Below are 144,179 nucleotides of genomic sequence, written 5' to 3'. Positions count from 1 at the left end.
ATTTTGACCATTCGGAATAGGGCTCACTCGAACCCAATTTTTGGCCTTTTCCTCGAGCAGACTTCCTCCTCGGCTTTTCATCCCTCGGATTACTGTGCGCATCATTCTCATCCGTCAGTGTACTCTTCCGCAGCACCTCGTCCCTCGGATGCACCGAGCTCGTCGACTCCCTTCTTGTGTCATCTTTCTCTCTAGCTGCGTCTTCTGCTCGAATTCTTGTGATCCTAAGTTCCTGTACACTTAGACACAAGGCATCAAACCACAATAGGATCTAACTTAACTTAGTTGATCATATCAAAACCATCACGGGGTACTTACATAAAGCACAATTGTATCAATCGAAACCAATTCTCTACCTATTCATCGGTAGAAGAAGAGATAATTATCTATATGGGAAACCACTCTAGAACAACCGTCAAAGGAATTGGCACTGCTAAATTGGAGTTCATTTCAAGGAAGACACTTACATTGACTATTGTGTATCACATTCCTAAAGTTAGGAGAAACCTTGTTTCTAAAGCATACTTAGTAAGTGTGGCTTTAAAATTGTCATTAACTATGATTTTGTAACCATCCTTAAAGGAGGTGTATTTGTTGGCAAAAGATTTGTGTATGATGGAATATTCAAAATTGATATAAATAAAATCGATGTTTTCGCTTATATGGTTGACTGATTTAATTTATGGCATTTTTGTTTAGGATATGTTAATTCTAGAAAAATAAATGATATAAGTAATTTGGGTTTAATACCAAAATGTAAGGATAATATGCTAAAAAAATACAAGGTACACATGCAAAACAAAATAACTAAAACTCCATTTTCTAATATAAAAAGAACTAGTTCTATATTGGAATTAATACATTGTGATATATATGATTTACATGCTACGTCCACTAGGGGAGAAAAATGTTATTTTGTTACCTTTATAGATGATTTTTTTAGATATTTTTATGTTTATTTAATGAGGACTAAGGATGAAGTATTTGATAAACATGTAATTTATAAGGTCGAAGTAAAAAATCTATGTAATTCTAAGATTAGATGTCTTAAAAGTGATAGAGGAGGTGAGTATCACTTTTCTAAATATTGTAAAGATATGAACATTGTGCATGAAACATTTTCTGCATATACTCTTCAACAAAATGGAATGACATAAAGGAAAAATATAACTCTTATTTAAATGGTGATTACTATATTGAGTAATTCACAACTAAGTAAGGATTATAGGGGTAAAGCGATAATGACTGCATGTCATATTCTGAATTATGTTTCTTCTAAAGGAAATAAAGCATCACATATGAATTATGGAAGAAATGCAAGCATAATCTATCTTACTTACGAGTTTGGGGATGTCGAGTTATTGTTAGACTTCTTGAACCAAAAGTGAGAAAGCTATGAGAGAAGGGCATTGAGTGCATTTTCTTGGGTTATGCTAAGCATAGAAAGGCGTATAGGTTCCTTGTTATTGAATTCAATAATTCTATTTCTGTCAATGTCATATTTGAATCACGTGATGCTATATTTTATGAGAACATATTTTCTATTCTACCTAAAGTCTTAGATTCTGATATTCCTCATAGGAAATAGGTAAATGCATATAAGAGGTTATACCTTAAAAGACACCCAACATCATACAAATCAAGAGCTAGTAATAGCAAGTAAACTCTAACATGAGGTATTCGCTACCATCAACCCACATTCTCAACCACCCAATCCACTCAAATAAGCATTACAATCACTGAACACATAACATACTCATTGCAAGTCCACAAAGCGATACACATATATCTGGATCTTGTGAAACATCCTATCAACATCTAGAGCAACTCCATCAAACTAGCACCGATTGCAAGCTTCCCACAAGACATATATTATACTCAAAACCCCAAGTGCCTTACCTTCATTTTCCTTTTGCCTCCGTTGTAATGCTGCCATAATAACTGAAAAAGCCCATTTGCTGTCTGAACATCATGTGTAATATCTAACTAATGCTTCGCCTTAGCCCATAGTGCACGAGTGATATAACACACAAAGAATAGATGCCCGTTAGACTCATCTTGCCGTCGACAGAGCACACACTCTTTGTTCAGATCATATGACATCTTGTTCGTTGTTTGTAACTTCCCATGTGCAAGTAACCATGCAATGAATTGATGCTTTGGCATGATTTCACACCTCCACCCCATCGAAACCCAAGCTACTATTGGTCCTCTTGGTCTGAAAAAAATCATACGCAAGTGCAATCCCTTTCTTCTCCGTCATAAACCACCCAATCATCTTCATGTTGGTTTCTTTTTGTCCATTAGATTTCTATAGGATTTTGTTGCGTATATCCACCAATCTCTTTATAAAAGGAGAGTCCGAAGCTTTGACCTACCATTACCAAAAATCAACCCCCTTGATGTAGTGATGATGCACCCAACTCATCCAAAGAGAGTTCATTTTGGATTTAATGTCCCATAACGTTTTACTTAGTAGAGCATCATTCTAAGCATGTAGATCATGAATTCCATATCCACCATCTTGCTTAGAAAGATATAGCTCATGATTTTAGGGGATGTTTGGAGGACCACACAAACATCTGACATATAGCTTTAATCTTCTCAATCACACCACTAGGGATGGGAAGCATGGAGAGCCAAAAATATTCCACCCCTTGAATAATTGATATAATCAATTCCAATCGACCTGTATATAATAGGGTATGTTTCGACCAAACATTTATCTTTATTTTGATAGCATTAAGTAAGGGTCAATAATTTGCAATCCTCAACTTCTTCACTACAAGTGGAATCCCCAAGTACCGAAAGAGGAAAGTGCCTTCTTGAAACCCAATGATTTTTAACCGACCCTTCATTGTGGTGTCAATTCCTACCATATACACATGAGACTTCAAAGGATTGGCCTTTATCCCCAACTTGTTACCAAAGTCCTCTAAATAGCCCACCAACACCCTTGTGGAGGTTTCATTCGTCCAAGCAAATAACATCAAACCATTAGCATTGGCTAAGTGAGTGATCCCAATCTACTTGTACATAGGGTAGAAGTGAAAAGATGACAGTAAAGAAGCGTCATGAATTCTTCTTGACAATACCTCAATGCACAAACCAAAAGCATGGGCGAAAGGGGTCACCTTGCTGTATTCCACACCATCTACTAAAAAATCCATAAAGGCTACCATTTAATGATATAGAATAGGAGATTGTGGTGACACATTCTTTCATCCAATTTTGTTATTGTTGGGGAAAATCAAAATCAACAAGTATCGACATAAGGAAGTCCCAATCCACCATATCAAAAGCTTTTTTCAAATCCACTTTAACCATACACCCTGGCAATATTCTTTTGAGTGCATATTTTCGAAGGAGCTCTTGTGTTAAATTGATGTTATCGCCTATAGACCGCCTTTGCACAAAAGTCACTTGGGTCGGATTGAAAAGATACCCCAAAACCATAACAAGTTGGTTGGCCAATATCTTATCTATTACGTTGTAGAAGATATTGCAACAAGAGATCAACCGATAATATGCAACTCTCGATGTGTGACCGACCCCCTTTGGTATTAAAGATATCATGGAGTGGTTCCATTGTTTTAGCAACTCTCTGGATTGAAAGAACTCTTGTACCGCTACTAAGAAATCTGATCCAATAATATCCCAAGAGGATGTAAAGAACTTCGTTCCATAGTCATCCGGTCCTAGCACCTTATTGTTGGATCGTAAAGAATGCTAGAAGGAGGGGGGGGGGGGTGAATAACGTTCTTTGAAAATTCGTTATCGAATCAAATTTCACTGTGGAAAGTAAAAACAAACAACACTAACAAACAAATTTTACTTGGTTCGGAGCCTTCGTCGACTCCTATTCCAAGGCTTGCATGTGAGAGTACTTTCGTTGGGCAATCACTAATAATTCACAAAAAGTATTACACAATTTAGTACAAGAACTATATAAAAAATACCGACAACAAGAAAAATGAAACCGAGTCACAGGTTGTGGGAGGAGTTTCGCAGCGTTGCAGGAGCATCTTTGGAGTAGCGCGCAAAAGAGCAATCGTTGAAGAAGTTCTATCCGGCTCTTGGTAGAAGACTGCTTATATAAGCAGATCTGGGCGCCCCGATCCCTTCCGGGCGCTTGAACCGTGACGTCGACCAACCAATTAGCGCACTCCACGCTAGCGACGAGATAAGCTTCGGGCATTCCGGGTGCCCGGACCCCCTTTTCCAGCAACTCTTTTTCCTGCAAGAAAAGGTTAGTCCGAGGCAATAATAATTATACTACCTTACAAAATAAAGTTAGCAGAGTATAACAAATAGACTAGTAATTAGATTTTGTCTCCTCGAGATCAGAATCTAGTCAAGATCTCAACTTAGGTTTCCAAAATGGATCTAAATTGGATCGACACCTACTGTTCCTTTAAATGGGGAGCGCGCCCTCACCAAGTCATTCCTTCCAGTGACTTACCTTAACTTACTACTTTTCCAGACATTCGGTCAACCCATCGACCTATTTGTACTTCGTGCCAACTATTCGGTCGGCCTGTTGACCTAGCTGGACTTCATGCCAGATATATGGTCATCTCGTTGTCCAATCAACCCATCGACCTAACTAGATTTCGTACTAGCTATTCGGTCAGCCTGTCGACTTAGCTAGATTTCTTACCAGATATCTGATCAACCCGTCGATCTATCTGGACTTCTCATGCACACTTAGTTAATCTTGTTAGATCATAATAAACCTAACTTAACTTACTTTATCATTCATCTAAACCTGAGTTAGACCGTTAGTGCAACCTGCATCAACAATCTTCCCTTTTTGATGCAATGACAACCTGGGTTAAATTAGGAAAAAACATGCAAAAAGTGATATGATTTTTAAGTTAGTCTTGTTTTAATGTTATACTTTGGTATTTGCTAACTTAATCCACCTAACCCTCCCCCTTTGTCATTCATCAAAAATAGAAATAGATAATTCATTGAAGAATTTTCTAAGTAACTTAAAAAAATCTTTAAATGTTCAGGATTATTTGGGGAGTTAACTTATAAAATAAGTTAATTAACTTAAAATAAATTTTTAAAGATATCTTATAAAGTGATAATAGCAAAAACTTTAAATATAAGTTTTGAAATTGGTTTAAAGATATCTTATATTTTTAAAGAAATTTTGAAATTATTTTCAAATTCTACTAAGTTTTCAAAATATTTTTTTTTCAAAAGATATAAAAATTTGATAACTTTAAATATTAGAAAAGTTGAAATTGTTTTTAGAATTTACTAATTTTTCATAAGGTTTTCAAAAGAAAAGATTCTGCAGAAATAATTTTAAGGTTAGAAAAAAAGTTTTCAAAATAAAAATAAGAAATATTTTGAAAATAATTTGATAAACTTTTTCAAAATTGAAACTTTAAAAAAGATATAAGGAATGTTTTCAAAAATGAATGAAATGGTAAAACTGAAGTTTTCAAAACTGACTTTTAAAGCAATATTCCAAAAAAAACTTAAACAGTTGTCAAACTAATTTTTAAAAATCATCTTTTAAAACACTTTAAAACTTTACAACTTTGAAAATGGTAATAAAAAAATGAAGCAGTTTTCAAAATCTTTTAAATATTTAAGGTGCGTTTGGTTCAAGTTATCATATATAACCTTGGTTATGTGATTATCAGGTAATCACATAACCATGGTTATAGGAAATAAAACATAACCAAATGTTGTTTGGTTCAACCTAGGTAATACAACAAAAATTTATTTGTTTGAAAGTTTTAATGAATAACCTAATTTAATATTTTACTATATTACCCTCAGTTACAAAACCCACCATACATAATATTTATTATTATTTCAACTATATGTTTTTTACTTTTTCTTTTTTCATGTTTTTTTTATTTTTATATGCTTTTTAATTATTTTTAATTATTTTTATTTTTTTCTTCTTTTTTTTACATTTTTTTTATTTTTTTATGTTTTTTTAATTTTTTTACATTTTTTTTAAATTTTTTTATTTTTAATTTTTGATATTTATTATTATTATTATTATTATTTTTTTACATTTTTCTATTTTTATTTTATTTTTACGTTTTTATGTTTTTAATGTTTTTTATGTCTTTTTATTTTTTATGGGGTTTTTTAATTTTTTAACATTTTTATTATTTTTATGTTTTTTTTTAATTTTTGACCTTTTTATAATTTTTTTTAAATTTTTAACTTTTTTATTATTATTTTTTTAGGTTTTTTATTTTTTATGTATTTTACTTTTTTTTATTTATTATTTTTACATTTTTTTTCTTTTTTTAAAGTTTTTTTAAATTTTTTTATTATATTTTTCATATTTTTCTTTATGTTTTTCTTTTTTGTCACATTTTTCTCTTATCCAAGGATATTTTGGGTAAAAAAATCGTTAACCCCGGAATCAAGAAAAACCTCAATTTTTCGATTCCAAGTTGCATACCCATTTTGTTGACGTGTCAGGCATGGAATATTACTCGGGAATCATCGATTACCTAAACCAAATAAGGTTTTCGTTGATAATCTTAGATGGATAACCAAGGTTATCAAGGATAACCCCCAACCAAACACACCTTTAAAGTTATTAATCCTCTCCCTGAACTTGACATTAATTAAAAAATAAACAACTAAAAAGTGTCCTTAACTGTCTAACCATTTGTTACTTACTAACTGTCAAAAGATGACAGTTTTCACTTGGTTAGTCAAGTTAAGTTAATTTATCCAGTTAGTGTTTGACTAAGCTGAAAAACTTAACCTGTTAGTTTGGTCTTTTAACACTTAGACTTGTATTGATGCACTGATATAAGCATCTTAAGTCCAAGCAATCTGCCTATGCATCTCACCCTTTTCTAAATTTAGCAATACACAAACAAGGTAGTCCTAGTATGTTGGTGAGATACTCAAATTCTAGACCTATAGGAGCATGCTTTCTAAGGGTTTGATTTAGACTAAGGCTAAAAGTAATTTTGAAAATTCTAAAAATAAGGGAACTTTTTGAGAAAAATAAATAAAGAAGTTTACCCTAGAATTTTTAGAAATTTTTTGAAATCAATTTTGAAATTAGAGTCCTAGTCTATTAAGTACATTCCTAATTGTCGATGCAAGTTACTAAATTCACTTTTAGGGAGGGGTTTAGTGAATATGTCAGCTAGGTTTGACTTGGACTCAATGTATTTGAGTTCAATATCGCCATTGGTGACCTTATCCCTGATAAAGTGATGTCTAATTTCGATATATTTAGTTCTTGAATGATGCACAGGACTCTTGGTTAAATTAATTAAACTGACATTATCAATTAGTACTTTTGTATTTGTAAAGTTTAAATTGAAGTCTTTTAAGGTGTGCATCATCCATAATAATTGGGCAACACATTGTCCTATGGTTATATATTCTATCTCAGTAGTGGATAAGACAACACAGTATTGCTTCCTACTAAACCAGCTGACAAGTGATGGACCAAGTAGATGACACCCACCACTTATACTTTTACGATCCAGTTTACAGCCAGTATAGTCTGAGTCAGAGTAGCCTATGAGTTCAAAATTGGGTGTTCTAGGATACCATATTCCTACATTTGATGTGCCTTTGAGATATCTAAAAATTCTTTTGACGTTAGTCAAATGTGACTTTTTAACACAGGTTTGGTATCTAGCACACATACTAACTGCAAATAAAATATCGGGTCGACTTGTAGTTAAGTATAGAAGGCTACCTATGACACTCCTATAGTATTTTAGGTCAACTGGTTTTCCATTTGGGTCATCATCTAAGGTTGTGTTAGTTGCCATAGGTGTCTTTATTTCTTTAGTGTTTTCCATTCCAAATTTTTTAAGTAATTCCTTAATATATTTTTGTTGATAAATGTAATTGCCTTTATTTATTTATTTAATTTGTAACCCTAAAAAGTAAGTTAATTTATCTACTAGGCTCATTTCAAATTCTTGTTCCATTAGTGTTATAAATTCTTGTAAAAATTATGAATTGGTTGACCCAAAGATTATATTATCTACATATATTTGAACTATAAAAATATCTTGGTTGATTGATTTGATAAATAAAGTTGAGTCAATTTATCCTTGGTTAAACCCTTTGGAAATTAGGTAAGAGGTTAGCCTTTCATACCATGCTCTAGGTGCTTGTTTAAGACCATATAAGATCTTCTTAAGTTTAAATACATGGTCAGGATGATTTAAACTCTCAAACCCAGGTGGCTGACCTACATAAACTTCTTCTTTTATTAGCCCATTTAAAAAGGTAGATTTTACATCTATTTGATAAAGTTTAAATCCTTTATGGGTTGCATAGCTAAGTAGCATTCTAATGAACTCTAGTCTAGCTACTGGAGCATATGTTTTATCATAGTCAAGTCCCTCTACTTGACTAAACCCTTTAGCAACTAGTCTAGCCTTGTTTCTAATAATCTCTCCATTTTCACTTAATTTATTTCTAAATACCCATTTTGTTTTTAGGTGGTGGTACTAAGTCCCAGACTTTATTTCTCTCAAGTTGGGCTAACTCTTCTTGTATAGCTATGATCCAATCTGGGTCAAGTAAAGATTCAACTATTATTTTGGGTTCAATTTTTGAGATTAGGGATATCTGACTTAAGTTTCTGAAGGATGACCTAGTCTGAACTCTTAGGTCAGGATCACTAATAATTTGGTCAATTGGGTGATTTGAGTTGACTCTTATGGTTCTAGTAGGTTCAATTCATTTGAGGTTGATCTTCTTCTTCTTGACTTAGATTTTCACTGGCTTCCCCTTGACTAGTGTTACTTTGAACAAAATCAATTGGTTGTATCTGAGTTTGTTCTAAGTTTTGCTTGGGCTCTTCAAATTTTACGTTTGAGGTTTCTTCAATTCTTAGTGTAACTCTATTATATATTCTATAAGCTCTATTGTTTAATGAGTATCCTACAAAGATCCCATTTTCTATTTTTGATGCAAATTTCATGATGATAACCGTTTTCAAGGTAAAATTGGTTAGAGTTATGGTTATTAAATTCTTCTCCGTTGTCACTTCTAATTCTTTTAATTTTTAGGTCTTTTTTATTTTCAACTTGTTTGCACAAATTTGTAAAGATTTCAAATATTTCATCTTTATTTTTTAAGAATTTTACCCAAGTGAATCTAGAGTAGTCATCTATTATTACTAGGCAATATAGATTTTCATTTATTAATTTGACCCCATGAGAATCAAATAGGTCCAAGTGCAATAATTCTAGCATTGAATTTGTTTGAAGTTGATTAATTGATTTGTGAGTAGATTTTGTTTGCTTTTTTTGTTGATTAGCATTACAGATTATTGAGTCTAAGTTAGGTAATTTTGGTAGGCCTCTAACTGATCTATTTAATTTACTTAGATTTTTAAAGTTTGTGTGTAACATTCTATGCCATAACTAGGTTTCTTTTTTTTTTTGTGTCAAGTAACACTCAAGTGAAGAAGAGATTAGGTTAATTGCATAGATATTGTCCTTTCTAAACTCTTTTAGGCTTATAGTAGGGTTATCTAAGTGCTTAATTAAATATTCAGAGGAAAGAAATCTAACCTTACATTCAGAATCACATAATTGACTTATATTAAGAAGGTTGTATTTACATTTTTCAACAAGTAATACTTTCTTAATAACGAAATCGGTTTTGAGTTCAATATTAACTAACCCAATTACCTTGAGTTTGCCGTTGTTTCCAAAGGCAACTGTTCCTAAGCTTTTGTAGGTTAATTGAGTGAATTTGGTATGATCCCCAATCATGTGTTTGGAGCAACCACTGTCCAATATCCACTTAATTTAAATAAGTGAATTTGGTATGATCCCCAGTCATGTGTTTGGAGCAACCATTATCCAATATCCACTTAATTTTCTACAATAAGTAGGAGTTAAGATTAGTTTTATTTTAAGTTAATTTGAATTTTGAATTAATTTAATTTGATTTGAATGTTAAGTTAATTTTAGGTTAATTTAATTTTTTTATGTTGAAGTTAAATTTAATTTTTAAGTTTAATTTAATTTAATTTTTAAGTTTAATTTAATTTAATTTCTTTTTTTTTTAAGTTTAAGTTTAATTAATTTTTTAAGCTTAAGTTTAAGTTTAATTTAATTTTAATATTAAGTTGAATTTATTATTTTTAATTTTAATTTTAATTTTAAGTTTAATTTATTAATTTTAATTTTAATTAATTTTAAGTTTTAATTTAATTTTTTAAATTTAATTTAATTTGATTTAATTTAATTTAATATAAATTTTAATTTAATTTAAATTTTAATTGAATATAAATTTTAATTGAATTTAAATTTTAATTGAATTTTAATTTTAATTTTAATTTAATTTAAAGTTTAATTTAGTTTTACTTTATTTTAAATTTAGTTTTAATTTAATTTAGTTTAATTTTAATTTAATTTAATTTAATTTAATTTAAATTAGTTTAATTTTAATTTAAATTTAATTTTAAATTCCTTAGTTATCTCACCCGATCTATGTTTTTCAATCAGGGAATCCTATAATTTTTGTTGGATGAGTTAAATTCAATTTCAGGGTTTGGTTTAACTTTATGTTAGATTCAGGTTTAGCTTGAGCTCAATAAACAGACATTCTTTGGATAAATTTTTGGGCTATGGTGAGTCACTTGGACATCATTAGAGTAACCATGCTTCGAGGTTTTCCAAATAGTATAAAACCTTGGTCTAACTGATTAGGATTCGTAAGGGGTAGCTTCAGTTAGTTCCACTAAGCCAAATGCACCAGGTCGAAGTTATATCTTCCTAGACATGCATAGACAGAGTTTCCTTAACCTATTATTATCCAAAACTTCACCAGTACCGTAGGTCAAGTTAAACTTTTGTCCCTTTTTAAACTAATCCTAATTACTTTACCGGGCAGGTTATTTTTAGAGGTGCCAACTAGTTTAGAGCCTCCCCCTGAATTATTGATCTAAATTTTTAAGTTTTAATTTTGGATTTATGTCGATTAATTTTGTAATTATAATAGACTTGATGATAGTTTGGGTTTGAGTTTGTTCTATATTTATTTTTATGATTTAATTTTGGTTTAGTTGATTTAGTTTTATAATTAGGATTTTGAATTAGGTTATTTGCTTTTATATAATATATTTTATTTTTAGGTATATAGTATTGGTTAATTCCTACTTGCGTGGTTAGACACGTTTTGGAACCCAACCTTTAGTTTATGTTTTGTTTCGAGTTACAAGTAACATAAATGATTTATTTATTGAACAGGACTTGTATCCAAGCCTAGATTTGTTGCATACACTTTTTTGATTTTTTAGAATTTAATCTAAGTTTTTAGATCTAGTTATAAAGTTTTCTAACATCCCTTTAAGTTTATTAATTTCAATTTTTAATATTGAGTTTTCCTCCTTAAGCTTTACAACTTGATTTGGATTTTTAATCTGTTCTTTGAGTTGTTGGTTTTCCTCAAGGAGTATTTTATTTTGATTTTCATTTTCAGTTAATTTTCTATTTAAGCATGCGATGACTTTAGAAAACATTTTGCTTAAATTAAAGTATACCTCATTGAAACCTTCGGAAACGAGTACGTACTCATGGCTTGATTCGGGTTCGGACCAGTCTTTCGATTCATCCTATGATTCTGATTCACGGGCCATCGGCGTGAGGTAGCTTCGGTGCTTTTACTCTTCGGCATCTGATTCATCTGATGATTCATCCCACGTCACCTTGAGTGCTTTCTTCTTAGTTGTTTTGTTTTTGTCATTCTTCAGCTTTGGGCACTTGTTCTTATAGTGACCCTTCTTGTTACATCCGAAGCAGGTCACATTTTTTGGGTCGTTAGTGGAGTTAACCTTCTACAAGTCTTTTCTGCTGAAGTTCTTCTTTCTCCTGGTGAACATTTTCCTTACCAAGTCCACCAAGTATTCTTCATCTTCTGAGTCTTGGTCAGACTCACCTTCAGATTCAGGCTTGGTTCTTGACTTTTCCTTGGAGGAACCTGCAAAAAGAGCAATTCCTTTCTCAGCCTATTTTGAGTTAGTCTGCTCATGAAGTTCGAGTTCACAAAATAATTTGTCAAGTTTTAATTTAGAAATATTTTTCGAAATCTTGGAGGCATCCACGATGGATACGATAGTGCATTTCGAGAAAATACGTTTAGGGAGTACCTTATCTAGTCATGGTTCTTCATTTGGTGGTCGATGGTGTGAAGCCCGTTGAGGATGTCATTTATTCTCGCGTGGAGTTGACTCGCAGATTCTCCTTCCTAGATTTTAATATTAAATAACTTATTCAAGTAGAGGTCTCGTTTGGTTACTTTTGTGTCGCTGGTTCCCTCATGCAATTCGATGAGCTTGTCCCACAGTTCCTTTGCATTTTCATATGGGCTGACACGATTCAGTTCCTCCTTCGTTAGCCCGCAATGGAGGGTGTTGAGAGCTTTGAAGTCTATTTGAGCTTTCTTCTTCATTTCTGGATTCCATTATTCCGGGTCCATCAGAATTCCGACGTTATCGACTGGAGCCTTGTAGCCTCTGGTGATGCTGAACCATTGGTCGAAGTTGGTCTTCAGATAGACCTCCATTCGCTTCTTCCTATTAGTATTAGCCCTAGTACCAATTGTGAGATGATTGTAAAGGGCTTATTTTGTATCATATATCATTATTAATAAAAGGTAAAGTTGGTTATTATATTTATTTCAGTTCAGTGCCGATTGAATAATTATAATAATGTCCTTGGATAGTAGGTTCTTATCTACAACATATCAATTGATTGAATTGATAGTGAGATATTGTAGATATACATAGAACATTACTCTTAACTATTCCTAGTCGAGAATTAATATACAAGGACAATATTAATGCGTTGAGACTAGCATGTAGGTCAACGGATGACTTAATCTCACAAGTCATGGATATGAGATATTAGGTTGACACATGAGTATATATTAGAGAATATATACTGAATGAACCGCCATGAGAATGTTTCATGGATCATTATATGAGTGTCATAAACATTCTCATGTGACTATTGGTATGAATAGTCCTTAGACCTGAAGTCGTTACGGTTCCCAACATAAGGAGTTGTGTACTTTGGTATCGGCAAACGTCACCTGTAACAAGGTGGACAATAAAGTTGATCACTGGGTATGAAATGAATTATGCGAAGGGATGTGAGTGATGTAGATGAGATCTATCCCTTCCATATGCCGGAAGCGATATCTATGGGCCCCTTGATTAGTAGGACACAAGAAAACATGACCATGCACAAATGAGTTAATATGAGATATTGAGCTTATTTGATTGAGTGTGTATACTTAGAGATCAAGAAACACAAAGATTGATAAGAGGATGACACAGTCTATGCCTCATTGATCAATCTAGATATCAAGGATAGAGGGACCAAGTCATACAAGATAATAGCCACGGAATGGTTAGGTCGGATCTCGACTTTCTTGTCACTTGGGTAGCAATGATGCCTTGCTAGATGCCACTCATTGCTTATGTATCTAAATGTTGATTTAGATACATTGCCAACGTTACGAGAACCTATTAGGTCACACACAAAGAATAAGTAGATTTGGAGATGAGTTCATATGATGAATCATTGGATTAAGTCTTATCCGAATTGGACTTATTGAGTTAGACTCAATTGGATCTAATTGTTGGATTAAGTCCAATTCAAACTAGACTCAAGGAGTTAATTTAAATTAATGAAATGTGATTCATTGAGTTTAAATTGTATGAGATTAATTGAGTAAGACTCGATTGAATTAGACTTGAGTTAGACTCAAGTGAGGAGACTTGAGTTAGACTTAAGTGAGGCTTAATGAAGAAATTCATTGAATTTCGAATTCAATGAATCATGTCATTTAATTTTTCAAAATTTAAATTTAAAATGAGAGGTTTTCAAATGTGTCCTTAATAGAGAGTGAATGATCATTAAGGCTCATTAATGGAATTAATGCACATTAAGTGTTTTCATTGGATGAAAATACTTAAGTCATTTTTCCTCTCATTTTTTGTAACTTCTTCATTGTCTTCTTCCTCTCCTCTCCTCTTGGCCGAAACCTTCTCTAGGTTGCTAGCACAACCTTAGGTGGTTTTATCTCCATCTTGTGAGTTTGTGAGACAAACGAACACTTGTTCGTGTGGATACCGTAGAGGCGTGAATGTGAGATCATGCTATGATCCGAGCTATCGGGAGTCCGTGAGCACGCTACAAAGGTATAATACTAGCATGTTAGAAAACTTAGTATATGTAGTAATTTCTCTTTCCCTTCGCATGGATCTTCTGGAGGAACTAGTGTTTTCCGCTGTTTGTTTGCGTGTTTAGCGCATCTAGTTCCTTACACTTCCAGTACGGGAAGTCATCACCGTTGAACAGGGTGTTAGAGTGTATACTAAAAGCCTAGCTTTTGTATAAACATTTATTTAGAAATAAGAATCACATTGGTCAAATGTCTACATTTATAAGTTAAGTGTAGTTGTTCAATTAATTTATATTGTAGATAACATGGTGTGTGGTGTCACACACAGAAGATCATGTTATCAATTCCTTGTAAATTATAATGACAATTTACCAAAGGGCGCACGTAGAGATTTAAATTTACCAAAAGACGTACATTACTTTGGTATTTACCAAAGAACGCACTTTTTTAAATGCATTTCCTATTTTACCCTTCTGACAATTTGACCTTTTCTACCGTTTTCTTTTCTTCACTATATTTCTCTCTCTTTTTTTTTTATGGGCAGAACGTATAAATAACATCAGTCAATTTTTTAGCAACATTTTAATGCATTTGAAGAAGTAAAAATAAATAATGAATAGCATATTTGAACTTCTTGCAATTTTAGAAATCTACTGGAACTAAAATGAGTGTAATCGGAGCTCGTGTAATCGGAGCTCTCTAGGTCGATCAGTGAGTTTCGGTCAAAACCCACTGATGGACCTAGAGAGCTCCGATTGAACCCATTTCAGTTTCTATGAATTTATGATGTTGCAAGGAGTTCAAATTTGATGTTCATTATTTATTTTGGTTTTTCATAGATGTTAACATGCAAAATCAAAGAATCGGCAAAAACACCACGTTGGGCCTGATATGGAATGATATTAGGCCCAACGTGGGCCTAATATCATTTAATATCAGGCCCACGTTGGGCCTGATATGAGTCTATATCAGGCCCAATGTGAGATTTTTTTGTTGATTCTTTGATTTCACATGTTAACATATTTGAAAGGCCGAAATAAATAATGGACACAATATTTGAACTCCTTGCAACATCAGAAATCTATAGGAACTGAAATGGGTTCAATCGGAGCTCTCTAGGTCCATGAGTGGGTTTTGACCGAAACCCACTAATGGACCTAGGGAGCTCCGATTGCATCCATTTCAGTTCCTATGGATTTCTGATGTTGCAAGGAGTTCAAATATGATGTTCATTATTTATTTCAACTTTCTATAGATGTTAACATGCAACAATAAAAAATCAGCAAAAAACTCCACGTTGGGCCTGATATGAACTCATATCAGGCCCAACGTGGGCCTGATATGGAATCATATCAGGTCCAACGTGGACCTGATATGATTCCATATCAGGCCCAATTGTTTGAGATCTGGGAGAAAAAGTACTTGCTTGCTACGCATAATGCATCATCATGTGCTAGGAATTGTTTGATTCAAATACAGATAGTAGTGAAATGCAGCAGAGGTTGAAGGAAAAACGATATTGTGCCTCTGTTCGCAACTACACATTTAAATCTTTAGCTAATGCTTTATCCTTCTGCATTCAGAGTACAAAAATTTAGCCCGGCCTTTTTGACAAATAAGACTTGAGAAAAATTATGCTCTTATTTACAGAGGAAGCAACACAAAGATGAAATTACTGTCTAGAACTGTAGTGATCCATTTCCGGTGGTCAATTACTTAGCCAGCAATATTAACAAAATGATTAGATCCTTGTTTAAGGGCATGACGCTGCGGCACTTCAATTCTCTAAACGATTTTGGAATCATATCATTTTGGAAGCAATATTAACTAAATTATCGTGGTGTTGATGAAAATTGGGCCTGATATGGAATCATATCAGGTCCACGTTGGGCCTGATATGAGTTCATATCAGGCCCAACGTGGAGTTTTTTACTGATTTTTTATTTTTGCATGTTAACATCTATAAAAAGTCGAAATAAATAATGAACACCATATTTGAACTCCTTGCAACATCAAAAATCCATAGGAACTGAAATGGATGCAATCGGAGCTCCCTAGGTCCATCAGTGGGTTTCGGTCAAAACCCACTTATGGACCTAGAGAGCTCCGATTGAACCCATTTCAGTTCCTATAGATTTCTGATGTTGCAAGGAGTTCAAATATGGTGTCCATTATTTATTTCAGCTTTTCAAAGATGTTAACATACAAAATCAAAGAATCGACAAAAAAACCTCACGTTGGGCATGATATGGAATGATATCAGGCCTGTTGGTTAGTCCTAAGAAAATCGTACCGGTTCCACTGTACAAAATTTTTTTGTACAAGTGTCGAACCTTTCCTTAAATAACCTATTGTGTTCTTTAGAAGTTAAATTAGGAATCGCAGACGGAACTTAACATCATTGATTCTAAATTTAACTTATCTGTTCTTAATGGTTTAGATTTAAATCGCAAGCAGAACTTAACACTATTGATTCAAATCTACCTAAGTTATTAATTCCACAAATATTAATTTCTAAAATTGGCTTCCAGGACTGCGTGATGAGGTACATGGCCTTCTTGGATATGAGAGCAACCACCACCGCCTAGGCAAAGCCTTTTAAGGAAAGCTAATATTTATTTCCTTAAATAACTCTAGGTTAGCCAAAAAGAACAATCAAATCACAAATCGAAAAAGAAGAAAACACAAACTCGAAAAACTATTTCAAAAACCCTAGAATCATATGCCTCTTGTGTTTGGTATTTCCAAAAATAACAATACAAAGAAAACTAGTATGATGCTGAAAACAATTATTAGTTATACCTTTCTTTGTAAGCAAAAATAACCTCTTGATCTTCTACCGTATTCCTCTTCTAACCTCGGACGTTGTGTGGGCAATGATCTTCCGAGACAAGAACCACCAAGCACCTTCTTCTTCCTTCTAGGTTTCGGCCACCACAATTCTCCAAGAGAAGTAGAGGTTCGGCCACCACCACCAAGCTCCAAGGGATGCAAGAAACAAAACCTCCTTTCTCTCCTTCTTCTCCTAACTAGAACCGGCCACCATCAAGAGCTCCAAGAGGGGTTACTGCCGGCCACAAGAAGAAGAGAAGAGGGAGAAGCTAGAGCCGACCACCAAGGAGGAAAAGAGAGGAAGAATAATAGAGTCGTCTTCAATGAAGACACCTCTACCCCTTCTTTTATAATCCTTGGTCTTGGCAAATAAGAAAATTTTAATAAAAACTTTCTTAATTCTTTTGCCATGAAAAGGAAAATTTAATTAATTTAAAATCAATTTTCTTTTCTCAATTCATATGGCCGGCCACTTTCTCCCCAAAACAAGGAAAATTTTAATTAAAACAAAAATTAAAACTTCCTAATTTGTTTCCAGAAATTTATAAAAAATTTCTCCAATAATTTTTCCCTTCATGGTGGATTATAAAAAGGAAATTTTATAAATTAAAATCTTTCTTTTAAACATGTGGATAAAAAGAAAGTTATCTCTAAAAATTAAAATATCTTTTAATCTACAAATAAGGAAAGATATCAAATCTTTTCTTAATCTTTTGTAGAAACTTATAAAAGAGAATATTTAATTTTTAAACTCTCTTTTAAATTATGAACATGGTTAAAAAGGAAAGTTTTCTCAAAATTAAAATCTACCTTTCAATATACAAATAAGGAAAGATTTCAAATCTTTTCTTAATCTTTTGTAGAAAGCTATAAAAGGAAAGATTTAAATTTTAAACTCTCTTTTAAGACCATGATATCCACATAAGAAATAATTTTAACAAAAATCTCTTTTTAATATGATGTGGCCGACCACCTAAGCTTGGGCTCTAAGCTATTGGCCGACCACCTTAAGGCTCAACCTTTAGGTTTGGCCGACCCTAAGCTTGAGCTTCAAGCTTGGCTTGGCCGACCCCTATTGGTTGAGTAAGAAGGTGGGTATGTGGTGGGTATAAATCTCTATATACAAGAGGCTACGATAGAGACCGAGAGGAGGAATTGGTTTTGGTCTCCTGATGAAATTAAGCATCCCGTGTTCGCCCCGAACACATAACTTAATTTCATCAATAATAATTAATTCCACTAAAGAACTATTATTGAACTACCGCACCAATCCCAAATTACATTTTTGGGCTCCTTCTTATTATGAGTGTGTTAGTCTCCCTGTGTTTAAGATGTCGAATGTTCACTAATTAAGTGAGTTACTGACAACTCATTTAATTAATATCTTAGTCCAAGAGTAGTACCACTCAACCTTATCGTCATGTCGGACTAAGTCCACCTGCAGGGTTTAACATGACAATCTTTATGAGCTCCTCTTGGGGACATTTGTTGGTTGCTACTCGAAAAACCTAATGGTTCCACTGTACAAAAATTTTGTACAAAGGTCTGAACCTTTTCCTAGCTACCATGTGTTCTTTTAAATTAAACTTGGATCGCCTGCGGAACTTAACACGTTTGATCCAAAATTTAATCTATTTGTTCTTTTAGGTTTAGACTTGGATCTCCTGCGGAACTTAACACTTTTGATCCAAATCACTTAGGTTATTAATTCTATTAAATATTAATTTCCAAAATTGGCTTCCAATACTGACGTGGCGAGACACATGGCCTTCTTGGATATGGGAACAACCACCACCGACTAGACAAAGCCTTTTAAGGAAAGTTAATATTTAATTTCCTTAAATAACTTTAGGTCAACCGAAAAGAATAATCAAATCACAAGGAAAAGAAAAACAAAAAAACACAAATTCGAAAACTATTTCGAAATACTAGAATCAGAAGCCTCTTGTATTTGGTATTATTTCCAAAAATAACTAGTATGATGCGGAAAGGAAAAATACTAGTTATACCTTTTAGAAAGACCTCTTGATCTTCTACCGTATTCCTCTTCTAACCTCAGACGTTGTGTGGGCAACGATCTTCCAAGATGAGGACCACCTAGCACCTTCTTCTTCTTCCTTCAAGTTTCGGCCAAGCACCAAAATCCAAGGATGAAGAACTTTTTCCACCAACTTAGCTCCAAGGGATGCAAGCTTTCTCTCCTCCTTCTTCTTCTCCAAGTAGTATTCGGCCACCACAAAAGCTCCAAGCAATGGAAGAGTTTCGGCCACCACAAAGAGGAAGAGAGGGAGAGAAGATGGCCGGCCATAACACCAAGGAAAAGAGGGAGAGAATAATAGAGGTTGTGTCTCATGAAGGCACCCCAACCCCCTCTTTTATATTCCTTAGCTTTGGTAAATAAGGAAATTTAATTACAATAAAATTTCCTTAATTTTCCTTGACATCAATTAATTAAGAAAAATTAAATAAAATTTCCTAATCAATTATGTAATGGTCGACCACCTCATGGAGAGCAAACAAGACAATTTTTAATCAACAATTAAAAATTCCTTATTTGTCTTCGGAAATTTTAAAAAATAAAATTTCTCTTTAAAATCCCTTCATGGTTGATAAAAAGAAATTTCTATAATTTTAATTTTTCAACATGTGAATAATTTACAAAGAGAAAAAATAAAATATCTTTCCTATCTACAAATAAGGAAAGAGATCTAATCTCTTTTCTTAATCTTTTGTAGAAGAGATATTTTAATTTTAATTCTCTCCAATAAATTATATCTTCCACATAAGAAAAATTTAAAATTAAAATTCTTTTAAATTTAATGGGGGTCGGCCACCTAAGCTTGGGTTCAAGCTAGGGTCGGCCACCCATGAATCAAGGCTTGGCCGACCCTAGCTTGATCTACAAGCTAGCTTGGTCGACCCCTATATCATGGGTATGAAGGTGGGTATAGTACTCTATAAATAAGAGGCTGCGATAGGGACCGAGAGGAGGAATTGGTTTTGGTCTCCCGATAAAATTAAGCATCCCATGGTAGAACACACTTAATTTATCAATAATTCATTCCACTAGAGAACTATCCGCACAATCCCAAATTACATTTTGGGCCCTTCTTATTGTGTTCAAGATTATGAATGTCCACTAATTAAGAGTTATCGACAACTCATTTAATTAATATCTTAATCCAAGAATAGTACCACTCAACCTTATCTTCACGTCGGATTAAGTCCACTGCAGGTTTAACATGACCTTTACGAGCTCATCTGGGAACATTATCAACCCAGACAGACAGCCTTCTATAATCAACACACACATAAGTGATATCATTTCCCAACTTATCGATTTATCGAACTAAATCTCACCCATTGATAAATTAAAGAAATAAATATCAACATGCTTGTTATTATACACACACTTCCATAATCGAGGTCTTGTTCCTTTATAAAGTCCAAGATAAAAGAAAACCACCTCATCGGTCCCATCAACACTCTAGTGTAATTATATAGTTAAAATAAACTAATTCCTAATTACACTACGACCTTCCAATGGTTTGTTCCTTTCCATTTTAGTCGTAAGCTGCTGTTTATAATTTATAAGGTACTGATAACATCATCTTCTGTATATGACACCACATACTATGTTATCTACAATATAAATTAATTGAACAACTACAAACGAATGTAGGTAATTTGACCAAATGTGATTCTTTATTCAAAATAAATGTTTACTAAAGCTTAGGCTTTCAGTATACACTCTAACAATCTTCCACTTATACTAATGACTAAGCTGCCATATCTTCTGCCATACATCTGATTCCCATTCCGTTTGTTAGGATGTATACTAAAAGCCTAGCTTTTGGTATAAATATTTATCTAGAAATAAGAATCACATTGGTCAAATGTCTATATTTATGATAAATGTAGTTGTTCAATTAATTTATATTGTAGATAACATGGTGTGTGGTGTCACACACAGAGGATCATGTTATCAGTACCTTATAAATTATAAAAAGTAGCTCACGACCAAGATGGAAAGGAACAAACCATTGGAAGGTCGTAGTGTAATTAGGTATTAGTTTATCTTAACTATATAATTACACTAGTACACTTAGAGTGTATTGAGTAGGACCATTAGGGTCGTTTCTTTTATACTGACTTTATAAAGGAACAAAGACCTCAGTTATTATGGAAGTGTGTGCTCTTAATCCTAATATAATAACAAGTACATATATTTGATATTTATTTCTTTAATTTATCAATGGGTGAGATTTAGTTCGATAAATCAATAAGCCCGATAAGTTGGGAAATGATATCACTTATAGTGTGTGTTGTTGATTATAGAAGGAAACTGTGTCATAGTAATCTAGGTTGAGAATGTCCCCAAGAGGAGCTCATAAGGATTGTCATGTTAAACCCTACAGGTGGACTTAGTCCGACATGACGATGAGGTTGAGTGGTACTATTCTTGGACTAAGATATTAATTAAATGAGTTGTCAGTAACTCACTTAATTAGTGGACATTCGACATCTTAAACACAGGGAGACTAACACACTAATAATAAGAAGGAGTCCAAAATGTAATTTGGGATTGGTGCGGTAGTTCAATAATAGTTCTCTAGTGGAATGAATTATTATTGATAAAATTAAGTTGTGTGTTCGGGGCGAACACGGGATGCTTAATTTTATCGGGAGATCAAAACCAATTCCTCCTCTCGGTCCCTATCGTAGCTTCTTAATTATAGAGTATTATACCCACCTATACCCACCTTCTTACCCATCCCATAGGGGCCGGCCAAGCTAGCTTGGAGACCAAGCTAGGGCCGACCAAAGTTTGGTTCATGGGTGCTTCAAGGTGGCGGGCCCTAGCTTGGGTTCAAGCTTGGTGTGGCCGGCCCAAATTAAAATAAAAGGATTTTTATTTTTTAAAATTTTTTTCTTATGTGGATAACATGATTTAAAAGAGAGTTTAAAAATTTAAATCTTTCCTTTTATAAGATTCTACAAAAGATTAAGAGAAGAGCTAAATCTCTTTCCTTATTTGTAGATTAAAAGGTTGATTTTAATTTTGGTAAAAACTTTCCTTTTTAATCATGTTCATGATTTAAAAGAAAGTTTAAAAATTAAAAATTCTCTTTTATTAGTTTCTACAAAAGATTAAGAAAAGATTTGATATCCTTCCTTATTTGTAGATTGAAAAGAGATTTTAATTTTTAGAGATAACTTTCCTTTTTGAAAAATTATCCACATGTTTAAAAGAAAGATTTTAATTTATAAAATTTCCTTTTTATTAACCAATCATGAAGAGATTAAAATTATTGGAGAAATTTTTATAAATTTCTAGAAACAAATTAGGAAGTTTTAATTTTTATTTTAATTAAAACTCTCCTTGTTTTGGGGAAAAAGGTAGCCGGCCAAATAAATTGGAAAAGAGAAAATTATTTTTAATTAAATAAATTTTCCTTATCATGGAAAAAGAATTAAGGAAGTTTTTATTTAAATTTCCTTATTTTCCAAGACCAAGGATTATAAAAGAGGGGGTAGAGGAGGCTTCATTGTGAACGACTCTATTCTTTTTCTTCTTCTCTTTTCTTCCTTGGTGTGGCCGACCCCTAGAGGTTCCCCTTCTCTTTCTCTCTTCTCCTTCTTGTGGCCGAGACTTCATCATCTCTTGGAGGCATAGAAGTGGCCGGATCTAGCTTGGAGAAAAGGAGAGAAAGGAGTCTTGTTTCATGCATCCCTTGGAGCTTGGTTGGTGGAAAAAGATCTTCATCTTTTGGAAGCATTGTGCTTGGCCGAAACTTGAAGAAAGGAGAAGAAGGTGCTTTGGTGGTTTCTCATCTCGGAAGATCGTTGCCTACACAACGTCCGAGGTTAGAAGAGGAATACGGTAGAAGATCAAGAGGTTTTTCTAAAAGGTATAACTAGTATTTTTCCTTTCTGCATCATACTAGTTATTTTTGGAAATAATACCAAATACAAGAGGCATGCGATTCTAGTATTTCGAATTTGTTTTCGATGTTGTGTTCTTTTGTTTTTTACTTTTCCTTGTGATTTGATTGTTCTTTTCGGTTGACCTAAAGTTATTTAAGGAAATTAAATATTAACTTTCCTTAAAAGGCTTTGTCTAGTCGGTGGTGGTTGTTCCCATATCCAAGAAGGCCATGTGCCTCGCCACGTCAGTACTGGAAGCCAATTTTGGAAATTAATATTTAATGAAATTAATAACCTAGGTGATTTGGATCGAACGTGTTAAGTTCTGCAGGAGATCCGAGTCTAAACCTAAAAGAACAAATAGATTAAACATTGAATCAAACGTGTTAAGTTCCGCAGGCGATCCAAGTTTAATTTAAAAGAACACATGGTAGCTAGGAAAATGTTCAAACCTTTGTACAAAATTTTTGTACAGTGGAACCATTAGGTTTTCCGAGTAGCAACCAACACCCTCCACATGCCGATCGAAAGCTTTTGCCGGAAGGGCCTTAGTGAAAGGATATGCCAGGTTATCTGTTGATGCAATCTTGGCGATGACAACTTCTCATCGCTTCACGATATCTCGTATCAGGTGGTACTTGCGCTCTATATGTTTACTTGCCTTATATACTCGTGGTTCCTTTGAGTTTGCAACTGCACCGCTATTATCACAATAAATTGTGATGATTTTGGGCAAACCAGGAATCACATCTAAGTCCATTAGAAAGTTCCTAAGCCATACTGCTTCTTTAGCCACCTCAGAGGCTGCTACATACTCAGCTTCCATGGTTGAGTCCGAAACGCATTTCTGCTTAACACTCCTCCATGAAATGGCTCCTCCTCCTAAAGTAAACACATAGCTTGATGTAGACTTACTGTTGTCCCTATCTGATTGGAAATCTGAATCCGTGTAACCCACAGGGAGCAAATCGTCTGCTTGGTATACTAGCATATAATATCTAGTCCTTCTCAGATACTTTAATATATGCTTTACCGCAGTCCAATGTCCTTGTCTAGGGTTACTCTGATATCTGCTAACCATGCCCACAGCAAAACAGATATCAGGTCTCGTACATAGCATTGCATACATTAGGCTTCCTACAGCCGAAGCATAAGGAACTGCTTTCATGTCCTCTATCTCTTTTGATGTCTTCGGAGATATCTCTTTAGATAGAGCTACTCCATGCATAAAAGGTAAGAAACCTTTCTTGGAATCCTGCATGCTAATTGCATCTATATATGAAGCTTGGGACAGACACAACATTCTTTTCTTGCGATCCCTTATAACTTTGATCCCAAGAATGTGTGCACAATTTCCTAAGTCCTTCATATCAAATTGTTTGGACAACCATACCCTTACGTCCTATAATACCTTGACATTGTTGCCAATTAACAAAATATCATCTACGTCTAGTACAAGAAATACCACCACGTTTCCGTTACACTTCTTGTATACACAAGACTCATCCGGACACTGAATAAATCCATATGACTGGATTACTTCATTAAACCGGATGTTCCAAGACCTTGAAGCTTGCTTCAGTCCATAAATGGACCGATTGAGCTTGCACACTAGATGCTCTTTGCCTTTTTCAATAAACCCTTCTGGTTGCTTCATATGGTTGTTCTCTTCAAGACTTCCATTAAGGAAAGCTGTCTTGACATCCATTTGTCAAATCTCATAATCCATATGAGCGGCAATGGATAAGAGTATCCGGATAGACTTAAGCATGACTACCGGTGAAAAGGTCTCCTCATAATCGATTCCCTCTTTCTGAGTGTACCCTTTCGCAACAAACCTAGCTTTGAAGGTTTCTACCTTCCCGTCTGTCCCTCTTTTCCTTTTGTAGATCCACTTGCATCCAATGGTTTTTACACCATCAGGTGGTTCCACGAGCTCTCAGACCTTATTAGAGTACATAGACTCTATTTCAGAATTCATTGTCTTTTGCCAAGATGCTGCATCTATATCTTGGAGTGCTTCATCATATGTTCGGGGATCAGGTTCATGTTTACCCGGGATCAAGTCCGAAGACTCTCCCAAAAACATGAATCTATCAGGCTGCCTAACAACCCTCTCACTACGACGAGGCACAGTCTGTGGTTGTGTGACACGTGTTGCAGTCTCTTGTGGTACTTCATCTTGTACTGTTGGTACTAAGGTAGACGTGTCCTCTCTAAGTTCTTCTAAAACAACTTTGCTACTGGGCTTGTGATCCATTATATAGTCTTCTTCTAAAAACTGGGTATTGGTGCTAACAATGACCTTCTGGTCTTTAGGACTATAAAATAAACCACCTTTCGTTCCTCTGGGATACCCCATAAACACTAGAACTTCTGTACGAGATTCTAACTTATCAGCATCTGGTTTCAGCACATGTGCTGGACTACCCCAAATCCGAATATGTCTTAGACTGAGCTTTCGCCCATTCCACAATTCTGTGAGAGTAGAAGAAACTGATCTAGAAGGTACTAAGTTCAGAATGTACACTGTTGTTTCTAGAGCATATCCCCAAAACAAATTTGGTAATTCTGAATAACTCATCATCGATCTAACCATCTCCATAAGAGTACTATTCCTTCGTTCTGCCACACCATTCTGTTGGGGTGTACCAGGTGTAGATAGTTGGGATTGAATCCCGGCCTCTGATAAGTAATTCCTAAACTCTCCTAAGAGGTATTCGCCACCACGATCAGACCGTAGTGTCTTGATACTTTTACCTAGTCGTTTCTCCACATCAGCCTTGTATTCTTTGAACTTATCAAAGCACTCGGACTTGCGGCGCATTAGGTAAATGTATCCATATCTTGAATAATCGTCTATAAAAGAGACAAAATATTCAAAACCACCTCTTGCCTGGACAGACATAGGACCACACAAAGCAAAATGAACCAATTCTAACACTTCTTTGGCTCTATACCCCTTGGCCTTGAAAGGCCTTTTGGTCATTTTACCTTCCAAGCAAGATTCACAAGTTGGAAAATTTTCCAACTCTAATGAACCCAAGAGTCCATCAGCTATAAGCCTCTAAATCCTACTTAAGTTAATATGACCAAGCCTTAGATGCCAAAGATATGCTTGGTTCATTTCCGAAGGTTCTTTTCTCTTATTAGAGTTAGAAGATGAGTTATAAATTTCCATGTTTTGCTTTGTGGGAGAAATTGGATTTAAAGTATACAAATTGCCAACTAATGCGCCAGAACAGATAATCACTTTATTTCTCTTAATAACTACATCGTTACTAAAGGAAACTGAATATCCATCCAAAAACAGTTTAGAAATTGAAATTAAATTCTTTCTAAAACTGGATATATAAAGACAATTTCTTAAAACCAAATTTCTATTTCTATTAAAAGATAAGTAGACGTCTCCCACTGCAACAGCCGCCACCTTAGTAGCATTGCCCATGTAGACGGTAATCTCTCCTTCAGTTAGTCGTCGGGTTTCCTGGAATCCCTGCAAGGAATTGCAGACATGATCAGTGGCTCCCGTATCTACACACCAGGTGCTGGTAGATAACACTGCTAAACATGTTTCAACAACTAGAGCTTGAGATATACCTTTGTTGTTTTGATGCCTATGAGGATAGTCTGCCTTCCAATGCCCTGACTGCTTGCAGATAAAGCACTTGCCCTTTGGCTTCTTCACTCCAGCTTTAGGTCCTGTACTCTGAGATTTATTCACTTTCTTTGCTGGACCAACTTGTTTCTTCTTCTTCTTTCCTTTCGGTTTAGAAGTAGAACCATTTTCAGCATAGTGAATATGAGAATTGTGACGAAACAAACCTTCTGTTGCCTGAAGTTTTGTCAGTAGTTCCGCTAATGAATATACCCTTTTGTTTATATTGTAATTCAGGCGGAATTGCTCAAAACTTCTAGGTAGTGTTTGGAGGATTATATCGATCTGGGTTTCCCCATCATTTCTCCTCCAAGGATCTGTATTTTGTTCAGATAAGCCATCATCTTTAGGATATGATCTCTCACAGGAGTACCCTCTTGCATGGTGACTGTCATTATCTTTCTCATGGCTTCTTGTCTAGAAGTCCGATCCTGATGACCAAAGAGTTCCTTGAGATTGTTCATAATATCATAAGCTGTTGGTAAATCTTGATGCTGATGTTGCAATACATTTGACATTGAAGCCAAAATGTAACATCGCGCTATCTCATCTGCCTTTACCCATTTCTTATGATATTTAATCTCTTCTTGGGTAGATTCACCAGTGGGTGCATCAGGGCAAGGATCAATCAGTACAAACTTATAGCTTTCAGCAGTAAGAACAATGCCCAGGTTCCTTTTCCAATCTATGTAGTTAGGACCAGTAAGTCTATTCTGTTGTAGTATGATGGACAATGGGTTGAAAGTCATCCTAAGAATCACAAATAACTTTTGTTCAGAACTCTAAATTTAGAATAATATTGATTCCTCAAACAATACTATTTTAAATTAACCAACACCTCAAAACACCGTGAATTTTGTATGCCACGATAGTGTGGACGTATACAAATTCAACATTTGTAAAAGGAGGGTTTAACCCATTATTTTATTATCTTGTCAACCTAACTTTTTGACAAATAAAATTAATAGTTGGTATCCTTTAGTCACACGAATAATAGCAGTGACTCCGATGGGGAGGATACTATTAAACGTGCCTAAGTGTATACCATTACTTGACACTAAGTCCATTAATAAGATTGTGCCCCTTCCGATGGGGAAGATCACACGCTCTTAATTAACTTCCTATAGTCATCCAAAATGGAAGTTTGTTTTAGTGATCCACAAACAAGCTCATCCGATATGGAGGAAGGCACTCAGAGCCAACGCGCAAACTTGTTTGCATCACTTATAAACCAGTAATGGAGACCGTGAAATTTATTTAAAATCCCTCTCCCACTTAGTTATTTATAAATGAGGAATTTTAACTATGCTAGCCTACTAAACATGTATACTAACATGCACACACAACACAATATAAAAGCAATAAATAGAAAAAATCTAATTTTCAACTATTATGGCTTTTATCTATGGTTGTCCTCCGTGTGTTGTCATCCCAAGCTGCTGCCATATTTGGCCACTGCCACCGGGTCTAGCTGTCGCATCCATCTTGCACCTTGTTCCGCTGCGCATCTGGTCCTCATTAAGGTTCCACGCCTTGCAAGATTCGATCCGCGACATAAATAGAATTTTACATTTTTCGATCCTATATTCCTCGAAGGAATGTACATGTAAACTAGATCCAACATAAAATAAAAATTTACATCCATCGATCCTATATTCCATAAAAGGAATGTACATGTAACTAGATCAAAAATAAAATCCTAATAAAAACTAAATACAGCTCCTGCTGTATTTTATAATACAATCATCCACACACATATAAATGCCCTTGACATGTCCAAGGGTCCAATCACACACATAAAAAACTATAAGCCATAATAGTTGGATCCTGCATCCACAAAGTTAGCACATCCTACTATTAACCTGCCTAAATTATGTATGACATGTGCATAATTAAACTAATACCAAATACACAGATGCAAAACCCTAGCTCTGATACCAATTGTTGGTTGCTACTCGGAAAACCTAATGGTTCCACTGTACAAAAATTTTGTACAAAGGTCTGAACCTTTTCCTAGCTACCATATGTTCTTTTAAATTAAACTTGGATCGCTTGCGGAACTTAACACGTTTGATCCAAAATTTAATTTATTTGTTCTTTTAGGTTTAGACTTGGATCTCCTGCGGAACTTAACACTTTTGATCCAAATCACCTAGGTTATTAATTCTATTAAATATTAATTTCTAAAATTGACTTCCAGTACTGACGTGGCGAGGCACATGGCCTTCTTGGATATGGGAACAACCACCACCGACTAGACAAAACCTTTTAAGGAAAACTAATATTTAATTTCCTTAAATAACTTTAGGTCAACCGAAAAGAACAATCAAATCACAAGGAAAAGAAAAACAAAAAAATATAAATTCGAAAACTATTTCGAAATACTAGAATCAGAAGCCTCTTGTATTTGATATTATTTTCAAAAATAACTAGTATGATGCGGAAAGGAAAAATACTAGTTATACCTTTTAGAAAGACCTCTTGATCTTCTACCGTATTCCTCTTCTAACCTCAGACGTTGTGTGGGCAACGATCTTCCAAGATGAGGACCACCTAGCACCTTCTTCTTCTTCCTTCAAGTTTCGGCCAAGCACCAAAATCCAAGGATGAAGAACTTTTTCCACCAACTTAGCTCCAAGGGATGCAAGCTTTCTCTCCTTCTCCTTCTTCTTCTCCAAGTAGTATCCGGCAACCACAAAAGCTCCAAGCAATGGAAGAGTTTCGGCCACCACAAAGAGGAAGAGAGGGAGAGAAGATGGCCGGCCACAACACCAAGGAAAAGAGGGAGAGAATAATAGAGGTTGTGTCTCATGAAGGCACCCCAACCCCCTCTTTTATATTCCTTAGCTTTGGTAAATAAGGAAATTTAATTACAATAAAATTTCCTTAATTTTCCTTGACATCAATTAATTAAGAAAAATTAAATAAAATTTCCTAATCAATTATGTAATGGTCGGCCACCTCATGGAGAAGAAACAAGACAATTTTTAATCAACAATTAAAAATTCCTTATTTGTCTTCGGAAATTTTAAAAAATAAAATTTCCCTTTAAAATCCCCTCATGGTTGATAAAAAGAAATTTCTATAATTTTAATTTTTCAACATGTGAATAATTTACAAAGAGAAAAAATAAAATATCTTTCCTATCTACAAATAAGGAAAGAGATCTAATATCTTTTCTTAATCTTTTGTAGAAGAGATATTTTAATTTTAATTCTCTCCAATAAATTATATCTTCCACATAAGAAAAATTTAAAATTAAAATTCTTTTAAATTTAATGGGGGCCGGCCACCTAAGCTTGGGTTCAAGCTAGGGCCGGCCACCCATGAATCAAGGCTTGGCCGGCCCTAGCTTGATCCACAAGCTAGCTTGGCCGGCCCCTATATCATGGGTATGAAGGTGGGTATAGTACTCTATAAATAAGAGGCTATGATAGGGACCGAGAGGAGGAATTGATTTTGGTCTCCCGATAAAATTAAGCATCTCGTGTTTGACCCGAACACACAACTAAATTTTATCAATAATAATTCATTCCACTAGAGAACTATTATTGAACTACCGCACCAATCCCAAATTACATTTTTGGGCTCCTTATTATGAGTGTGTTAGTCTCCCTGTGTTTAAGATGTCGAATGCCCACTAATTAAGTGAGTTACTGACAACTCATTTAATTAATATCTTAATCCAAGAATAGTACCACTCAACCTTATCGTCATGTCGGTGTAACGACCCGCCTCCTACTGACTAGGCTGTGAGGCCGATCGCTACATTATGCTGTGCTAAATTACTATTGCGGAAATCTGTATTGATTAAAATTTTACTAAACTGATTACTGTAAAATCTGAACTTAACATTCTAGGTGTACCTAGGAGTTGTACACATGCTAGGGAAGATAATCTATGCCTCTCGGATGTCCTGCTAGCTATAATCAGGCATTTCAATCGATCCATGAATCGATTGGGCTGTCGGATCGATCCAGCTTGATACCGGCACGGAAAAAAACGATCGGTCGGCTGACCGATCCATAAGCTACACCGCTTCTGGCCGGATCGGTCCACCGACCGATCCAGAGTACATCGATCGGCTGATCGATTCAGGCTCACCGATCGGTCCAGTGATCGATCAAGCTTGAATCCCTCGGATCGGTCGACCGATCCATAACATACGCTAACTCTCTGTTCGTGGATTGGATCGGTCACCGACCGATCCAATGCCTCCCCAGCTTTGATCGATCCGTAGATCGATCCGGGTTTCGATTTCGCATCAAAACCGATTTCAGCACTAGTTCGTGCCAAAACCTCACACAACAATTATACAATGCATGGAAAACATTCTAATATCCACTAACTAGCATTCTAACATGACATAGTGCAAGATTTATTAATTCGTAGCATTTAAACCACTAGAAATGCATAAAAGTGTCTTAAGAAAGAAACTAAGTTCTTAATTTGCTAAACTTCCTAAGGATCTTCATTCCAGGTTCCTGCCACACACACCATCTCTGCATTGACCTCCAGCTTCCTCTGCTAGTCCATTTTCCCTTTACCTTTATCTGCAGTATAAGGGAAAATAGTATCTGTAAGCTTTAAGCTTAGTAAGAAACCAACTACCTCACTAAAACATGCAACGATGCAAACATGTTTTTAAAGAATGCTATTTAAAAACATGCACTGAATTTGTTAAAACATGGCATACTGAAGTTACATGACATAAATACTGAAACATGACATGCATAATAAAATCTAAGCATGGAGCTATCTCATGGTATCAACTAGGAGAACTAAACTGAAACTGAAACTAAAACTTAGCTAAAACTATATTCACATAACTAGATTACAAGTTTGAAAGCTATTATCATAATAAGTGAAAATAGTAATCATGCTGCTGTTTGGGTCCAACAACTGTACTTGCTGTGCACACATCCCTAGCTAGACTCGGGTTTGCAAGTCCCGCATTTAGTAGGGTTTACTAGGTTATCTAAACCTAGGGACCGACTATGGGAGCCCAGCCCAATGGATATCTAATCCTATACAGTGCCACTAAAAATAAAATATTGAATATAGCTACTAATTGTTTATTTTGCTGTTTCTAGGTTATCTGAACCTAGAGCTAGGTTATCTAAACCTAGAGGTGACTGTGGGAGCCCACCCATTGGACCGTAGTCCCATGTTAGCTGAAACTAGACTGATATACTGATTTAAATGCTACTAATGCATTTAACTGAGCTGTTAAGAATATCTGAGGTAGTATTTAGCTACACTAATCATTTTGTCGAACACTTGGTGTGCTCCAACTCTCCCCTCTAATAGGGAGACCACCTCTAGGCACCCGACAACGTCTAGAGCCTCCAACTGAAGGAGAACAACATGTCTGGCCCATCTAGAGGTGCTCAACTAGATCCCTAATCTGCGAGGAGGGTTTAAACACACCCTGAGTGCCGAAAAATCTGCATATAGCTAAACTAAAGGCATGCAATCAAACGAAAGCTACTTATACTGCAGGTGAGGGGTTTCTTGCCTCGTGCACTAGTTTTCTTACGAATCTAGTCGCTAGTTTTCCGGTGGGGACGATCTTCTCGACGATCCTCTCGCGTCTACGTGTTCTTCTCGCAGAGGGGAACGTCCTCATGTCGGAGTCGTCGCCGGAAGGTGCTCCTAGAGCCCTTAGGGAAGGAACCCTAGGTTGTTCTTGTGGTTGGCGCCGAGAGAAGGAGAGGAGAAGGGGAGTCGGCGGTGAGGGTTGGAGAGGAGGAGAAGTTGCCGAACCAAACAAAAATAAACCAAACCCCACTTAAATTTCCTATTTATATTAAGTGGGTACTTTGGCCCAACTCTAATATAAATTAAATCGTTTCCCTTTCCTTTCAGCACGGCCCTGCTGGGTTCATCTGGTTACTAAGGCTAACTAAAAGTTATCGGATCCGAGAGGTCCCGGGTTCGATTCCCGCCTAAGCTATTTTGTGGTTCTAATTATTTTTGCTACTTCCGCTATTCTAAAAATTCCGGAAAAATATCTGCTGACTTCTATCTCCCAAGTTGTCTCTTCTGCTGTGTGACTGTGTCAAATAACCTTGACTAATGGTACTTCCTTGTTCCGTAATTTCTTAACTGCTCGATCTATTATCTGAATAGGCCGACTGTCATAGCTGAGGTCTTCGCGGATCTGTACCAACTGAGGCTCAATCACCTGGGTGACATCTGAGATATACTTCTTCAGCATAGAGACATGAAATACATTGTGGACAGCTGACATTTCCTGGGGTAGCTCTAGCTTATATGCTACCTTGCCCACTCTTCTGCTGATAAGGTATAGTCCCACATATCTGGGACTTAGCTTGCCCTTCTTTCCAAAACGCATTACTCCCTTCATGGGAGCTACTCTGAGGAACACTGAATCCCCAACTGAAAACTCTAAGGGTCTGCGCCGTGTATCAGCATAGCTTTTCTGGCGGCTCTGAGCTGTCTCTATCCTCTGGCAGATCTGCTGTATAGCTGCGGTGGTATCTGCCACTAGATCTGTCTGAAGTTCTAGTTCTTTCTGCTCACCACTCTCATACCAGCAGATTGGAGATCTACACCTCCGCCCATAGAGAGCCTCGTAAGGTGCCATACCGATAGTGGCCTGATAGTTGTTGTTGTATGCAAATTCTTCTAGACTCAGATATTTGCACCAACTTCCTTTGAAATCTAGGGCACATGCTCGGAGCATATCTTCGAGTACCTGATTTACTCGCTCCGTCTGTCCATCTGTCTGAGGATGGAAGGCTGTGCTAAACTTTAACTTCGTGCCCAAAGCTGACTGTACACACTCCCAGAAGTGTGATGTGAATCTACTATCCCTGTCTGAAATAATGGTTCGTGGGACTCCATGCAATCTAACGATCTCCTTGAGATACAACTGAGCTAGCTGTTCCATGGAGTATGATATCCTGATAGCTAAGAAGTGGGCTGATTTAGTCAATCTGTCGACTATTACCCAGATGGTATCAAAACCATGTGTGGTTCTAGGTAATCCCACTATAAAATCCATAGAAATGTCTTCCCACTTCCATTCTGGTATCTGTATGGGCTGCAAAACTCCCCCTGGTCTCTGATGTTCTGCCTTAACCCTCTGACAGGTTAGGCAGGTGCTGACATATCGAGCGATGTCTCTCTTCATCCCAGGCCACCAAAAACGTTTCTTCATGTCCTGGTACATTTTGGTGGAGCCAGGATGCATCGCATAGGGAGTCTTGTGAGCCTCGTCTAGGATTTTCCTCTGTAGTTCCTCCTGATTCGGAACACATAGCCTGTCACCAAAATACAACACCCCGCTATATGATATTCTGAACTCTCCACCTTCTGATTCTGCTAAACCTTGCTTGATTCTCTGAATTTCAGGATCCTGCTCCTGAGCTGTCTGGATGTCACCGAGCAAGGTAGACTCTAATGTCATAGTAGAGAGCTGTCCGACTATGAGCTCGAGACCGAAATCTGAGATCTCTTTCTGTAGGGGTGGTGACATGGCTGCTAGAGATAATAGGGTCGCGCTGGACTTCCTGCTGAGGGCGTCTGCTACCCTATTCGCTTTTCCTGGGTGGTAGAGGATATCTATGTCGTAGTCTTTGACCAGTTCTAGCCATTTGCACTGTCGCATATTCAGATCCTTCTGAGTGAAGAAGTACTTCAGACTGTGATGATCTGTATACACTCTGCACCGAGCTCCATACAAGTAATGTCTCCAAATCTTGAGAGCGAACACCACTGCTGCAAGCTCAAGGTCATGAGTAGGATAGTTCTTCTCATAATCCTTAAGTTGTCTGGAGGCATAGGCGATCACCTTGCCATCTTGCATCAGCACTGCTCCTAGTCCCAACTTCGAGGCATCACTATATATGTCAAAGCTATCTGCGTTCTCTGGTAAAGTCAGAATAGGTGCACTGGTCAATCTCCTTTTCAGCTCGCTGAAACTGTTCTCACAGTCCTCTGTCCACTGAAATTTTCTGTTCTTTCTGGTAAGAGCTATCAGTGGGGAGGCTATCCTGGAGAAGTCCTCTACGAATTTTCTGTAATAGCTTGCTAATCCCAGAAAGATTCTGATCTCTCTGGCATTCTTGGGTCTCTTCCAGTTACTCACAGCTTCTATTTTACTGGGGTCTACCATGATACCATCCTTTGAGATGATGTGACCCAGGAAGGACACCTGATCTAGCCAAAATTCACATTTGGTGAACTTGGCGTACAGCTGATTCTGCTGAAGGGTCTGCAATACTGTTTTCAGGTGCTCTACGTGTTCTTCCTGAGTTCTGGAATAGATAAGGATGTCATCGATGAACACGATAACGAACCTATCTAAATATTCTCTGAATACCCTGTTCATAAGGTCCATGAAAGTAGCTGGAGCATTTGTCACGCCAAAGGGCATGACTACGAACTCGTAATGTCCGTATCTGGTTCTGAATGCTGTCTTGGGTATGTCACCTTCTTTAACCTTCACCTGATGATAACTTGATCTGAGGTCTATTTTAGAGAACACTGCTGCTCCCTTTAGCTGATCGAACAGGTCATCTATTCTGGGAAGAGGATACCTGTTCTTAATGGTGACTTGGTTCAGTGCTCTGTAATCTATGCATAGGCGCATGCTTCCGTCCTTCTTCTTCACGAACAATACAGGCGCTCCCCATGGTGAGTGACTAGGACGTATGAAGCCTTTGTCAAGCAGCTCCTGTAGTTGTTCATGAAGTTTCCTTCAGTTCTGCTGGAGCCATGCGGTAAGGCGCTTTGGAGATAGGATTTGTACCGGGAATGAGCTCTATCTCAAATTCGATCTCCCTGTCTGGTGCTAGGCCTGGTAACTCTTCAGGGAAGACTGCTGGGTAGTCACATACGACTCGGACCTCTGCTAGCTGTTGGTCCTTGTCCTGATTGGTGCTGACTACGTGTGCTAAGAATCCCGTACATCCTGAATCCATTAACCTCTGTGCCTTCATAGCTGAGAGAAATTTCTTGGGCTTTCTCTTTGGTTCTCCGACGAACTCAAACTGTGCTTCTGCTTCAGGTTGGAACATAACTTTCTGCTTACGGCACTCGATGGAGGCACCGTATTTGATCAAGAAATCCATCCCGAAGATGACATCGTAGTTAGTCATATTTAGCACTATCAGATCACAAAAGAGTTCTCTATCTGCTATAATGACTGGCACTGCTCTGAGCCAGTGCGTGGATGCCATAATTTCTCCTGAGGGTAACGTCGTAAGGAACTGGCTACTGAGTACCTCTGGAGGTACTGCTAACTTCTCAGCAAATGCCCTGGATATGTATGAATGGATTGCCCCAGTATCGAATAAGACAGTTGTACTTTGCTGTAAAATACTAATCTGACCTGTAACAACCGTTGAGGCATTTGCTACGTCCTCTCTGGTGAGTGAGTAGATCCTCGCATTGGTCGTAGCTGGAGGGGCTTCTAATCTGCCCTGGCTGATATGTGGACCATTTAAAACGGCCTGCATCTGATGTAACTGAGCTGGCTGGCCTCCATACTGAATCGGCTGTGGCTGAGGAAGACTAGTCTTGTTCGGACACTGCTTGGCCATATGACCTTCCTGTCCGCATTCAAAGCATCCTCGTGTGCCCTTACGACAAACTCCAGGATGGAATTTCCCACAAGTAGCACACTTTGGATAACTGGGCTGCTTGCTGGCTGGTCCTCCTTTTGGGTAACTCCCTGGTTTGCGCTTGTTGCTGGAGTTCCCTTTCCAGTTAGAGCCATGGGAGCTATGGCCCTGCTGTTTCTGAGTGCCTGAGCCTCCTTGACCTTTAGCTTCTGAGAGGACTTGCTTCTGCTGCTTGATGCTATTCTGGTAATGCTCAGTAATTAGAGCACTGCTCACTAATTCTTCTGTGGTTTGTGGCCTATGAACGCCACCAGCCACGTTCATTGCTATGGCCTCAAGATCTTGAGCATCAACCGGATTCGCTCCTTCTCTGTGCTGACTAATTCAGGCATACAGAGCCAACCTGTTGAATTTCTTCACGCTTCCTCAACCGATAGGTTGCCCTGACGAAACTCTGAACTCGTCGTAGTCGGTTGGTGACTCGCACGTGAAAGAACTCCTCAAAGAATTCCTTCTCAAGTCGCCCATGTCATCCGGTTCACCGGGCGCTCGCTCGATTCTCTCCCACCACATACGGCGCCTTCCCATCTCGAGACGACATCACCGCATGTGCGCAAGCTCCATCGTACTTTCCATTGTTTTGAACCATGCCCGAGCATCCCATGGTTCATTGCTTGAGAAATTCTCTCGCTTGACTCTCCGCCACCGGATCGATAGGCTTCTCTCTCGCTGGGCTACCGTGCCATAAGTCGGATCTGTGGAACCTCTAAGACCACCGGTGTCGCAGGTTAGGCTCCGGGTGACAGTGTGAGTGTTCTGCGACTAGCCTTTAAGGTGGCTATTTCTGTTGTTGTTCAGCTGTAACTGAGCCACTAGTGCCGTAAGGTCCGGGAGGCACCGAACCGCCTGCCTCATGCTGGGGCTCAGTACTGGTGCCGCTGGGCGTCCTCGTGCCATTTCTAAAGACATGCAGGGCATACATGACTAACACAAGCATAAAAGAGAAACTATTGTTATCATGTTAACTACTATCATAAACAAGCATGCTTTAGTTATCTATAACAGAAAAGCAATAAACATATAAAGTGAGAGGTATTCTTAATTGCAAGCTGCAGGTACAATACTGATGTGTGTGTAGGAAGTATGGAAACTGCTCTGATACCACTCTGTAACGACCCGCCTCCTACTGACTAGGCTGTGAGGCCGATCGCTATATTATGCTGTGCTAAATTACTATTGTGGAAATCTGGATTGATTAAAATTTTACTAAACTGATTACTGTAAAATCTGAACTTAACATTCTAGGTGTACCTAGGAGTTGTACACATGCTAGGGAAGATAATCTATGCCTCTCGGATGTCCTGCTAGCTGTAATCAGACATTTCAATCGATCCATGAATCGATTAAACACTGTGATCGATCCCGAATCGATCCAATTGATGAATACTGCGAATCGATCAACCGACCGATCCATAAGCTACACCGCTTCACTGGATCGGTCACCGACCGATCCAAAGTACACCGATCGGTCGGTAGATCGATCTGGCTCACCGATCGGCCGGCCGACCGATCGCTGAGCTTATCGCTCGACGATCGATCGGACCGATCCATAATGGCTAACTCTCTGTTGCGGATCGGATCGGTCACCGACCGATCCAATGCCTTCCAGCTCTCGATCGATCCGTAGATCGATCCGGGTTTCGATTTCGAATCAAAACTCGATTTCAGCACTAGTTCGTCCAAAACCTCACACAACAATTATACAATGCATGGAAAACATTCTAATATCCACTAACTAGCATTCTAACATGACATAGTGCAAGATTTATTAATTCGTAGCATTTAAACCACTAGAAATGCATAAAAGTGTCTTAAGAAAGAAACTAAGTTCTTAATTTGCTAAACTTCCTAAGGATCTTCATTCCAGGTTCCTGCCACACACACCATCTCTGCATTGACCTCCAGCTTCCTCTGCTAGTCCATCTTCCCTTTACCTTTATCTGCAGTATAAGGGAAAATAGTATCTGTAAGCTTTAAGCTTAGTAAGAAACCAACTACCTCACTAAAACATGCAACGATGCAAACATGTTTTTAAAGAATGCTATTTAAAAACATGCACTGAATTTGTTAAAACATGGCATACTGAAGTTACATGGCATAAATACTGAAACATGGCATGCATAATAAAATCTAAGCATGGAGCTATCTCATGGTATCAACTAGGAGAACTAAACAGAAACTGAAACTAAAACTGAGCTAAAACTATATTCACATAACTAGATTACAAGTTTGAAAGCTATTATCATAATAAGTGAAAATAGTAATCATGCTGCTGTTTGGGCCCGACAACTGTACTTGCTGTGCACACATCCCTAGCTAGACCCGGGTTTGCAAGTCCCGCATTTAGTAGGGTTTACTAGGTTATCTAAACCTAGGGACCGACTATGGGAGCCCAGCCCAATGGATATCTAATCCTGTACAGTGCCACTAAAAATAAAATACTGAATATAGCTACTAATTATTTATTTTGCTATTTCTAGGTTATCTAAACCTAGAGCTAGGTTATCTAAACCTAGAGGTGACTGTGGGAGCCCACCCATTGGACCGTAGTCCCATGTTAGCTGAAACTAAACTGATATACTGATTTAAATGCTACTAATGCATTTAACTGAGCTGTTAAGAATATTTGAGGTAGTATTTAGCTACACTAATCATTTTGTCGAACACTTGGTGTGCTCCAACTCTCCCCTCTAATAGAGAGACCACCTCTAGGCACCCGACAACGTCTAGAGCCTCCAACTGAAGGAGAACAACGTGTCTGGCCCATCTAGAGGTGCTCAACTAGATCCCTAATCTGCGAGGAGGGTTTAAACACACCCTGAGTGCCGAAAAATCTGCATATAGCTAAACTAAAGGCATGCAATCAAACGAAAGCTACTTATACTGCAGGTGAGGGGTTTCTTACCTCGTGCACTAGTTTTCTTACGAATCTAGTCGCTAGTTTTCCGGTGGGGACGATCTTCTCGACGATCCTCTCGCGTCTACGTGTTCTTCTCGCAGAGGGGAACGTCCTCGTGTCGGAGTCGTCGCCGGAAGGTGCTCCTAGAGCCCTTAGGGAAGGAACCCTAGGTTGTTCTTGTGGTTGGCGCCGAGAGAAGGAGAGGAGAAGGGGAGTCGGCGGTGAGGGTTGGAGAGGAGGAGAAGTTGCCGAACCAAACAAAAATAAACCAAACCCCACTTAAACTTCCTATTTATATTAAGTGGGTACTTTGGCCCAACTCTAATATAAATTAAATCGTTTCCCTTTCCTTTCAGCACAGCCCTGCTGGGTTTATCTGGTTACTAAGGCTAACTAAAAGTTATCGGATCCGAGAGGTCCCGGGTTTGATTCCCGCCTAAGCTATTTTGCGGTTCTAATTATTTTTGCTACTTCCGCTATTCTAAAAATTCCGGAAAAATATCTAAAAATTCCAGAAAAATCATAGAATATTTCTAATGCAGTTTTGAGAATTTTCGGGCGTTACAGTCGGACTAAGTCCACCTGCAGGGTTTAACATGACAATGTTTATGAGCTCATCTTGGGAACATTATCAACTTAGATTACTAGGACACAGTTTCCTTCTATAATCAACAACACACACTATAAGTGATATCATTTCCCAACTTATCAGGCTTATTGATTTATCAAACTAAATCTCACCCATTGATAAATTAAAGAAATAAATATCAAATATATGTGCTTGTTATTATATTAGGATTAAGAGTACACACTTCCATAATAACTGAGGTCTTTGTTCCTTTATAAAGTCAGTATAAAAGAAAACGACCTCTAATGGTCCTATTCAATACACTCTAAGTGTACTAGTGTAATTATATAGTTAAGATAAACTAATTCCTAATTACACTACGACCTTCCAATGGTTTGTTCCTTTTCATTTTGGTCGTGAGCTACTGTTTATAATTTATAAGGTACTGATAACATCATCTTCTATATGTGACACCACATACTATGTTGTCTACAATATAAATTAATTGAACAACTACAAACGAATGTAGGTAATTTGACCAAATGTGATTCTTTTTTCAAAATAAATGTTTACAAAAACTTAGGCTTTCAGTATACACTCTAACAACATTATCAACCTAGATTACTAGGACACAGTTTTCTTCTATAATCAACAACACACACTATAAGTAATATCATTTCCCAACTTATCGGACTTATTGATTTATCGAACTAAATCTCACCCATTGATAAATTAAAGAAATAAATATCAAATATATGTGCTTGCTATTATATTAGGATTAAGAGCACGTATTTCCATAATAACTAAGGTCTTTGTTCCTTTATAAAGTCAGTATAAAAGAAACCACCTCTAATGGTCCTACTCAATACACTCTAAGTGTACTAGTGTAATTATATAGTAAAGATAAACTAATACCTAATTACACTACGATCTTCTAATGGTTTGTTCCTTTCCATCTTGGTCGTGAGCTACTGTTTATAATTTATAAGGTGCTGATAACATGATCCTCTGTGTGTGATACCACACACCATGTTATCTACAATATAAATTAATTGAACAACTACATTTATCATAAATGTAGATATTTGACCAATGTGATTCTTTTATTTCTAGATAAATGTTTATACCAAAAGCTAGGCTTTTAGTATACATCCTAACAAAGCCCACGTTGGGCCTGATATCATTCCATATCAAGCCCAACGTGGTGTTTTTGCCGATTCTTTGATTTTTCATGTTAACATCTATGAAAAGCCAAAATAAATAATGAACACCAAATTTGAACTCCTTGCAACATCAGAAATTCATAGGAACTAAAATGGGTTCAATCGAAGCTCTCTAGGTCCATCAGTGAGTTTTGACTGAAACCCACTGATCGACATAGAGAGTTCCGATTACACTCATTTTAGTTCCAGTGGATTTCTAAAATTGCAAGGATTTCAAATATGCTATATTCATTATTTATTTTTGCTTCTTCAAATGCATTAAAATGTTGCTAAAAAATTAACTAATGTTATTTATATGTTCTGCCCATAAAAAAAAGAGAAGAGAGAGAGAAATATAGTGAAGAAAAGAAAACGGTAGAAAAATTCAAATTGTCAGAAGGGTAAAATAGGAAATGCATTTAAAAAAGTGCGTTCTTTGGTAAATACCAAAGTAACGTACGTCTTTTGGTAAATTTAAATCTTTACGTGCGCCATTTGGTAAATTGTCGAAATTATAAACAGTAGCTTACGACTAATATGGAAAGTAACAAACCATTGGAATAGTCGTAGTGTAATTTGGTATTGGTTTATCTTAACTATAAAATTACACTAGTATACACTATGAGTATATTGAGCAAGACTATTTAAGGTAAGTTCTTTTTGTACTGACTACATAAAAGAACAAGACCTTTGTTATTATGGAAGTGTGTGCTCTTAATTCTGATATAATAGCAAGCACATATATCTAGTATTTATTTCTTTGACTTATCAAAGGGTGTGATTTAGTTCGATAAATCAATAGGCTCGATAAGTTGGGAAATGATATTATTTATAGTGTGTGTTGTTGATTATAGAAGAAAACTATGCCCTAGTAATCTAGATTGATGATGTTCCCAAGAGGAGCTCATAAGGATTGTTATATAAACCCTGCAGGTGGATTTAGTCCGACATGACGATAAGGTTGAGTGGTACTACTCTTGGAGCTAGATATTAATTAAATGAGTTGTCAGTAACTCATTTAATTAGTGGACATTCTATATCTTAAACACAGGGAGACTAACACACTCATGATAAGAAGGAGCCCAAAATGTAATTTGGGATTGGTGCGGTACTTCGATAATAATTCTTTAGTGATATGAATTATTATTGATGAAATTAAGTTGGGTGTTCGGGGCGAACACGGGAAGCTTAATTTCATCGGGAGACCAAAACCAATTCCTCCTCTCGGTCCCTATCATAGCCTCTTATTTATAAAGTATTATACTCACTCATATCCACCTTCTTACCCATCCTTATGTGGCCGGCCAAGCCAAGCTTGGAGCCCAAGCAAGGGCCGGCCAAGACATGGCTTGGATGGGATGAAGTGTGGCCGACCCTAGCTTGAGTCCAAGCTTAGGTGGTCAACCACAATAAAATTAAAGGATTTTATTTTTAAAATTTTTTTCTTATGTGGAAGCCATGATTTTAAAAGAGAGTTTAAAATTTAAATCTTTCCTTTTATAGCATTCTACAAAAGATTAAGTGAAAGGTTTGATATCTTTCCTTATTTGTAGTTAAAAGGAATATTTTAATTTTTGATAAAACTTTCCTTTTTTATAACCATTCTCATGATTTAAAAGAGAGTTTTAAAATTAAATCTTTCCTTTTATAGTCTCTACAAAAGATTAAGAAAAGATTTGATATCTTTCCTTATTAGTAGATTGAAAAGAAGATTTTAATTTTAGAGAAAACTTTCCTTTTTGTAAATCATCCACATGTTTAATAGAGAGATTTTAATTTATAAAAGTTTCCTTTTATAACCAACCATGAAGGAAATTTTTAAAGAGAAATTTTTATTTCTGGAAATAAATTAGGAAGTTTTAATTTTGTGTTTAAAACTTTCCTTGCTTGGATGATTAAGAGGTGGCCGACCACATTGAGTTTGAAAGGGAAATTTTTTATTAAACTTTCCTTTCATTGGTAAAGAGAATAAGGAAGTTTTTATAAAACTTTCCTTATTTTCCAAGACCAAAGAATATAAAAGAGAGGGTAGAGGTGCCTCACCTCACAATTTATGTTCTAGTTTTCCTCTCTTCTATTTCCTTGGTTGGTGGCCGACCCTTCACATCCTCTCCCTCTCCTATTCTTCTTCCATGGTCGGCGACATCTTCATCTCAAGGAGCTTGGTTGGTGACCGGATCTTGCTTAAGGAAGAAGGAGAGATAGGAGGTTTTGTTTTTTAGCATCCCTTGGAGCTTGGTGGTGGCCAAACCTCATCTTCTCTTGGAGTTCTTGTGGTGGCCGAAACTTGCTTGGAGAAGAAGGTAGCTTGGGTGGTTCTCATCTCGGTAGATCGTCGCCCATACGACATCCGAGATAAGAAGAGGAATACGGTAGAAGATCAAGAGGTTGTTGCTTACAAAGAAAGGTATAACTAGTAATTCTATTCCGCATCATACTAGTTTTCTTTGTATAGATTTTGAAATACCAAACACAAGAGGCATATGATTCTAGGTTTCGGATTTGTTTCGAATTTGTGTTTTATTTATTTTTCGATCTTGTGATTCGATTATTTTTTTGGGTTAAACCTAGAGTTACTAAAAGGAAATTAAATATTAAATTTTGTTGAAAGGCTTTGTCTAGGAAGTGGTGGTTGCTCCCATATCCAAGAAGGCCTAGTGCCTCACCATGTTTAACCTGGAAGCCAATCTCTGAAATTAATATTTAATTAAATTTGTAACATGGGTGGATTTGGATCAATAATGTTAAGTTCCGTTTGCGATCCAAGTCTAAACCTAAAAGAACAGATAAGTTAAATTTGAAATCAATAATGTTAAGTTCCACTTGCAATTCCTAATTTAATTTCTAAAGAACACAATAGGTTGTTAGGAATGGTTCAAGACTTGTACAAAATTTTTGTACAGGGGAACCGGTACAATATTCCGAGTATCAACCAACACAGGGGAGGACGGACGGTGCTGAATCTCTCGATTTGGGCAATAACTCTTGCACACAAAGAAACAAGGAAGAGGATCCCAAGACTTGGTCTTGGATTTAGCAGTGTGGGATAAAAAGTAAAAAATTTAAAACTGAATTGGTGTTGCACCAGTTCAGTTTAATTTGCTACAAATTTTTTTTCTAAAGAGGTAATTATACCAATTTGGATTATGTTGAAAAACTCGAAATCGAAAAGAAAAAAAATCACCCCCTTTGCCTGATTGGTGGTTGCATCAAATCAGAGCGGTACTCGTTCTGATACTGTTGGGATCCTTAGTACGGAGGCTAGAGAGGGGGGTGTGAATAGCCGACCCCAAATCGTCGTTTCTTTCTACAAAACGTGTTAGCGCAGCGGAAAATACAAGGAAACGAAAGAGAAGAAAACCAAACCTTAACACAAGGATGTAACGAGGTTCGGAGATTAGGGCTCCTACTCTTCGGCGTGTCCGTAAGGTGGACGAGTCCAGTCAATCCGTCGGTGGATGAGTCCCCGGAGAACCGGCTAATACAATATACTCCTTGTGGGTGGAGAAACCTCGCCACAAACGTTTGCAACAGCAAACAAAGAGTACAAGAACAGTAAGAAAAGCAATACAATATGAATACAATAGCACTCTACCAATTGCTTGCTTTCTTGTCGATTGGAGGTGAAGCAGCAACTTCACAACCCAAACGCAGCAAGTCGACGACTGATCACGCGAAGCTTCGGAGGCGAGCTCAATCAAAGCTCGAAGCGTTGCAGAAGAATGAGTTCTAGAAAGAAGAAGAAGTAAGTGCGCAGCCGACCCCTTTATACCGCAAGAAGACGAAGAAACTAGCCGCGCGCAACGGCAGTGCCCGATCGGTCCACGCATCGATCAGAGTGTGCTGATCGGTCCACGCATCGATCAGAGTGTGCCCGATCGGTCCACGATCGATCCGCTTTCTCCGAACTCCGCTAGCTACGATCATGCTCGATCGGTCGTGGGACCGATCAGGTACGATCTCATCGATCTGCTGACCGATCAGGGCTTATTGAGTGCGGTTCCTCGCACTCCTCAAGATCGTCACCTGATCGGTCGGCAGACCGATCAGGATATCGCCTGATCGGTCTTGCAGACCGATCAGGCTCCATGCTGATCGGTCCCCAGACCGATCAGTAAGCTTACAGAATCGATGTCTGCCTTCTGTTTGTTATCTGATCGGTCACCAGATCGATCAGATACACAAACGTATCACTGGATCGGTCTGCAGACCGATCCAGAGCTTGGTTTTTGCCCAAACCAAGTCGCAACCCTTCCAAACCAATATCCGGTCAACCTTGACCTATTGGTACATCATGCTTAGCATCCGGTCACTCCCTTGACCTGCTAAGACTCCCCACCAAGTGTCCGGTCAATCCCTTTGACCCACTTGGACTTTCCTCTTCGTGCCAAGTATCCGATCACTCCCTTGATCTACTTGGACTTCCCAACACCAGACGTCCGATCACCCTTGATCCATCTGGATTTTCCCTTGCCCGGCTTAACTCACCAGGACTTTCAAACTGCCTAACATCCCAGTTAGGACTTTCCCACTGCCTGGCTTCACTCACCAGGACTTTCCACACTGCCTAACATCCCAGTTAGGACTTTCCCACTGCCTGGTTTCACTCACCAGGACTTTCCACCTGCCTAACATCCCAGTTAGGACTTTCCCTCGTGCCAAGCTCCCTGCTTGGACTTCTCCGTGCCAAGTCTCCATACTCGGACTTTTCGCGTGCCAAGCTACCTGCTTGGACTTTTCCCCGTGCCAAGTCTCCGTACTTGGACTTTCCCCGTGCCAAGTCTCCATACTTGGACTTTTCGCGTGCCAAGCTCCCTGCTTGGACTTTTCCCGAATCAGGTCAACCAGGTCAACCTTGACCTAAGGTTGCACCTACAATCTCCTAAACACCTATTCTCGTCAAACATCAAGAATACAACTCTCTTCTCGTCAAACATCGTCAAACATCAAAACACAACTCGAGTCAGGTCAACCAGGTCAACCTTGACCTAAGATTGCACCAACAGATACCACTTATTGGATTGTAAAGAATGCTAGGGGGGGTGAATAGCGTTCTTTGAAAATTTGTTATCGAATCAAAGTTCGTAGCAAAAAGCAAAAACAAACAATGCTAACAAACCAATTTTACTTGGTTCTGAGCCTTCGTCAACTCCTACTCCAAGGCCCACACATGAGAGTGCTTTCGTTGGACAATCACTAATAATTCAAAAAAAGTATTACACAATTTAGTACAAGAACTATATAAAAAATATCGACAACAAGGAAAATGAAACTGAGTCACAGGTTGTCAGAGGAGGTTCGCAGCATTGCAGGAGCGTCTTTGGAGCAGCGCGTAATAGAGCAATCGTTGAAGAAGTTCTATCTAGCTCTTGGTGGAAGATTGCTTATATAAGCAGTTCCGAGCACTCGGATCCCTTTTGGGCGCTCGGACCCCCTTTTCTAGCAACTATTTTTCCTGTAAAAAAAGGTTAGTTCGAGGCAATAACAATTATACTACTCTGCAAAACAAAGTTAGCAAAGTATAACAAATAGAGTAGTAATTAGATTCTGTCTCCTTGAGATCAGAATCTAGTCAAGATCTCAACTTAGGTTTCCAAAATGTATCTAAGTTGGATCAACGCCTACTGTTCCTTCAAACGGGGAACACGTCCTCACCAAGTCACTCCCCTCCAGTGACTTACCTTAACTTACCGCTTTGCTAGACATCCGGTAAGCCCATCGACTTGTCTGGAGTTCATGCCAACTATCCAGTCAGCCTGTTGACCTAGCTAGACTTCATGCCAGATATCCAGTCTACCCGTCGACCTATGTAAACTTCGTACCATCTATCCGGTCAACCCATCGACCTAACTGAATTTTAATTTGTACCAGTTATCCAATCAGCCCGTCGATCTAGCTGGATTTCTTGCCAGATATCTGGTCAGCCCATCGACCTATCTGGACTTCTCCTACACACTTAGTTAATCTTGTTAGATCACAATAAATCTAACTTAATTTACTTTATCATTCATCAAATCCTGAGTTAGACCGTTAGTGCAACCTGCACCAACACTTATCACTTCCAATGTCAAAGAGGGTCGCCTAAATTTCTTTTGCCTCCATCGACCTACATAACTCCAATGCTTGGCCATTAGTTAGCCACCTCCATGGGATTGCATCACTATCACATAGGCTACATTGCGATGTTTGTCCGAGAAAGGAGTGAAAGTAATCCATAAATTTTCTGCCATCTTTGCTAAACTATTTGTTTGATCCCCATTCCAATTGGTAATCTGGATGATAGCATTCCTTTTGTTGTTTCATTTCATCACATCATGAAAGAATTTTGTGCATTTATCTGAGCTCCTTAGGTACACATGTTTGGCCCTTTATTGAAAGAATTACTTCTCGGCTTCTGCAAGAAGAGTGACTTGCTTCCTCATGTGCCCGTACTCCATAGGAATCACCTCTCCTTCAAGAATTCCCTTTTGCATTTCCACCAAGTATGCATTTGCCTTCTTTGCCCTTTATGAGATATGCCCGAAATGTAGCTTGTTAAGTTCTCTCAACCTGCCTTTCAATCGACCCATCTGTTGGTCCCAGTGTGACCGACAAGAGGGGGTGAATTTCTTGAAATGATAAAATACCCTTTTTGAAACTTTCAACTTTAATTAAGACAAATACTTTAATAAACAAAACTAAATTGCATAAAATAAGTACGAGACAAAAAAAGATGTACTTGGTTTACAACTAGGGAGATTGCGAATCCAAGGCAAATGAAGCTCAATTAATTGACTCCTTCAACATAAGTCAGAGATAGAGAAGCCTCATACAAAATGCTGAACACACAGAACTTTGAAGACTAGAATGGAAAACTCGAATACAGAAAGTGTTGTACTGAATGAAAAAGACCAGAGCTCTATTTATAGTCCACTGGTCGAAACTAGCCATTTGCTAATGTGACATCTCCGGGCACCCTCTCCGGGCGCCCCCAGCTATGCAAACTTTATCTCCACGTAAGGGCTTCACATAGCGTGTAGATTGAATTTTTTCATGTTCAGGTACCTGGACCATGTTTAGGTGCCCGGACTGTTACTGATGTGGATCCGAAAGTGATCCACAGTAACGACTCTACGACGAGGCACCCGTTTAACGCCTTAGTGGTCTAAGCGCCCTGATGGTTCGGGCGCCCGGACTAGTCAACCCTTTGCTGACTTGTCTGACGCCTTCTCTGGTTCTGACTTCATCTCCGGTCACTTGGGTGATCCTCATGTCTTCCAGAGTTGAGCTCACCTGAACCCAACTCTGACCTTCTCCTCGAGCAGTCTTTCGCTCCAGCTTCTCATCTTTCGAAAACACCGCGCGCTTCCTTCTCGTCTGCCAACGTACTCTTCCGCAGCACCTCATCCTTCGGACGTACTGAGCCCGTCGACTCCCTTCTCGTGCCATCCTTCTCGCTAATTGGGTCTTCTGCTAGACTTCTTGTGTTCCTAAGCTCCTACACTTAGACATAAAGATTAAACACAGCAGGACATAACTTAACCTGGTTGACCATATCAAAACTAACCCGGGGTACTTAAATCTCCCCCTTTTTGATGTGTATCAAACCAAGTTAAGTTAGGGTTAAACCAAAATAGTAAAGTAAATAAATATGCAATTTAAAGTATTTAATATGCAAATTGAAACAGTTAATACAAAGAACAAAAAAAAATGTACGTCTTCCTAGACTTAATCTTTTTTCTCCTCCTTTGATCACATTAAAATAGGGGTGAACATCAAAAAAAAATTCTAAGAGTTATCTAAATAGTGACTAAGACTTAAAAAAAATTATGGAAATTATTTTTTGAAAATATGAATTTTTATGATTTAAAAACTAGTTTTTAGAAAAATAATTTTTAAAATAATTTTTAATTTTTCAAAAATTTTGAAATTTTTTGTTACTATTAAACGCAATAATCCAAAATTGTGATAAAATTTCTAGGAATAAAAAAAATTAATATAAGTAGTAATTAATTATTTTAATAGAGAGATATATTTTTTTAAAAAATGTTTAATAATAGATTTTTAGCTCAAAAAATTTTGTAAGATTTTCTGAGTATGTAAAATAAAAAATATATATGTAGAAAAAATAAATTTATAGAGATTGACTTTTTGAGAATTTTGAATATTAAAAATTGATATTTGGGTAAAAATTCATTAACGGTTAAAAAATTTCAAAATATTTTCTACTGATAAGTAATAAAATCTTTTTTCACGGAAAAATTAAGATCTAATTAATTTCAATCAGAAAGGATGCGAAACAATTTATTTGAAAAAGTTACACAATTTTAAGCATGCAACGAAAATATTAAAGCAAATTAAAATTAAAATATGAATAAAGATTTAACCTAAATATGTTTTGAACCCAATATAGGTTCCTAAATACTGAATTAATGAGAAATTTTCTTGGAATGTACTTTCTTGTCACTTTTCTGATTTGACCTTTATGAAATCTATAATACCGATTTAGCCCTTGACAATTTCTTAAATTTGAAGTAGCAAAATTTGAACATGCAGAATTTTTAAATTTTTCTATTTATTCTTTTCATTTTGCATTTTTAGTTTTAACTTTATCAAATTCTTTTAGTGGGCATGCTTTAGCTAAAATTGTTTTCAAATTCATATTTTCCTTTTTAAATTTATATTCTTACTTTTAAGATTACATAAAGATTTGGACATAAACTTTATTCCTAAATATAGTTGATCAGGAGGTAAGAGACATACCTCACTTACCATGTCAGATCTGAAAGTGGATTCTCCCTTTGCATCATTGCATTCATCTGATGTGGCTCCCCCTTCATCAATGCTAGCTTCTGAGTTGCTTGGTTCTTAATGACTAGCTATCAGTGCTAGTCCAACATAGACTTCTATCTCAGATTCGAATGAAGAACTTTCATCCCAAGTGGCCTTGAGATCCTTGTGCTTGGTTCACCTTGGCCCTTTGTCTTTCTCCTTCTTGAGCTCTGGGTGGTCATCTTTTATATGCCCTTTTTGATAATTGTAGCATCGAACCTTTCTTTTGCTTCTTGGATTTTCCCGGTTGGCATCTCTTTAAATTTGTTAGTTTTAAAAAACTTTTTAAACTTCCTTACCATATAAGCTGTTGGTGCAATATCCCTTAGGTCAAGGTTGACCTGGTTGACCAAGCTTGAGTTTTGGTTTGGATTTCGATGTTTGACAATGAAAGGTTGATTGCAGAAGAGTCAAGTAGGTCAAGGTTGACCGGATACTTGATTGTGGAAGTCCTAGTGAGTGAAGCTAGGCAGTATGAAAGTCCTGGTGAGTGAAGCCAGGTGAAAGTCCTAGTGAGTGAAGCTAGGCAGTATGAAAGTCCTGGTGAGTGAAGCCAGGTGAAAGACCTAGTAAGTGAAGCTAGGCAGATTGAAAGTTCTGGTGAGTGAAGCCAGGTGAAAGACCTAGTAAGTGAAGCTAGGCAGATTGAAAACCCTAGTGAGTGAAGCTAGGTGAAAGTCCAAGTAGGTCAAGAGAGTGACCGGATACTTGGCATGAAAGAAAAGTCCAAGTGGGTCAAAGGGATTGACCGGACACTTGGTGAGGGAGTCCTAGCAGGTCAAGGGAGTGACTAGATGCTAGGCATGACGTACCAACAGGTTAAAGTTGACCGGATGTTGGTTTGGGAGGTTTGGGACTTGGTTTTGGGCAAAAACCAAGTGTTGGATCGATCAGTGGATCGATCCAGACCTTTCCCAATGAACAGAAAGCCTCTGGATCGATCAGTGGATCGATCCATAGGTCCCAATCGATCAGTGGATCGATTGGGACGCTGCTGCTTTGCGCGATAAGCGCTGGATCGATCCAGGCATTTTTCCAGAGCACAGAGGCGCTCTGGATCGATCCGTGGATCGATCCAAAGCCTCCCCGATCGATTGGGAATAATCGAATCGATTGGGATCCGACCGTTGCGTCGTATTTGAGCCGCAGGCGAGCGTTGTCTTCGGCATCTCTTCACAAATTCATTTCAGATCTTCACCAGCTCCTCCACAGCTCTTCTCAAGCTCGAGATCGCCAGTTCTTGAAGGTTCTTGGAGGCTCTTCCAAGTCAAGAGGCGGATCAAAGCAAGAAGAAGAAACTATGGTTAGGGTTTGTGCACTCATTGTAAGCTTGTAAGCTTGTATTTCTTTACTTCCCTTTCTTCTTCTTGTATTGAGTCTTGTAGGGCTTCTCCGCCCTTGGTAGTTACCATAAAGGAGAGTTTCATTAGTGGAGGGTGCGTGCGTTGTGTGGATCCTTGGATTAGTCACCTCCCTTGGAGGTGGATACCAAGTAAAATCCAAGTGTTAGCGTGTTTGTATTTGTTTCTTTGTATTTCCGCTGCGTATCCTTGAAGAAACGAGCAATGCCAAGCACCGGGCATGCGACGAGCTATTCACCCCCCCCCCTCTAGCTCACTTTTGGTCCTAACAAGTGGTATCAGAGCAAGGTTGCTCTTCACCGGAATCATCGCCGGAAGGGTCAAGTATAACAAGAAGAGCTAGAGGGTGAAGAAGTTGAAGCAAAATTGTCAATGTCAAAGAAATTCAAAAGCTCAACTTCTACAATGGAATTCCGAGATGGGCTCGGATTCGACACAAGGGTGGCTCCACCATACACTTCCACGAGCTTCGATTCTTGGAAATCAAGAATCGAAAATTTTCTTATGATGGAGATAGAGCAATGGTTTGCTCTTATGGAAGGCTTCAAGGCTCCAACAAACTCCAAGGGCAAGCTTCTCAAGAAAAGCAAATGGAGCTCGGAGCAAGTCCAAAGGTGCGAGGTCAATGACAAAGTGACCAAGCTTTTGGTAAATTTATTGCCAAGCACCATCCTTTGCAAAATTGAAGAATTTGAAGATGCAAAGGATTTATGGAGCAAATTGGCCAAGCTTCATGAAGAGATCCCCTCCGCTGTACAAGAGCAAGAAGTATCCAGAGAGGGTGACTCTTTGGAGCAAGACCAAGAGGAGGACTCCAAGGTTGAGAGATGCTCAACCTCCGAAGAAGAAGTCCAAGAAGAAGCTTCATCCTCAAGGGAATGCATCGAAGGGAACAAGGAGGGAGCATACTCCTTGTTTCATATTCAAGATGATGAAGCCTCCACCTTTAGGATTGAGGGGGAGCGATCCTTGGTGATGCCGGATCAAGAAGAAGGAGAAGCCTCTACATCCGGGTCAAGAGACGAAGAGGAGGAAGAAGATTCTACCTCCACAAGTCAAGAAAAATCAAATGGAGGGGAATCAAGGTCCGATCAAGAGGAAGCTTCCACCTCCGGATCCAAAGGAAAAGATGCCACCCCTACAAGCAAAGGTATAAATATTTCAATTAATAATAAAAATCATATTATATGCTTTGAATATAGGAAACATGGGCACTACAAAAGCAAGTGCCCTAAATTGGCCAAGAATAAGGGCCAAGTGGCACCTAAGGGCAAGGAGAAGCCAAAGGAGACCATCCCCGGAACAAAGAAGAGCAAGGAGCACATTGTGTGTTTCTCTTGCAATCAAAAGGGGCATTACCGGAGTCAATGCCCTAAGGGGAAGAAGATGGTCAAGGCTCAAGGAGGAAGCTCAAGTCAAGGGGGAGCCTCTAAGGTAAAAAGGAAGGTAACTTTTATTGAGCCTACCCCTTTACATTATGGTAAAAAGCATGATAGTTCTAATTTTTATCATTTTAATGCAATTTACCATAAGAATAGAAAGCATGAGGGCTTTAAGGAAAAGCATGTGGCCCTACATGCCAAAACTACCCAACCTAAGGTTAGGAAGGTAGATAGACACTTGGGCGGGAACACTAAGGATAATAGATACATGCCCAAGAACAAAAATGCTCATGGACCAAAACCTAAGGATTTAATGATAGAAAATCAAGTCTTGAGGTCAAGACTTGATAAAATGGAAAAGACCCTAAAAAGGATGGAAAATATCCTACAAGGGCAAAATGAGCAATACCTAGGGCTAGGAAAATCAAAGCCATCCAATGGCCATAGAGGGTTGGGATACAAACCAAAAGCTAAGAAGGATGTGCCCTCGTACCATAGAGTTCCATATAGTTATGGAACAAACCCTAGGTCCAGTGGTCAAGCCAAGAATACTAGGGAAGTCATCCCTAAGAGTATTTTTGCGATAAATGTGACTAAGACTTCTAAGAAGTCTAAGAAAGTCACTAACAAGGTCACAAGGGAGGCTATCCCTAGAGTTGACCTAGAAAATGTGACCAAGACTTCTAAGAAGCCCAACAAGGTCACTAGGAAGGTATCTAGGGAAGTAATCCCTAGTGAGTACCTAGAGCATCCAAGGAGCACCAATAGGTGTTGGGTTCCTAGGAGCATCTTCTCTACCCCATAGATGGGTTAGAGAGTGTCAACTCCGATTAGAAGGGTAGTTAACCCAACTTTGAGGAAATTGACACTCAAGGAGCATTTTCAAGGTTTTTGCTAACCTTTGAAAATGAAATGAAATGATTATTTACTCTTGGAAAGAGTAAAATGTGTTATAAAGGAAGAAATTTGAGATGACTTTAAATGGCACAAGAAATCAAGTGTTAAGAAATACCAAATTGGGACTTTGGTATTGTCTTAGGAATTTAAGGCAAATCTAAGCCTTAATTTAAAGTGATTACTCTTATGGGAAAATGAAATATGCCAACATTTGAGGAATGTTTTAAATTTTTAATTGGCATAATTAATTCAAGAGATTAAAGAAATGTCAAGTTGGGTTTTGACATTTTCTTAAGGAAATTGGGCAATCTAGGGTTTATTCTTAAGGATTAGCTAAGGGTTAAGGATACTTAGATAGATAATCTAGGTATATTTTAATTATGCTAAATCTTGCCACGTTTGGTTGCCCATTATATGCCATGACATCATGTTTTATTTGTGCATTCATGACTTATTATGAAAAATTTAAAAATACCATGTCATGACATACATACATCATGTAGTTATAGGAAATTTTCTTCTGAAAATTATTTCTTTTTGATGTATGCCATAACATTATCATGCATTATGTTATTTCCTTAAAATTAAGGACAAATGGCAGTTATCATCAAGTGGTATACCAAATGACATCCTAGGTGGATGGTCAATATCCACAAGATGCCTAGATAAATATGCATGATCCCTAGAATAGGGCAAAACCAAAATCTCACATCTCACAAGGACTATAAGGTGACTTGTATGTGTTTTAGTGCACATTAGATACAAGTGAGATGTTAGGAAGATGAATAAAACTCAAGATGTTGATTTAGTGCATTCTTTTGAGTTTTAGAGTCATCAAAACACATAGTTATGTGTTTTCCCATCATTGGGAAAGTTAATGTACAAGTCATGTGCATTAAGCCCAAGGAATGTGATGGGAAATTGGTTTTGAAAATGTTTTCAAAATGATTTTGGAAAACCTTGGTGAAGGCTATCTTTTGATAGTATTCACCATTGAATAGTTAGACATAAACTTGAAGAACACGCTAAAGTTTTAGCAAGTTTTCAAGCTTGTGTCAATTTTTGAAAATATGATATATTTTCATAGAAAACTATTTTTCCATGATAAAGTATACCCTAAACAATGTCTATACGAAATTTCATGATTTTTGAATTTTTGTAGAATTTTCTAGGGGCCTCTGAAGGTGACTAAAATCATTTTTCAGCAACTATCAGACCTCAATCGATTCACCGATCGATTGAGGGTCTCAATCGATTAGTGGATCGATTGGGAGCAAGCTTCTTGCGAACAGAAGCTTGCTGGATCGATCAGCCGATAGATCCACAAGGCCTGAATCGATCAGTGGATCGATTCAGAAAGGTTCAATCGATTGGAACCCAACTCCAATCGATCCAAGTTGCTGATTTTGTCTGGGAAGGCCTGATTTCAGCATTTTGAACCTATGTTAGTCTAGGTAACCATTCCAAACCCCTCAAAATACATTTGTATACCTAAAAAGGGTGTTTTCGTGTTGAAAACAAGGATGGATTGGTTAAGGAAGACTATATTGAAGTCTAGGGTGAGGTTTGTTTCAAATTTTGAATATTTGAACCTCAAAGCTTCTAAATTTGGGTTTCCTAAAGGATTAGGGATTCCAAGTAATTGTTGGTGCAATGACAGAAGTTACCACCATATCTTTAGGGGGAGGGACTCTTTAAAGGCATGAAAATTATTTTTCATGAACCTTGGAAGGTGGTTAACCTTCCGTTAAGTGGATAATGCTCAAGGATGGACATTTGCCTACATTAAGGAAGAATGTAGGGTTAAGGATAAATGAAGGGTATGAAACCTTCATTTGGGTCATTAGACCATGTTAATGCTCCAGAGCGAGCATTATTTGAAAATGAAGGGAATGGGTCCTTCATTATCGTGTTGGTCACAACGAGTGAAGTTGTGAACAACGATGAGCAACTCTTCAGGGGGAGAGTTTTCAACAATGGGGCATTTGTTGAAGTGTGCCCAAAATTGAGGCACGGGTTGATGTCTGCTCAAAGATGGGTTGATGTTGTTGGTTGCTACTCGGAAAACCTAGAGGTTCCACTGTACAAAAATTTTGTACAAAGGTCTGAACCTTTTCCTAGCTACCATGTGTTCTTTTAAATTAAATTTTGGATCGCCTGCGGAACTTAACACATTTGATCCAAAACTTAATCTATTCGTTCTTTTAGGTTTTGACTTGGGTCTCCTGCGGAACTTAACACGTTCGACCCAAATCACCTTAAGTTATTAATTCCATTAAATATTAATTTCCATAATTGGTTCCCAGTACTGACGTGGCGAGGCACATGACCTTCTTGGATATGGGAGCAACCACCACCGACTAGACAAAACCTTTTATAGAAAGCTAATATTTAATTTCCTAAAATAACTTTAGGTTAATCGAAAAGAACAATCAAATCACAAGGAAAAGAAAAAATAAAAGAACACAACATCGAAAAACATATTCGAAATTCTAGAATCGTAAGCCTATTGTATTTGGTATTATTTCCATAAATAACTAGTATGATGCGGAAAGAAAAATTACTAGTTATACCTTGTAGAAAAAACCTCTTGATCTTCTACCGTATTCCTCTTCTAACCTCGGACGTTGTGTGGGCAACGATCTTCCAAGATGAGAACCACCAAGCACCTTCTTCTTCCTTACAAGTTTCGGCCATCAAAACTTCTCCTAGGATGAAGAGGTTCGGCCACCACCACCATGCTCCAAGGGATGCTAGAAAAGAGGCTTCTTTTCTCTCATTCTTCTCCTTCTTAGATCCGGCCACCAAAGCTATCTCCACCATGAGAAGGTTTCGGCCACACAAAGGAGAGGAGAGGAAAGAAAGGGCCGGCCACACCCAAGGAGAAAAGAGAGGAAAAATAGAATAGAGTCGTTAGCATTGAAGCCTCCTCTACCCCCTCTTTTATAATCCTTGGTCTTGGCAAATAAGGAAAATTTAATAAAAACTTCCTTAATTCTTTTGCCATTGAAAATGAAAATTTATTTAATTAAAATAATTTTCTCTTTTCAAATTATAATGGCCGGCCACTCTTCTCCCCAAAACAAGGAGAGTTTTAATTAAAACAAAAATTAAAACTTCCTAATTTGTTTCTAGAAATTTATAAAATTTCTCCAATAATTTTAATCCCTTCATGATTGGTTAATAAAAGAAATTTTATAAATTAAAATCTTTCTTTTAAACATGTGGATAATTTCAAAAGGAAAGTTATCTCTAAAATTAAAATCTCCTTTCAATCTACAAATAAGGAAAGATATTAAATCTTTTCTTAATCTTTTATAGAAACTAATAAAAGAGAATTTTTAATTTTTAAACTTTCTTTTAAATCATAAATATAATTAAAAGGAAAGTTTTTACCAAAATTAAAATCAACCTTTTAATCTACAAATAAGGAAAGAGATTTTAACTCTTCTCTTAATCTTTTGTAGAATCTTATAAAAGGAAGGATTTAAAATTTTAAACTCTCTTTTAAATTATATTATCCACATAAGAAAAATTTTAAAATTAAAATTCCTTTTTATTTTAATAGGGCCGGCCACATGAATTCACCCATGAACATACCCATGGCCGGCCCTAGCTTGGTCTCCAAGCTAGCTTGGCCGGCCCCTATAGGATGGGTAAGAAGGTGGGTATAGGTGGGTATAGTACTCTATAATTAAGAGGCTACGAAAGGGACCGAGAGGAGGAATTGGTTTTGGTCTCCCGATAAAATTAAGCATCCCGTGCTCGCCCCGAACACACAACTTAATTTTATCAATAATAATTCATTCCACTAGAGAACTATTATTGAACTACCGCACCAATCCCAAATTACATTTTGGGCTCCTTCTTATCATGAGTATGTTAGTCTCCCTGTGTTTAAGATATCGAATGTCCACTAATTAAGTGAGTTACTGACAACTCATTTAATTAATATCTTAGTCCAAGAGTAGTACCACTCAACCTTATCATCATGTCGGACTAGGTCCACCTGCAGGATTTAACATGACAATCCTTATGAGCTCCTCTTGAGGACATTATCAACCTAGTATCTCTAGGACACAGTTTCCTTCTATAATCAACAACACACACTATAAGTGATATCATTTCCCAACTTATCGGGCTTATTGATTCATCGAACTAAGTCTCACCCATTGATAAATTAAAGAAATAAATATCAAATATATGTGCTTGTTATTATATTAGGATTAAGAGCACACACTTCCATAATAACCGAGGTCTTTGTTTCTTTATAAAATCAGTATAAAAGAAACGACCTCAAATGGTCCTACTCAATACACTCTAAGTGTACTAGTGTAATTATACAGTCAAGATAAACTGATACCTAATTACACTACGACCTTCTAATGGTTTGTTCCTTTCCATTTTGGTCGTGAGCTACTGTTTATAATTTATAAGGTATTGATAACATGATCTTCTGTGTGTGACACCACACACCATGTTATCTACAATATAAATTAATTGAACAACTACATTTATCACAAATGTAGACATTTGACCAATGTGATTCTTATTTCTAGATAAATGTTTTATACCAAAAGCTAGGCTTTTAGTATACATTCTAACAGATGTGTGCCAATAGGGGGAGAATGAAAAGACTTATGAAAGGGGGTAAGTTAGGCTTTCATTACCTAGAGGGAGTTTGCCCTCTTAGGGGGAGAATGAAGAGCTTAACTTATGTGTTCATTACCTAGTGGCATGAAGAAGGAGGCTATGAGATTAGCCTAACTTACATGTGGTATTGTAAGTGTTATTGTTGTATTGTCAAACATCAAAAAGGGGGAGATTGTTGGTGCAATATCCCTTAGGTCAAGGTTGACCTGGTTGACCAAGCTTGAGTCTTGGTTTGGATTTCGATGTTTGACAATGAAAGGTTGATTGCAGAAGAGTCAAGTAGGTCAAGGTTGACCGGATACTTGATTGTGGAAGTCCTAGTGAGTGAAGCTAGGCAGTATGAAAGTCCTGGTGAGTGAAGCCAGGTGAAAGTCCTAGTGAGTGAAGCTAGGCAGTATGAAAGTCCTGGTGAGTGAAGCCAGGTGAAAGACCTAGTGAGTGAAGCTAGGCAGATTGAAAGTCTTGGTGAGTGAAGCCAGGTGAAAGACCTAGTGAGTGAAACTAGGCAGATTGAAAACCCTAGTGAATGAAGCTAGGTGAAAGTCCAAGTAGGTCAAGAGAGTGACCGGATACTTGACATGAAAGAAAAGTCCAAGTGGGTCAAAGGGATTGACCGGACACTTGGTGAGGGAGTCCTAGCAGGTCAAGGGAGTGACTAGATGCTAGGTATGACGTACCAACAGGTTAAGGTTGACCGAATGTTGGTATGGGAGGTTTGGGACTTGGTTTTGGGCAAAAACCAAGTGCTGGATCGATCCAGACCTTTCCCAGCGAACAGAAAGCCTCTGGATCGATCAGTGGATCGATCCAGAGGTCCCAATCGATCAGTGGATCGATTGGGACGCTGCTGCTTCGCGCGATAAGCGCTGGATCGATTCGTGGATCGATCCAGGAATTTTTCCAGAGCACAGAGGCGCTCTGGATCGATCCGTGGATCGATCCAAAGCCTCCCCGATCGATTGGGAATAATCGAATCGATTAGGATCCGACCGTTGCGTCGTATTTGAGCCGCAGGCGAGCGTTGTCTTCGGTATCTCTTCACAGATTCATTTCAGATCTTCACCAGCTCCTCCACAACTCTTCTCAAGCTCGAGATCGCCAGTTCTTGAAGGTTCTTGGAGGCTCTTCCAAGTCAAGAGGCGGATCAAAGCAAGAAGAAGAAACTAGGGTTAGGGTTTGTGCACTCATTGTAAGCTTGTATTTTTTTACTACCCTTTCTTCTTCTTGTATTGAGTCTTGTAGGGCTTCTCCGCCCTTGGTAGTTACCATAAAGGAGAGTTTCATTAGTGGAGGGTGCGTGCGTTGTGTGGATCCTTGGATTAGTCACCTCCCTTGGAGGTGGATACCAAGTAAAATTCAAGTGTTAGTGTGTTTGTATTTGTTTCTTTGTATTTCCGCTGCGCATCCTTGAAGAAACAAGCAACGCCAAGCACCGGGCACGCGACGAGCTATTCACCCCCCCCCCCCCTTCTAGCTCACTTTTGGTCCTAACATAAGCTTCTTAGTCTATATCAAGATCCAAGTCCGACTCATATTTGTCCTTCTTATTGCTATCAGTGCTAGGTTCAGGCTTGATTCTTTTCTTGCACCTGCATATTTAGATTCATATAATTCTTATAGGATCGAAAAGAATTTAGATATCTCCATAATGGTATGATATTGTCCACTTTGGGCCTAAACCCTCATGGTTTTGCTCTTGAGCTCTCCCTAAAAGGCCTCATGCCAATGAAGATATCTTTTTTCTTATAAACCCATGATCTTTCCCATGTGTTTTCAATATGGGACTATGTTTGCAACCTTGCAACCTCAACAATCCTCCCTCAAACAAAGGACCACAGGGTCCCCCTCAAGCATCGGGTCACTTTTGACCTGTTTAGGGCCTCCCCTCAAGCATCAAGTCACTCCTGATCTGCTCAGGACTTCCCTTACTTTGTTCAAGGTTTCACCCACATGGTTTAATCTTGGATCATGACTCTAGCTCGTGCTTCTTCTGGCGATTAGTCCAGTGAAGAGCGACCTCGCTCTGATACTAATTGTAGGATCAAAAAGAATTTACATATTTCCACAATGGTATGATATTATCCACTTTGGGCCTAAGCCCTCATGATTTTGCTCTTAAGCTCTCTCCAAAAGGCCTCATGCCAATGGAGATATCTTTTTTCTTATAAACTCATGATCATTTCCATGTATTTTCAATGTGGGACTATATTTACAATCTTGCAACCCCAACAATTCTAATGTCGAAAAAAGACCTTCTAGCATGCTTACCTCTAGGTCCTTTGATATATAGTAGGCATCTATAGTCGATGACCACTCTAGAGTTATGGGAAAGGTGTTGAGCGTGTAGCGGGCTGAGTCCCGGTTGGTCATTGTTTCGTCGAGATTGATCAATCCGGTGATCAGTTCCTTAATCTTCGCGTGTAGTTGAGCTACCGCCTCACTTTTTTCCAGACGGAGGTTTGTCAGTTGGTTTCGAAGAATGTCCCGTCATGCAATCTTCACTTTGGATGTGCCTTCATGGAGCTCTAGGAATTTTTCCTAGAGTTCTTTGGCTGAGGAGTAGCTTCCGATGCAGTTGACTTCTTGAGACAGTAATACGCTTAGCAAGTGGTATTCTGCTCGACTGTTGGCTACTGTAACACCCGTGAATTTCCTTTATTTTTACAAAGCGTAAAAAGAAATAGAAGAAGAGAAAAGAAGTAAAAATATATGCATAAATGACCCGGGCTAGGATTTGAACCCGAGACCTCTTGTTTGAGATTTGTTTAAGTAGCCATTAGGTGGTGGTAAAGCATCACATGAGCAATATGAAACAATTACTTATATGTGGACTATGTGCGAAGAGATGCTCCAACTTTCACTTAGTATAAAAGGGGATGGATGAGATTAAAAACCTAATTTTCATCTCCTCTCCTCCTCTCCTCCTCTAGCCGAAACTTCTCCTTCCTCCCTTCAAGTTTCGGCCAAGATCAAGAGATCTAGGTCCAAGTTTCTAAGTTCTTTAAGTGGAGGATCTAAGAGGAGAGTTTTTGCAAGGATTGGTACGCGGATGAAGGGTGGTTTGGAGATTAAGGCGTTCAAGAGAGAGGATTGTCTTCCCTACACCTTATAGTAGTAAGATCTAGCGAAAGGATGTAAGTACCTCTCACCTGCAGTATGAGTAGCTTCGTTAATACATGAATGATATATTTTAAACGTGTTACATGTTAAAGGAGATAGATGCTATGATATGTAGGATGCCCTATAAAGTTTTGGGGATTAAGAGCATGCTTAGATCATCTTGGTTTGCTTCCCATTAAGTTTTGGGACTAAGAAGTATAACCAAGTGCCTAAAGTGCTTCCCTATGAGTATGGGGCAATTAAGTGCACATAAGGTGTTTGGTTAAATGCCAAGCAAGTGAAAGTACAAGAAAGTAATAGTTAAAAAGAAGTATTTTACTTTAGAAAGGCATGTACTGGACACAAGGTCCTTGGGTGGGCTCCTAGATCGCCCCTAGGCTCCTAGACCTCCTAGTAGTGCCTTAATGGGTTCGGGATTAGCTATCTCGGATCTTATTAAGGATGTGTGTAAAATGGTACAATGTCGAGCCCAAGCAAGTGATTATTATTTTCACTAATATGTACTATAAAGTTTTTAAACTTCATGGTTTATCTAGTGGAAGTTTCCTAAGTTGAGAATTGAGTTATGTAGTGCAACAATGATAAACTCAATAGTATGCCAAGATGCCTGTTTTTATTTCGTTACTAGCATGGTTTTCAGTTATCGGTTTGCATGATAAACTGGTTTGAAAATACATGACATATACATATTTCCGAAGTACGATTTTAGTATGAACTACGGGCAAAAGCATGTTTACAATGTTGCATTTTCTTCTAGCAGTTTTAAAAGCATGTCTTCTATTAATGCATCATTTTGTGAGTAGATGTTACTTACTAAGCATCCGCTTATAGATTTGCATTTCCTTATACTACAGATAAAGGTAAAGGAAAGCTCGAGTAGGAGGAGGCAGCGGGAGTAGTGCTTGGGGGTGTGTGCGTGGCGGAACAATGGAAAGAGATCAGAGAACTTGTTATTATAGGGAACGTGTAGAACTTTAGTTTGTTTTCTTCTCTCCGTTTTATATAAGATACTGGCACTAATTGGTTTAGAATAAATTTGACGGCTTGTCAGAATTTGAATGGGAAGGGAAAGTGAAAATAGAGGGAAACAAGCTTTTTCGGAAGCAAAGGGGGATCCTTCGCACGGCCCGTGGCACAGCCATGCGAGCTCGCACGACCGTGCGTTGTCTCCTCTCGGCCAAGGCAACATGGCCGTGTGGAAGCACACGACCATGCCCTTCCTCTTCTCGGCCAAAGGTGACATGGCCGTGTGATTCCACATGACCATGCCCTTCTTCCTCTCGGCCGAGGTGACACGGCCGTGTGGGATCACACGGCCGGGCACCTCCTCCTCTCAGCCAATGTTACATGGTTGTGTGATTCCACACGACCGTGCCTCTTCTTCTCTCGGCCGAAGTGACACGGTCGTGTGGGTTCACACGGTCGTGCCCCTTCCACCCTCTCCCAGGGGTTACGGCCATGTGACCCTCACACGACCGTGCCTTGTGTCAGTTAAGAGTACAACATCTGTCAGGGCCACACGACCCAGACTCACTAAAAGCTTCCGACTCCCTTCGGCCTTACGTGGTTGCAAGTCGTGTCCTACCAGTAGTAACAGTGTAGAATAGATCTATGGACCAAGCAGCATATAACAGGTAAGAATGCCGAAAATTTAGTTGAATGAGGAAAGAGTAACGTTTGTCCTATAGCTTAAGGGTATGAGTAAGGGCGGACGTTACAGCTATGAAGTCATTTTGCTCCTTCGTCCACAGGTATTCTTCTTTCTCCTCTCCTTATTGATCCTTGGGAACTACAAAATCATACTTGATTATTAAAAGCATTTCAAAATCAGTTTTTAGGAATACCTCCATTCGGCGTTTTCAGTGTGTGAACTCCTCCTTAAACTTTGGCGGATTAATGTTTGGTCCGACCATCGATTTCTTTGCTTTGGTTGATGGTTAGTCCTTCTGAAGTATCCTCACTCTGATACCACTTGTTGGTCCTAGTATGACCGGCAAGAGGGGGTGAATTGCCTAAAATGACAAAAATACCCTTTCTAAAACTTTCGATTTTGATTAAGACAAACACTTTAATAAACAAAACTAAATTACATAAAATAAGTACAACAAAAAAAAGGATTTATTTGGTTTACAACCAAGGAGGTTGCTAATCCAAGGTAAATGAAGCTCAACTAGTCGACTCATTCTTCGACACAAGTCGGAGGTGGAGAAGCCTCGTACATAACGCTGAACGCATAAAACTTTGAAGAACAAAATGGAAAACTTGAATACATAAAGTGTTGTACTGAATGAAGAAGATCATGACTCTATTTATAACCCACTGATCGAAACTAGCCATTTGCTGACGTGATATCTCCGGGCGCCTGGACCCTCTCCGGGTGCCTAGACCCTCTCCGGGCACCCCTAACTGTGCAAACTTTATCTCCACGCAAGGGCTTTGCAACGACATGTAAATTGATTTTTTTTTCATGTTCGGGTGCTCAAACCGTTGCTGACGTGTGTTAGAGTGTATACTAAAAGCCTAGCTTTTGGTATAAATATTTATCTAGAAATAAGAATCACATTGGTCAAATGTTTACATTTATGATAAATGTAGTTGCTCAATTAATTTATATTGTAGATAACATGGTGTGTGGTGTCACACACAGAAGATCATGTTATTGGTTCCTTATAAATTATAAACAGTAGCTCACGACCAAGATGGAAAGGAACAAACCATTGGAAGGTCGTAGTGTAATTAGGTATTAGTTTATCTTAACTATATAATTACACTAGTACACTTAGAGTGTATTGAGTAGGACCATTTGAGGTCGTTCCTTTTATACTGACTTTATGAAGGAACAAAGACCTCAGTTATTATGGAAGTGTGTGCTCTTAATCCTAATATAATAACAAGCACATATATTTGATATTTATTTCTTTAATTTATCAATGGATGAGATTTAGTTCGATGAATCAATAAGCCCGATAAGTTGGGAAATGATATCACTTATAGTGTGTGTTGTTGATTATAGAAGGAAACTGTGTCCTAGTAATCTAGGTTGAGAATGTCCCCAAGAGGAGCTCATAAGGATTGTCATGTTAAATCCTGCAGGTGGACTTAGTCTGACATGATGATGAAGTTGAGTGGTACTACTCTTGGAGCTAGATATTAATTAAGTGAATTGTCAGTAACTTACTTAATTAGTGGACATTTGTTATCTTAAACACAGGGAGACTAACACACTCATAATAAGAAGGAGCCCAAAATGTAATTTGGGATTGGTGCGGTAGTTCAATAATAGTTCTTTAGTGGAATGAATTATTATTGATGAAATTAAGTTGTGTGTTCGGGGCTAACACGGGATGCTTAATTTCATCGGGAGACCAAAACCAATTCCTCCTCTCGGTCCCTATCGTAGCCTCTAGTATATAGAGATTTATATCCACCGCATACCCACTTTTTACCCATCCAATGGGGCCGGCCAAGCTAGCTTGGAACCCAAGCTAGGGCCGGCCAAGATCAAGTGGATGAGTCATGTAGATGGCCGGCCAAAGTTTGGGTCCCAAGCTTAGGTGACCGGCCACTAGAATATTAAAAAGGATTTTTATTAAAATTATTTCTTATGTGGATATCATGATTTTAAAAGAGAGTTTAAAAATTAAAAATTTCCTTTTATAGCTTTCTACAAAAGATTAAGAGAAGAGATTAATCTCTTTCCTTATTTGTAGTTTAAAAGGATGGTTTTAATTTTTGGTAAAAACTTTTCTTATTTGTAAATCATCTACAAGAGAGTTTAAAATTTGAAATCTTTCCTTATTTGTTGATTAAAGGAGGATTTTAAATTTTAAGAAAACTTTCCTTTTTAACCATGTTTATGATTTAAAAGAAAGTTTAAAAATTAATAATTCTCTTTTATTAGTTTCTACAAAAGATTAAGAAAAGACTTGATATCTTTCCTTATTTGTAGATTAAAAGAAATTTTAATTTTTAGAGATAACTTTCTTTTTATCCACATGTTTAAAAAAAATATTTTAATTTATTAAATTTCCTTTTTATAAACCAATCATGAAGGGATTAAATTATTGGAGAAATTTTTATAAATTTCCGGAAACAAATTAGGAAGTTTTAATTCTTGTTTTAATTAAAACTTTCCTTGATTTGGGGCTTGAGGTGGCCGACCATTGTATTTGAAAAAGAAAATTATTTTTAATTAAATAATTTTTCTTTTCAATGGAAAAATAATTAAGGAAATTTTTATTAAATTTTCCTTATTTGCCAAGACCAAGGATTATAAAAGAGGGGGTAGAGGAGGCTTCAAAGTTAACGACTCTATTCTATTTTTCTTCCTCTTTTCCTTAGTGGTGTGGCCGACCCTTCCTTCTTCTCTTCTTCTTCTCTTTGTGGCCGAACCTCTTCATGCTTATGGAGTTTTAATTGGTGGCCGGATCTAGCTTGAGGAAGAAGGAGAGAAAGCCTACATCCCTTGGAGCTTGGTTGGTGGAAAAGATCTTCATCTTTTGGAAGCTTTGTGCTTGGCCGAAATTTGAAGAAAGGAGAAGGTGCTTTGGTGGTTTCTCATCTCGGAAGATCGTTGCCCACACAACGTCTGAGGTTAGAAGAGGAATACGGTAGAAGATCAAGAGGTTTTTCTAAAAGGTATAACTAGTATTTTTTCTTTCCGCATCATACTAGTTATTTTTGAAAATAATACTAAATACAAGAGGCATACGATTCTAGAGTTTCGAATTTGTTTTCGATATAGTGTTCTTTTGTTTTTCTTTTCCTTGTGATTTGATTGTTCTTTTCGGTTAACCTAAAGTTATTTTAGAAAATTAAATATTAGCTTTCCATAAAATGTTTTGTCTAGTCGGTGGTGGTTGCTCCCATATCCAAGAAGGTCATGTGCCTCGCCACGTCAGTACTGTGAACCAATTATGGAAATTAATATTTAATGGAATTAATAACTTAAGGTGACTTGGGTCGAACGTGTTAAGTTCCGCAGGAGATCCAAGTCAAAACCTATAAGAACAAATAGATTAAGTTTTGGATCAAACGTGTTAAGTTCCGCAGGCGATCCAAAATTTAATTTAAAAGAACACATGGTAGCTAGGAAAAGGTTCAGACCTTTGTACAAATTTTGTACAGTGGAACCTCTAGGTTTTCCGAGTAGCAACCAACAACGTGGACCCGAAAGTGATCAACAACAATGACTCTGAGACGAAGCGACTGTTCGGCGCCCTGGTGGTCTGGGCACCCTGACGGTCCGAGTGCTCAGACCAGTTATCCCTTTGCTGACTTGTCCAATGCCTTCTCCGATCTTGGCTTCATCTCTGGTCGCTTGGGTGATCCTGCGGCCTTCTAGAGTTGAGCTCACTCGAACCCAACTCTGGCCTTTTCCTTGAGCAGTTTTCCGTTCCGACTTCTCATCCCTCAGAAACACTACACGCTTCCTTCTCGTTTACCAGCGTACTTTTCCGCAGCACCTCGTCCCTCGGACGCACCAAGCCTGTCGACTCCTTTCCTGTGCCATCCTTCTCGCTTGCTACATTTTTCGCTCGACTTCTTATGTTCCTAAGCTCCTGCATACTTAGACACAATGATTAAACACAGCAGGACTTAACTTAATATGGTTGACCACATCAACACTAACTCGGGGTACTTAGACCATCTTCACCTTAAGCACAAATTAAGCAGTCCTTAAGACCGGTGTCGCCTAAGATTCCGACACCGCCTTATTGAAATCCCCGTGCAACATCCACATGTTAAGGAACTTAAAAGTCTTGCTCATAGCTCGATCCTTCGGAAAGGTGTGTACAATACCACAAGAGTGGTCTACGAGGCATCCAGGAGGAATGAACTCTGCATAAGGATCATAATCTACCATCAATCAGTGTGAATTTATTATCTATCCAATTTACAAGAAATCATACCATTGGTCCATGTGAGCCGACATCCAATGGAGTGAAGGTTTATACTTGGGCAAAAATTTGAAGATTTCTCATTTCATAATTGGTAACCGGACAACCCCCTTTCTTGTCTTCAGTCGATAATATCAAGTTGAAATCCCTCATGATCATCCATGACTCTGAGATAGTCCCACCAAGCTCTATAAGGGCTTTCCATAATGGTCTCTGAGAGACAATATAATGCAGTTTGTAAACAAAGGAAATCAAGAAAGCTCTCCTGGACACAAGACATCACACATGATAATGAATTTATTGATTAGTCATCATGATAATGTCCATATCAACTTTTTATAAATCCCAAAAGAGCAACACACATCTATGATTAGATATACCAAAATTATGAGTATGTCCCATACATGAGAAACACCTTTGCATAATAGATTAAAGAGAATCCTCTGTGAGTGTTTCGTTTCGAATAATGCCATGTTTAAAAGCCCCTCATGTTTCAAGTGACAACCTTCATTTAACACCTCCCGTGTGGGTTGCTTGGACTCGGTAATTGTCTACTGCTTTGCACATGCGCTGAAGCTCCAGGCATGACCATGCCTACTATCCCATTACTGGCTGATTTGGATGAGGAGGAGGACGTTGCAGCCAAATTCACCGATGCATCTAATCCGATGATGAAGAAGTCAGTGTTGTAGTTCGAGATGCCCCATTGCTTGATTCTTGTGTCTCTTTGGCCACTGATGTGGAAGAGTCTCCCAAGCTATTCAAGTCCTTCGATTTGCTAGCCATACTTTATCATTATGTGATTGCTGGGAAATCACAGCTTGTGCCCTTTGAAGAGTATCATTAGGAGCCAGGGGAGTGACAACCTTAACTGGGACTGAATGGGCACCAATTGCCAAGTGATTTGTATCTACAACCTCCTGTTCTCCTTCATTCCGCACACCACCAATGTTGCCTCCATGCCTGCCTTGTACTTTGCTTGTACCTTGAATGTCTACAAATCCTCGCAGATTGAGACCGGTTATGATTCAGATCCATAGATGTACCCCCTTGGGTTCGGTTAGCACTTTGATTGGTTGGAACATCTCCTTTGTAGTAGGCATCTTTTTGGTGTTCAATCCTACGACATTCTTCATAGAAGTCTGGCATAGTCTCATACATAATTTCTAAGTCAATCTGAACTCCCGTAAATAGAGTGATAGGAATAGTTGTGACCCACTCACCGATTATCGAGACTTCCACCAAAAGTCATGCAAAGGTCGATCTTCCACATGTCCTTGTTAATTTGTTGATGTAAAATGGTCTATCAATCTTTGAACCTATCAAACTCAATACTTTCAGAGACCAACAATTTGGGAAAGGCCATAAATCTATACCTATGTTGGAATGAACCTCCTGTCTTCGTTGTACAGAAAACAACTTGCATGTGCTTTTAAAACCAATAGGATTCCCAAAGAAAAATAAAGCCCTCTGAGTAAACCTTTCTCCCTATCTTGCAGAGTCTCAAGTCTATAAATTATCCAACCACTTTTGTGCATAAATAATTTGTATGGAACCCTCCATCTGCGAGCCATTTCCTCTACTCCATCTTGTCTTGGGTGTCTTCCCATAAAATAGCCCACGAGGTAGTATCCAATCTAGTTCTCCACTGTTTCAATGTCTTTATATTTGAACTGTAACCTCTTCCTTGTGGCCGTATGTTGTTGCAAATGTGTAGCCATTGTTGTGGGTGGACATATGGTATTCGAAGCTGCCATTGGAGGGGCCACACCCAGGGGCGGGAGGCCATATATCAAGTGACGAAATTAAAATAATTATTAAATATATTATATAATAATAATCCTTCCTAACTTTCATGAATAATATATATTTAATTGAAATATGAAAAAAATAGTCCTCTAAGGATTCGAACTTGAGAGGTGGGTTTGAAAAGAAATTATACATACCATTAGACCAATAATACATATTACTTTTTAAAGGGGCCAAATAATATATATACTAAATTATTTTTAAAAAATTAATATAAAATTAATATTATTTAAAAATTTTGGAGGGGCCGTGGCCCCCCGAGCCATTAGATAAATCCGCCCCTAGCCACACCTATTAACACTTCCATATCATTGACTCTATTAATTCCATTATCTGCCATATTTGGGTCCTTAGTATCATTGACTCCATTAATTTCATTGGCTGCCATATTTGGGTCCTCCATATTTGCATCCATTTTCCTTGTTTGACTCATAGTAGATTGACCGAGTCCCTTTTTTTCCTCTTCCATTGGTAAGAAAACATAATTGATGACCACCCAAACTAGGAAAGTGATCCTAGCCGAGCCTCAAAGGTAAATTGCCACCCAAAACAACCCAATTAGTATCTATACAATTAATGCAGGCAATTAATGTTAATAATTTCCACCAAATTACTTCCTTTTGAGCACTTTGGTCAGTTATTTTGAGAGATGTTTATTTGATAAATATAGATTCATAAATTGAGTATATATTATATGTTTGAATAGTCTTAAACTTATTTATTATATATCCATAATATAATTAATAACATGAGAGAATTTATGATTGAATCATAACTTGTGATTATCTCTATATGTGCAATTATGAACATATTAGAATTTCCCTAGTCGTTGAATTGGTGCATTCACCCATCATTAATTCTATAAGACTAGCACGAATTATATTCCTTGGTTCGAACAAGCAGTTGTTTCTAACTAGCTGGAGATATTACGATGCCGAGAGTTAAACATAGATGCTAGTTATGATAACTAGTTCATTGGAATGACTTACTGTAAGACTTCATATAGTTCTCTAAATATATGAATATGTCTGTGAAGTTCTTATTGTAACTCGAGTACAAGTTTCGTTCAACTTGAGGTATATAAGTCATCTTGGTCATGGAGACTTATACTTTGACATATTAAGCAAATATCTCTTGGAGGTGTGGACCCGAGATGATTGGGTATAAGTCGAAGTGTCCAAAGGTGTTTGGATAGCCCATAGAAGATTTATCGCTTTTTGCGAGGAGATGTATACCCTATGACCACTCGTTAGGATTATTACTTAAAGTCTTTAGCCAAAGCATCACATGTTAAGAGTATGAGACTCTTGTACACATGTACAAATAATTTGAATCTGCAGAACGAGGAAGTATTACTTGGGCTAAGTGTGACATAATCAACCTAGTGAGGGCAGACACATAGACCATGTCCTGAACCAAGTGGATATAAGACGTGTGAAAGGAACGAGACACAACTCACTGTACCTGCTGAAGGGTTTAGAATTAGTTCTGAGATCAACTATGATTTTTTGGTTAATTGGGGATTATGATGTACTACTAGGTGTCACTCATGATCATTCCATAATTAAGTAGTTATTTATGGATGACCAAGATAAACCAGGAATTTATTGGGTCACATGCACTACGAGTCTCTAAAGGACGTAAAACAAGTTAAGAGAATATTATTCTCAAATAAAGAGATAAATGTATGGTTAGACCATACATAAGACAAATATGAAAATATTTGTTAGAAAGAAAGCCCTGATGAGTCAAATCTCTTATGAAAGAGTTGGACACTATTTAATTTAGTCATGAACCAATTTAGTTTAGTCATAAACCAACTCAATTTAGTTGTGAACCAAACCAAGGGGTTAATGAGCTAATTTTTGGTTAAGGCATAATGAGTGAGACTTGGGCTTTCTAATCTAACTCATTAAAGAGGACTATATATTGATATGGTTAAGAGATAATTAATATATAATTCATTATTGGCTTGATTAGGTTTTGAAAACCTAAACCTAATATCTCTCCCTCTCTCTTGTTGTTGACCACAATAAGAGGTTCTTCTCTTGTTGTCGTGAGCCACCCAAAGGAAGAAGATATTCCTTTTGCTTCTTCTTTCTCTTCTTGATCCTTCTTCTTTGCTCGTGGCTAATACCTTCTGAAGATGAAGCTTGTTCTCTTGGAGTTGTATTGAGTTTAAATTGCATTTGAGTTTTAAGTTTTGAGTTAATTTTTAATTTGTAAGTTAAGTTTAAATTTGATTTAAGTTTTGAGTTAATTTTTAATTTTTAAGTTAAGTTTAAATTTGATTTAGGTTTTAAGTTACTTTTTTTTTTTTTTTAAGTTTTAATTTAATTTAATTTATTTTATTTATTTTTCATCACACCCTATCTATATTTTCAATCAGGGAATTCTATAATTTTTTGAGATGAGTTAAGTTAAATTTCAGGCTTTGGTTTAACTTGTGTTAGATTCAAATTTAGCTTTGGGTTCAACAAGTAGGCATTTTTTTTTGGATAAATGTCTAAGTTATGATGAGTCACCTATACATCATTAGAGTAATCACGCCTTCAAAATTTTCCAAATGCTTCTACCCACTAAACACAGTACAAAACTTTGGTCTAACCAGTTAGGATTAGTAAGAGGTAGCTTTAGTTAGTTCCACTAAGTCAAATGCACTAAGTCGAATCCATATCTTCCTAGACATGCATAGACACAGCTTCCCTAACCTACTATTATCCAAAACTTCTCTAGTACTATTTGTCAAGTTAAACTTTTGTCCCTAATTAAACTAGTCATAATTACCCAGCTGGGTAAATTATTATTTTGGAGGTGCCAACTAATTTGAAATCTCCTCCTAAATTATATAACTTTGGGCTTATGTTTTAGGTTTATGTCGATTTACTTTATAGTTATAATAAATTTAGTTATAGTTTGAGTTTAGATTGATTTTGTATTTATTTAATTTAGGCTTAGCTTTTGATTTATTTGATTTCATTTTATTCTTTAGGTTAGAATTTAGCTTAGAAGGTCTAATTTTTTAGATTAAGGTTGAGTTACTTGGTTTATTTTGATTTAGTTTTAAGTAGTGTATTTTATTTTTAGGTACATTGCCATGTCCCAGAGGAGTCTCTACCTGATAAACGGACAACATCTCTCCTGTAACTATGACAAATGAAATATATATATAATGCCACAAGACTACTCACAAGCTATCAACAACAGCTCACACAATTGGAACATACACAACCACACAGTTATATACACAGCTCAAACGACTGGAATAAAAAGAACATAATCACGCAGTTGTATAATAAGCAACTCACACGGTTGTAATAAAATATAGAGGAAGTCACAAAATAACGAACGCAAAATTATAAAACAACTAACTGTGAGCTAGCTCGGCTTGACACAACAACATTAAACCAAATATAAGAAACCACAAAGCTAAATTCCAAGCCCACATCAAATTATTACAATACCAAGTTCACGAATTCAAAACACAAATAAAGAAGGAAATAAAACTAGAAAACCGTCCTCGGATGTTATGTGGAACCGACAGTCAGGATCCTCCAAGTGTCCTTGTATCATCTACCTATTCCCTGGTGAAAGAAAACCATATCAAGGGGTCGTGAGTGATGGGACTCAACGAGTAATAGACAGATAGTGCATGAGCATAATATATATCTAGAGAGCTGTTACGATTCCGCAAGTGCACGAATTCGTCGTCAGTAATAAAGATTATCGATCTCACGAGGACTGGTTATAAGCACTAGCAATGGTTCACTTAGGATTAGCTAAACTACCGATGGTTGTAAGTTATCTAAAGAAAAGAGATTGGGAAATGAAAATGAGAACTAGTGAAGGGAGAGTAATTAACTTAGTTTATGAAGAGTTCTAGAAGTTCAGTTTCATTGTGGTGGTATTAATGTATCACATTCTACCCTTTGATCATTGTCCGTCAACATGCATTCGCTGGAATCTAAAGCAACCATTCTTAAGCACTAAATAGAGAAGATCCCTGTAAAATCCTGTTACGATTAACCCCTGTCACTAGAGCGCCTTGGTAGATCACAAGAACGCAACTCTAATTGGTGTCATTAAGGATAAAAATAAGGGCTTGGTTTGGTCTCTTACTTCCTTGTGGAGAAGTTGTCTCTCCTTTTAAGGAAATACCCTAAATGTCCGTGAACAAGTTACCCCTATCACTAGGGTCCCTCGGGTATACGATCAAGGATACTCTCTCTATGAGGTTAACAATTCCTACACAATTAACTAATACGATATGAAAATCTAGCAACAAGTCTCATACATAGTAGTTGAAACAAAGCAAGCAAAATCATCCAATAAATAAAGGCATAAATATGAGTCTTACATCAAAACCAATCCACAACTACTCCCTAATCCTAGAACAAGAAATCTACTCCATAGACGCCGGAGAAAAACCCGAAAACATAATGTAATCAAGCATACAATCCTCAAACAAGAAGAGAGAAAGAGAAAGGATGCTTATCCAACGACGACGAGTGATCTTCGGATCCAATCCTTTGCTTCTGGAGTTGAGGTGATGATGAAGGATCGCTGGACGGAGATCCTGGACGGCGTGGAATGACACCAAGGCAATTCTCCCTTTGACGGCTCGCTTCCCCCCCCTAGGAGAAGGGTTAGAACCCTTTTTATAGGCTAGGGTACGACGCCGCGGCACGACAGTGCCTTCTTTTGCTTCTGGCCGCGCTACACGGCCATGCCAATTGGCATGACCGTGTGGATATGGGGCTCGGCTCTTGGGACACGGCCGTGCAGGATCGCACGCCCGTGTATGGCTTGGTTGCTGGTCGTGGGGGGCACAACCGTGCAGGTTTACACGGCCATGCAAGGATCCACCTCTGTTTGGCCGCACGACCGTGCACTGTTCTTCCTCTGTTTGGCCACACGACCGTGTGAGGTTGCATGGTTATGTTCTCTGCCTCATTCCAGTGCATCGACAATCGCTATTTTTGCTCCAAAAGTTGTCCCTGTCAACACAAAACCTAACAAAGAGCAGATCTCCGAACAAAAGAGTATTTATGATGAGTATATGATAAAAGAGACGATCATGCAAAGAATATATATGCATAAAGCAAGTGAATGTGCGTTAAAATATGCATAAATGATCATAATATTTACGCACATCAAGAGCCAAAGGTATACAGTCTCATAAGGAAAAGTATCATGAACTACAGAGATATCATAATAAATATTCATACCTGAATCCATATACTAAGCTAGTAATAGAAGGTCAAGGGTAGTGAGGATCTGCAATAGTATTGCTCATAACTACAAGAGTATCATGTAAGGTATATACATACTACCAATAAGTAAGCTAGTGTATAACACATGCAACAGGTATATAACTCAACATATGTAAGCATATCACATGGATACAATAACTCAACAACATAAGTAAGCAAACAATATCATAAGCAAATCTAATAACAAAAATGTATGCACGGATGGCCACTCCCACCCACCCCTCTGCACCAACCCCTATATGGTAGATAGGCCAGGACAATGACAAACTGTACAACACTCCAGCTATCACTACTCTCGAGTGGCCGAGTGGACAGTTGCATAGTAACTAACTAGCTACGTAGCAATGGGGTCCCTGCTGCTCGCAACTCCAGCTACGACTACCCATGAGTGGCCGAGTGGGGTATGACAGGACAAGCGACACGTACTCCAGCTACCACTACCCATGAGTGGACGAGTGTGCGACTCTGGCCAACGCCTCTCTCAACCACAAGGGATACATGATCGTCGACATGCATACAATGACATGATAAATAGGATGCAATAGTCATCACATATTTAAATAGAAATCAGGTATATGCTACAGTAAGCCAACATACTCAATAAGGTACATGAATAGACAACAATAAAAACAAGTAAACATGATATCTAGTATCTACTAAATATCATGGATAGCAATAGGAGACTGTATAGATATCAAAATAATTATCTCAAAGATCAAGTGGATAAGTATCAAGCTCAGGAAAAATACGAGTGGAGTCAAGGTAAATACAGCAACTATCCGAATATCTAGCTCATGTGCAAAGGTCAAAGTACTAAAGAATCAAAGTAAGAAGTACTCACCTTTATCTGTCGATTATGCTAAACAATCCCACATTAAGACGCTCGTCCGAATATCAGAGTCCTGCAAATTACATAACGTATAATTTAGCTAATCATGTATGCAACAACTAGCTAAATCCTAAATCCAAAATCAGTTAGGAAACTCTAATCGTAACGATCATTGGTTAACCGTCGATTCATCTATCACACGAATTAGGTTTAACCCAACATCATCCTCTTAATTGAACACAACCAAATTAAATCACAATCCCCTTCATCAACACTTTCCCTTCCATATTTTAGATTTTTATATGAATTAGAACCCTAAACAGGAATCTAGCATTCAAAATTCATAACCTATAGATTTCGTTACCTCTACGACACATAGCTTGGCTCCTTCTCTGGTAATGGTGAATTTGTCCAACAGACCTCACCACCTTAGGGATCACCGGCCTACTGTGGTCATCGGGATTCAGATGGCATCACAGTAATTATGGATATGCAATCCAGATCATGCCGAACCGGTGACAAACTATGGCAGTGGTCGGACAGGAAGGATAACAGGGATAAATGACACATCATACCTTCTTGTGGCCAAAAGAGTGATGACTATCGGCTACGCCTTAGCTGGTGCCGACAATTAATGGCGTTATGATGTCTCGTGACAGAGAGGAGGAAGGAGACATTGCTCTATGATGGAATGGGTGTCGCTCAGGTCCACGCGTGAGAGGAAAAGCTATCCCTAGCCCCCTTGTGCCGATCCTTTTCTCAAGCGGCAACAACACCCGATCGCAGATGCTTCCACGACAATCGATCGGAAGGAGCAGTGACAAGGCATGGCAAAGAATCAAGATTTGGGGGAAGGAGCAAAGAAACTCTGTCGATGGTGACTCACAGAGCACTGACACGATCTACTTGTGGCGTCGGGAGGTGGATCGAAGATAGGGTACGATCGAACAGAGGACTCAGATGCTCGATTTTTGGCAAGCCCCTAGTGTCTGCGATCAGGAGAGGGGAGATCTGACGAAGCTCAGGTGACTGGCAGTCGGCGTCGGGGCATGGCGGTCAACGACGACACAAAGTGGAGAAGGGAGAGAAGGGGATCAGGCGGGCATGAGAAACAAAGAAAATAAACCTAGGTTATCATTTATATATCGTAAGTTAAATGATTTTAATTTCCTCAATCAACTTCCATTTAAATGGATAATCCAAACAAGCTTCGCCTAACCGTAGTTGATTCATCCCCTTAAATCTATCATACGGATTCCGTTTAAATTTTAAAAAAAAATTCTAAAACTTCCTAGAAATTTCAATAAGATTATTTATCTGATAACACTTATTATTTAATTGTCAGATCTTACATATATAGTATTGATTGAGTCTTATTTACGTGGTTAGACATGCTTTCGGAACCCCGACTTTGGTTTGATTTTTATTTTGTGTGACTAGAGATATAAATATTTTGTTAGTCGAGCTAGACTTGTATCCGAGTCCAGACTTATTGTATATAGCTCTTTATGATCCAAGTATCATATCAAGGTACTTGAATCTAGTTGTAAATTTTTCAAGAAGTTGTTTTAGTTCAATTACTTCACCTTTTAATCTGGAATTGTCCTCCTCGAGTTTTGCAACTTGAGTTGGGATTCTAGCTTGAATTAGCTCAATCGTTGAGGTTAATTTTAGTTGTTCGTTGAGAGTTTTATTTTCTATACTTAGTTCATTTATTTGATTTTTAGAAATAGTCAATTTCCTATATAAACATGTAATTATTTTAATTTTTTTTGGCTTAAAATAGATTGTACCTCATCGGAATCTTCAGAAATAAGTATGGACTCATGGTTTGATTCAGATTTGGACCTGTTTTCTGATTCACTTTCCGATTCTGATTCGTATGCCATCAGCGCGAGTTAGTTGATGTGCTTTGGTTTGTCGTTGTCCGATTCTTCCATGGACGATTCATCCCAGGTTGCCTTGAGGACTTTCTTATTTTTGAGATTTGGGCAATCGTGATTGTAGTGTACTTTCTTGTTGCATCCAAAGCACGTGACATTTACCTTGTTGTTGTGAGTGGACTTGATCTTCTGCAGATCCTTCTTGGTGAAGTCTTTCTTTCTCCTAGTGAACATTTTTCTTATCAGGGTGACTAGGTGTTCTTCATCGTCTGAGTCTAGGTCAAACACATCTTCTAGTTCTGGTTTAGTTCTAGATTTTTCTTTAGACGATCCTATAATAAGAGTAATACCTTTCTCGATGGGTTTGGCGTTAGTCTGTTCATGCAGCTCTAATTCATAGAATAATTTGTCTAATTTTAATTTAGATAAATTCCTCAAAATTTTGTAGGCATCTATGATGGATGCCCATAGTGTATTTCGAGGAAATACATTTAGAGTACCTTATTAGATCTCGGTTCTCCATTTAGTGGCCGATTGTGTGGAGCCCGTTGAGGATGTCCTTGATCCTCGTGTGTAGCTGACTTGCAGTCTCTCCTTCCTGCATTTTGATGTTAAATAACCTATTTAAATACAAATATCTTTTAGTTACCTTTGAGTTACTGGTCCCTTCATGTATTTTTATGAGCTTGTCCCACAGCTCCTTTGTGTTCTCGTGTGGTCCTACGCAGTTCAGCTCCTCCTTTGTTAGACCACATTGAATTGTGTTGAGAGCCTTGAAGTCGATTTGGGCCTTCTACTTCATTTCCTCATTCCAATTTTTTCGATTCATTGGAATTCTAGTGTTGTGGTCAACTGACACCTTGTATCCTTTATTGACGTTGAACCACTGGTCGAAGTCGGTCTTCAGGTATACTTCCATTTGCCTCTTCTAGTAGGGAAAGTCATCTCCTTTGAATAGCGAGGGATGAACAGTGCTAGATCCCTCAGTTTGAGCCATTAATTTTATGAAAGGATAATTTAAGACAGATACCAAGACTTGGTCTTGGGATAAGTAGTATGGGAAAAAGACAGAAATTGCAGTTATAATTAAGCGATAGAAATCAAAAAATTGAAAAAGCAATGATCCCCCTGCTCGATCGGTGGTTGCACCAATTCAGAGCTAACTTAGCTCTGATACCACTTGTTGGATCGTCAGTACGTGGGAGGAGGGGGGGGGTGAATCATGTATTTTTGAAAATAAAGTTATTTTACAAATTTAAAGTAAAATCGTAGCAGAAAGTTTAAATTGAAAAGAACACAAGAAAAAACTCGGTCGACTTTACTTGATTTGGAGCCTTCGATGACTCCTACTCCAAGACCTAGGTCTCGCGGACCTATCAATGGGTAATCCACTAAACACCTCTTCTAGAACCGCTGGAAGAAGTAATCGAATACAAAGATAGGGACAGTGTAACATCCTACACTTCCCTTTTAAAGCAGTAATATAAAATTTGCAACACTATTTAAAGTTAGCAACAATTTAGGGTGTGTTTGTGTGTTGCTGTCAGTCTGTCGAAGATGATAGGATGACTCAAAAAAACATCCTAATGGAAGAAAGACTTCTTTGAAGCAGCAGTAGAAAGTCGGAGCAATCAAAACGACAAACGGATACACAGAAGCTTGTTAAATGAGGTGTATTGAATGGTTGGTCAAGATGCTCTTTTATGGAGTGTGAAAGGCGCCTTCCATAGAATTGAAGGCGTCTTCCATAGGTAAAATTTTATCCAGACAAACACTGCTACTTATCATCGATGAATCCTGATTTTATCCATGGAAGGCGCCTTCCATGAACAGTACTCAAGGTGCCTTCAAAGCTCCCGAAGGTGCCTCGGGTATTGTTCACCCAAAGAACTTTGTGCTTCTTTTATCCTGTAAAATGTGTTAGTCCAATACTAAAACATCTTGTCATGCCCTAGAGGAGTCCCTACCTGGCAAACGGATAACATCTCCTCTATAACGCTGACAATATAAACATGTATACAATGCCCAAAGGCTACTCACAAGCTATCAACAACTCATATGGTTGGAATATACACAACCACACAGTTATATACACAACCCACACAGTTGAAACAAAAACAACATAACCACACAGTTGTATAATAAGCAGCACACACGACTGTATAAAAAACACAGCGAAAAATGAAAGGAAAACCCATAAACCAAAAACAAAAGACTACTAGCCAGCTAGGCTTTACACAATCACAACAAAACAAATACAAGACATATAGTAAAACTCAAACAAATTCGAGTTATATAATACCAAGTCCATAAATCGTAATGTAAGAAAAATAGGAAGCAAAAATAGAAATCATCCTCGGATGTGACGCGGGACCAGTAGACAGAATACTCCAAGCGACTCCACATCATCTACCTGCTACCTGAGAAAAAGATAATACACAAATGTGGTGATGAGTGCCGGTCATTCAGCGGGTAATAGATAAGATAGTGCATAATCTATATAAAATATGGAGATCAAAGTATATAGTCTTAGTAGGGAAATAAGAACATGATCATACAGACATAATCAATGCATCTAAACATAACAAACATGATGACTACACATACCTAATCTAGATCTAACGCATAAGATCATGATCACACATGACATAATAAACATACATACCCAATCTAGATCTAACACATAAGGTCAAGATTAAAAAAAAACATAATAAATGCACATACCCAATCTGGAATCGACACATACGGTATAATGATCAATAAACTCATCGAGGATCAGCAACAGATCTGCTCATAACACTTGAGCAATATAACCGACAACATATACATGTATAATAAATGACATGTATGAAGCATGACAACCATATGCATCAATCATAACTCAAACAAGTGCAACATATCACAATCACATGTAGCTAGTAACTATAAGATATGTATGCAGATATATATCTACAGATGCACTGCTCATCATATGCAAATGCTCATGCATGCCACATGGTCACTCTCGCCACCCCTCAAGACACCACAACCCCTGTATGGCCCAGAGACTTGGGTTCATGATAATTGTATTACCCTCTAGATACCACTATATGTAAGACCCTTGGCGGTCGACTAGAGGGGAGGGGGGGGGATAGCCTTGTAAATAAAAATGAACATTCCTCGATCTTTATAACTTTATCAAAATTAACACTTACATAAAAATAATTAAAAGATATAAATTAAAAAGAAAATGCACATAGAAATTACTTGGTTACAACTAGGGAGGTTGTTAATCCAAGGAAGTTAAAAGTCCACTAAACACTCCTTCAGGTGAAGAAAACTCTTACAGTAGTTGAAGTACTTAAATTACGAAGCTAGACAAAAGAAATCATTTACAAGTGTTCTGTCTAAGCTTTTGGAACCATGGTTGTATTTATAGCTTTGATCGAGGTGCCTGAAAGAGTTCGAGGTGTCTGGGAGGGGATAAAACTTTATCTCTGTCGTAATGGATCGTGCCATGTCGCAAATCGATAACTTTTGGTTCTGAGCGCTCGAACCAGAAAGTCAACTTCTAGTTAACTTTTTGGCTCGGGGTCTTCCGCTCTGGTCCCACTCGCTTGGTCAATCTCGGCCATCCGGAATAGGGCTCACCTAAACCCAACTTCCGGCCTTCGAGCATTCTTCCGGTCCGGCATCTCATCCCTCGGAAATGCCGCATGCCTCCTTGTCCGCTTGCATACTCTTCCGTAGCACCTCGTCCCTCGGACATACTGAGCCCATCAGCTCTCTCCCATACTGTCCTTCTTCCTAGCTGCATTTTTTGCTCGACTTCATGTGCTCCTAAGTTCCTGCACACTTAGACATAGGGTTAAAAACCAACAAGACCTAACCTCACTTGGTTGATCACACAAAACTACCTTGGGGGTACTAACAATCTCTCCCTTTTTGATGTGATCAAACCCAAGTTAAGTTAGGGTATACCATAAACAGATAACAGTTATAATCTTTACAAAAAATGCAAGTACAAAAAATTAAGTACAAAAATAAAAAAAGTTAAAATTGTATTACCCCTAGACTTAATTTTTACCACTCCCCCTTTTGATCACATAAAAAAGTGGGGTACATTAAACATATTACTTGGAAAGTCTAAATAGTCTACGGGAAAAATAAAACACATAGTAAAAGTTAAAAAATCTTTGATTTAAAAAAAATCCTTTAATAATAAAAAACTTTAGCAAGGGTTAAAAAAATTTCACGGAAAGTTGAATTTTTGGCAACATTAAAAAATTATATTTTAATCACTAGTTCATAAAAAATTTCTAATGGAATTTTTTTTTAAAAGATTGTTTAGATTAAACGTTTAAAAAAAATAACTTAAACAAATTTTAATGATTAGATTTTATAAATTTTTCTAACAAAAATTTAAACCATTAGTTAAATGCTTCACAGTAAGTCAATTAAACATTCAATTCAGTAATTGGCTTCTAGACTGTGACGAGACACTAGGCCTTCTTAGTTATTCGAGCATCAACCACTCCTAGACAAATTCTTTTAAAAAATTTAAACATTTAATTTTCTTTCTGAAAGCTCTAAGTCCAGAAATATAGTTAACTTATATATGATTTTGGAACCCAATACAGATTCATACCCCTACTGGATTTATTAAAAATTTGGGAGGTACGTAACTTTTGGGGATTTTTTTAATTTGTCCCTGATATTTTTTAATATACCAGTTTATCCTATCATACTTTCTAAATTTTGGATTTTGAAAGTTATTCAGTTTCAAACATGCATGTTCATTTTTCAAACTTTCGATTTGTATTTTCAATTTATCATTTTCTAATTTTTAAATATCAAACAAATCTAAAGGGCATACATTGCTAATTATCTTTTCAAGTCTATATTTTCTTTTTTCTAATTTTACTAAATTCTTGGAAAAAATCTTAATAAATTTAAATGACTTTTCAGGAGATAAGACACGTACCTGACTTACATCGTATTCTGATGCTCCCCCTTCATCATAGTTTTCCTCTGATGATCCTCCCCCTTTATCGATGCTCATCTCTGAGCTGATTTCGTCTTCTTTTTGATAGTCTTTCATTAGGGCTAGTCTGATGTAGGCTTCGATTTTAGATTTGGAGGGCGACGATTCATCCCATGTGACTTTTAGATTATGCTTGGGTCGGGCCGACTTCTTGTTCTTTTCCTTGACCTTGTTCTTCAATTTTGGGCAGTTGTCTTTTACATGCTCTTCTTCATTACAGTTGTAGCATCAGACATTCCTTTTGTTTCGATAATGTTTTCTCATCTGCGATTTAAATTTATTAGTTTTAATAAATTTATTAATTTTTTTTACCATTAGAGCTTCTTCATCTTCATTGATTGATGTTTCAGAGTCAGGATCTTCTTTCTTGACTTTCAAGGCAAGATTATTGTTTGACTTTTCAATTTCTTTAGAATCTGCACATCGAGTTTCGTGAAGTTCAAAAGTAGAAAACAAATTCTTTAGTGTACTTACCTCGAAGTCCTTAGAGATGTAGTATGCATCTACTAAGGATGACCATTCTAGAGTTCTCGAGAAGGCGTTGAGCACGTATGTGATTGAATCTCGATTCATTACCAATTCTCCGAGATTATTGAGCTGAGTGATGAGTTCTTTGATTCGTGCTTGGAGTTGCGCTACCTTTTCTTCATTGTTCATCCGCAGGTTTGTTAGCTAGTTTCATAGGATGTCTCACCTTGCTAACTTTGCTTTCGAAGTACCTTCATAGAGTTCTAGGAATTTCTCCCAGAGCTCTTTTGCGAAGTTTTAGCTGTCGATTCGATTGACCTTCTGGGGTGGAAGTATGCTGAGTAGGTGAAACTCAGCTCATCTATTCGCTACGAAGTCTGCTTGCTTCTTCTTGCTCCATTGGTATTCTTCCTTTTAATTTCCTTGTTGGTCTTTGGGAGCTACAAAATCATATTTCATAATTAACAGTATCTCAAAATCTATTTTAAAAAAAATACCTCCATCTGGCGTTTCTATTGCGCGAAATCTCCCTCGAACTTTAGGGGATGAATGCATGCACCGACTATCATCTCGTTGCTTCGGTCTGCGGTTAGTCCTTCTGAGGCGTCCTTGCTCTAATACCAATTGTAAGACCCTTGGCAACCGGCTAGAGGGGGGTGAATAGCCCTGCAAATAAAAATGAACCTTCCTCGATCTTTATATCTTTATCAAAATTAATACTTGCATAAAAATAATTAAAAGATAGAAATTAAAAAGAAGAGGCACAGAGGGATTACTTGGTTACAACTAGAGAGGTTGTTAATCCAAGGAAGTTGAAAGTACACTAAACACTCTTTCAGGCAAAGAAGTCTCTTACAGTAGTTGAAGTACTTAAAATATGAAGCTAGACAAAAGAAATCATTTACAAGTGTTCTGTCTAAACTTCTGGGACCAAGGCTATATTTATAGCCCTGGTCGCGGTGCCTAGAAGGGTTCTAGGCACTTAAGAGAGGATAAAACTTTATTCCCATCGCAATGGATCGCGCCACGTCACGAACAGATAACTTTTGGTTTCGGGCGACTGGAAGGGTTCCGGGTCCGGGCGCTCAGACCAAAAAAGTCAACTTCTAGTTGACTTTTTGGTCTGGGGTCTTTTGCTCTGGTCCCACTCGCTTGGGTGATCTCGGCCATCTGGAATAGAGCTCACCCGAACCCAACTTCCGACCTTCGTGCATTCTTCCACTCCGGCTTCTCGTCCCTCGAAAACGCCGCACGCCTCCTGTTGGTGCGGGAAACATCCGACAATCGAACCTATATTTTGATTATGTCAAAGGGTCCAAAGTTAAGTTGTCTTGTTATCTAACAAGATTTATTGAGCTTGCAGGAAAGTCCTAAGTTGTCTTAGACAGAAGTCCTAGTTGCGGCTAGGCAGGTGGAAAACCCTAGGGGGTGGTAACCCTAAGTCCTAGGGGGTGGTAACCCTAAGCAGAAAGTTTAGTCGGTCTGGAGGACCGATCTGGCAAAAGGTAAACTCTCCTGAGAAGAGTAGGTGAGGACGCATTCCTCGGGGAGGGAACAGTAAGCGTCGGTTTGACCTAGGATTTTCAAGAAAATCCGAAGTCAGAATCGGACAGTCTGATGACTGTCGAGTACTCATTTATCTTATATTATTATGCTAAATTGGTTTTGCTGGGTATGCTTTGTTTGTAGACTAATATGCTTTGCAGGAATGAAGTTACACAAGAGAACTCTCGGATGAACAGTGTCCAAGGCTCCTCCGAGCTGTTGGAGGCGCCTCGTGCGCCTTGGATGTAGCTGCGCAGGAAGCAAGGCTGAAGGTGCCTTCAAAGAGGCTTAAAGGTGCCTTGGAAACTGGATGGAAGGCGCCTTCCATGGAGATTGAAGGCGCCTTCGGGTGGACAAGAAGTGAAGACGCAGGAGCTTATTGACACTGTGGATTTGGTGGGCTGAAGGCACCTTCTATGGAGGCTGAAGGTGCCTTCAACAGCCTATATAAGGCTGGTCTGAGCAGATGCCAAGAAACAATGAAAACTTGCAATCCTTCTTCAGTGTGCTGCTCAAAGGACGATCCGACAAAACCGTAACTCGACTCTGACAACTGAAAGCCTTCATTTCTTCTTCCTTATTTGTCAATATAATTTTAATTAGTGCATTAATATTGTAATTCAAAGTTGTAATTTTTCGAAGCTTATAGTGATTATCCACCGAAAGTGATCAACGATCGCGGGTCTTGGAGTAGGAGTCGACACAGACTCCGAATCAAGTAACCACAAGTGTTGGCATTGCTTCCGAGTCTTTACTTTTCCGCTGCGTATTTACTTAAAACAAACGAAATAGCCACGAACACTATTCACCCCCCCTTTAGCGCTTTTCGATCCTACACCTCCTTCTTGTTCACCCGCATACTCTTTTGTAGCACCTCGTCCCTCGGACACACCGAGCCTGTCAACTCTCTCCCGTGCCGTCCTTCTCGCTAGCTACTGTAGGACCGTTGGGCCGGCTAGAAGGGGGGTTGAATAGCCTTGTAAAATCAAAAACAAAAGCAACACTTCTCGAACTCTTAAACTAACACTTGTATAAAATTAGCTAAGCAGAAATACAAGAAAGAAACGAGGCACCGTGTTTGACTTGGTTACAACCGGGGAAGTTGTTAATCCAAAGAAAGTAATCGCACTAAAAACTCCTTCGGGCGGAGAAGCCTCTTACACCGGTGAAAGCACAAAAACAGAAGCTAAACTAGAACAGTGAGCGCACAAGTGTTTGGAATGCTAATTACTGAGTTGATGAAAAGCTTCTAGACCAAGGCTATATTTATAGCCTTGGTCGGGGCGCCTGGAAGGGTTCCGGGCACCCTGGGGGAATAAAACTTTATCCCCCAATGTTCAGATCGCGTAAATCGCGATCCTGGTCAAAATTAGGGTCCTGGCGCCCGGAAGGGTTCCGGGCACCCCGGATGGCTCCGGGCGCCCCGGACTGTTCCGGGCGCCCCGGAGCCCAAAGTCAACAGCGTTGAGTCTTCTGCTCCGGTTCCACTCGCATTGGTCCGGTTCTTCTCCTCCGATCCGCTCGCTTGGGTGATCTCGGCCATCCGGAAAATGGCTCACCTGAACCCAACTTCCGGCCTTCAAGCAGTCTTCTACTCTGGCTTCTCGTCCCTCGGAATTGCCGCGTGTTTCCTTCTCGTCCGCCAACGTACTCATCCGCAGCCTCGTCCCTTGGTGCACCGACCCTAGTCGGCTCTCTCCCAAGCAATCTTCTTGCTAGCTTTCCTCGGAACCACCGCGCTTCCTTCTCGTCCGGGTACTCTTCCATGCGCCTGCCCCTGGACACACAGTCCTTCTCGCTAGCTGCGTCTTCCGCTTGACTACCTGTGTTCCTAAGCTCCTGCACACTTAAACACAAGGTTAAATACACAGGACCTAACTTAACTTGTTGATCACACCAAAACAACCTTGGGGTTCCAACAATCTCCCCCTTTTTGGTGTGATTAACCCAAGTTAAGCTAGGGTTAAAATAGATATAAAATAGAATTAAGTAAATTAACTTAAATTGCAATTTAAGTGCAAAAAGATAGATAAAATTAAATCTATCTACCTACCTCCCCCTAGACTTATACTTTCCCTCCCCTTTTGATCACAAAAAAAATGGGGTTCCAAGAAAAACAATCTAAGGGTTAAAGACTTAGAAAAGTAATTCTAAATTTTTAAGAGATTTAGAAAATTTTTCTAAATAATTTAAGCTGAGATTTCTAGTTTAAAAAAAAGTTCTTAACTTAGAAAAAAAAATAATTTTTTGAGAATATTTCTAAGTATAAAAAAATCCTAAAAAATTTTAATTTTAAAAAAAATCCTAACTTACATTTTTAAGTATTTTTTTTTTAAAATATTGACTTAAGCACAAAAATTTCTAAGTAAGTAAATTTCTAATTTGAAATAAAATGTTTTGAATAACCTTTTTCAAGCACTAATTAATTCTTGTATTAATGCTTCATTAGTAAGTTAATTAAATATTTATTTCAATATTTTGGCTTCCAGGTCGTGTCGAGGCACTAGGCCTTTTTGGTTATTGGAGCAACAACCACTTCCTTAGACAAAGCCTCATAAAGAAATTCTTTGTTTAATTTTCTCACTTAAAGCGCTAATTTTAATTTTAAAATTAATTTAAGCATGACTTCGGAACCCAATATAGGTTCCAGCCTACTGGATTAACTAAAAGGTTTTTTGTTGGTGCGGTTAGCACTAACGATTTAACCCAGGTTTTGATGAATGACAAATAGGTTAAGTTAGTTTTGTTGTTGTCTGACACTTTGATCGAGTGTGCAGGAGAAGTCCAGACAGGTCGACGGGCTGACCGGATGTCTGGCACGAAGTCCAGCTAGATCAATGACTCCGGATAGCTGGCGAGAAGTCCAAGCGGTCGACGGGCCTGACCGGACGCTGGCGAGAAGTCCAGCTAGGTCGACGGGTCGACCGGATAGTCGGCGAGAAGTCCAAGCGGTCGACGGCCGGACGCTTAGAAGAAGTCCAGACGGTCAGCAGTCCGGACGTCCCGGCGTAAGTGAGGTAAGTCACTGGAGGGGAGTGACTGCGAGGACGTGTTCCCGAGAAGGGAACATTAGGCGTCGATCCGGCTTAGATCCATTTCGGATATCTAAGTCGAGATCGTGACTAGATTCCGGTCTCGGAAAGACGGAATCTAAGTCATACTATTTTTGCTAATTCATACTCACTTTGCTTTTGCTAACAATCTGTGTTGCAGGATAAATTTGCCTCCGGACTAACGTTTGTCTTGCAGGACGGATTCTGCGAGAAAACAGGGTCCGGGCGCCCGGGAGGGAAATTTCATCCTGATCGCGTGTCGCCACGTGGAGCTCGCTGGTTGGACTTGTTGGAGCAATCCCAATGGTCCGTGGGACCATGTGTTTTGGGTGTTTGGGCAAAGGTTTTAAGTTAGGTTTACCCTCGTTATTTGATATGTGTACTTGAGTTGTGCAGGACTGCAGGTGACACATGTGACTCAGGTTGACGGCTTCGGGTCCGATGAAGGATGACATTGAGGACAAGCCGCGGGCTTGAATGCATCTGAGGGATCGTGGACAAGGCAGCAAGGACAAGGGCCGAGGGAAGCGACTTCGAGGTATACGCGAAGGATGGCATTGGAGACAAGCCGCGGGTTTGAATGCATCCGAGGGACGAGAGCCAAAGGAAGTAGGCTTGAAGGCAAGAGGTCAAGGCTGCAAAGAAGAGTCAAGTGAGTCGTGAGGGTCCGAGTGCGAGTGAAATGTACTGGGATGGGAAACCCTAAGTTTAGGGTTGTATCACCGATCAGATTGGACCCGATCGGTATCGACCAATGATCGGTGGTGAGCATGTACATTCTGCGTCTGAATGGTTGGATCACCGACCGTCATGGGACCACCGATCGATAGATAGCCGCTGGAGTGGTTGGCACGATCGTGCATGGACCATGATCGGTAATCTGCAAATCAAGGCTGATTTCCCCAAGCTCTATAAGAAGGAGCTTGGGATGGCCGGCCAACTTGACGAAATTAGACTTGGTTAAAGCCTAATTAGTAGTCACAAGAGTTCTCAAGTGTTTGTGGAATCCAAGAGGTCTTGGTGTGTTGTGGTGAGGTTTCTCCACCCACAAAGAGCGACTTGAGATAGCCGGAGTTTCCGGGGGCTAATCCACCGAAGGATCAGGATCGTCCACCTTACGGACAGCCGTGGAGTAGGAGCATCATCTCCGAACCACATTACATTGACGTGTATTGGTTTGCTAGTTCTTTTCTTTGTCTTTAGCTTTCGTATTCATTGTTTTAGTATTTGTATTTCCGCTTGCGCACTAACGAATACGTAGGAAGCGAGATTTGGGGGCGCCGTCCATTCAACCCCCCTTCTAGCCGGCCGCAAGATCCTCCAATAAGTGGTATCAGAGCGAGGACGCTCTCCGTCGGACTAACCGCCGAGGAAGCTAAGAAGATGACCGGCTTGATAGAACCGCCAAAGTTCGAAGGAGGAAGCTTATGGGACATCACCTTTTGGATGGTGAAGATGAAGAACTTCTTCGAGACGGATTGGGACACAATGATGGTGGTGGAAGAGCCATTTGAAGTCCCAAAAGACAAGAAAGGGAAGAAGCTCCGACCACGACATTGGACCGAGGAGCAAACCACACGATCGGAGGCAAATTCAAAGGTAATATCAATATTGATTGAAATTTTGCCTTCTAATGTGATAAATCGTGTAGGTGAATACAAGAACACCCACGAGTTGTGGAGCAAGGTAAAGAAAGTTTTAGGAGAAGAACTTTTGCCTACACATGATGAGATAGAGCCCAAGGAGATGGGCTTAGTAGCTCAAGAAGAGGAGGAGGAGCAACCGGAAGGTGATGAGCACTCAACTTCCGAGGAGGAGGAGAAGGAGAAGGATGAAGAAATGCCATCCATTAGTGTGGATGAGGAGACATCCTCAAAGGTTGAGGAAGAATCCAAGACAAGTGAAGAAGAAGTCTTGGAAGTCAACCTAGTGAGTACCTCCACCGAAGAAAAGTCAAAAGATCACATCGTGTGCTTCGGGTGCAATGAAAAGGGACACTACAAGAGTAGATGTCCTATGGGTAAGAAAGAGGTATCTCCTAAACTCAATTCAATTCATTTTGAATCTAATTTGAGTTGTAGGAAGAAGAAGGAGAAGAAACACATTAGATGCTTCACGTGTGGAGACATGGGACACTACCACACCAAATGTCCAAAGAAGAAAGAGCTCAAGAAGTTGGCGCATTTGAAGATGTGGGAAAAGAAGTAGAGGAAGAATGGAGGCTCATGTCAAGGGGGAGCTCCAAAGGTAAAGGGTAAGGCAAACCCTAATTTAAATTTGAAGTCAAATTTAAATTCCTCCATGCATGCTAGGAATAATTCTTATTATATGCCCATGCAAAATTTTGGTTTTAGATATCATGATAGGAATAGGATAAATATTAGAGATAACTCTAAGAGGCCTATGCATGATAGACCTAGGCAAGTTAAATTCTCATTACCTAAGGAGAAGAAGGTAATGGAGAACCAAGGCATTAATCCCAAGAAGGGGAGACATATGCCTAGAAAGGGTAGGTCTAGGAATGTCCAAGGTGGACATGTTGACTCTAGGTTTAGGAACCTAGAAAAGGAGAATCAAGCTTTGAAGGCAAAGCTTGATGGTTTAGAGAAATTCCTTAAGAGATTCACTATTGGATCTAAGGGATTAAGTATGGTGTTGGGTAGCCAAAAACCCAACAATGATAGATCGGGCTTGGGATACCGATCTAGTCCCTCCAAGGTCAAAAGGAGACCATGTGCTAGGGTGGCACATGATAAGGGCAAGGGAGAGTCATCCAAGGCCAATAAAAAGAAATATGCTAGGGTTGCATATGATTATGGCAAGGATGATGTGTCCAAAGTCAAGAAGATAAGGAGATCTTCTAAGGGACATCATTGTGGTTTGGTCACAATAGATGAGTCACCTAGGGAGGTGACTAAGGCAAAGAGCTCTAGGGGGAGCTCCAAGAGTCAATTTGGGACCCATGGCCAATGGATCTCAGGTGGGTTCTACTTGGGGGTCTAGAGGAGCCATGGAGTGTGCCAAGTGGTTTAGAGACGGACTTGAGTCTCAAACCTAGGGATTTGGCACACATGGTTTGTGTTTCATGCAAGAAATATGACATTTGGGGTCATATAGCATGATAATTGGTTTTGGATGTATAGATGCCATATAAACAAATGCTAGGGATGCATTGTGGGTTGGTATGGGCAAATACATCAAGAGGAAGCTAAAACTAGGACTTTAGGTCAAGGTTCAATTGAACCATTTAGCTAGTTTTGGATTTTGTGTCAATCTTGGGATTGGTGATAGATGCATTTTGTAATGTATTTTTCCCAAGTAGACACTGGTACAATAGACCTCTCCACAAAATTTGAAAATTTTTGGAGGTCTAGGGAATTACTGGTGCATTTCTGAAGTTGGCCTGAAAAGGCTGATTTTTTCAGAAATAGGGTACCGTCCATTCAACCCCCCTAGGGGTGTCAAAAATGAACCCGACCCGACGACCCAACCCGAGTCGACCCGAAAAAAATCGGGTTCGGGTTGGGCATTTTCGGGTTCGGGTCGGGTTCGGGTTGGCTTAAATATAGGGTTTTGTGGGTTTTTTTAGAGTTAAATCAAATTTTATTTTAAAAATTTAGATGTTTTTATGTATATTAATATCATGTTTGTATGATAATGATGGAATATTGAGATAAAAGTGAAGAATTATAGGGAAAATAGCCCAAAAAAGTCGTTTTGAATCGGATTTTCGGGTTATATGGGTCGGGTTCGGGTTGATCGGGTTGGTCGGGTTCGGGTTCGGGTCGGGTTCGGGTTGGGTTAAAAAAAAAAAAAAAAAAACTCAACCCGACCCAACCCGACCCGACCCACCCGAATTGACACCCCTAAACCCCCCTTCTAGCCGGCCGCAAGATCCTCCAACAGGACTTGCCACGTCTCACCAGGGCGCCCGGAAGGCATCCAGGGCGCCTCGAGCCTCATATAAAAGAAGGGTCAGAGGAGAGCTTCAGAACAACAACGAAAAGAAAAGTCTTCCACTGCTCTGCACTTCTGTGACGCTAACAAAGCTCCGACACTACGCTCGTTTCTTGTCTTTATTGTCGGTATTTGCTTTTCATTTTCATTAGCATTCATTGTACTGTTTTTTTGTAATCATTATTTCGAACTGCTAGTGAATTGCCTAACGAAAGTACTCACGGAGTACGGGCCTTCGAGTAGGAGTCGTCACAGGCTCCGAACGAAGTAAAAAACATTTGTGTCTATTTTACTTTTCCGCTGCGTTTATACTCTAAGTTTTCGAATCGATATTCACCCCCCCTCTATCGAATCTAACGGTCCTACAAGTGGTATCAGAGCAGGTACCGCTCTGATTTGGTGCAACCACCAATCAAGCAAAGGGGGGTCATTTTTTAAAAAATAGATATTGTTTGTCTTTTAAATAAAACCTTACGCCTTTCGTTTTTTCCCTCCAAAACGGTTTTTGAAAAATACATCGCCATCTTTTCACCATTATTTAGTATTTAAAAAATATTACATTTTCAAAATTTTTGAAATAATATTTTTTCAAATATTTTAATAATATTTTATTATTTTATTTCAAAAATAGTGAAATATTATTATTTTCAGCACTGCTAATCCAAGACCAGGTCTTGGGATTTTTTTTTCTGTTTCTCTGTGTGCCGAATTTTGCAATAACCTAGTGAAAGTAGACGATCTCACCTATACCACTAGGGCAGCAGGCACTGATATCACATTTTCCCCTACAGTCATCCGAGAGTTTTTAGAGTTGCGTCCATCTACTTGTTCTTTTTTGTGCTATCCTCCGAGGGATCTACCATTCGGAGATCCCTACTCACATATTACTCTCGATACGATTTATTCGTATTTTTTTGGGGGAGAGAGAGATCCCACTATGACACAGTTTAGGTCAGTAGAACTTCGGGTCCAGGACTACGCTCTTTATAGGGTTGTAGTCCTTTGCATTTTACCACTGACTACTCGGGACATCGCTGTGATGCGCCCATTCCATTCGTTCTTACTCTATGCCCTGATTCATAGGTTAGACATTGACATCAGCCTACATATCTTCTCCACCATTATCTACTCGGCTGGATTCGTGACTGATAAACGAGTCCATATGCCATTTGGTCACATTCTGACAGCCTATATGTCCTCGTTGCACATTGATGTCACTAGAGGAGACATTGCCCATATGACCGAGTTCGATGTTATAGCAGCTCGGAACTTCTCCCTAGCCGGTATCCAGATAGATAGAGATGACGGGACTATGTCTTGGCGGAGGGGGGCACAGCACCAGCCCGATCCAGACGCACAGATGGACGAGTTCATGCTCGCACTATTTCCAGAGGAAGCCGCACCGGCTCCACCACCGCCCCGAGCTCGAGCACCACGTCACGCTCCCCGCACTCTAGCCGACCGTATGACTGGACTAGAGAGAGCTATGGCGAGTCTCCAGCAGGAGAACTCTGATTTTCATCGGGACATTCGGCGAGAGGTAGCCGAGTTACGAGCTGCCGGGAATACCCGACACACTGAGCTGATGGCGCTTCTCCGATCCTTGGGGTCTGGACCACCCCCTTCATCATCTCAGTAGATCTAGTTATGACTCACTTCTGTAGCTACACTACCTGTAAAATATTTTGGATCTATCTAGTGATATTTCAGACTTACATTGATTATGTTTTATCTTGATAGACTAGGATCTTTCAAAAATACTTTCAAAAATGGTTTTATCAAATTATAAGTTAAACTTGTTTATTTTCAAAACTTTTCATTTTTAGATTTTCAAAAACAGCTTTGGCCTTAGACTAGTTTTGAATCCCTAGAAAGCATGTACCAATAGGAATAGTTTTTGAGCATCTCACTAACACCTTAGGCTTACCTTGCTTGTGTTTGACAAACATAGAAAGGGGTGAGATGCATAGGCCAACTGTCTGGACTAAAGATGCTTATTTCAGTGCATCAGCATAAGTCTGGACGTTAAATACAACTCAGATATTAATCAGATTAAAGTTCATCAGTCAAGTCAAACACTGACTGGTTATAATCAACTTAATCTGACTAACCAAGTGAAAGTTACTATCTTCTGATAGTTAGTTAGTACCTAATTGGTTAGACAGCTGGTTAAATTTAAGTATCAAGTTCAGGGGGAGAAATTAACTTTGTATATTTAAAAAATATTTTTTAAACTAACTTATTTTTAAAACACCAGTTTTCAAAAAGTTAAATTTAACTAAGTTTAATCTCACCTAATTTTTTTAAACCTGATTTTAAAAGTTGAATATTGCAAACTTATTCAGTTTTTGTAACATATGCTTGAAAATTCAACTTTCCAAACTTAGCTTTTATCAAATTAGCCTTAAAAATTTATTTTGGCAAAAATTTTACTTCTTGAAAAATTATTCTTACTTGTTTAATTTTTTCTTTGTTTTGAAAAATCGAAGTTGAAAATTTACCTTTTTGAAAAGTAAATGTTACTTAAACATGAAAAGTAAATTTGAAAAACCTGATTTGAAAATTTTTACACGCTTGAAAAGTTAAACTTGATTAACTTTAAATTTATACTTTTCAAAATTCAACTTGTCTCCCCCAAGTCAACTTAACTATTTTTTTAACTTGGTGTTAAAAATTGAACCAAACTTAGATATGTTTCAAAATCTGATTACTTTTTACAGTAACTCTACACTATGATTGTTTACCCTTGCTTATTTTTGATGAATGCCAAAGGGGGGAGGGTTAGGTGGTTAAGTTAGCTAAACCAATTTGAAAATACAAACTAACTTTAAAACCACATAAATGCATGTTGTTTCTTGCATATGATTTCACTAACTTAACCAGGTTGTCATTCCATCAAAAAGGGGGAGATTGTTGGTGCGGTTAACACTAACGATTTAACCCAGGTTTTGATGAATGACAAATAGGTTAAGTTAGTTTTGTTGTTGTCTGACACTTTGATCGAGTGTGCAGGAGAAGTCCAGACAGGTCGACGGGCTGACCGGATGTCTGGCACGAAGTCCAGCTAGGTCGACGGGCTGACCGGATAGCTGGCGAGAAGTCCAGACGGGTCGACGGGCTGACCGGACGTCTGGCAGGTAAGTGAGGTAAGTCACTGGAGGGGAGTGACTGCGAGAACGCGTTCCCGGGAAGGGAACATTAGGCGTCGATCCGGCTTAGATCCATTTCGGATATCTAAGTCGAGATCGTGACTAGATTCCGATCTCGGAAAGACGGAATCTAAGTCATACTATTTTTGCTAATTCATACTCACTTTGCTTTTGCTAACAATTTGTGTTGCAGGGTAAATTTGCCTCCGGACTAACGTTTGTCTTGCAGGACGAATTCTGCGGGAAAACAGGGTATGGGCGCCTGGAAGGAATCCGGGCGCTCGGAGGTCCGGGCGCCTGGAAGGGATCCGGGCGCCCGGGAGGGAAATTTCATCTTGATCGCGCGTCGCCACGTGGAGCTCGCTGGTTGGACTTGCCACGTCTCACCAGGGTGCCCGGAAGGCATCCAGGGCGCCCCGAGCCTCATATAAAAGAAGGGTCAGAGGAGAGCTTCAGAACAACAACGAAAAGAAAAGTCTTCCACTGCTCTGCACTTCTGCGACGCTAACAAAGTTCCGACACTACGCTCCTTTCTTGTCTTTATTGTCGGTATTTGTTTTTCATTTTCATTAGCATTCATTGTACTGTTTTTTTTGTAATCATTATTTCGAACTGCTAGTGAATTGCCCAACGAAAGTACTCACGGAGTACGGGCCTTCGAGTAGGAGTCGTCACAGGCTCCGAACGAAGTAAAAAACATTTGTGTCTATTTTACTTTTCCGCTGCGTTTATACTCTAAGTTTTCGAATCGATATTCACCCCCTCCCCCCTCCCCCCTCTATCGAATCTAACGGTCCTACATTTTTAGAAACATATTTTCTTGAAATGTTTCTAATTTGTCCAGGGTGATATTTAAAGTACCAATTTAAATTATTAAATCTTCTAACATTAGTTTTAGATGAACATGCATGGTTTCTCAAGTTATCTACTTGCATTTTCAAATCATCATTTTCAAGTTTCAATTTTTCATTTGCTAGTTTTAATTTATCTAATTCTTCTAAGGGACAAGACTTAGCTAGAATTACTTTTAAATTTTTATTTTCACTTTCTAATTTGCAGCAATCTTTTGTTAAAAATTTAACGAACTTAAACATTTTATCGGGAGGAAGAGATCGTACCTGACTTACCTTTTCGATCTCGTTGTCCGTTTCTCCCCCTGAGCTGCTGCTTTCTTCTGACGTGTCTCCCCCTTCATCGATGCTCATTTCGGAAGAGCTTGAATCGCAGTCGTCGTCTTGATGACTCGCCATCAGTGCGAGTCCGGAGAAAGCTTCGACTTCCGATTCGGACGATGTATCATCCCACGTCGCCTTTAGGACCTTTCGCTTTTGGATAGGCTTCTTACCCTTCTCCTTGTCCTTGTTCTTCAGCTTGGGGCAGTTATCCTTGACGTGCCCTTCTTCATCGCAGTGGTAGCAGCGGATCGTTCTTCTCTTCTTTCCCTGCGGATGGTTAGTAGATCTGGATTTACAAAGTTTCTTGAATTTTCTTACCATCATTATCATTTCCTCGTCGTCGAGAGAGGATTCCGATTCTGGTTCGTCTCTTGAGGCTTTGAGGGCGACGTTGTTTTTAGGCTCCTTCATTCCTGCACATCTTGACTCATGCACTTCAAATGTTGAAAAGAATTCTTCTAATGAAATCTTTTCTAAATCTTTAGAAATATAAAATGCATCTACTAATGATGCTCATTTGGTATTTCTAAGAAAGGAATTTAGAGCGTACCTGAGCGAATCTCGGTTACTTACCTTTTCTCCGAGATTCGAAAGTCCGATGATAATTTCTTTTATTTTCGAGTGCAGATGCGCGACTGACTCGTCTTCCCCAAGTCGCAGGCTGGTGAGCTGATTGCGAAGCAGATCTCTTCTGGCGAGCTTTGCTTCGGACGTTCCTTCGTGCAGCTGGAGGAATTTCTCCCAAAGTTCCTTTGCAGAGTTGTATTTACCAATCCTGTTGACTTCTTGAGGCGGAAGAATGCTTAGCAGATGGTACTCTGCTTTGCCGTTTGCCACGAAGTCGGCCTGCTCCTTTTTTGTCCATTTATCTATTTCCTTGTCCTCTGGAGCTTCAAAGCCAAATTTCATTGTTAAAAATAATTCAATATCTGTTGTAAGAAATAACTGCATCAGTTTTTTCCAGGTAGCGAAGTCCCCTTCATATTTTGGTGGGTGGATGCTTGGTCCGGCCATTGCGTTGCTTCGTTCGGCGGTTAGTCCTCCTGAAGCGCCTCGGCTCTGAGACCACTTGTAGGACCGTTGGGCCGGCTAGAAGGGGGGGGGGTTGAATAGCCCTGTAAAAAAAAACAAAAGCAACCCTTCTCGAACTCTTAAACTAACACTTGTATAAAATTAGCTAAGCAGAAATACAAGAAAGAAACAAGGCACCGTGTTTGACTTGGTTACAACCGGGGAGGTTGTTAATCCAAGGAAAGTGATCGCACTAAAAACTCCTTCGGGCGGAGAAGCCTCTTACACCGATGAAAGCACAAAAACAGAAGCTAAACTAGAACAGTGAGTGCACAAGTGTTTGGAATGCTAATTACTGAGTTGATGAAAAGCTTCTGGACCAAGGCTATATTTATAGCCTTGGTCTGGGCGCCTGGAAGGGTTCCGGGCGCCCTGGGGGGATAAAACTTTATCCCCCAACGTTCAGATCGCGTAAATCGCGATCCTGGTCAAAATCAGGGTCCGGGCGCCCGGATGGCTCCGGGCGCCCCGGAGCCCAAAGTCAACAGCGTTGACTTTTTTTTCCGGGACCTCTTCTCTGGTTCAGTCCCTCCTCGGTCCGGTTCTTCTCCTCCGGATCCACTCGCTTGGGTGATCTCTGCCATCCGGAAAAGGGCTCACCCGAACCCAATTTCCGGTCTTCTCGAGCGTGCTTCCCTCCGGCTTCTCGTCCCTCGGAATTGCCGCGTGTTTCCTTCTCGTCCGCCAGCGAACTCATCCGCAGTCTTCGTCCCTCGGTCGTCGACTTTCTCGCTAGCTGCGTCTCTTGCTCCCCGAGCAATCTTCCGCTCCAGCTTTCGTCCCTCGGAACCACCGCGCGCTTCCTTCTCGTCCGCCGGTGTACTCTTCCGTAGCGCCTTGTCCCTCGGACACACAGCGTGCCGTCCTTCTCGCTAGCTGCGTCTTCCGCTTGACTACCTGTGTTCCTAAGCTCCTGCACACTTAAACACAAGGTTAAATACACAGGACCTAACTTAATTTGTTGATCACACCAAAACAACCTTGGGGTTCCAACAGCTACTTCTTTTGCTCAACTTTTTGTGCTCCTAAGTTCCTGCACACTTAGACACAGGGTTAAAAATTAACAGGACCTAACTTCACTTGGTTGATCACATCAAAACTATCTTGGGGTACTAACGGTATATAACGGTCAAGGCGGATAGTTCGCTAAGTAGTTATCTAACTACATAGCATCAGGGTCTCTGACTACTCATATCTCTAGCCCCCTCACTACTATACCCTCCAGATATCACTACTCATGAGTGGTCGAGACTGACAGAGTATAACATTGAGCGGCTAAGTGAGCACGACATAACTAGTTCTACTCTAGCTACCACTCTCCCACAGTGGTCGAATAGGCAGCTATAAATATGACTGACAACTCTCTCACACCACAAGGGAGACTTTGGTTGTTAGCATACAGTGCAATAATGGGTATGATATAAATAATCATGATACATAAATAGCTATCATCAATGTAACACCTCAATCCATCATAAATACATCCAATACAATAATCCATCTAATATCTATATCTATAGGTATGTGTAGATCCAACTGGTGCCTACTAAACAACAAATATAATAAGTAGCAACACCAGACATGTACACACCATATACGTACGCATCTTACAATGTAAGTATAATCAACACAATGCCTCCAATATTACACTGGACACATAAGATCATCAACATAGGCATTATCGACATGATTCCTCCAATAATACATATCAGACACGTGTACATACAACATAGATACAATCGACATAGTTCCTCCAATAGCAAACACCTGACATGTGTAAACATACAATAAGTAAATGGGCAATCAACCAGGTGACTCCTATAACACATTCCAATCATGTGTAACTCAACATCAAATGCATAATCAACATGTTAACTTAGTTAACAAGATATCTGTAAGATACAACAAATTCAATAATAAGTGTTATTCGATAAATAATCTTATTGGATTTTTCAAAAAAAATTAAAATTTTTTTTGGATTTTAATGGAGGCCGTATAAGATGATTTAAGGGGATAGATCTATTCGGCCTAGAGAAAGTCTATTTGGTATAACCATTAAGAGGGAGTTATTGAGGAATTAACTTAGAGTTTAATTAAATATAACCTAAGTATTTAAATCAAAACCTAACTCCTCTTTTCATCCTCACCCGATCCTTTCTCCTCTTCATTCTTCCCGATGACCCTCCCTCAAGAGATTCGCCGCTCGCCCTCGTTCGCCACTCGCCCTCGTTCGCCGCCAACCACCACGGTCGACGTTGACCGTCGTGAGCTCCGACCGCGAGACGCTGGTGCCTGGTGTTATCGGATGCTGCCCTGATTTGTCGATCCTCTCTGTGCCGCCACTAATCTCTATGGCTACCAGCACTAATCATAGCCACGATGGGGGAGGGGCCAGTCCCTTCACTCGATCCAAAGTTATGCCCTAGCTTTGGGTAACGTCGTGTCGTCGCAGCCACTGGCCAGGTGAAACTTGTCGTCACCTTTCTTTGTTGTGGTCATGCTCATCCCAGTGATCAACGACGCCGAGCCTTGATCCTCTCTATTGATTTCCCATCTCTTCTACCAATCGATCCACATCTGTAGCCATGCTCATCTCCGACTATGTTGAGTCCTCTTCATCAGATCTGAAGTGGAGAGTGTTATCTTCCTCATGGCTACATCCGGATGTCTTCTCCAAGCTACTGTATATTGGAATAAGGTAAGATCTGTTCAGTTTCAGATTGATACAGATATGAATTCATTTCTGTATTAGCTTTGATCCTGTCCGAGCGCTGAGTCGACGGACGCTGGGGACGTGACACGCTCCGCTGTCTCCGGCTGGTGGTGTGGATCTCCGGCGAACTTGCAAAGAAGCCGAGCCGGGAGGGGTTTCCCGGCGGCGGCCCTCCGACGCTCAAGTCAGGCAACGAGAAATAAGAGAGGTAGCGTAACTGTGGCTACAGTGAAGATTTGTGCATACCTCGACGTCTGGGGGTCCTTATATAGGACCCCGGGGAGGCGCGGGCACGCTTCTCTATGCGTGCACGCTTCCCCAAACATACCTTAACGAGCCCCTGTCAAAAAAGTACCTCTGGCGCCATTCCGCAATCGTCCGAGCATATCCCGGATGTGACGATGGAAGCTTCCACCGTATGATCCTATGTACGGCTCGGCCGCCAACTCTGCTGCCTGTCGACGGCAGACGTCTCGAGGATGATGTTATTCCCTGTCTCCTTTGTCCTCTTGCGCTTCCTGTCTGTTCCAGGGCCGAGCGGTTCGGCCGCTTGGCGGACATATCACTTCTGCCTCGGTCGTATGCTCGGATGAGATTGCTCCTGCCTGTCTTCGTTGCCTTGTGCCTCGGCCGAACGGACAGCCCGCTCGGTCCTGAAACATTTTTACCTTGAGCCTCGAAAACCCGACCCCTAGTCGGGTTGTCTTTGGTCGGCTATCTCATTCCGGTCGGTCAGATGACCGGTCGACCCTCTCAGTCCGGTCGGTCGGGTCTCTGGGTTGAATCTCTTGACTTTTGACCTCCACGTGTCGTTGACCTTCCGCCAACGAGGGTCTCATGTCCTTACCACCGGATCACATGCCTCCCCCTCAAGTCTAGTCGAAGGAGGCGCTAAGTCCGACTGACTGGACTGTCGGTCGGCCGGAGTGACACTGCTTTCTCACTTTCTGGAATATTCCTCCTCACGGCTGTTCGACTTCTTACTGCTGTTGGCTTTGCAACCGTGTCAGTGGTCAACGCTGACGCCCTTCGGATCTCCTCAGAATTCGTGCAAATCCTCTCCATTAAGACCGAGCACGCACGTTGTGCGCCGTAATGGCGCTCATTAAATGCGCCCCTATGACATGGTGCCACGTGGCGCCTCCGCTGGCGTCATCGTACGACTCGGCGATGTATCCGATGGGACATCGATGGTTTGAAATGAACGGCCCGATGAGGGCCTCGATTCCTGTGACCTGCATCCGACGGTCGAGGCCGATCGGGCCCGACCTTATAAAGCCTTCACCTTCTTCCTCCGCCGCACTCTTGCCTTCGCGTGTCCCGCAACCTTGGTTGGTGCTTCAAAGTTCCGGCGATTCCGAGTCCCCATGCTCCGACGATTTCCCGCCTCCTTCCTTCGATCTTCCGCTTCCTTGTAAGGTTCTTCCGCCTTTCTTCCTTTGATTCCTGTGTGTTCTTCGCGCTCTGGGCTGCGTTTCGTCTTTTGGTTACTGCTTTGCTCCTCCTCTCGCTTGCTCATTTGCTCTCCCTTTCGATTTCTGCTTCCTCCATCGCTCTAGCGATGGCAAGTTCTTCTCGGCCTGCTAACCCGGCTCTCGGCCCGTGGTATACCACCATGGAGTCGCGGTTCGATCGGCGCGATGCCGAGAGCCTGTTTAACGCTTTTGATATCCCTTCCGATTTTGAACTAATTTTACCTTCACCTTCCGCTCGGCCGCACAAACCACGAGCGACGCCTTTTGTCTTTTCCGCGACCAATTCGTAGCCGGTCTGTGGTTTCCCCTCCACCCCTTCATTGTTGAAGTTTGCAACTTTTTTGGCATTCCGCTCACCCAATTGGTTCCCAACACTTTTCGTCTCCTGTGCGGAGTTGTGGTCTTATTTAAGATACACAACATTCCCCTCCGCCCGGAGGTCTTCTACTATTTTTATTACCCCAAGCAGTCCGAGCCGAGCACTTATCTGTCTCAAGCTCGGCTTGGCTTAGTCTTTTTTGACAAACTTCCCTCTTCCAACAAACATTGGAAAGAGCTTTTTCTACCTTCGTGTTCCCGGGTGGCTCCCCTTTCGTACGAAATGGCAAGTCGGGCCGCCCGTCTCTCCCGAGCTGAAGAAATTTAAGAGCCGACCGGACTATCTTCATGCAGCGAATCTGCTAGCCGGTCTGAAGCTCGACATCAACAAGCTCCTACCTGAAGGAGTGATGTACATATTTGGCTTGAGTCCGAGCCGGACCCCCCTTCCGAGCAGCTTTAGTAAGAACTTCACTTGTACATTTACCTTGAGTTCTAACTGATTTCCTTCTCTTTTCTTTGCAATGAATATCGTAATGGAGTCCGTGCTGTTCGGAATTTTGAAGAAGAAAGCGGTCACGCTCGAAGCGGCAGCGGCCAAGGAAATGGAGGAATTGGGCATTGCTCCGATCGGCTCGCACGAGAACAAGAGTGAAGCGCAGGCAGGCGAGTCGGCCACTCAGGCTTCACCTATGGATGCCACTAGCGGTGCAACTTCTAGCAAAGAACCAGCCGTTCGGGAGGAAAGCTCCGATCCGGAAGACGAACTCCCGCTCGACAGGAAAAGACGACGAGTTGAGAAGCCCCTCCGTTCAGCAGCCTCCGCAGTGCAAGCATCCGAGCGGACGGGCACTGCCTCTCAACGCGGTAAAGCACCATCGGTTGAGGCTCTCTCCTCCGACCGGACTCCCTCTCAATTGGAGGCGCCTGCGGCCCCCATCGAAGCGGTTCCGGTTGCCTCCCTTCCTCCTGCACCACGCCGAGTCCTCCGCTCGAGCATTTTGTCCACGTTGTCCAGCCCGACCTCTGATCCTTTGGCGTTCACTCAGACGACTCCGGGCCAGCGCCGCACTATTAGGGCTACCTTGCACCTCCCTACTGAGGTGTTCATGGTCGAGTCCGATCGGCCTACGGCCCCCGAGCATATGATCACTATAAAAGGGCCTCTTGCTGAGATGTGGGCGGACGCTCGGGCCCGTGTGGCCATGATACCGCTCGACAAGCTGGCTGACAGCCACATGCAGCAGTCCACAGGGGTAAGGTTTATTTCTTTATGTAGTTTTCCCGATCGGCCTTTTAACCTTTCTGTGTTCATCAGCGATGGGTGGAAGAGATTGTTGTCTCCAACCGCTTGGCAATGGTGGAGGACGAGCTGAAGAGGCTGAAGAGTCAGGGCGGCCCGTCTTCTTCTCGAGGCTCTTCTTATGCTGAGCTGCAGAAGGAGCTCGACAAAACCAGGGATCTGTTAGAGGCCGAGAGGAAGAAAACGGCCGACCAGGCTTACATGTTGGACCAGCTAGACAAAAAGTTCAAGTCCTATGACCGCAAGATTGAGCTGGCCACCACTCGGAAGAACACCGCCATCGCTGATCTGGAAAAGAAGAATGTGGAAGCCCGAGCTCTGGAGCAGCGTGTGAAGGAGCTGGCCGATCTACTAGAAGGGGAGCAGAAAGGCCGCTCGGAGGAGGTGACCAAACTCAAGGACGATTTGAAGGACTTGCAGGAGGCTCTCGATGCTTCTCGCGCCGCCTTCAAAGAGTACCAAGAGGCGGAGCCGGGCCGCATCGCCGCCTTGAGGCATAACTACATCCGCGCGGTGGAGTTTGTGGAGAAGGTGTGCGACCGGCTGGTCATCGCCTTCGAGTTGGCCATCACCGCCACGGCGGATTATCTGAAGACCAAGGGTCAGCTCCCTCAGTCCGTGGTCGTCCCTGCGACGGAGCATGCGGCGCTTCTTACTACCATCCCAAAGCATATTTTTGACTACCTCGAATGAAGTATCTTCTGTAATTCTTCCGACCGGCTAGGCTAGACTTTAATTTTCCTGTGGCGTCTGTAACTTTTAAATGCTAATTTTAAATGAATGCCCACTCTTGCTGCGTTAGCCTTTCCTTTCAAGTGTTCCTTTTGACTATGCCGACCGGTCGCTAGACCTTTTTCCCGCAGGGGTTTTCTTAACTTCGTCGATCGGTTAAACGACCTTCCACTATGCCTGGGGCTTCTATGAGTTTGTAGCTGGGGTGTTTTTATTTACAGCGCCGACCTGTCACACGACCTTCCACTAGGGATTTCTATGAGCTTTTCTTTAGTGTTTTCCTTTACTACGTCGATCGGTCAAACGACCTTCCACTAGGGATTTTTATGAGCTTTTCGCTTAGTGTTTTCCTTTACCGCGCCGATCGGTCAAACGACTCACCCTTTTTCATGGATTCTATGTCAATGTCTCGCTGAAGTGCTTCGACGCGACGCTGCCTCATCTGGGAGGTTTATAGTCGCCAGTCCGACTCTAGAATTTAACGTCGCCGCTCGACGGTCTTCAAGCCGGGGGGTTTATAGTCGTCGGTCCGACTCTAGAGTTTAACGTCGCCGCTCGACGGTCTTCAAGCCGGAGGGTTTATAGTCGCCGGTCCGACTATAGAGTTTAACGTCGTCGCTCGACGGTCTTCAAGCCGGAGGGTTTATAGTCGTCGGTCCGACTCTAGAGTTTAACGTCGCCGCTCGACGGTCTTCAAGCCGGGGGGTTTATAGTCGCCGGTCCGACTCTAGAGTTTAACGTCGTCGCTCGACGGTCTTCAAGCCGGGGGGTTTATAGTCGTCGGTCCGACTCTAGAGTTTAACGTCGTCGCTCGACGGTCTTCAAGCCGAGGGGTTTATAGTCGCTGGTTCGATTCTAAGATTTAACGTCGCTGCTCGACGGTCTTCAGGCCGGAGGGTTTATAGTCGCCGGTTCGACTCTAAGATTTAACGTCGTTGCTCGATGGTCTTCAGGCCGGAGGGTTTATAGTCGTCGGTTCGACTCTAAGATTTAACGTCGCTGCTCGGCGGTCTTCAGGCCGGGGGGTTTAGTCGCCGGTCCGACTCTAGAGTTTAACGTCGCCGCTCGACAGTCTTCAAGTCGGGGATTTTATAATCGCCGGTCCGACTCTAGAGTTTAACGTCGCCGCTCGACGGTCTTCAAGCCGGGGGGGTTTTAGTCGTCGGTCCGACTCTAGAGTTTAACGTCGCCGCTCGACGGTCTTCAAGCCGGGGGGTTTTTAGTTGCTGGTTCGACTCTAAGATTTAACGTCGCGACGATCTTCAGGCTGGAGGGTTTATAGTCGCCGGTTCGACTCTAAGATTTAACGTCGCTGCTCGACGGTCTTCAACAATGAGCTTACAGCACGGATAATATACGCCCGGCCGAACGACGCGGGGTCTTCGACATCGAGCTTGTGGCTCGGATAATATACGCCCGGCCGAACGGCGCAGGGTCTTCGACATCGAGCATGTGGCTCGGATAATATACGCCCGGCCGAACGGCGCGGGGGCTTCGACATCGAGCTTGTGGCTCGGATAATATACGCCCGGCCGAACGGCGCGGTGTCTTCGACATCGAGCCTGTGGCTCGGATAATATACCCCCGTGCCGATCGACACGGGGTCTTCGACATCAAGCCTGTGGCTCAGATAATATACGCCCGACCGAACGACGCGAGGTCTTCACCATCGAACCTGTGGCTCGGATAATATACCCCCGTGCTGATCGGCACAGGGTCTTCGACATCGAGCCAGATAATATACGCTCGGCCGAACGACGCAGGGTCTTCGCTATCGAGCTTGTAGCTCGGATAATATACCCCCGTACCGATCGGCACGGGGTCTTCGACATCGAGCCCGTGGCTCGTATCGACATTGAGCCCGTGGCTCGGATATTATGGAAACCCGTCGATCGGCACGGGAGTCCTTGCTCGAGAAACTATGATAAATTCTATGACCGAAAAAAGAATATAACTAAAAAACTGACCTGCCGACCAGCAGAAAATCTTACTCAATTTCTCGACTCCCGAATACCCGTGGAGTGAGGAGGATAAAATATACTCGTCGAAACCCATCAAAGTAATGAGTAGGGCGAAACTTTTCGGGTCGTCCGTCTTCTCGTTCCAGACCAGGTGCGTTCCCATCGGCCCTGTGTTCTACCCCCATATTGAGAGCTGCTACGGCCGGTCGTCTGGTGCCGCCCGACCGCCTGATGCCAACGTTGCTTGTTGCGCTATCCGATCGGCTTGAGCTTTCTGCTACTGCTCCACGATTTTTGCTGCTCGCGCTTGGATGAGTGCGCCGAGTTCTTCTGGGGAGAGCGTCACCATGAGTTGGCGTGCAGATTCTTTCATCGTCTCCGCTCGGATTCAGGTGCGTTCCCACAGACGGCGCCAATTTGATCCTGTCCGAGCGCTGAGTCGACGGACGCTAGGGACGTGGCACGCTCCGCTGTCTCCGGCTGGTGGTGTGGATCTCCGGCGAACCTGCAAAGAAGTCGAGCCGGGAGGGGTTTCCCGGTGGCGGCCCTCTGACGCTCAAGTCAGGCAATGAGAAATAAGAGAGACAGCGTAACTGTGGCTACAATGAAGATTTGCGCATACCTTCGTCGACATCTAGGGGTCCTTATATAGGACCCCGGGGAGGCGCGGGCACGCTTCTCTATGCGTGCACGCTTCCCCAAACATACCTTAACGAGCCCCTGTCAGAAAAGTACCTCTGGCGTCATTCCGCAATCGTCCGAGCATATCCCAGATGTGACGGTGGAAGCTTCCACCGTATGATCCTATGTACGACTCGGCCGCCAACTCTGCTGCCTGTCGGCGGCAGACGTCTCGAGGATGATGTTATCCCCTGTCTCCTTTATCCTCTCGCTTCCTGTCTGTTCCAGGGCCGAGCGGTTCGGCCGCTCGGCGGGCATATCACTTCTGCCTCAGTCGTATGCTCGGATGAGATTGCTCCTGCCTGTCTTCGTTGCCTTGTGCCTCGGCCGAACGGATAGCCCGCTCGGTCCTGAAACCTTTTTACCTTGAGCCTCGGAAACCCGACCCCTAGTCGAGTTGTCTTTTATTCGGCTCGGGGGATTCCCGGCCGGTCGGCTATCTTATTCCGGTCGGTCGGGTGACCGGTCGGCCCTCTCAGTCCGGTCGGTCGGGTCTCAGGATTGAATCTCTTGACCTTTGACCTCCACGTGTCGTTGACCTTCCGCCAACGAGGGTCCCATGTCCTTACCACCGGATCAAGCTTGATTAACTAATTGATGAAAAGGAGATGTATTTGGAATTGAAATTTTAGTGAATTAAGCTATGCTTAGTTGAAAATCATGGATTGATTTGAATATTGTAACCGGTTTGTTCATGTGTGGTTGATGGAGGTTTGATTTCAGATTTCCTGTGGTGGTTGGATTATTTGGTAGTTAAGTTGAAGATGAATTGTTAACTAGAAATGCTGATTTTCAAATAGTGAAATGAAAGCAGGATTGATAGATGGGTTAATGGAATGTAGGAATTGATTTAGGTTGGATTAATGGATTATAGATTATGTTTGAATTTAGAAGGATTTATGATGAGATTTGATTAGCGATTGGTTAGTGAGAATTAAGGAGTTTAAGGGTGGTCTAAACATCTAGCTGGATTTGGATCATTAGGTGGAATTTAAATGTGGTTACCTAATCAAATTAGGATTAGGTTTTGGATTTAGCTAATTGTTCTATATGTGATTAGCTAAAACTGTATATCATATGATTTACAGGATGTTGATTTGAGACGAGTGTCTCGATGTGGGGGTTCTTTAAGAGATGTGTTACATAAAGGTGGGTATTTCTTCCTTGGCCTCTTTAGTTCTTTAAACTTAGTGCATGATTATTTTTGATTGATTGATTAGGTTGTTTTACCTTAAATCTATCCGTATTGTTACCCTGCTTGATACTTATGCTTGACTTTTGAGATGATCTATTTATATCACATACAGTCTTGATTTTTGAATATCTAGATTCTGTTGTGTGTACACATATAGAGTGTGTATTGTAGGGGATATCTTGATGACTGAGTTAACATGTTAATTATGCATTTAATGTTGAGTGTACACATGATTGGTATGTATTGTAGGAGTCACTTGGTTGATTGCTATTTTCATGTTGTGTGTGCACATGTCCGATGTTTGTTATTGGAGGAATCATGTTGATTGTATCTATATTATGTGTACATGTGTCTGATGTGTACTATTGGAGGAACCAGGTCAATAATGCTTATTTTGATGATCTTATGTGGCTGGTATCACTATTGGAGGTTTCTTGCTGATTATACCTATGTGGTCATATACATACCTGTCTAATATAACTATTGGAGGTTTCATGTTGATTATACCTACGTTATAGGGTGTGTACTTGTCTGGTGTTGCTATTTATTGTATTTGATATTTAGTGGACACTAGTTGGATTTACCTATACCTATAGATATAGGTGTTGGATGGATCATTGTACTGGAGGTGTTTATGATGATTGGGAGGTTGCTTTGATGATGATTGTGTCGATATCATGATTATTACATCATGTTCATCATTGCATTGCATGCTGACGACCATTTGCTCTCTTGTGGTATGTATATATATATATGCATGTTGATGACCACTTACTCCCCTTTGGTATGAACTAGTCATCAGACATGTTAGTTGTCCATTTGGCTACTGTGGGAAAGTGGTAGCTAGGAGTGGAGCTAGTCCTGTCATGCCACCTGGCCACTCAGCTTGTGGAGTGACATCTAGCGTTGTAAGCATTCAGAGACTCTGATACTATGTAGTTAGATAACTACTTAGCGAACTATTCGCCTCGGCCTCTTTATTACGATTGTAGGGTAGTACAGTTGTCACAGACCCAAGTCTTTTGGCCATATAGAGGTCATGGTTTTACGAGAGGTGGCGGGGGTGACCATGGACCATGCACGTGCATTCTTGCATATGATGTATGGTGCATCTGTAGAGATATATTTGCATACATGTCTATAGACTAGCTACATGTGATTGTGATATGTTGTATATGCTTGAGATATGATTGTTGCATATGAATGTCATGATGCATACATGCTCATATATCATATGTGTATATGCTGTCGTATGTTTTGGTCAGGTGTTTATAGCAGGTCTATGGCTGACCTCTGGTGAGTTTACTGTTTATTACACCATGTGTATTCGACCGATTCGGGTATGTGTAATTATTATGTCATTTACGATCTTGACTTTATATGTTAGTTCCAAATTAGGTAGGTTCATTTACTATGACATTATGATCATGATATTATGTGTTGGATCTAGATTAGGTATGTACATTCATTATGTCAGTTTATGATCATGTTTTTATTTTCCTACTGAGACTGTATACTTTGATCTTCATGTTTTATATAGACCACACACTATCTTATCTATTACCCGCTGAGTGACCCACACTCACCACCGCATTTCTATGTTGTCTTTTTCCTCAAGTAGCAGGTAGTGATTATGGAGTCACTTGGAGTATCATGTCTTCTGGTCCCACGTCACATCAGAAGACGATCTTTACTTCGCTCTTGTTTTCTTACCCGTTTTCCTTATAGTATTGGCATTGTATTGGGTGTTTAGCCATGTGACTATTTTATCATTTTGGTATTTTGTCTTGTTGTTGTTGTGTTTAAGTCGTGCCGGCACACATTGTATCTTTTTGATTTGTATAGGTTTTCCTTTCATTTTCTGCTACGTTTTTAGTATAGCCGTGTGAGCTGTTTATTATACAACTGTGTGGTTGTGATTATTTTGCTCTAGCCGAGTGGGCTGTGTATATAACTGTGTGGTTGTGTAGGTTACAATCGTGTGGGCTATTGATATAGCTTGTGAGTAGCCTTGTGACATTGTATATATGTTACATATTGTCACAATTATAGGAGAGATGATGTCCATTTGTTAGGCAGGGACTCCTCTGGGGCGTGACAATATCCTCTATTATACATACTCTACATATATATACACAATAGAGTGTAGATATCCAAAAGCTAAGATTGTATATAAAATAAATAGATCCTCTTAAAAGTCAAGCACAAGTATCAAGTAGGATAACAATACAGATAGATTTAAGATAAAGCAACTTAATTCATCAATAAAAAATAATCATGCACTAAGTTCAAAGAACTAAAGAGGTCAAGAAAGAAATATCCACCTTTATGTAACACATCTATGAAAGAACCCCCACGTCACGTTATTCGTCACCAATCAGTGTCCTGCATCACATATATAATTTATCTAATTATATATGCTACAAAAAAATGAATCACATACCAAAATTAATAACTAACTCCAACACATTAGTTAACCCTGATTAATTTCCCTTCTATCGATCAAACCAGAATTACTTCCCATCCTAGCTTAAACCATCCAAGAACTTAATTCATATTAAATCCTTAATTACCCTTAAATCTTCATAATTCCTTAGGATGGAACACCCCTAAACATTCTATAGTCAATTTAGATTAGATTTAACCATGCTTCAGCTTCCAATCTGCCCAAGCCCAGTAGTTCTTGTTAATATCCCTAATCTGATATCAAATCAATTTTAACAATACGCCCAAAAAACTCTACCAGTAACCAATTAGTTAAGCATCAACCTAACCGGATATAAATCATCTAACCAATCTAATAACAACTCAATTCTAGTTAACAAGTTACTCTCATTACCTCTTCTTCCTCAGCAGCCTGTGGTGGCACAGATCCGGTGAAGTTGGCTACAAACTGTCGACAATGTGATGACGGGAACCAAGCGAAGCCTTTGCCTCCCAAACAATACCCCAAATCAACACTACGAAAGGATCAAATACCCAAATCCAGTGCTAGGGTTAACCATTTACCTTCAAGATCACCGCAGGGCAACGGAGTACTCTTGGCGCTAAGTGGAAAGGGAGATCGGGTATAGAATAGAGGGTACAGTGACTGTTACCTCCCCTAAATAGTCGATGTTGGTCCAGATCTGACTCCAGTGGCCGCGACTTCACTCCCCTGAAGAAAAATCGATCCGGCGATGCTAAGGAGTTGGGAGACTTAGCACTATAACTCGTAGAAATCAGAAAAGAGAAGGATCAGATGAGGCTAGCTTACTCTTGAAGCTCTGAACGTACATCCACGCCGGCGATGGTGAGGGGAGAAGAAAGGAACTGGCGAGGATCGGTGCGATCACGGTGAACAGAGAGGAAGAAAGGAAATCGCGGAAGTGGAGAAGAGGACACAAAGTGCACTATAATTGCATTGTAGCAATACCTTTGTACTTATATTTAAGTTGATTAAACCCTAACTTAACTTCTTAATCAACTCCTACTTAGTTATTCTAATCATGCTTCCTATGAGCCTAAACAGTTCATCCCCTTAAACATATAATATGGATTCCGTTTAAATCATAAAAAAATTTTAAAAATTTCTGAAAAATCCAATACAATTATTTCTCCAATAACTCTTATTATTTAATTAATATTTATTATCATATCTTACACATCTAACCTGTAAAATAAAGTTAGTACAATAATAATAAACAGTAATAATTAGTTCCTATCCTTCCAGGACCAAGAGCTAGTCAATGTCTCAGTCTAGAGATCTAAAATAGACCTGAATTGGACCAACGCCGAAAGTCTAAACTTGAACTCGTCCTCACCAGAACTATCTTCTCGAGTAACTTACCTTCACTTACCAACTTGTAGTCTATTGACTAGCTTCTCGACTAACTAGGTCTTCTTGCCAGTTGTCAGGTTCGTAGACTCAATTGGACTTCAACCAGCTGTCAGGCCTCACGGGCTCAGCCGAACTTCCTACCAGATATCAGGTCGGCCTTTTGACCTATCTAGATTTCACACCAACTATCGTGTCCTCAGAGCTAGTTGGGTTTCATCCTTGTGTCATGTCCCTTAAACTTAATTTAAAATTCTAACTTAAAATAAAAGTTATTATTTAAAATTTAATTCAAAATTAACTTAAAACTTAAAACTTAATTATTTAAAACGCAATTAAAATTTATTTAAAACTTATTATTTAAAATTTAATTTAAAACTTAATTAATTTAAAACTTAATTCAAAATTAATTCAAAACTAAATTTAAAGTTAATTAAAAACTTAATTTAGAACTTAATTCAAAATTAATTAAAACTTATTTCATACTTAATTATTTAAAACTTAATTAAAGGTGAAATTAAAATTAATTGACATTCAAATTAACTTAATTAATTCTTAGATTAATTATCATTTCAAATTAAACTCAAACTTAATTAATTTTTAAACTGAATTATTAAAACTTAAATTAATAACTAAAAATTTAATTCAAAATTAATTAGAACGTAATTCAAAATTAATTAAAACTAAAATAAATTAAAACTTAAAGTTAACTTAATTAAAATTTAACTAAAAATTAACATCCTAAATTTAATTCAAAATTAATTTAATCTTAAATCAAAATTTGAAAGCACTAATTAACTAGTTAATGTACATAATTAATCTTTAATTACTTTCAACAAATTAAATACCTTAACCTTAAACAAAATTAATATTCATTAAATCAACTTAATTAATCCTTAATTAATTACTTATCTTTAACAATTAACCTTGAAATTTATAAAAATTAATAAATAATATTAACAATGTTACCATTAATATTAGCTCAATTAATAATCTAATTTAAAACCAAATACTTAACTAAAACAAGAATTCTAAGTTAAAACTTAATACCTAAACTCAAATGAATTTTAAGAGAAAATTACGTTTTTAATCCTGTAATTTACATTTTTTCAATTTTAATCCTGTTATGAGTCAATTTATATTTTTAGTCCTGTAACTTCTAATATTTTTTCAATTTCAGACATTTTTCTCTAAAATTGAAATTTTTCAACGAAAAATGATGAATTGTAAATTGAATTTGGGGATTTTGATTTTTTATGACCCATGTGTTTTTTATATTCCAACCACAAACTAGATATTTTCTGTTGAAAATTTTCAATTTTGGAGGAAAAAGGACTGAAATTGGAAAATATTACAAATTACAGGACTAAAAACGTAAATTAACACATAATAGGACTAAAATTGAAAAAGATGTAAATTATAGGACTGAAAATGTAATTTTCTCGAATTTTAAACTTAAAACACTAAAAATCCTATTAACTGAACTTTGGTCTAATTCCTATGTGTAGGAATCCAAAGTTTTGGACAAATAGATTTTGGAAAGCGGTGGCTTCAGGCATATCACTGGGGTTGCACACAAATTTACAAGTATCAAGTTTAAAAATCTAGGATTAATTGCCTTTGGAAATAATAGTAAACTAAAGGTAATTGGTAAAGGAGAAATTTAATTACAATCAAATATATCAATTAGGAAGGTATTGCTTATTGAACACTTTCATTATAATTTATTTAGTATAAGTCAATTATGTGATTCTGAATTTAATGTAAAATTTTTATCGTCTGAATGTTTAATAAGTTATACTAAATCAACAAACATATTATTGAAAGGATTTAGAGATAAAAATATTTACTCAATAAAAATGAAGCTTTTGAAATATTTAGTAATTTCTACAAACAAATAGAAAATGAAAAAGAAATCAAAATCAAGAAAATTAGAAGTGATAATGGAGGAGAGTTTAAAAATTAGAATTTTATAAATTTGTGTCTAGAAAATAGTTATCATCATGAATTTTCATGCCCTAAGACCCCACAACAAAATGGACTAGTAGAATGTAAAAATAGAACCTTATAAGAAGCTGCAAGAATAATGCTAAATGAATATGATTTATCTAAATATTTTTGTGCTGAAGCCATTAATACGACATGTTAAGTCCAAAATAAAATTATAATAAATAAATTTCTAAGTAAAACATCATATGAAATTTATTTTAATAAAATTTCAAACATAAAATACTTCAAAGTATTTGGATGTAATGCCCATATTTTAAATCTTAAACATTATTTAGGAAAATTCACCTAAAAAATCCAACAAAGAATTTTCTTTGGATACTCATCCACAAGTAGAGCCTATAGGATTTATAACAAATCCACTCTAAAAATTGAAGAAACAACAAATGTAATTTTTGAGGAAAATAACAAATTAAATAATATTAGCTTGAGAAAACCAATAATCAATCTAATTCAATAAATCAAGAAGAAGAAGACCAACTACCACAAACTGAACCAATCAACCCAAGAACAATTCGACTAAACCCAGATCATCCAACAAGTCAATTCATGGGAAATCTTGAATTAAGAGTTCAAACTATGTCCGTTTTTAGGAATTTAAGTCAAATAGCCTTAATCACTAAGATTGAACCTAAAACAATAGATGATGCCTTATCTAAACATGATTGGATACTTGCAATGCAAAATGAGTTAGGTCAATTTGAAAGAAACCAAATATGAGATCTAGTACCTCCACCTAAACATAAGTCAGTTATTAATGTTGGTGCTGTTGGTGCAACCTTAGGTCAAGGTTGACCTGGTTGACCAGACTCGAGTTGATTTGACTCGAGTTGTGTTTTGATGTTTGACGAGTTGTGTTTGACAATGGTTGTTTCTTGATGTTTGACAAGGATACAAGCTTGGGAGATTGTGGGTGCAACCCGTGGTCAAGGTTGACCCGAGGTGAGTTGACCTGACTCGGAAAAGTCCAAGCAGGGAGCTTGGCACGGGAAAAGTCCAAGCAGGGAGCTTGGCATGGGAAAAGTCCAAGTATGGAGACTTGGCACGGAGAAGTCCAAGTATGGAAGCTTGGCACATGGGAAGTCGGAGAGGGCTCGGTAGCTTGTTCTCGGAGGGCTCGGGAGCTCGTTCTCTGGACCGGATGGAAGTCGGAGAGGGCTCGGTAGCTCGTTCTCCGAACTGAGGTCAGAGCGGGCTCGGTAGCTCGTTCTCTGGACCGGATGTGGAAAGTCCTGGTGAGTGAAGCCAGGCAGTTGTGAAAACCCTAGTGAGTGAAGCTAGGTGAAAGTCCTGGTGAGTGAAGCCGGGCAAGGGAAAATCCAGATGGATCAAGGGTGATCGGACATCTGGTGTTGAGAAGGTCAAGTAGGTCAAGGGAGTGACCGGATACTTGACACGAAGAGAAAAGTCCAAGTGGGTCAAAGGGATTGACCGGACACTTGGTAGGGAGTCTTAGCAGGTCAAGGGAGTGACCAGATGCTAAGCATGAGATACCAATAGGTCAAGGTTGACCGGATATTGGTTTGGAAGGCTTGGGACTTGATTTGGGCAAAAAACCAAGCTCTGGATCGATCAGTGGATCGATCCAGTGATACGCTGGGTATCTGGATCGGTCTGGTGACCGATCAGTGACCAAACAGTAGCCTACTGAGTGTTATCTGATCGGTCTGCAGACCGATCAGGAAACAACGATCAGAAGGCAAAAAGCTCGGGAGAAAAGGAAGGGGATCGGTCCCTGGACCGATCAGAGAAAGCTCTGATCGGTCCCCAGGACCGATCAGGATGAAGCTGGACCGATCAGGAGCATGCCTGATCGGTCCAGGAGCTCTGTGGACCGATCAGGCTGAAGCCTGATCGGTCCAGGTCCTAGCCGTTGCGTAGCAACGGCTAGTTTCTGCTGTGTCTTCTTCGCAGGTTATAAAAGGAGTTCAAGGGTTTCTACAGTGCCTTCTTCTTCCTCCTTGTTCCTGGTTGCTGCTACTGTTTCTCTAGAGCTTTGCTGAGCTCTCATTGTGCTGAAGCTTCGGGTGAGCTTTCGTGCTGGTTTTCTAGCGATTCTAGGAGCCGTGAAGCTGCTGCTTCATCAACAAACTCCGACGAGAAGGCAAGCAAGTGTTGTTCACATTTCTTCTAGTCTTGTTCTTCTTGTTCTATTTTGTTGTACTCCTTATTGCTGTTGCAAAGGATTTGTGGTGAGGTTTCTCCACCCAGAAGGAGTTTTCATTAGCCGGTTCTCCGGGGTTTCATCCACCGACGGATTGATAGGCTTCGTCCACCTTACGAACACGCCGAGGAGTAGGAGCATCATCTCCGAACCTCGTTACATCGGGTTGTTTGAGGTTTGTCTTTCTCATTTTCATTTCTATTGTTTATTTCCGCTGCGCTAACCTAATTCGTAGGAAGAAACGAACGATTTGGGGTCGGCTATTCACACCCCCCCTCTCTAGCCGCGACCATCGGTCCTAACAGGTGCAATATCCCTTAGGTCAAGGTTGACTGGTTTGACCAAGCTTGAGTCTTGGTCATAGTTTCGATGTTTGACAATATATGTAGACACATGGACAATGCAGGTGCAGTTGTTCATATGGGGAGATTCTGATCAGGGACTGATCAGTGTGAATGAAGAAGAGTCAAGTAAGTCAAAAGTGACCGGATACCTGATTGGAAAGTCCTAGTGAGTGAAGCTAGGCAGAAGGAAATCCTGGTGAGTGAAGCCAGGTGAAAGTCCTAGTGAGTGAAGCTAGGCAGAAGGAAATCCTGGTGAGTGAAGTCAGGTGAAAGTCCTAGTAAGTGAAGCTAGGCAGAAGGAAATCCTGGTGAGTGAAGTCAGGTGAAAGTCCTAGTGAGTGAAGCTAGGTGAAAGCCCTGGTGAGTGAAGCTAGGCAAGGGAAAATCCAGATGGGTCAAAGGAGTGACCGGATACTTGGCACGAAGAGAAAAGTCCAAGTGGGTCAAAGGGATTGACCGGACATTTGGTGGGGAGTTCTGGCAGGTCAAGGGAGTGACCAGATGCTAGGTATGATGTACCAACAGGTCAAGGTTGACCGGATGTTGATTTGAGAGGCTAGGGACTTGGTTTTGGGCAAAAACCAAGAGTTGGATCGATCAGTGGATCGATCCAGGCCTTCCTAGCGAACAGAGAGCCTCTGAATCGATCAGTGGATCGATCCAGAGGTCCCAATCGATCAGCCGATCGATTGGGACGCTGCTGCTTCGCGTGATAAGCGCTGGATCGATCCGTGGATCGATCCAGGCATTTTTCCAAAGCACAGAGGCGCTCTGGATCGATCCGTGAATCGATCCAAAGCCTCCCCGATCGATTGGGAGTTTTCGAATCGATCGGGATCCGATCGTTGCGTCGTATTTGAGCTGCAGGCGGGCGTCTCCTTCAGTTCTGATTCATCTCTCGCCAGCTCCTCCACAGCGCTCTCAAAGCTCAGATCGCCAGTTCTTGAAGGATCTTGGAGGTTTTCCAAGTCAAGAGGCGGATCAAAGGCAAGGAGAAAAGTTAGGGTTAGGGTTTTCTACGCTTATTGTAAGCTTGTGCTTGTATTTTTGTATTCCTTCCCTTTCTTTTGTACTGAGAGTCTTGTAGGGCTTCTCCGCCTTCGGTAGTTACCAAAAAGGAGGTTTTTATTAGTGGAGGGTGCGTGAGTAGGTGTGGATCCTTGGACTAGTCACCTCTTGTGAGGTGGATACCAAGTAAACCAACCTTGTTAGCGTTGTGTGATTTGTTTCTGTATTTTCCGCTGCACATCTTGAAGAAACAAGCAACGACGAGCATCTTGCACGCGACGAGCTATTCACCCCCCTCTAGCTACTTTTCGGTCCCATCAAGTGGTATCAGAGCGAGGTCGCTCTTCACCGGAATCATCGCCGGAAGGGGCAAACAAAACAAGCAAAGCTAGAGGGTGAAGAAGTTGAAGCAAATTCATCAAAAGTCAAAGATTTCAAGAAGCTCAACTTCAAGATTCAATTCCAAGATGGACTTGGATTTGACACAAGGGTGGCTCCACCGTACACATCCACAAGCTTCAATTCTTGGAAATCAAGAATCGAAAATTTTCTTATGATGGAGATAGAGCAATGGTTTGCTCGTATGGAAGGCTTCAAGACTCCAACAAACTCAAAGGGCAAAGTTCTCAAGAGGAGCAAGTGGAGCCAAGAGCAAGTCCAAAGGTGCGAGGCCAATGAAAAAGTGACCAAACTTTTGGTCAATTTATTGCCAAACACCATCCTTTGCAAAATTGGAGAATTTGAAGATGCAAAGGAATTATGGAGTAAATTGGCAAAGCTTCATGAAGAGATCCCCTCCACTGTACAAGAGCAAGAAGAATCCAAAGAGGGTGACTCTTTGGAGCAAGACCAAGAGGAGGACTCCGAGGTTGAGAGATGCTCAACCTCCGAAGAAGAAGTCCAAGAAGAAGCTTCATCTTCAAGGGAGTGCAATGAAGAGAACAAGGAGGGAGCATACTCCTTGTTCCATGTACAAGATGATGAAGCCTCCACCTCTAGGATTGAGGGGGAGTAATCCTTTGTGACGCCGGATCAAGAAGAAGAAGAAGCTTCTACATCCGGGACAAGAGAAGAAGAGGATGAAGTAACTTCCACCTCCACAAGTCAAGCTAAATCAATGGGAGGACAATCATTTATGGATCAAGAGGAAGTCTCTACCTCCGAATCCAAAGGAGAAAGTGTCAACCCTACATATGAAGGTATAAATGTTTCAATTAAAAATAAAAATCATATAATATGTTTTGAGTGTACAGAAAGTGGGCACTACAAGAGCAAGTGTCCCAACTTGGCCAAGAAAAAGGGTCAAGTGACAAAAAAGGGCAAGGAGAAGCCCAAAGAGACCACCCCTGGGACAAAGAAGAGCAAGGAGCACATTGTGTGCTTCTTGTGTCAACAAAAAGGGCATTACCGAAGTCAATGCTCCAAGGGGAAGAAGATGGTCAAGGCTCAAGGAGGCACTAGTCAAGGGGGAGCCTCCAAGGTAAAGAAGAAGGTAACATTTATTGAGCCTACCCCTTTACATTATGGTAAAAAGCATGATAGTTCTAATTGTTATCATCTTAATGCAATTTACCATAAGAATAGAAAGCATGAGGGCGTTAAGGAAAAGCATGTGGCCCTACATGCCACCACTACACCTAGGGCTAGGAATATAGGTAAAAGTCTAGGCAAGAACTCTAAGGATTTTAGCTACAAGCCTAGAAACAAAAATGCTCATGGATTTAATGGAAAATTAAAAACTAAGGACTTAGTGATGGAAAATCAAGTATTGAGGTCAAGACTTGACAAACTAAAAAAGACCCTAAAAAGGATGGAAAATATCCTTAAAGGGCAAAATGAGCAAAATCTAGGTTTAGGACAACAAGGGTCATCCAAGGGCCATAGAGGTTTGAGATACAAACCTAAAATCAAAAAGGATGTACCTAGTTATCATAGGGTTCCATATAGTTATGGAACAAGCCCTAAGTCTAGTGGGCAAGCCAAAAATACAAGGGAAGATATCCCTAGAAGTATCTTTGCAACCAAAGTGACTAAGACTTCTAAGAAGTCTAAGAAAGTCACTAACAAGGTCACAAGGGAGGCTATCCCTAGAGTTGACCTAGAAAATGTGACCAAGGCTTCTAAGAAGCCCAACAAGGTCACTAGGAAGGTATCTAGGGAAGTTATCCCTAGTGAGTACCTGGAGCATCCAAGGAGCACCAATAGGTGTTGGGTTCCTAGGAGCATCTTCTCTACCCCATAGATGAGTTAGAGAGTGTCAACTCCGATTAGAAGGGTAGTTAACCCAACTTTGAGGAAATTGACACTCAAGGAGCATTTTCAAGGTTTTTGTTAACCTTTGAAAATGAAATGGAATTATTATTTACTCTTTGAAAGAGTAAAATGTGCCTAATGGTGGAAAAATTGATTTTATCTTTAATGGCATAAATTGGGAAAACCTAGAGAAATACCAAGTTGGGATTTTGGTATTCTCTTAAGAATTTAAGGCAATCCGGGCCGTGATTTATATGCTTACTCTTGAGGAAAAATGGAATATGCCAACCTTTGAGGATATGCTTAATTTTTAAGTGGCATAAACAAATCAAGAGAAATAGAAATGTCAATTTAGGTTTTGGCACTTCTTTGAAGCATTTAGGGCAATCTAGGTTTAACCTTTTAAGTTAAAACTATAAGATCGTTGGGCCGGCTAGGAGGGGGTTGTTGGATATCCTGCTAACACAAAAAAAAAAAACAAGCCCTCCTCGAACTCTTTAGGCTAACACTTGCATAATTAAGTTAAGCAGATAAATTAAAAGTATAAAGAAAAGCGAGGCACAAAAGATTTACTTGGTTACAACCGATGTGGTTGTTAATCCAAGGAAGATTAAGCTCAATAAAACTCCTTCGGGCGGAGAAGCCTCGTACAACGTTGAAGTGCAGAAAATAGAAGCTTAGACTAAAAGAGAGTGTGCAAGCACTGGATTTACAATCAGTGAGTTCTTTATTAAGCTTCTGGACCAAGGCTATATTTATAGTCTTGGTCCGAGCGCCTGGAAGGGTTCCGGGCGCCCTGGGGGGGATAAATTTTATCCCCCAACGGTCGGATCGAGTCAGAACTCGATCTTGTTGAAAAGTCGATTCCGGGCGCCCCGGTCAGTTCCGGGCGCCCGGAATGGTTCCGGGCGCCCGGAGCCCTAAGGTCAACATAAGTTGACTTTTCGACTCCGGTTCAACTCGTCTCAGTTCGGCTCATCTTGGTCCGGGTCTGTTCGCTCCGGCTCCGCTAGCTTGAGTGATCTCTGCCATCTGGAATAGGGCTCACCCGAACCCATCTTCCGGTCTTCTCGAGCGTGCTTCCCTCCGGCTTCTCGTCCCTCGGAATTGCCGCGTGTTCCTTCTCGTCCACCAGGGTACTCATCCGCAGACTTCGTCCCTCGGTCGCACCCCGTGCCGACCTTCGCGCTAGCTGCGTCTCTTTCTCCCCGAGCAATCTTCCACTCTGGCTTTCGTACCTTGGAACCACCGCGCGCACTTCCTTCTCGTCCGCCGGTGTACTCTTCCGCAGCACCTCGTCCCTCGGATGCACAGCGTGCTGTCCTTCTCGCTAGCTGCGTCTTCCACTCGAGTACCTGTGCTCCTAAGTTCCTGCACACTTAGACACAAGGTTAGAAACAACGCAGGACCTAACTTAACTTGTTGATTACACCAAAACAACCTTGGGGTTCCAACAAAAACAAGTGGAGATAGCTAAGTGGTTAAGGATACTTAGATAAGCAATCTAGGTATATTTTGTTTATGCTAAACCTTGCCATGATTGTTTGCCCATCATATGTCATGACATCATGTCTATTTTTGCATTCATGTTTTATTATGAAAAATCCAAAAATACCATGTCATGACATTCATACATCATGTAGTTATAGGATATTTTCGTTTGAAAAATTATTTCCTTTTGATGTATACCATAACATATTCATGCATTAAGCTTAATTCCTTGTAATTAAGGACAAATGACATTTAACAATACTTATTAACAAGTGACATCCTAGGTGGATGTCTACTATCTCTAAAATGCCTAGATATATATGCATGATCCCTAGAATAGGGCAAAACTAAAATCTCACATCTCACAAGGACTATAAGGTGACTTGTATATGTTTTAGTGCACATTAGGTACAAGTGAGATGTTAGGAGGATGAACAAAACTCAAGATGTTGATTTACTGCATTCTTTTGAGTTTTAGGTTCATCAAAACACATAGTTATGTGTTTTCCCATCATTGGGAAAGCTAATGTACAAGTCATGTGCATTAAGCCCAAGGAACATGATGGGATATTGGTTTTGAAAAGGTTTTTAAAATGATTTTGGAAAACCTTGGTGAAGGCTATCTTTTGATAGTAATCACCATTAAATAGTTAGACACAAACTTGAAGAAAACACTAAAGTTTATGCAAGTTTTCAAGTTTGTGTCAATCTTTGAAAATATGATGTATTTTCATAGAAAACTATTTTTTCTTGATAGTATATACCCTAAATAATGTCTACACAAATTTTCACGATTTTTGGATTTTTGTAGAATTTTCTAAGGGTTTCTGAAGTTGACTGAAATGGAATTTCAGCAACTATCAGAACTCCAATCGATCAGTGGATCGATTGGAGTGCCTCAATCGATCAGCCGATCGATTGAGAAGACAATTCTCGCGAGAAGAAGCTCGTTGGATCGATCAATGGATCGATCCAAGAATACTGAATCGATCAATGGATCGATTCAGAAGGGTTCAATCGATTGGAACCCAACTCTAATCGATCGAAGATGCTGATTTTGGCTGGGAAAGTTTATTTTCAGCATTTTGAACCTATTTTAGTCTAGGTAACCATTCCTAACCCCTCAAAATATATTTGTATACATAAAAAGGGTGTTTTCATGTTGAAAACAAGGATGAATTGGTTAAGCGAGACTAAGTTGAAGTTTAGGTTGAGGTTTGCTTCAAATTTTTGAACATTTGAACCTCAAAACTTCTAAATTTGGGTTTCCTAAAGGTTTAGGGATTCCAGGTCATTGTTGGTGCAATGACAGAAGTTACTACCATGTCTTTAGGGGGAGGGACTCTTTAAAGACATGAATTTTTTTTTTTTTATGAACCTTGGAAGGTGGTTAACCTTCTTTTCAGAAAATGCTCATGAATGAGCGTTTGAACTTGAAATGGGGAGTGGATATCCTCATTATTTCAAGTGGTATTTCAAATGTAGGGAAAATGAAGGGTATGGGACCTTCATTATGATGTTGATCACGACCTTGAGAAACTCTTCAAGGGGAGAGTTTAAAAAGGGATAAAGGTTCAACGAGTGAAGTTGTAACCAATGATGAGTATCTCTTCAGAGGGAGAGATAGTGGTTGTTTAATTTGTGTCAATAGGGGGAGAATGTGTGGTTTAAGTTAGGCCTTCATTACCTATGGGGGAGGTCATAGGGGGAGAATGAAGGGAACCAACATTCATACTTTGGCATGAAGAGAGTTAAGGCTGTGGGATTAGCTTAACTCAGAGTAGTCCTAACTTAAAGGTATTGTCAAACATCAAAAAGGGGGAGATTGTTGGTGCAATATCCCTTAGGTCAAGGTTGACTGGTTTGACCAAGCTTGAGTCTTGGTCATAGTTTCGATGTTTGACAATACATGTAGATACATGGATAATGCAGGTGCAGTTGTTCATATGGGGAGATTCTGATCAGGGACTGATCAGTGTGAATGAAGAAGAGTCAAGTAGGTCAAAAGTGACCGGATACCTTACTGGAAAGTCCTAGTGAGTGAAGCTAGGAAGAAGGAAATCCTGGTGAGTGAAGCCAGGTGAAAGTCCTAGTGAGTGAAGCTAGGCAGAAGGAAATCCTGGTTAGTGAAGCCAGGAAAGGGAAAATCCAGATGGGTCAAGGGAGTGACCGGATACTTGGCACGAAGAGAAAAGTCCAAGTGGGTCAAAGGGATTGACCGGACACTTGGTGGGGAGTTCTGGTAGGTCAAGGGAGTGACCATATGCTAGGTATGATGTACCAACAGGTCAAGGTTGACCGGATGTTGATTTGAGAGGCTTGGGACTTGGTTTTGGGCAAAAACCAAGAGTTGGATCGATCAGTGGATCGATCCAGGCCTTTCCTAGCGAACAGAGAGCCTCTGAATCGATCAGTGGATCGATCCAGAGGTCCTAATCGATCAGCCGATCGATTGGGACGCTGCTGCTTCGCGTGATAAGCGCTGGATCGATCCGTGGATCGATCCGTGCATCAATCCAGGCGCGATTCCCGTGAATCGATCCAAAGCCTCCCCGATCGATTGGGAGTTTTCGAATCGATCGAGATCCGACCGTTGCGTCGTATTTGAGCTGCAGGCGGGCGTCTCCTTCAGTAGTTCTTCCCCGATTCATCTCAGATCTCTCGCCAGCTCCTCCACAGCGCTCTCAAAGCTCAGATCGCCAGTTCTTGAAGGATCTTGGAGGTTTTCCAAGTCAAGAGGCGGATCAAAGGCAAGGAGAAAAGTTAGGGTTAGGGTTTTCTACGCTTATTGTAAGCTTGTGCTTGTATTCTTGTATTCCTTCCCTTTCTTTTGTACTGAGAGTCTTGTAGGGCTTCTCCGCCTTCGGTAGTTACCGAAAAGGAGGTTTTTATTAGTGGAGGGTGCGTGAGTAGGTGTGGATCCTTGGACTAGTCACCTCTTGTGAGGTGAATACCAAATAAACCAACCTTGTTAGCATTGTGTGATTTGTTTCTGTATTTTCCGCTGCACATCTTGAAGAAACAAGTAACGACGAGCATCTAGTACGCGACGAGCTATTCACCCCCCTCTAGCTACTTTTCGGTCCCAACAATTAACACTAAGTGGGTCTTTAGAAATAAATTAGATGACAAAAGAGAAATTGTAAGGAACAAAGCCCATCTAGTTGCTAAAGGGTTTAGTTAAGTCGAAGGACTCGACTACGATGAAACCTATGCTCTGGTAGCTAGACTTGAATCCATACGGATGTTGTTGGCCTATGCAACACACAAAAGATTCAAGTTATATCAAATGAATATTAAATCTATATTCCTAAATGGGCAAATTAAAGAGGAGGTTTATGTAGGTCAACTACCAGCTTTTGAAAATCTAAAATACCCAAACCATGTTTTTAAACTAAAAATACACTATATGGATTAAAACAAGTACCTAGGACTTGGTATGAAAGACTGCCCAGCTTCCTAAATTTGAAAGGGTTTAAAGAAGGTCAAACTGACCTTACGCTTTTTATTAAAATCATTGACTCAGACATATTCATAGCCCAGGTATACGTATATGACATAGTATTTGGGTCAACCAACTCAAATTTTTTTAAAAAAAATCATAACTTTAATGGAAATGAATTTGAAATGAGTTTAGTTGGAGAGTTAAACTATTTTTTAGGACTACAGATTACATAAACTAAAGAGGAAAACTACGTACACCAAAGTAAATACACAAAAGAACTAATTAGGAAGTTTGATATGGAAAACTCGAAAGAACTCAAAACACCTATGGCAAGTAATATTAATTTATATAGTAACAAAAATGGTAAATCAATTGACTTAAAATACTATAGAAGCATGATAGGTAGCTTACTATACTTAACTACAAGTAGACCTGATATATTATTTATAGTAAATATGTGTACTCAATATCAAACTTGCGCTAAAGAATCCCACTTATCTTATGTAAAAGAATAATTAAATATCTTAAAGGAACCATTAATGTAGGAATGTGGTATCCAAGAACATCACATTTTGAATTAATTGACTATTCTGATTCAGATTATGCTAGCTGTAAGTTAGATAGAAAAAGTACGAGTGGAGAATATCAACTACTAGGATCTTCTTTAGTTAGCTGGTTTAGTAGAAAACAACATTGTGTTGTCTTATCTACTACTGAATGTTGGTGCAATAATGCAATGGAAGTTTTAATGTGTTGACAATTATTTAAGTTTAGATTAATACGTTGGATCTAACATGCATTGTGAGTTTGCAGGAGAAGTTTTTTGCAGGTCGAAAGACCGGATGCAAGAAAAGTCCAAGAAGGCCGAGGACCGAATTCTTGGCAAAAGAGTCCTTGCAAGTTAAAGGAACCATTAATGTAGGAATGTGGTATCCAAGAACATTACATTTTGAATTAATTGACTATTCTGATTCAGATTATGTTGGCTTTAAGTTAGATAGAAAAAGTACGAGTGGAGAATATCAACTACTAGGATCTTCTTTAGTTAGCTGGTTTAGTAGAAAACAACATTGTGTTGTCTTATCTACTACTGAATGTTGGTGCAATCATGCCCTGGAAGTTTCAATGTGTTGACAATTATTTAAGTTTAGGTTAATATGTTGGATCTAACATGCATTGTGAGTTTACAGGAGAAGTTTCTTGTAGGTCGGAAGACCGGATGCAAGAAAAGTCCAAGAAGGTCGAGGACCGGATTCTTGGCAAAAGAGTCATTGCAGGTCAGAGACCGGATGCAAGGTAAGAGAAGTCCAAGAAAGTCGAGGACCGGATTCTTGGCAAGAGAAGTTCCTACAAGTCAGAAGGTTGGATGCGTGTTAAGCTCACTTAGCAAAAATCAATTGGTAAATCGATTTAGATATGGATGTGAGGCAGAATGCATTTGAATTGATCAATCGATCAATTGGAAGGAAGACAATCGATCGGTCGATCGATCGGGAAGTTTCTGCGCAAAGCATAGAATGCTTCTGAATCAATCAGCCAATCGATTGGAGTAATCCAATTGATCAAGCGATCGATCCAGGAAACTTCTGTGCGAAGCGCAGAATGCTTCTAGATCGATCGGCCGATCAATCGGGAAGTTTCTGCGCAAAGCACAGAATGCTTCTGGATCGATCAACCGATCGATTGGGGTAATCCAATCGATCGAGCGATCGATCCAGGAAGCTTCTATGCGAAGCACAGAAGCCTCCTGAATCGATCAGCCGATCGATTGAAGTTACTCAATCGATCGGTAGATCGATTCACAGAGTCACTGCGATTTTGCGATTTCACGAGCGTGTGTCTGAATTGATTCAAGCACTGCACCAATCGATTCAAGTTCAAGTATAGTAATCTACGCTGTTGATCTTGACGCGATGGCTTCCAACGAATACTTGTGAATCGATTCAAATATAATCCCAATCGATCCATGGTGACGATTATGTGAGAAACGGCTAGTTTTCTCGAAGTTTAAAAATGCTGAAGAAGAAGGAACAGAATCCTTCTTGAGAAAAACACTGTTTTATTGCTCTTGTGTGATCAATCTTTGAAGTGCTCAAGATCTCCCAAAGAATTGAAGATCAAGCTCTCAATCTCTCCACGTTTTCAAGTTTCATGTCATAAGGAAGAAGCATTTCAAGTTTGTAATCTTTCTTTTCTTCTTCATTGTAGTGAGTGTGATATTTTCTCTTGGAAAGGGAGGCTTGTAAGTCTTGTAAGGTTTCTCCACCTTCGGTGTTAGTCCGAGAAGGAGAAGTTTGATAGTTGAAGGGTGACGGTGGTGTGGATCCTTGGACTAGTCACCTCCTTGAGGAGGTGGATACCAAATAAATACAAGAGTTAGCGTTGCCTTCAAGTGTCCGCTGCGAAAGATTAAATTGATCAAGAAAACGAAGTGAGTCATTCACCCCCCCCCTCTAGCTCAACCGATCCTAACAAGTGGTATCAGAGCATTGGTTTGCTTTTGAGGATTCATCGCTAAGAAAGCACAAGTTAAAGAGTTACAAGATGTCATTGAAGGAGGGACATAGTACTTCACGACCACCATTCTATGAAGGCAGTAATTTCACTTATTGGAAGAGCCGCATGGAGCATTATCTCATGACCAAAATTGACATGTGGTTCTCGATCACGGAGGGATTCACGGCGCCAACCGAAAATGGAAAGATTCTTGAATCATCAAGGTGGACCGCTGAACAAAAATTGAAGGCTCAAGCAAATGCTAAGGCAATCTTGACTCTCCAGTGTGGGTTGAGTTCAAAACAACTCAACAAGGTTGGACCTTCCAAAAGCGCCAAGGATTTATGGGATAAGCTCATTGAGCTAAATGAAGGCACCAAGGATTCAAGAATTGCAAAGAGAGATCTTTTGATAAATCAACTTCAAAATTTCACAATGAATGATGGAGAAACGGTAAGTTCACTATATGGGAGATTCAAGGAACTATTAAATGGTCTTCATTCAGTTGGAGAGAGTGTGGAGAACCGAGATCTCATAAGATATGCCTTAAAATCTTTCCCAAGAAACTCATTATGGTCATCCATGGTGGATGCCTATAAGGTTTCAAGGGATTTGTCAATAGTAAAATTGGATGAATTATTTTGTGAACTTGAATTGCATGAGCAAGCTAACACAAGCCACAAAGAGAAAGGTATAGCCTTGATTGCAAGTGAAAAGAGCAAAAAGAAGCACAAAGAAAAGAAGAAGGAGAAGAATGAATCATCTTCAAAATCTGAGCGAGATAGTGATAGTGATAGTGATGAAGAGCTATCATCAAGTGAAATGGCAAATTTTGTTCGAAGAATGATGAGACATTCAAGGAAGTTTGACAAGAAGGATGTTAAAAAGATTTTCAATGATGAAAAGAGAAAAGGTAAATCTCTTGTGGATTCTAAGATTAAGACTGATGTAATTTGCTATGAATGCAAGAAAAAGGGGCACTACAAAACGGAGTGTCCAAAGTTGAGGAAGCAAGAGGAAAAGACCAAGAAAAAGAAGAAGGCCTTGAAAGCCACATGGGACGACTCATCGTCAAGCTCATCGGAAGAAGATGAAAGGAAGAGCTCAAAGCATATGACTCTCATGGAGTTGAGCCATGTTGAAGATAGTGAAGATGAAGATAGTCATAGAGAGGATGTGGAGTCTTCAAGTGAGTCATCATCTAGTGATGATGAGGTAATTTCTCCCAAGCTTGATAAGATGTATGCCACCATTGTATGCTTAACCAATGCACTAGTTAAATCAAAAGGGAAGGTTAAAAAATTACAAAATGAATTGAAATTACTTAAAAATGAAATTGTGTCATGTGAAATTTGCATGCTTCATGAAAATGACAAAAATGATTTTGATGATCTTAAAAAGGAAAATGCATCGTTGAAATTACAAGTTGATGATCTTAGAGGTGCTCTAGAAAAATTTACTTCAAGCTCAAAATATTTAGACATGATTCTAGGAGCTCAAAGGGGTGTGTACAACAAAGCGGGGCTAGGTTTTAAATCACAAGATAAGGAAGTTAAATTCATGTCTCTAATTAGTAGAAATCATGCTTCAAGGGTTAAGTTTGTTCAAGCTTGGGTACCCAAGCAATTTGTTATTGATGCTACCGGACCCAAAGTTTGGGTACCAAAACATTTGGTTCATCGTGTGTAAACAGGCATGCGCCGAGGGGGAGCATCCAACAACATGGTTCGTAGATAGTGGATGCTCTAAACATATGACGGGGGACTCTTCAAAATTTTCATCATTTAGACACAAAAGTAAAAGTACCGTTTCTTTTGGTAATAGTGGTGAATTAAAAGTCATAAGAATAGGATATATTAGAATTTATGAAAAATTTGTGATAAGAAATGTGTTATTAGTGAAAGGCATGGTCTTTAATCTTTTAAGTGTTAGTCAACTATGTGATTCGAGTTATGGAGTTGAGTTCAACTCATCTCAATGCCTAATCAAGCATAGTGAACTAAACACAAATATTCTCATAGGCCATAGAAGAGAAAATATTTATCAAGTTGAACTATTTGGTGCTACTAATGTGTTTGCTAAGTGTCTCATGTCTAAAGAGGAGGAGACTTGGCTTTGGCACCGAAGACTTGCTCACACCAACATGAGGAATATCAAAAAACTTTCAAAGAAGGAGTTGGTGCAAGAATTGCCAAAGTTGAAGTTTCAAAAAGATAAAATATGTGATGCATGTCAAATGGGTAAGTAAACCAAAGCTACTCATAAAGGTAAAAACATAGTAAGTAGCTCAAGTGCTTTGGAGCTCATTCACATGGATTTATTTGATAGTAGTATACATATTTCTTTAAATGGTAGTAGATATTGCTTTGTGATTATGGATGATTACACTAGATATACATGGGTGTTTTTCTTGAAACATAATGATCAAACTCTAGATACCTTGATTACTTTTTGTAATAGAGTAGAAAATGAAAAGAGTCATAAGATAAATAAGATAAGAAGTGATCATGGAGGTGAATTTGAAAATGATAGATTCACAAGTTTTTGTATGAAAAAAGGTTATAAACATGAATTTTCCACCCCTAGGACTCCTCAACAAAATGGAGTTGTTGAGAGAAAAAATAGAGTTTTGCAAGAGGTCGCTCGAAGCATGTTAAATGAATATTCACTTCATAGTTTTCTATGGGCCAAAGCAATTAATACGACATGTTATGTGCAAAATCAAACATTAATCTATAGGTTTCTAGGAAAAACACCTCATGAGTTGTGGTTTGGTAAACCACCTACAATTAAGCATCTTAGAGTGTTTGGGTGTAAGATCTATATTCTAAACACCAAAGATCATTTGGGGAAGTTCTCCGCTAAGGCGGATGAGGGCATTCTTGTAGGCTACTCAAGTCACAGCAAGGCATATCGAATTTACAACAAAAGATCAAAATTAGTTGAAGAATCACTAAATGTTGTATTTGAAGAAAATCCTTCTTTAAACTCTACAAGAGCAAACGATGAAGAATTACAATTTGAGTTAGAGAAACTAACACTAAATGAAGTAAATCATCAAGGAGAAGAATACCAAGAGAGTGATGGTGAGAAAAATGAACCTTTGCCACTTGAACCCGAAAGTATGACAAATCAAGAATCAAGATCTACTAGGATTCATGTAAATCATCCCTTGGCTCAAGTAGTAGGAGACATCACTCAAGGAGTGAGAACTCGATCTTACTTTAGAAATGAAGGAAGCCAAGTCGCCTTAATATCTCAAATAGAACCAAAAACCATTGATGATGCCTTGTTTGATCCGGAGTGGATTTTAACAATGCAAGATGAACTATCTCAATTTGAAAGAAGTCAAGTTTGGGATTTAGTTCCTAGGCCTACCAACAAATCAATTATTGATACAAAATGGGGTTTTAGAAACAAACTTGATGATAAGGGAATAGTTGTGAGAAACAAAGCTAGATTGGTTGCTAGGGGTTTCAATCAAGTAGAAGGATTAGATTATGATGAAACTTATGCACCCGTAGCAAGATTGGAGTCTATTAGGATGATGTTGGCCTTTACCGCCCACAAGAGGTTCAAATTGTACCAAATGGATGTAAAATCAGTATTTTTAAACGGTGTTATAAAAGAAGAAGTATATGTTGAGCAACCACCGGGATTTGAGAATTTGGAGTGTCCAAACCATGTATATAAACTTAAAAAGGCCTTATATGGGCTAAAAGAAGCTCCCCGAGCTTGGTATGAATGATTATCAACATTTCTAGTATCAAAAGGGTTTCATAGAGGAAAAATTGATCCCACATTATTCTTAAAAAATAGTGGTAATGATATGTTTGTGGCCCAAGTATACGTAGATGACATTATTTGTGGCTCCACAAATAAAGACTTTTTAAATGAATTCATTAGTCACATGGAGAGTGAGTTTGAAATGAGTTTGGTTGGCGAGTTAACATTTTTTCTAGGGTTACAAATCAAGCAAACAAAAGAGGGCATTTACATTCCTCAATCAAAATATGTCAAAGAGCTATTTAAGAAGTTTGATATGGAAAATGCAAAGGAAATATCTACTCCCATGGCCACTAGTACTAAATTGGATAAAGACATTGAGGGGAAAGAGGTTGACTCCAAGGTGTATCGTAGTGCTATAGGAAGTCTTCTCTATCTTACAGCTAGTAGACCCGATATACTTTTTGCCATAGGAATGTGTGTAAGGTATCAATCTTGCGCCAAGGAGTCACATTTGAGTGTCGTTAAGCGAATTCTCCGATATCTTAAGGGAACTCAAAATGTTGGTCTTTGGTATCCTAGAACCGAATCTTTTGACCTAGTGGGCTATACCGATTCCGATTATGCCGAATGCAAATTGGATAGCAAAAGAACTAGTGGTAGTTGTCAATTTCTAGGATCCTCTCTAGTAAGTTGGTCAAGTAGAAAACAACATTGTGTAGCTCTCTCCACAATCGAAGCGGAATATATTGCCATCGGAGAGTGTGTATCACAATTATTGTGGATGACTCATACTCTAGAGGACTATAAGCTTACCTACAACAATGTTCAAGTTCTTTGTGATAATGTGAGTACGATCAACTTGACCAAAAATCCCGTCCATCATTCAAGAAAGAAACATATAGAGGTTAAACATCATTTTATTCGTGATCATGTGACTCGAGGTGACATCATTTTAAATTATGTTGAGTCAAAATCAAACTTAGCGGATATCTTCACTAAACCTCTTCCCGAAGTTGAATTTAGCTTTCTTAGAAGGGAATTAGGAATGTGTTGTATTGATTAAATCACATCCTCCATGATCACTTTATAGGTAAAGCGTTTTAAGTTCTCTTCACCTTAATTTTGCCTCTCACAAAAATCTAGAATTGTCCTCTTAATATAATTTAGATGGGGGTGAGAGGTTAGAGACATTTATCTTGGTCATAATGCTTGTTATGATGCATTATTTTGGTCAAGAAAAATGATTTTCATATGAAACATTCATTTGTCCAATCATAGGGAAAGCAAGTGTACAAATCATGTGCACGTTGCCCTACGATTATGATTGGAAATTTAAATTTACCATATGTGTAAATTTTATTTTTGAAACCTTGGGTGAAGTTTGTTATTGGATGGGAGTTATCACTGAATAATTAGATACGTACTCACTCAAATCATTGAAGTTTTCGACAACTTTCAATTTTGTGTAAATCTTCGCTAAGAAGAGTCAAATTTTGTTAAATTTTATTTTTCCTTGATAATATGAGATATGTATAGTGTCTACACAAAATTTCATGATTTTTAGAGTAGTGTACATTGGTTTGTGCATTTCCAAAACTTAGTTCTGAAAGTTTTCGAAAGTACAGTAATATCAGACCTCCCAATCGATCGGTTGATCGATTGAGAGGCTTGCGCTTCACTAAAGAGAGCATCTGAATCGATCAATGGATCGATTCAGAGCGTTTCGATCGATTAATGAATCGATTGAAACGCGTTTTCAATTTCCCAGAAGGCATCTGAATCGATCAATGGATCGATTGAGACGCATGTTCAATTCGCGTCGTGAATCGATCGACCGATCGATTCACTTGTTCTCAATCGATCGGTCGATCGATTGGGAATTTAAAACTCATCTTAAATCCCGATTAACCTAGGTTTTCTCTCACTCTACCTCTTGTCTCTCCTGAATCTTTCCATGCCCTAGCTTTTAGGCGATTTTCCCAATGACTCTCCCGCCTGCATCGATCGTTCTCTCTGGCGAAGGGCGCTCTTCCACCTTTCTCCCGCCTCTACTCCTTCTACGACCTAAGCCGCCCCTTCTTCCTTGTCTCCGAGTCGCTCGCACACAATGCGAACTCAAAACCCTAAGTATTTTCGTTACTCCTTTCTCATTTTTTTCTTTGGTTCTTGTTCCTATACTTGAACTAATCTACATATGTTTTGTGTTTTTTTTTTGTTGCTTTGCATTTTCCTCCTACATTGCATTGTATGCACTGTCCTTGCATTCGTCTTCTTCCTTGCATTTTCTGTTGCACTGCAAATTCATTTTTTTTGCTATCCAATAGAAAGAAACAAAAAGTTCATGAATCGGGCGAAGGATCGTCCTTACCATCATCACGCCTGATCCTGTCTGAGAAGCTTGACAAAACGGAGAGCTAGAAGGAAAAAACCTACTGCCTCGATGAAGAATAATACCTGACTGAATGCCAATCTGAGAAACCCAAAGCGGATTGGGGAGAGTAGAATCACAAAATACCTTCCCGGTGCAAAGTCCCAATGACGAGAAGTAAATCTGACAGAAGAAAACCTAGATCCGGAGCTTCCAAGGCTTCCTGTGCACAAGAGACTGACCAACACTATCGTTAGTGACCTAAGACCGGGGTGGGAATCCCTGGCTAGGCCCTCCGACGCTCAAGTCAATGATCTCTCTTCGTGGGGAAGAAGGAAAAAGAAGAAAGAAGATGAACAGTAGCAAAAAATTAGGGTCCTGAATGTGCGCAATGATGTGAACTTACCTAGCCAACGGAGAGGATTCCCCTTTTTATACCACTTCATATAACCTCTATAGTCATGAAGTGGACCCCGGTTTGTTAGAGTTTCTTATGAGATGATGTAAGCTGCATACTTGTGGTAAATGACTTTTAAGGAATCTTTTTTGTACCCCAGATGTACCTTCTTTGTCGTCTAGTACCTGAAAAATAGCCTAACAATACATTTCCCGCCAAATATATAACACCTGTTACACAATCATATACTGCAAATATCTTCATTAATTATTTAAAATATTTACTTCTATCCTGTTTCACAAGTCCTTTTAAAGTGTTTCTATCGTTCCTACTCGATCCTCCTGTTTTTGCTATATCATAGATAGCTTAATATACCAATGTTCCTTGTATCGGTCGAAGTTGGGCTTAACTAGGTTTGATCAATTATTATTAACTCTCATGAGGCTCCTGGGGCAATGTCCGTCCGTGCTCCTCTATGTTTATTATCCTAGCTAGCACTGGGCTATATTTTATCAAGTATGTAATTTTTATCAAGTATCTTCTCAAGGTATTATTCAGTCCGGCCGATATTGGCTTTCATTCCTAAAGGCATGCATCGATCGATACTGTTCTACTCGCTTGGAAGTATATCCCGGCCGATATTGGCCTTCCTCTTTTGAGGTATAACTTGGCTAATCTTAGCCAACCTCTCTGGAGGTATATCTTGATAGATATGGGTCTGCCTCCTTGGAGGCATATCCCGACCGATATTGGCCTACCTCCTTTGAAGTATATCCCGGTCGATATTGGCCTACCTCCTTTGAGGTATATCCTGGCCGATATTGTTATTCCTTTTCGGAAGTATGTCCTGCTCGATATTGGCCTACCTCTTTTGACGTATATCTTAGCTGATCTTAGCCAACCTCCCCAGAGGTATATCTTGATAGATGTGGGTCCGCCTCCTTGGAGGCATATCCCGACCGATATTGGTCTTTCTTCCTGAAGGTGTGCCTCGATCGATATTGGCCTGTTTCCTTGGAGGCATATGTCGGCCGATTTTAGCCCACCTCCTTTGAGGTATATCTCGGCCGATATTGGTCTACCTCCTTTAAGGTATATCCTGGCTGATCTTAGCCAAACTCCCCGGAGGTATATCTTGATAGATGTGGGTCTGCCTCCTTGGAGGCATATCCCGACCGATATTGTCCTACCTCCTTTGAGGTATATCCCGACCGATATTGACCTACCTCCTTTGAGGTATATCCCGACCGATATTGGCCTACCTTATTTGAGGTATATCCCAGCCGATATTGGCCTACCTCCTTTGAGGTATATCCTGGCTGATCTTAGCCAAACTCCCCGGAGGTATATCTTGATAGATGTGGGTCAGCCTCTTTAGAGACATATTCGGTCGATATTGGCCTTTCTCCCTGAAGGTACACCTCGATCGATATTGGCCTGCCTCCTTGGAGGCATATACCGACCGATATTAGCTTACCCCCTTTGTGGTATATCCCGGCCAATATCGATCTAACTTCTCCACTTGGTTATCTCCTTTCCCTTCCTTATTGGGGATCCATGAAACCTAACCCCATATCAACGCTCATTACCTCCTTCTGATCCGAGATTCCCTAATGCTGCTATGCAGCAGGCCTTTAGCGAGCACACCTTCAAACTAATAACCCCTAAGTCTGTTGATCTTCAATTCTATAGGGCCTCTTGCTTTGATACCTATTCCCGTTTCAGGCACTATAAACTTGAGTCGTTGTTATCTTGTGAGAGGAGTATCAATGTAGGTCTTGTATCTGAATTCTATAACAATCTGCACACTTCTGATGGTGTCAACTATCGGACTCGTGTTGCGAAGCGAAGCTTGGATTTTTCATATGAGATCCTTCAGTCCTTTCTAGGGTGTTTACCATCCGACAATGATTTTGTTTTTTATCCTACACTTCCTGATGAGTTGCCTCCACCGTTTGAGCATCTCAGCATTGCATCTATGCATCAGTTCTTTTTTGGTCGTCCTCGTCCGGACGGGCCGGATGCTCACATCACTAATTTCTCTTCTCTTGAGTTATCGGCTGAAAACGCCACCATGTTTAAGGTGATCATTAACTGTCTCTTTCCTATTGTCTCTCGCGCTTTAGCAGCTCTTTGACCCCCTCACATGTTTGCCTTATATGCCATTCGACATTCCCTTGACATCAACATTGCCCTGAACATATTTCATTGCATCATTCATTTCACTCAGCCAGTGTAGGAGATGATTCACATGCCTTTCGGTCATCTCATCACTGACTGGCTGGAGTTTATGAAGATAGATGTCTCTTGGGGATGGCTGGAGCCCATGACTGTTGCCTACTCTCGGATTTCATCACGCTCTTTCACGAAGACGGACTTAGTGGGCAGTCCCGGGGGAGTTCGATGGCGCGATGGGCGTGCTCTTGGTGAGGGACCCAGGGATCGCCACAGGGGGGCTGCACAGGCATTGGTTCCTGCGGCGGTTGATGCTGAGGAGGATATCCCCGAGCCAGCTTCTCCGATGTTCGAGGAGACTGTCGATACTCATCTTGAGGAACTGACCATGGAGGTAGCCAGCCTGCACACCATGATGGATACCATGGTCCATCGACAGTCTACGATGCAGGCGACTCTGGACATGTTAGTGGATTTGGTGAGCTCTTGGGTGACGGGTCATCCGTCTCAGTCTGTTCCATCCACAGATCTCGTCCCACATGCTGAGGATGTTCCTCGTGCTGTCTCTGCGGCGACCCCTGCTCCAGCTACTACGTCTGCTCCTTCTGCTGACCCCGATACCACTCCTCCGGGAGATGATCTCATTGAGTTCTATGTTCCTTTATGACACGTGTTATTGTACGTTCTGTGGATGCTTGATGTGGAGTCCTTCTATGAACTTCATTTTATTTTGGGTATATGATATTTTACTTGTTCTATATATTATTTTGTTTCAAAAAATCACGATTGTTATATTATGTTGGTATCTGTGTGTTTTAGGGGGAGTTCCCCTTGGTTGTATCGTGGTTGCTTAGTGCACATATTGAGGGGGAGTTTTGTTTTGATATTTGACAAAGGGAGATATATGTTAAAATTTATGCTTAAGTTAATTAAAATTGAAATTAAAGTTTATTGTTTATGTTCCTGATTATTGCTTATGTGTTATCTTGAATTACTGCTTAATTCAGATGATTTTTAGTGCAGTTGCAATCATTATTCATCATTGTATTATTATGGTGTATTGAAAATTAGCATAAACTTAAATAGATTGTCAAACATCAAAAAGGGGGAGATTATTGGTGCAATCATGCCCTGGAAGTTTCAATGTGTTGACAATTATTTAAGTTTAGGTTAATACGTTGGATCTAACATGCATTGTGAGTCTGCAGGAGAAGTTTCTTGCAGGTCGGAAGACCGGATGCAAGAAAGTCCAAGAAGGTCGAGGACCGGATTCTTGGCAAAAGAGTCCTTGCAGGTCAGAAGACCGGATGCAAGGCAAGAGAAGTCCAAGAAGGTCGAGGACCGGATTCTTAGCAAGAGAAGTTCCTGCAAGTCAGAAGGTTGGATGCGTGTTAAGCTCACTTAGCAAAAATCAATTGGTAAATCGATTTAGATATGGTTGTGAGGCAGAATGCCTTTGAATCGATCAGCCGATCAATTGGAAGGAAGACAATTGATCGGCCGATCGATCGGGAAGTTTCTACGCAAAGCACAGAATGATTCTGGATCGATCAGCCGATCGATTGGAGTTATCCGATCAATCGAGTGATCGATCCAGGAAGCTTCTGTGCGAAGCATAGAATGCTTCTGGATCGATCGGCCGATCGATCGGGAAGTTTCTGCGCAAAGCACAGAATGCTTCTGGATCGATCAACCGATCGATTGGGGTAATCCAATCGATCGAGCGATCGATTGAAGTTACTCAATCGATCGGCCGATCGATTCAAGCACTGCACCAATCGATTCAAGTTCAAGTGAAGTAATCTACGCCGTTGATCTTGACGTGATGGCTTCCAACGGATACTTGTGAATCGATTCAAATATAATCCCAATCGATCCATGGCGACGATTATGTGAGAAACGACTAGTTTTCTCGAAGTTTAAAAATGCTGAAGAAGAAGGAACAGAATCCTTCTTGAGAAAAACACTGTTCTATTGCTCTTGTGTGATCAATCTTTGAAGTGCTCAAGATCTCCCAAAGAATTGAAGATCAAGCTCTCCATTTCTCCACGATTTCAAGTTTCACGTCACAAGGAAGAAGCATTTCAAGTTTGTAATCTTTCTTTTCTTCTTCATTGTAGTGAGTGTGATCTTTTCTCTTGGAAAGGGAGGCTTGTAAGTCTTGTAAGGTTTCTCCACCTTCGGTATTAGTCCGAGAAGGAGAAGTTTGATAGTTGAAGGGTGACGGTGGTGTGGATCCTTGGACTAGTCACCTCCTTGAGGAGGTGGATACCAAGTAAATACAAGAGTTAGCATTGCCTTCAAGTGTCTGCTGCGAAGATTAAATTGATCAAGAAAACGAAGTGAGTCATTCACCCCCCCCTTTAGCTCAACCAATCCTAACACTGAAGTCGAATACATAGCAATGGGTGAATATGTAGCTCAATTGTTATGGATGTCTCATACCTTAAAATATTTTAATTTAGACTATAAAAATGTGAAAACCTACATTGATAATATAAGTTCTATAAACCTAATTAAAAATTCAGTACATCACTCTAGAATAAAACACAAAGAAGTTAAACATTACTTTGTTAGGGATCATCTTATTAAAGGGAATATAGAACTTAACTATATTAAATCAAAATCTAACCTAGCTAATATATTTACCAAACTGTTACCTGAAGCTAAATTTAGTAACTTAAGAAGACAATTATGAATGTGCTTTATAGAGTAGTTTTCTTCATCTCATAATATGTTTTGTTTTCAATTTTTTTTTCAAAATACCCCTTTCAAAACTTTATTTTCAAAATAGCTTTTAAAATATTTTATCTCTTTGAGTAGCCTAGGATTTACCATAGACTTGCATGCTTCTATAGTTTTAGCAGCCAGTATCTCACAAGCACAGTAAGATACCTTGCTTGTGTATTTTGAAATATAGAATGATGTGAGATGCTTAGGACTTAGCCTAAGATTTCAGATACTTATGTTAGTGCATCACTATAAATCTGGACTTTAAATAAATTACATTGATCAATTTGAGTAATCTGGCTAGTAACAAACTAGTTTAAATCAAAAACTCAAATTGACCAACTTGAATCATCAGCTGCTATCTTTTGATAGTCAGCTAAGTATAAAGGTTGGACATTTCATCATAAGGATAATTTTTTTAATTTTCAAGCCATTCTTGGACTTTTAGAAATATATCAAATTAAGGGGGAGCATTCCATCAAAGATTTTAAATTTTTTCAAAATGTTTTTCTTTCTAAATTTCAAAATTATAATTTTCTTTTAGTCTTAACATTCTTAAATTTTTTCTAAAAATACTTAAAAAATTTTCTAATCATTTCTTTGGAAAATATTTAACTAGCAAGTTTTCAAAACCTTAGATATTTTCAACTTATTTTTCCAAATTTCTTTATTTTGCATTTTACAATTTTCAAGTCTTAGAAATTTAATACTTAGAAATTTTATAACTATATTTTAAACACTTAAGAAATTTTGAACTTTAAAATTTAACCTTTTAATTCTATGCATCTTGTTCAAAAAATTTTCCTTAAAATTTGACATAGACTATTTTTAAAATTTAAGCCTTTAAAAATCACTTTGACATGAAAAATTTCAAATTATTTTCAAAAATTAAACTTTTTTTTTTTCAAAAATTATGTTAACGAAATTTTGTTTCAAAAATTTTCCAAGTCCAACACTAATTTTTCTCTTATGCTCCAAGCTTTATGGTTATTAGTTCCCCTATTTTTGATATGTGTCAAAGGGGAAGAGATAGTGAATTCAGGGGGAGTTAATAAACTCAGGGGGAGAGTTAAGTTTAAATGCTTGTTTATTTATCTTTGCATATGTTTTAAACTTAATTGTGAACTTTGGTTGCCAAACATAAAAAAGGTGGAGATTGTTGGTGCAAGGTGCACCAGAATTGAACCTGAGTTTTGATATTGTCAAAGGTTCAAGTTAAGTCTTGTTGTGATTTAACAAGTTAACTAAGTGTACAAGATATTTACTCGACTGTGAAAGTCTTAGCAGATCGTGGAAGCTAGGCAAGAAGCCCAAGTGGGTCGAAATGACCCGACACTTAGCAAGAAAGGTTGATAGGTCTAGAGGATTGAAGATCGAGAGGAAGTCCTGGTGAGCCGATTCGATGCTAAGCGGCAATGTTCAAACAAGTTTGGAGGATCAATTTTGGCACGTAGGTTGAAGTAAAAAACTGGAGAAGAGTGATAGTGAGATCATGCTCTGGAAAGGAACAAACCCTAGGTCGCTGATCCAACTAAAGAAATCAAAAATGTTTCCAAGTTGAAATCAAGATATTCTACTGTCAATTACTACTCATGCATCATATATTACTGTCCTAACTTTATTTTGTAGGAATACATTTTGTTTAAATTTGTTTTGCAGGAACCGGTCGGATCGTTTGACTAAACCCATGGATTGGTCGACATAACCCATGGATCGGTCGACCAAACAAGGCTGACATAAAGCAGTTATCAGATCGAGCCAAAACAAAAATGGAAGCCAGGCTGATTGGTCGATCGAACCAAGGGATATATCGATCGAACAATAAAAGCATTAATGGTGAATTAATTTTAGATCACGACAAATAGGGAAAGTGCTCTGTTCTGTCAATTGAACAAGGTGATCGGTTGATTGAACAATTAATGTTTTTAATTACATGAAGATCGGATCTCAACGTAGAAGGAAGGACGCTTGTTCAGTCGATCGATAGGATGATCGGTCGACTAAAAGGATCGGTCGATCGAACAACTTTTTGGTCGACCGAATGACTTTTTGGTCAACCAAACAAGGCTTATAAAAGGGGAGCTCGAGGCAGCCAACTGAATTCCAATTCACTCTGTGCTAAAACTCTTATTTGTGCTGCTCTGCTAATCATCTTTAAACAAGCTATTGCTCAGACAAAGTGTTGACGATCTTCATCTTTATTCATTTTCGGTATACTTTAATTTAGCTTGCACTGTACTTAATTTTAAATAAGATAGTAGGTTGTTACTATTTTATACTTTGCATTTGTATGAACTACTTCTTTTTGAAGGATTTCAAAAAGAAGAGTTAGAGTGGATTATCCATTGGTGCGATCAAAGATCATGGGTCTTGGAGTAGGAGTCGATATAAGCTCCGAACCAAGTAACCACCTGAGTCTTCTTTTATTTTTCGCTGCTTTACTTTAATCTGTTTATTTCAATAAAAGAATTTTTTTTTAAATAAGTGATATTCCCCCCCCTCCCCCCCCCCCCTTCATCGCTTCATTTTGATCCTTCAAATACAATATCTAAGGTGATTGCCTTTGGAAACCTCTCAAATATAATAACTTCTTTGATGTTCCTCCATCCGATAGTTGTTGGACCATGGAGGGTGAGATCCAGCTTATGCTCTTCTTTAACTGGTTCATGAGATAACTCCATAGTGACCAGGATACCCTCTTCATCCAACAAATCCTCCCGATGAACCACAGAATCTAAATCCATGGGAGCGTGAGAGGGACCATCCCTAGTATGGGAATTCCCCGACTCTGCAGGGATCATGGAAGTTGTAGTTCTAGGAGATCCATGGCTGGGCAGCTCTCCTACCTGACGAACAATCTTGATGGCTGAACTGATGAGTAAATCAATGGACCTAGGAATCTGGCTGGGACTTGTGTGGGGATAGACAGACCCGAGTAGTCAGGTGAGGGTCCAGACAAGTGACACCTTTTTCTTGAAATTCTAAGAGGGACTTCCGACTCTATAGATGAAGTCATTCTTGTTGCACTAGATCGATGAATTGGAGACCTTCTTGGCTCCCTCGTCGGGTTCTGTTCTCTCATCGCTAATTGGGAAATCACCTTTATTGGAGCTATAGTTGGAGTCGAAGGTGTTCTTTATTCGGGTGCTACCTAAGTAAAATCAAGGATGGTTGCCCTATGCATCTCCAGCTTTACTGTAGTGAGTTTCATCACCTTGTTCAGTGATGTCATCATCATCGTATCAGCTATTAAAAAATAGTATGCCTTCAGTTAGATATCAAAACTCATGATAATGAGAATTCTTACCAAATGAAGTATTGAGGGGAGTCGGTCTAGGGTTCATCCCAAATATGTGCAGCATTCCTTCCTTGATTAGGATGTTGTTGCTAAACTGCAAGTCCAACAGCTTCTAGGACGCACTGAAGTAGCCTCGCTCTAAGTGATAGTCCTTTAAAAATGGAGGTGGGACAATTCTCATTGCCACCGAGTTAGCCAAGATATGGGACCCGAGAGTTTGATAAGAAAAACTGGGATTTCCATTCCATGTGTGATGAAGGAAGCTCCTTAATCAGGTTAATCCCATCTCGAGATGAAAAGAAAAGGATCCCATCTTCCATCTTCTTTGGGTAAAATAAGAAATGGAAGATATGAGGAGAAAGCGGAATACGATACAAACAGAAGAGGATCACTACCCTAGTTAAGATGTGGAAGGAATTAGGGTCAAGTTGTGATAATGAGATACGAAAATATTGCGATACTTTGATAAAAAGCAGGGATAGGGAAACGCAGCCGACTCAACATATGACTTTGGAAGAAGGTTACAAAACCCGGAGGAGGACGATTTGGCCAGTTATTACCATCGAAAGCCCTAATGCTCTGTTTACTCTCAAGCGCGGATAAAGATAGGAAAGGAATTTATAGTGGAAAATTATTCTCGGAGGAAGAGAAGAGAAAGGGTAAAGTAATCCCTTCCTTTGTATTCTTGTTTATCTTCATTGAGGAAGATGGATACATGCGACGTAATTTTATAAACAAAAAAGGGTACATGCGTCATTTTTTTGGTACATGGTGTAATTTTGTAAGTTAAAAAGGGTGCATGCGTTATTATTTTTTGGTATATGATGTAATTTTGTGAATGAAAAGGGATACATGCGTCATTTTTTTCCATCCACTGCTTTCCATCCGATTTTGAGATGATCGATTTTGGCTCCAAAACCATCCGTGGATGGATTGCGTTTCTCTTCCATCTGAAAATTTCAATGAAGTAAACGGTGGAAACTTTTCCACTGCAGAAACTTTTCCTTAGTTTTGTTTTTCGCTCTTCGAAGTAAATAGAGCATAATAGATGGTCGGTCAGAATCTCATAAGTAGTCCTTAATATATCCAAGGATGCATCAGTAAAGCTTGACATAGTGGATCTATACCAGAGGATAGAAGAAGATTCCCTGACCATGGAGTACACTTCTAGACTACCAAAGACTGGTGAAAAGAAGAATTGCATGGATGAACTAAACAACTTACTAGGTTGGAAGGAGAGCTCAAAAATGAAGAAAACAAAAGACGACGAATGCAAATTTGACAATTATGCACAGATACATTCTTATTTGACCTAATATAGCCTGACTCGCTTAATAAAGACCATTAGATCTTTGTTGTTACATGAGTGGACAAATTTTCAACCATAGGATCAAACACATTAAACAAATCAAATCTAAGCAATCCTTACCTGATAAAAGACACTTAGTCTTCTTTGTCATGGGTCACATTACATTAATGTGATGGAACCTTGAATACACACTAATTCATTCTACGCTCGAGAATCAAGGCGGATGATGCATATAGTGTTTAAAAGGAGTGGTTATATTTAATGATATAATGACTGAGGCATGCTGATATTTAATACATAATCTCTTCAAAAATATGTATGGGATCTACCATGTGACTTAGGTAGTCGAGGCAACTGGAGTTATTTCAATCACACAATAATTCAGTCAGTTAGACTCTTACCTCCTTCGACTAGATTTGAGAGTGAGACTTGTGATCTGGAGGGTAACAAGAGGGTGCCACATGGATAAGGGAGGTTGGTATTCCTATTGAGATAGTTGTTCAAGCAAAAAGAAAACTAAGTCAACCTCATCTTCCTTAGCACCCCGACTTCTTGGACGCCCTGACTCCTTGGCACTTCATCTTTTTAGATGCTTGTCTTCTTGATATTTAGATGGAATTTTGAATTATTTCAAGAATAAGACAGTAATCATACAAATCTCGGATTATTTCAAGAGTAAGATAATCATAACATAAATCTCAGATTATTTTAGAAAAAATATGACGACATGAATAAGTCTAGGAATATTTAAGAAATTAAATAATGACAACGCGAAGATCAGAACATAAGGAAAAAAGTCTATTGTCTCCCTATAATAAGTAGTCCCTTTCAGTGTCCAAGGTACATGCACAGATATATATTTAAACCTTAATATTGTTCTTCTTCTTCTTCTTCTTCTTTGTTCTCTAACTTGAGTGTCGGAGTGACTATGCTAGGTAACCACCTAACCATCATTCTAACCCTTTTCTTATTATCTACCTTCGTCCAGGCTCATAGAATCACATTATCATCCTTATTGTCATTTAGCGATTGACGATCAAGTTGACATGAATGTCAGCTTACTGATGATTCATTTGTCCACATCCACAAACATGATCAAATTGGGGTAGCCTGTTGTCAGTTCAGGTGGTCGATCTCGAACTTCGCAAGGGTTATCTCCTCCTAGTTTGTGATCAAAACTTCCTGAGAAGGGGTCGCGACTAATTGGGTCTCCAATTCAACTATGCGGGCATGTAGCTCTCAGCTACCCTACTAGATCTTGTGATATCATTGGTTGAATACCATTAGCTATGACATATGATTAGCCTCATTCAATAAAAGTTCCTTTGCTAAATCCCAGATGGGCATGCCCTTGGCCTCCACTCAAGCATTTCTCCATCCAATGGTCATTGGATCATAGAGAGTGAGATTCAGCTTGTGCTCTTCTTGAATTGGTTCTTGGAAGAACTCCATGGTGACCGAGATACCCTCTTTGCCTGGCAAATCCTTTCGAAGAACCTCAAAACCTAGATCCACATGAGCATGAAAGGGACCGGCCCTAGTACGAGAATTCCCTGACTCTACAGGGAGCATGAAAGCTATGGTCCTAGGAGACGTAGGTGGGATGTATACTAGGGGAAGATTGGTCATGGTTGGGTGGCTCTCCAACCTGAGGGGTGAGCTTGATGGATGAACTGGTAAGCAGATTAATGGGCCTAGGGATCCAACTAGGACTCGTGTGGGGACGGATGGACCTGAGTAGCCAACCAACGGTCCATATGAGTGGCATATTTTTCTTAAAATTTTAAAGGGGGCCTCCAACTCTACAGATGAAGTTGGTCTTTATACACTAGATCGATGAATTGGAGACCTTCTCGACTCCCTCACCGGGCTCGGTTCGGGGATTCACCTCCATTGGAGGTATAGCTAGAGTTGGAGACATTTTTTATTCAGGTGCTGCCTTAGTAAGATCAACGATGGTTGCCCTGCACACCTCCATCTCTGCTGTAGTGAGTTTCATCACCTTGTTCAGCGATTCCCTCATCATCGCATCAGTTGTAAAAAATAATATGCCTTCAGTTGGATATCAAAACTTATGATGATGAGAAATCTTATCAAATGAAGCATTGAGGGGAGTCAATCTAGGGCTCAACCCAACATATGCAACATTCCTTCCTTGATTAGAACATTGTAGAAGTCCCGGTGCGGCCGGCTAGATAGGGAGTGAATAGCCCTAAAATTAAAAACACACTTTCTTTTTCTTTCTATTTAGCAAAGACAAACACGTTAAATAGTTAGTAATAAAAGCATAGAATAAAGAAGAGGCAAAAAAAATTTACTTGGTTACAACCTAGGTGATTGTTAATCTAAGACAGTTGAAAGCTCCACTAAGAAAAATCTCCTTTGTGTAGGTAGAGTAACCTCTTACAGACTTTGAATATTCAGAAAATGCTAGAAAAGTGAATACAATGATTGTCATCTAATTCCTAGCTCCAGGGTACCTTTTATAATCTC

General features: G+C 39.5%; 1 long non-coding RNA gene across 10 annotated transcripts; it reads right to left on the bottom strand.

The window, feature by feature from the left end:
- Positions 1-67,447: 67,447 nt before the first annotated feature.
- On the bottom strand, positions 67,448-110,058 carry LOC121984749. Of its 10 annotated transcripts, none has more exons than XR_006112986.1 (6): positions 109,912-110,058; positions 109,665-109,837; positions 109,495-109,589; positions 108,980-109,040; positions 74,966-75,026; positions 72,108-72,435 (listed from the first exon to the last, which is right to left on the bottom strand). It is a non-coding gene; the product is annotated as an uncharacterized LOC121984749 (long non-coding RNA). The 10 variants fall into 10 exon arrangements; XR_006112985.1 differs by having other exon boundaries at positions 72,132-72,435; positions 109,665-109,812; XR_006112990.1 differs by lacking the exon at positions 72,108-72,435 and adding an exon at positions 74,111-74,128 and having other exon boundaries at positions 109,665-109,812.
- Between the last annotated feature and the right edge of the window lie 34,121 nt (positions 110,059-144,179).

The sequence above is a fragment of the Zingiber officinale genome, chromosome 5B, assembly GCF_018446385.1.
Source record: "Zingiber officinale cultivar Zhangliang chromosome 5B, Zo_v1.1, whole genome shotgun sequence".
Taxonomy (NCBI): Eukaryota; Viridiplantae; Streptophyta; class Magnoliopsida; order Zingiberales; family Zingiberaceae; genus Zingiber; species Zingiber officinale.
The sequence above is the reverse complement of the archived record's forward strand: the minus strand, read 5'-3'. Positions and strand labels throughout refer to the sequence as shown.